The sequence below is a fragment of the Blennius ocellaris genome, assembly GCF_963422515.1.
Source record: "Blennius ocellaris genome assembly, chromosome: 12".
In the NCBI taxonomy this organism is placed as follows: domain Eukaryota; kingdom Metazoa; phylum Chordata; class Actinopteri; order Blenniiformes; family Blenniidae; genus Blennius; species Blennius ocellaris.
In genome coordinates this window covers 26,006,923-26,151,101 of record NC_137661.1, presented here as the reverse complement: position 1 = coordinate 26,151,101, position 144,179 = coordinate 26,006,923, and the positions used below count along the sequence as shown (strand labels likewise).

The following is a 144,179-nucleotide window of genomic DNA, read 5'->3' as shown; positions in this document are numbered from 1 at the left end:
GTTAAAAAAGGAAAAAGCCCGACAGTCTTGGTAAGCAGCAAAGTGAAAAGCTCTGCAAAATATTCCACAAAAGTGGAGTCGAACTCTTGGATAATAGGAAAAAAACAAAGCAAAACACTTGAGTTAGCTTGTCTTGAGCATACAGGCTTAATGTTTTACAACGTCAAAGCTAAGCTGAGGAGGGTTGACCGCCGGTGTTATTATTGTGTAAAATCGTAGGCTTTTTTTCCCCCTCAAAACACCTTTGTGCTGCTTGATTCATGAACAAGTTGCTGCAGCATTGGCTGGAAATCCCAGTTTATTTCCAGGTTTTATGAAACACCCATAAACAAGGCCTTGTTTGTGCTCGTGATGGCCTCTGATGCTCGCCGTGTCATAAACGTGTGTCATTGTGTGAGAGCGTGACCTCCTTGAGAGAAGCAGGCCCTTCTTCGTTCACCTCGGGGGGGGGTGTTTTTGGTCTTTATTTATTTTTTTATTGTGCCTCCTGGGCGTCGAGGCCCGCCGGACCGCGGCCCTTCTATCTTACCTTCAGGGCGAACAGCATACAATCCAAGTACAAAGTGTGGTAATAGAATACTACGAGTAACACAAAGAGTTGGAGGTGGAACACATAAATAAGCGTGTGGTCGGTGAGCACTGCTGCAGCCGTGGAGCGCGGGAAGGACGGCCGTTAAAAGCCGCCTTAATGCGTGAAATCTCTGCATTAGGTTCGCGATATCGTTGCCCATCACGGCGACCTGAGCAGAACTCGGTGCAATTACATTTGTGCGTCGCATTAAGAGGATGATCGGATGCTGTTAATGTCCAATTGGGCATTATGGCAGCAAGGCTCAGAGTCAGTTAGCGACTAAAGCGTAGAACTGCAGCGTGTATTTCCATGCTTTGATAAACAATCAGCACACAATGTTTGGAGTGTCTGCTATGTTTTTTTGTTTTTTTTTATTGTTGTTGCAAACTTTGTTTTTTTGTTTTTTTTTCAGAAACAAAATACAATCACACATATGAATGTAATTGAATTATTGGCTAAAAAAAAATGGAAGAAGTGAACAGTATAATTTAAAAATTAAAAAAACCTCACAAATGGAATTTTTTTTTTTTTTTAGGAATCCCTTAACCTAAAAGAAATGATAAAAAAAAAAGGAAAACTAGAATAAATCAAAATAATTGTATTAGTAATATATATATATATATATATATATATATATATATATGTTTTTCTAATATATTTATATATATATATTAGATATTAATTAATGATATTAATGATTGTTTTGTGTGTGTGTATATATATATATATATTTACACACACACACATACACACACACACACACACACACACACACACACACACATATATATATATATATGCATACACACACATATATACACACACATATACACACAGACGTATATATATATACAAAACGATCATTAATATCATCATAAGTGATTGAAGAGCGAGTGAAAAGGAAAAGAAAAACAAAATTGAATCTAATTATTTAGTGAAGCCACTAAATGTATAAATCAAGCCGCTCACAGCCAGACAGTATTAAATTATACACATCTGCTATGATTTGCTTCGTTTTTTTCCGAGAGGCTTGATTTGTTCAGTCGTTGGTTTTTCCCCTCCATTTCTTCCTCTGTATCGTTGCGCATGAAACGCTTTGGAGGAGGTTGATTGTGGCCGTCGTGTTGAAATTTATGTTAATGACCAGTTAGTTGATGCTTGGAAAGTCTTGGAAATTTTTTTTTTTTACCTTGACCACCCTTGAATCCTGCGTTTATTTGGAGGCGTTTCCTCCAGCAGACGTCCAGAGAAAGAAAAACGTTGGTCTCCCGTCTTGTGTGTTTCAGACACCGGCCTGCTGCACCCGGCTGCCGCGGCCCTGCAGGACCAGGCCGAGAGCCTGCAGCCCAGCCTTCCTCTGCTCAGCCGCCTCTTCCTCTCCTCGCCCATGAGCCACGCTTTCAACTGCGTGCTCCTCTTCCAGTTGTAAGTTACCATGGCGATGATATTTGTTGCGTAACTTGGCCATCCTGCACAAAGTAGCCCAGCGTGGGAGGTCGTCTGGTGGCGGCGTTATTTGTTTGCCATCACTTAGTTCTGTTGTCGACGAGCTGTGTCATTGTGTTGGCATTTCTGTTTCTGATGGAAAAGGACTAAGACACGATTACCATGGACTCGAATTTGTCGGTAACGACGGTCTACAGACGAACTAAATCTCACGACGAGTCTGAGTGTCAACAATAAATCCCATTTGAAAGGGTGAAACGGGAGCCGGGGCCCCGTTTACGCAACGTGTCACGTGACGACACGTCATCTGTAAAAAAAAAAAAAAAAAAGTGGATTCGCTGACAATGATGTAGTAAGTCTGCCGGGCCACGAGAGGGCGCTGTCACTTGGTTTTGTAATGAAGCCACAGAGACGTGTGTGCAGAGAACAATACGCTATAAAAGTTGTTATTGTTGCCATGTTTGTTTACAAGTGGATGAGCAGAAGAAAGGGGGGGGGTGAAGTAACGGCGCTCCGTCACCTCCATCAGTCTGCATTAGATGATTTGTTCTCCAGTAGGTTCACAGTCTTCATTTCATGTTTTTATTTCGGACGAGCTCAAAAATCAGATATCGATGTCAAGAGTGGCACGGCAATATATTCAGGTTGGAAGGAGTATTTAAACAATACAGTATTTCTAATAATAAACTAATTTAAACATGTTACAACTATCATATTAAGACTAATTATCTGATGAAAATATATCAGTAAATAGATTTTTATGATTATTTATATATAATATGCAATAATTATAATAAAATATAACGATTAAGGATGAATAGTATTCTAAATATCACAATCTTAAGTTGGTTTGTGAGCAAAAAACATGTTTTATTTCAACTTTTGCGCCCCGTTTACACACCAGTGAAACAAACTACATTGTTTTCAGAGTTTCCGCTGCCGTTTGGTCGCCAGGAACACGTTTCTATCAAACATATAAGAGAAAAGAAAGTTACCACGTACAAATATATGTAGATTCTCAACTTTCAAGGTTTGTCAGAGACATGTTGAATTCCAGCAGGAGAAAACTCCACACAGCTTTGAGCCATACCTGTGTAAAAATAAATAAATAAATAAAAATCCAAGGATTCACAATCGATGTGAGGTTAAAAGCCAAGCCGCTCCGTCTGTGAAGCTCATCTGTCAGAGTGAAAGTGCGGGACAATTTAAAGGGCGAGCACAGCGACCTCCGTCAATGTCAAATGGAGGGAATATTTCAGTTCAACCTCAGTCCGTGGAGAAACACACAGATGTTAGAAGTTTGTGAGAGAGAGAGAGAGAGAGAGAGAGAGAGAGAGAGAGAGAGAGAGAGAGAGAGAGAGAGAGAGAGAGAGAGAGAGAGAGAGAGAGAGAGAGAGAGAGAGAGAGAGAGAGAGAGAGAGAGAGAGAGAGAGAGAGAGAGAGAGAGAGAGAGAGGAGAGAGAGAGAGAGGAGAGAGAGAGAGAGAGAGAGAGAGAGAGAGAGAGAGAGAGAGAGAGAGGGGGGGTTCTGGAGGGCCACAGTCCTTTTTTGTCTTTTCTGAATTTTCTGACTGTCATAGCAGATTAAATTACATTACATTACATTACATTACATTACATTAAATTAAACATTGAAAATCTGCAGGACTGTGGGCCTTCAAGAACAGCAGTGGTCCCTTAAATTATCTCGAAATCAATTCTTAAAATTTACTCGGAGAAAAATATCTCGAAAAATTTTTTTCAATATAAAATCAAAAAAGTACAAGACGGAATAAAAAAATGTGTTTCTGTCATGTGAACCAAACGTCTTGGTAATTGGTAAAACGTCGTCGTAAATTCTAAAATTAAACCAAACGTCCCTTCCAGTTTAACAGAAAATTAAATCAATCAACACCTCCGTGAATTCCTTTGGTAAGCAGATGCCTGCAGTCCAATCCAAGAAAACAAAAACATCAAGGTTACCGGAATTAACGAGTTTAATCTGGGATTCATTTCTCAGTCATGTAGCATTTTCTCTGCTGTGGTCGGATTTAAACCAGAATGAATCTCTCACATCAAAATATGGCTGCAATATTAATAACAAAGAGAAAGAAAAAGAAAAGTTCCCAGAGGGAGAGTGACAGCATCAAAAACACTAACTTGTGTCTCTACTGGCAAAAACTTAGCCGAATGGGTGTTTTGTTTTTTTTAGTTGTTTTTTTTTAACTCCCAAGAGACTTTTTTTTTGGACTTTTTTTTCCTTTGAGGCCAATTCCTCAAATCTTCTTTCAGCGCATCTGTACGGCCGTCAGAGCGCGTACTTTCAACAAGAAGGCCGTTGCTCGGCTAATCCCCCGCCGGAGGGCTTTATATTTTCTCACAAAGCCAGCTCTAAGGCAGCACACTTGGTACACTAGAGGGTGTTCCATGGGTCCTAGTAGATAATTATGTAGAATCTGAAAGGTCTTCTTCATAAGCTATGTCAAAATACGTCTCCAGAGCCCAAAAGGTGTTTTTATGCACTTAGTGACCCTGTGACCTGATATGCAAATTAGGTCATGGTCACCATGGTGCCCCTTCTCCCCAGGTGGAGTGTCCATGTGTGAAGTTTGGTGACTGTGGGCCCAGGAACTGCTGAGAAATGAGGACAAATGTTTATATGAAAATACATGTATTGTGCAACCATGACGAGCAAACTTCAGACCCTACCAATCTTCAAGGTCAAGGTCACGTCACTTGGTGTACTGGAGGTTATCCCTGGAGTGTGTATCATGTGTGTATAAAATTTCAGAGCCCTAGCTCAAAAAACCTAGGCCTCCAGAGCCCAAAATGTGTTTTTAAGCACTTCGTGACCCTGTGACCTACTTAATATGCAAATTAGGTCAAGGTCACCATAGTATCCCTTCCCCCTCTGAGATGTATCCACATGTGAAGTTTGGTCACTGTGGGCCCAGGGGTTGCCGAGATATAGGTAGAAACGTTCGAACGGACGGACGTACGGACGTATGTAGACTGTACATAGACTGTTTCAAGATCCCCCTTCGGAGCCTATCAGCCACGGCGGGGGATAATAAGCCGGCGTTCCGTGTTGGGCCGAGAACATTTCATCCTCGCTGGAGCCGTCGGGACGAACACGCTTATAAAAACAGAGACACTGGGACCGATATCACCGTAATAACCTCTCGCGAAGAGTGCAGAGTCACTCAAGGCGGCACAGGACGGCGGTGCCGTGGAGGGACTAACTGTGCCTGCACGGCAAGCCGGAGGCGTCCGGTTTAACGCGGTGAAGACGGCGGCGCGTCGCGCAACATAAAATGGCCGGAGAAGATGCGTGTCGTAAATCTTGTTGACACGTAAAGTTATACTGAGGTACGATACAAGGTCCAGTGTTTCCGTGGCGGCAGATACCGACTGAGTGAGATTAAAAGAGTCGACCGCACTGAGAAAGTTGCAGTTATTGTCCTCCTCACAGGCCAGATTGAATTCGCACTTTGCTTTTTTGTTTTTTTGTTTTTTTCTCCACCGTGAAATACATAAATAAACAGAAGAGAAAGACGTAGGTGAAACCTGACCGTACTCGAGATCCTCCTTTTCAGTTTGCATGTTTGACATAGATAGATAGATAGATAGATAGATAGATAGATAGATAGATAGATAGATAGATAGATAGATAGATAGATAGATAGATAGATAGATAGATAGATAGATAGATAGATAATTACTTTATTCATCCCCGAAGGGAAATTGTCTTGTTGCAGCAATCTGGTACATACGAATATTATAAAATACAATAGAATAGAAATAAAAGTTAAAAATTTAAATATACAAATATGTGGGTATAAGACATAAAGTAAAACACAGAACGGAACATGGGCACTTAGAAATAAGCAGGAGATAAAAGCAAGATAAATAAATAGTAAGGTGCAGTGGCAGAGCCATTAGAAGTAGGTATTATATAATAATAATAACAATAATACAGATAATAACAATGTATAATAGTGTATAACACTTGTGTATAGTACTACTAATAATGGTAGCAATAATATAACAATAACAATATGGTAGCAATAAAATAACAATAACAACAATATATATATATATATCAGTAATAATAATAATAATAATACCAATAGTAATAGTGTACTTGCACATGTATAAATATATGTATATATGAACAGTTGAGCTTTCTAGAATCTGATGAATGATTATATATGCTGAGCTATTTACGTCAGACAATTCAATTCAATTCAACTTTATTCATATGGCACCAAATAGAACACAGTAATTTCCATGTGCCTTTAAACAGAGCTAAACCCAACAAATCCACATGAGCAAGCAGATTTATTGTGACTGTGGAATAAAAAAAAGAGATTCAACATTTTGACCTGCTTTGGCTCAGCTGGTGGAGAGGCAGGTTGCAGGTTCAACACCCAGATCAGAAGTGTCCTTGGCCAGGACAATGAATTGCTCTGGATAGCTTCGTGGAGTGTATCGCCATACGTGATTGGGTGAACACGACACTGTATCGCGAGACGCTTACAGTTTTTGGAAACTTTCTTGTGTGTCTGGTGGAGGAACATCTTTCTGAGGCACGGATCCGTTGATGAATGGGCTTTTTCACTGGCCTGAACGATTCCTTAATTGCTGTTCTTCCCAGACCAATAAAGACCGAATTCATCAATCACAGCCCCTGATTATGTCCCTAATACTGAAGCTAAAGTCTATTTCCACAATTTGTTATCTTGCTTCAAACCTGGTTTGCTGGAATTATTACATTTATGAGGCAGGATTTATGGAGAAACTCCTTTCATTCAGTAATACTCCTTGAAATCTTATAATAATTCATACAGTGTTATATTATATAGGATTAACAGTTCAGGTTCTTGCCCTTTCAATATTTGCATTATGACATTCTACCCCAGAGGAGACACCAGCAGCCTTTCATCATACCCATTATTATCACACATTATGTCCACATTGTCATATGCAGACATTATTTTGTTATATTTTGACAAAGCAACACTTCTTCTTCCTCCACGTAGGTTTTGCTTCAACCCTATAATCTCAAGCTGTTGCATAAATTACACATTTAATGAGGTGATGTGATTTAGCTCTCTCAGATAGTGAAACCTGATCGCACTGATTTGTTAATGAAATAAATAAATAAAAAAGAAACCTACGAGTGTCGGGGCATCTTCAAGGCCACAGTTTGCGTGTTGTGCTCTCCTCCGCAGTGTCTTCCAGGTTCTCCGGCAAAAAATGCTTTGAGAAATGAAAGCTTTTGACTTGTTGACGTTTGAAGCCAAAGAATTCAGACTTTCACAAAGTGCTTGTTGAAGCCTGGAGGTTCAGGGTTGGTGCACATGAGAACGCCATGTAGGAGCCTGAAAACATGCTTTTCTTTTAAACCACTTCCTGAGTGGAGAAATTAGAAAACGCCGCCTCGGCTTGGAGGCGTGGACGGACAAGATGATGTCATTGACCCGCCTCTTGACCTTTGACCCCGCGACCCTCTGTGACGCCACTTCGCCACAACATGGCGGACGACCTGCTGCAGGTGGAGCTGCTGAGGCTCGTCGCTTGAAAGTTCCTTTACCAGAACCTGTGGGGTCCAGTTGTAGTCGTTGACATTCGTCTCTAACGTGTCGTCAAAATCTTTCTGGAGAAAATTCCTCATCACACTTGCAGGAACTCCTGAAGATTCCCGAGGCACAAAGGTCAGGCGCACCATAGTTGTGGTATTCTGTTGTGTAACAAAACATACAGCACATGTTTTGTTATATGGAACTCCGCTTGTGATTACATTCTGTTGAGTAAATATGGCTTGAAGGAAAACAAAAACAATCCATGTTTTATTACTTCGGAATTTATTAATTAATTTTTCTTATATAATATTCAAGCACAATGCAAAAAATAGTGTGTCGTCTGGACAAAGAGGTTTGGTAAACATCGGGTCCCTTTGTTGGAAATAAACAAAGACTGCGCCCCTTTCTGACCTCTCAATACTTTGAGAGAAAGAAATACTGGAACTGACTTCAATTTGGAATGCTAGAACTTTAGATGATTTTAGTTGAGTGGAGTTAATGTCAAAATACAGAGGACAAAAAAAAAAAGCTTGAAGTTGCCATGGTAACCCTAATGGTTACCATGGCAACTTCAAGCTTTTTTTTTTTTTGTCAAACATCAAAGCTTTGATCCACATAGTTCATTACATGAAAGCAAATCAGAGTAGAGAGATCTCCACAGAGTAGATGGACAGAATGACTCAACTACAACCCCGAACAGCATTACTGGGAGTACACCTGTACAATTTAAAAGTGAAGCACCAAGGAGATGAGTTTAGCTGGGAACATTCAAGCACCAGTCAAACACAAGGCAAGACAAGACAAAACTGATTGTAGTTGATGTCCAAATACAGAGGACAAAAAAAAAAAAACAGCCTGAAGTTGCCATAGTAACCATTACTATGAAGTTGCATGATGACATCACAAGTCATCAAAGCTTTCATGTCAGTACATGAACCACATAGGTGATGACATGAAAGGAGAGTATATAAGTAGAGAAATCGCCACAGAGTACACACAGAATTATTGAGAACGAACATCCACACGCTGACATTAAGATGCTATCGACAGACACCCATTTTACAACGCTGAAGAGTGCCTGGCTGGATGAGATAGTCCAGGACAAAGAGCACCTTGCCAAATGTATGGGCACTGCTGCTAACCTGAACACGCACATAGCGAGCTTCACAAAACATTTGAAGCGTAAGGAGGCCTTGTGTGCTTCTCTGAAATGGCAGCTGCAGGAGCAGAGTGACCTGAGGAGTTACGCCATTGACATGAAGATGATGCTCGACATGAAGATGATGCTCGACATGAAGATGATGCTGAAGGAGACAGTTGAAAAGAATGTTGTTCTGCAGGCTGAGGTCATGGCCCTGAAACAGGCCACACAGTCCAGAGAGACCGAGGTCCCAGACCTCAAGACCCAGGGAGCTGAGGTGCAGCGCATGGAGAACCAGGCTAACAAGCTGTGCAACCAACAGCTGGAGGATGCAGCCATAAAAGAGACAATACAAGAAGAACATGAAGAGCTAACAAGGGTAGTTACTTCATCCAAGCAAGTTCTAGAATTGACCATTCAGGAATGGAATTATGCCAAAAAGAAGATGGTTACAGATACCAGAGAGCTGTATAAGGAGTTTCAAAGGCCTAAAGAAGAGCTCCTGAAACGATGTGAACCCAAAGAGAAGTCCAGGATCACTAAGAACGTGCGATGGATGGAAGACATAAACGGGAAAGATCAAGAGAGAGGCAAGACGGAGAGATGGAGTGGAACGGAAGACTGGAGAAAGATATGAAGCTGGTTACAGATTTCAAACAGAGGAGGGAGAGGATGGACAGGGAGGAGGAAATGAAATGGAGGGTTTGCAAGAACCTGGAGGAAGATATGAGGACGGAGGAGCAGGAGAGAGAGAGGGAGTGGCATGACAAAAAGGAGCCGTCTGCAGATTTCCAACAGAGGAGGCAGAAGATGGACAGGGAGGAGGAAATGATGTGGAGGTGGTGCAAAAGTCTGGAGGAAAATCTGAGAGAGGAGCTGAAGAGAGAGAGGGAGGAGAGGATGGATCAGCATAAAGAAGAGCTCCGAAGCGATTCAGACTAAAAGAAAAGTCCAGGGTCACTAAAAAGGTGCGATGGAATGGACGACATAAATGGGATGGATTGAGAGAGGCAAGAGAAAGAGATGAAAGAGTGGAAAGACTGGAGACAGATATGAAGGAGAAGCTGGAGAGAGAGTGGGAGGAGAGGATCGATCATGGGAAATAAGAGCTCCTGAAACAATGCAAACCCAAAGAGAAGTCCAGATCAGTAAGAAGGTGCAATGGATGGAAGACAAAAATGGACAGATCAAGAGAGGCGAGAGAGAGATGGAGTGGAACGGAAGACTGGAGAAAGATATTAAGCTTGTTGCAGATTTTAAACAGGCAGAGGATGGAGCGGCAGGCGCGAGGCAAGGCGAGCGCCACTCCGCCGTTCCACGGCGCGAGGCGAGCGCCGCTCCGCCGCTCCAGGGCGCGAGGCGAGCGCCGCTCCGCCGCTCCAGGGCGCGAGGCGAGCGCCGCTCCAGGGCTCGAGGCGAGCGCTGCTCCAGGGCACGAGGTGAGCGCCGCTCCACGGCGCAAGGCGAGCGCCGGTCCGCCGCTCCACGGCGTGAGGCGAGCGCTGCTCCAGGTGCGAGGCGAGCGCCTCTCCGCTGCTCCAGGGTGCGAGGCGAGCGCCTCTCCACGGCGCAAGGCGAGCACCGTGGAGCCGCTCCAGGGCTCATGGCGAGCGCCGCTCCAGGGCGCGAGGTGAGTGCCGCTCCACGGCGCGAGGCGAGCGCCGGTCCGCCGCTCCACGGCGCGAGGCAAGCGCTGCTCCTTGGCGCAAGGTGAGCGCCGCTCCAGGGCGCGAGGCAAGTGCCATGGAGCCGCTCCAGGGCGCGAGGCAAGCGCTGCTCCAGGACGCGAGGTGAGCGCCGCTCCAGGGCGCGAGGCGAGCGCCGTGGAGCCGCTCCAGGGTGCGAGGCGAGCGCCTCTCCGCCGCTCCACAGGGTGCGAGGCGAGCGCCTCTCCGCGGCGCAAGGCGAGCACCATGGAGCCGCTCCAGGGCTCGCAGCGAGCGCTGCTCCAGGGCGCGAGGGGGGCGCCGTGGAGCCGCTCCAGGGTGCGAGGCGAGCGCCTCTCCGCCGCTCCAGGGTGCGAGGTGAGCGCCTCTCTGCCACTCCACGGCGCAAGGCGAGCACCATGGAGCTGCTCCAGGGCACAAGGTGAGCGCCGCTCCAGGGCGCTCGCCTCGCGCCGTGGAGCCGCTCCAGGGCTCGCGGCGAGCGTCGCTCCACGGCGCGAGGCGAGCGCTGCTCCAGGGCGCGAGGTGAGCACAGCTCCACAGCGCAAGGCGAGCGCCGGTCCGCCGCTCCACGGCGCGAGGCGAGCGCTGCTCCTTGTGGAGCCGCTCCAGGGCGCGCGGCGGGCGCCGTGGAGGGTGCGAGGCGGAGGCGTGGAGGGTGCGAGGTCCAGGGTGCCGCTCCACGGTGCGAGGCGAGCGCCGTGGAGCCGCTCTAGGGTGCGAGGCGAGCGCTGCTCCAGGGCGCGAGGCGAGCGCCGCTCCGCTCCATGGGTCTGTGGTTTCTGTTCAAAAGCGAGGCAGAGGCGGTCAGCGTTCTGTTCAACCGCGGTCAGTGATGCTATTTCGTGGGGATGGACCGCGGAAGCGATGAAGAGAAGCTCGGAGCCTGCGTGTTCCGGCACTGAGCTGCCGGAGCACGATCCCTGACCAATCAGCAATCCCTGACCAATGTAGTAAATCCCTGACCAATCAGCAGACAGCTCCTCAAACTCAGACCGGTTCCATGGTCCTGGGTACCCCACGGAAGGGTCGCGGAAAAGCGGCCGCCTTTGGAACGGTTTGGAGCGGTTGCTTCTGTATTTCTGCGGTGCAAACGCGAACCGGAACGGTTTAAACCGGTCGAGCCCGGCACTTTTTGTGCGGTGGAATCGGGGCTTTAGCCTCCATGTTCCACCTCTGCCCCGCCTGGCGCACTAGTGTCCCTTTAACTTTACACATTTTATATTATTTTACCTTTACAGCACTTTGTGATTTTATCTGTGAAAAGCGCTTTATAAATAAATTTTACTTACTTACTTACTTACTGTTTTTTAATCTGTGACAATTTGTGCTCCTGTAATGAAGAATTTGTGAGTGTGGCATTGTATTTGTGGAGAGAAAAAAAATTCTATAGAGTAGGGCAGCAACTAACGACTATTTTAATAGTCGACTAGTCACCGACTAATGAAACGATTAGTCGACTAATCGGATAATTATTAATTTTTTCTTAAATTTAGCATGAGGTTGCTTTAATTATGTGGCAAATGATAATAAACACAAGAAAGGTGGGTACTTCAATGAAAAATGCATCTTTTATTCAAAATGCATCTTTTATTCAACTTTGCTGCTGATAGGCCATAAATCCAAAAATAAATAAACCTCTGTCCAAGGACAGGCAAATGTGTTTTATAAAAAAATAAATTAAAATCAAGTAAACATTTCTTTCCTGTAAACCAAGGGCACATTAGCAGCAGTAAAACATTAAATAAAAAAAATATAAAGTGTATTTTGTGAAGTGCATTCAGTTGTAAAAGAACTTTACAATTCTCAACAGTCTGAAATCTAACGGTTTTAACAACTGACATTTGTAGATACACAGCTGAAAAAGTTCAACTGCCCGACGTGCTTTCTCTTTAAATGTTCGCGCATCACCGAGGTGCTGCCATGATACGCAAGGTCTGCTTTGCAAACCTTGCAAGTGATCTTTCTGTTCGCCGTATCCAAGCTAAAATGCTCCCAAACTTTTGAAGTTCTCGTGCGCGCAGCTGCTGTGTTGGACGCCGCCATTATTTCTGTGTACGTTACCTCACTCTGTTGGAAAAACCCGTCTAACGACGATTGTCGACAATGGAATTCATTGTCGACAATTTCTATTAGCGATTTTTGTCGACAACGTCGACGAATCGTTGCAGCCCTACTATAGAGAGCAGCGCTTGCCTTCAGAAAGTAAAAAAAATAAAAACAATTTTTATAGAATATTCAAGCGCAAAGCAAAAAATAGTGTGTAGTCTGGACAAAGAGGTTTGGTAAACATCGGGTCCCTTTGTTGGAAATAAACAAAGACTGCGCTCTCTGACCTTTCTGACCTCTCAATACTTTGAGTGAAAGAAATACTGGAACTGACTTCAATTGGAATGCTATAACTTTAGAGGATTTTAGTTGAGTGGAGTTAATGTCAAAATACAGAGGACAAAATAAAAAGCTTGAAGTTGCCATGGTAACCAATAGGGTTACCATGGCAACCTCAGGTAACACTTCACCTTCAGGTAACCCTAACACCACCAGACCCGTCGCTAATGACATCATTCCCTTTGATCCCATCGATGTCATGACGACGTCGTACCAAACATCAAAGCTTTGAACCACATAGTTCAATACATGAAAGAAAAGCAGAGTAGATAGATCTCCACAGAGTAGATGGACAGAAGGACTCAACTACAACCCTGAACAGCATTACTGAGAGTACACCTGTACAATTTAAAAGTGAAGCACTTGTTGGAGTATTTTTCATCAGAAATTGAGAAAAGCTTGTTGCACATTTCAAACAGAGACACAGGATGAACAGAGAGGAGAGAGAGAGAGAGGAGAGACAGGAGAGAGAGAGGGAGGAGAGACAGGAGAGAGAGAGGGAGGAGGGAGAGAGTGAGGAGGGAGAGAGTGAGGAGGAAGAGAGTGAGGAGGAAGAGAGTGAGGAGAGGCAGGAGAGGGAGAGGGCATCGTATGAATTCAGACAGAGGAGGCAGAGGATGGACAGGGAGGAAGGAGTGATGTGGAGGAGACAGTTGGAAAATGAGGAAGCAGCAGGAGAGAGAGTGGAAGAAGAGGACAGAGAGAGAGAGGGAGGAGAGCAACATGGAAGAGAGACAGGAGGGGGGGATGAAGTGAGACAGCAAGGCATGGCAGGAGAGAGAGAGGCAGAAGAGGAAGGAGAGTGAGTCCAAACGTCTTGGAGGGGGGAGCATGCAAAGTGAGTTATTCAAGTGTGACGTCAGGAAGTGCAATCCAACATGGCCACACCCAGGCTCCAAAGCAAACTTTTCCCACTAACGAGAAGAAAACAAAAGAAAACAAAGCGTAAATAGAAAATCTTCAGACCTACTTGGACGAGTGCGACAACTGCCTGGTCATATCCAAGACTTCACAGACTTCATCTTCAAAGAATGTGAAACTCGCTGATGTCAATGGTGCCTGTCATTTGTTCTTTTTGTGTGTTTTTGATTTATTCTGTTTTCATAAATAACTCGATTGTAGTTGTTGGGATCTCACAGGACCACAGAAGGTTTGTTCATTTCTGGGGAAAGACAATTTTCATTTGTCATGATACACAGTCATGACACATGAATTCTGACCCAGGAATGTGATTGTCTTTCGCACCCAGTGGGGGGGGGGGGGGGGACTTCTGCAGGACCTTCCTACCCCCCTTTCTGCTCACAAGACTCCTCCCCCTGCATTCAGCCTGTCACTGATTGGTTGAAGCTCCCAGGATTTGACACTCTGAATCCACACGTGGAACAAAAGAACGGTTTAAACCGGTCTAGCCCGGCACTTTTTGTGCGGTGGAAACGGGGGCTTTAGCCTCCATGTTCCACAGCTGTCTCCATGTGATCGTCCTCCACACCCTCCCACCTCACCCAGCGACTTTGTTTGGCTTGGGACACGTGTCGCACCTCCTCAACCACCAGTCGCCGGCGTTTGGTCAGGTATCTCAGCTGAGAGCCGCCATGTTTGTCTTTTCAGTCTGTTGCCCCTAGACTGTGGGACGCTCTGCCCCTGTCTCTGCGCCTGGCAGACTCTGTTGCCTCTTTTAAAAAAAGATCTGAAAACATCTTTTTTTAGGAGAGCTTTTGGTTGATGGGTTTTCACTAGTGTCCCTTTAACTTTACACATTTTAGATTGTTATTCTACCTTTACAGCACTTTGTGATTTTATCTGTGAAAAGCGCTTTATAAATAAATTTTACTTACTTACTTACTATGTTTTTTTAGTCTGTGACAATTTGTGCTCCTGTAGTGAAGAAAGTGTGAGTGTGGCGTTGTATTTGTGGAGAGGAAAAAAATTCTATAGGTACACAACGATAAGTTCACAGTACACAACTATAAGTTCACGGTACACAACTATAAGTTCACGGTACACAACTATAAGTTCACGGTACACAACTAAAAGTTCACGGTACACAACTAAAAGTTCACGGTACACAACCACAAGTTCACAGTACACAACTATAAGTTCACGGTACACAACTATAAGTTCACGGTACACAACTATAAGTTCACGGTACACAACTAAAAGTTCACGGTACACAACTAAAAGTTCACGGTACACAACTATAAGTTCACGGTACACAACTAAAAGTTCACGGTACACAACTAAAAGTTCACGGTACACAGCTAAAAGTTCACGGTACACAGCTAAAAGTTCACGGTACACAGCTAAAAGTTCACGGTACACAACTAAAAGTTCACGGTACACAGCTAAAAGTTCACGGTACACAACTAAAAGTTCACGGTACACAACTATAAGTTCACGGTACACAACTAACAGTTCACGGTACACAACTAAAAGTTCACGGTACACAACGATAAGTTCACGGTACACAACTATAAGTTCACGGTACACAACTATAAGTTCACGGTACACAACTATAAGTTCACGGTACACAACTAAAAGTTCACGGTACACAACTAAAAGTTCACGGTACACAACTAAAAGTTCACGGTACACAACTAAAAGTTCACGGTACACAACTAAAAGTTCACGGTACACAACTATAAGTTCACGGTACACAACTATAAGTTCACGGTACACAACTATAAGTTCACGGTACACAACTAACAGTTCACGGTACACAACTAACAGTTCACGGTACACAACTAACAGTTCGCGGTACACAACTAACAGTTCGCGGTACACAACTATAAGTTCGCGGTACACAATTACAAATTCCACTTTTTCAAGTGCTCAAGCCTTTATCACCTGTAACGCCTCCTGAGAGTTTGCTTGTGCCGTCGTTTGATTCCCACGTCCCTGTCGTCTTCTGACATTGACGTTGCAACACGTAGTCACAGTTTTTCCCGCCGTCCTCCACAGATGGATTCATGTGTAAGTACCTCGGCCTATTAAGAATATATTACGGGAATTACGGAGCATCTAATCAGCAGACATTCTGCTAATTGTTCACTGACACTTCAAGCACTCCTCTGGGTGCAAATTCCCTCAAAAGACGCTCCGTCAACCTACACAGAAGGTATTCAAATAATTCCCACTGATGTCGACGGAGATTATAAACTTCTGTGTGCCTCAGATTTTCAAAAAATGTTTACCAGCTCCCTGCAACTTTGATGTCACTGCATCTGCGTTTTGAAGCCGCGCGGCTTCGCCAAGTGATTCATGTTGTGGGATGAAGAGGACGAGCCGCCGCATCAGACCCCTTGAAGCAGCTGGCGTTTCCACCGCAGACTGCAGCGCGAGGAAACTTCAGCGGCGAGGCGGTGGATCTCGACGCCGTGAAGTCGCAGCCTTGCCAGTTGCCAATGCTGCTAATGGAGTCACGGTCTCGACAATGGATGGAGTCACGGTCTCGACAATGGATGGAGTCACGGTCTCGACAATGGATGGATTCACGGTCTCGACAACAGTCCCTGTTGGGTGGAGGAACGGCTTAACGCAAACAGTTCTTTTGTTGGTTTTGGGTTTTTTTTTCAATATACCTTCTTTTTGTTTCGGCTGTATTTGTGGGGGACGTCGAGAAAATGGAAAGATTTTTGGAGTCAAGGCTTCAAATGGGAAACGTTAGCTGTTTGTAGCGCCATGGTGAGACAGTAACGGATGACAGATCGTTGTTTCTTCTTACCTCCTCCTCCTCTTGTTCTTTTTTGCAGCGTTTCAATTGGAATCAGTTATGTGTTGGCTGGCAGTGAGGCCTACGCTTCTCTCCTGAACATCGGGTGAGTCCTGAACTTTATCTTTTCGGGGGGGGGGGGGGGGGGGGGGGAGTGGGAGGGCTCAACCTCTGGGAGGGTGTTCAAAATTCATTATACAAGCATACTTGTCCCCCCCCCCCCCCCCAACTGAGCGAAAACAGGTGTCGAACTGTGGCTTCGGGGCGACAATCGGACACAAAACAAACCACAGTTAAAGCTTTTGCGTGAATTTCCAGGACATTGCATGGACGTCTTGTTCGGAAGTCATATGAATGTCAATGGAAAGAAAAAACTAAGAGCTTTGCGACTCCACCGGGAATCAAATCCACATGCCCAAGAAGAAAACCTCTGAAATAGATAGGGGGAGGAGCTCACGCACGGACCTGGAGGGACTGGAGGGACGATGTCTCTCGGCCAGCCTGGGAACGCCTTGGAACGCCTTGAGGTGCCACCGGAAGAGCTGGAGGAAGGGTCTGGGGCGAGGGAAGTCCGGGCAACTCTGCTCGGACTGCTGCCTCCGTGACCCGGCTGCAAAAAAAGGGATGGATGGATGGATGGATGGACAGAAGCACCACAGACCTGGAGTCCCACACATTATTTTTATTAGGAAATCCCACGTTTACCAGGTTTTTCCTTGTTTGAAATTGAGTGTCTGTCAGATATAAAGTGACATTTAAGACTAGCATGCAGATCGGCAACTTTATTAAAGTGAAAGAATGAAGATTCCCCAAAAAATTAAAAATAAAATGTGACAGAACTCTCTCCCCCTCCCACTTTTGCGTCTTTATGCGGTAATACGTGTTCATTTATTTAATAATAAAATCTCAAAATTTTTCAATTTAACATATTTATTCCTCGTGTCAATTTTAACAAATATGTGAAACCAACGTCCAACTGTTTGTAGTGTAACGTCGCAGTTGTTTCACAAAGTTCTCCAAAACCCCGAACAACGATGCAGTGAGTTTTTTTTTCTCCTTGCATGAGTCACATGACCTCAGGTGTGGGTTGAATGTAATCCCTCGCCAGTTTATCGCGCCTTTAGTTTTTCCTCTTCTCGATGTTGTTTTGACTTCATTGTGCAAATGGTGGGATTCCAGGGTGATGAATCCTCGTCCGTTTTGCATCTTGCAGTAGATTGGCTCAGTTTCCTCCCACATTAATCTATCAAGGGTCAGAGCAGCTCCCGCAGGTCTGAGTCATTCACAGAGGACACTTTTTTTCTTTTTCTTTTTTTTGGAGCACTGAAGGAATGAGTAATATGCTACGAAAATCAAATGTCATGCTGGGTTTTTTTTTTTTCCCTTCAAATTGTCAAATATCAAAAGGTGAATATGATTATTAAAAAAAAAAAAGCCTCCAATCTGTGTCTTACGTCAGTCCGATTCCTCCATCAGTTCCACTCTGAATTGAAAAGTTTGAAAGTGAAATGTCCGTTCTGGGTGGTTTTCGCTTGAGGCCGTGCGATCTTACAATAAATGTAATTTCTTTATATTGAAGTTTTCGTCTCTGAATAAGAGAAAGTGACGCAAGCCTGAGAGACGAATCGCCGGCCAGCCGGCGAGGGAAGACTGAGAGGATTGCATAAACTTACAGCATTAATTGAAGCAAACAACACAACACAGCGACACGCTGCAGATGTGAGAGGCAAGACTTCCATTATCATGGAGTTTTGTTTTGTTTTTTTTGACTTTCTGAAGGGGAGTGCTGCTCTCAAATGTCCACTCCTATGAAGACATAGAAGGTTTAGCTACGTGACACAGGATATTGGCACCATCACATCGTAAACAACCATATATGTTCATATAATCAAATAAAGACATCGATGCCATGTCCTGAAATTTTAACTGATTCTTCAAATATTCATGTCGAATGAATGTTGCTGTAATCGTGGTGCCCGGTGGTGATTTGGACACACTATTCCAGGTGTGTCCAAAATGCCCCTGTGCAAGTTTTTTTTATCTTTTTTTTTTTTTTTTTTTAGAATATATCAACTTCGAAATGATTCAAAATGCTCAAAAACAACAAAAAAAAACAACCTTGATACAAATGTTCATGCTTTTTTCTGGAACGGAACATGTTTTTGAACGACGCCCCAGAGGAGAAGAAAGTGTGTCCTCGCTCTCTCTCTTTTAAAAAGTGTGTCGCTCCAAGCAGCCAATCAGAAATCAAACCCTATATAGTGTCATCGGGGGGTTTAGCCAATCACAATCAAGGTTGGCTCCTACCCCTTTGACTCCTCCCACAATCAGGCAGCTCTGCTCTGGCACATGAGAGGAAGTTCTTCCTCCTCTCTTACCATAGATGGGCGTGTGTGTGTGGGCGGAGCCAGTCCAGCTCACACAAGACACAGCAGATTCTGAATGCAGCTCCTGGGATCCAAGATTCAAATGGAGGGAAAATCAATGAACTTTGAATACGAGGTCTCTGGACCGACGAGACCAAGAGGAAGGGTTGACAAACGAGCGAATGTGAAACCTTTAACTTCCATCAATCAGTTGTAAAATAAACAAGACGCCCCTGCAGGACAGGTGGAGTGGAAACGTCTGACTCCAGGCCTCGTCAGGCGACCCCCTCCCACCCTGCCACACACACACACACACACACACACACACTCACTCACATCTCCCAAGCCAATAATTGCCCTTATCAGTTAAGGGGGATAATTTATTTCGTCGTGCCCCGGTGAATACCTTCGCCCCAAATTATTCCCGGTCTGCCGAGTCGTCGGGCCGCCGCATCGCCACGCCTGCGCCCGCTTTATTATCGGCGCTGGGGGAGATTCTGCGATGCGTCGCGGGGGAGTGGGAAGGAGGCAGGATCACTGGAGTGAAAAATCCCCAGGAGGCCTCCTCTGGATAAACCACCTCGCTGCTCCTCCTCCTCCCTCCTCCTCCTCCCTCTTCCTCCCCTAAAGAGGTTCAATCAATAAGGCGCTGTGGGCCCGGGAGCAAAAAAAACTGTCCACTCAGTCCTGCTGCTGCAGGAGGGTCGATGGCCCCCCGACACAAACCTCACTGGATTTATGAGATTACCGAGGACCACGTCAACCGGCGAGGGTGCCGGCGGTTTACGCGTCGGATTTCACAATCCTAATTCCCCCCATTTAGAGGATTAAATCGATCTCTCCGATTCCTGCGGATCGCTGGAATCTCATGTGTTTAATTACCACGAGCGCTCCTCTGCCTCGTCTCCACAGATGGCGAACTTAAGATTCATAATGAGCTCGTTTTCATCTATTCTTTTTTTTCTTTTCTTTTTTTTTTTTTAATGTTTCAATTCGGGCCAAAAGATCCATTCGCCATGATTATTATTAACAGGACAGACAGTTTAAAACCAAATTAGTGTTCCCTGTGGAAACGAATAATGTGATGCGTGGGGGGAGGGGGGGGGGGGGTGGGGGTGGGGGTGGGGGTGGGGGGGCACGACACATTTCTTTTTTCTTTCTTTCTTTAATTAAGGTGGATTTTTCAGTGTTCAGCCTTCCATCTTCTTGCTCTGCCTACGTTGGGTTATGGCGGAATAAAGAAAGCAGCAACAGCAGCCCAGAGATCCTCGTTGGTATTTTTGGTCTCACGTGCGGTTGAGGCCGCCTCCCTGGGGTCAAAGGTCACTTTGGCTGTGTGACCAGATGTGTTGCCCTGTTCTTATTAGTCCAAGTCCAGAGTGTACGTGGGTATATCCTCATTCAACACTCAATTCTCCTTGTTCAATACTTGTGTCTGTACTTTTTTTTATCATTTTTTATCTACATGCCAACTGCCTGAGCACAACACTGTAAATACTGTTTGAGATTTGGTTTGAAAAGCTTCAGGTCGGGTTGAACTCTCTTCATTATTTTTAAATTCACACAAACAGAATTTTTGAAAATGTGTCCAGGTTTGTTGGTGATTTATAATCTTTTAGATATGCTCATATTTATTAGTGACTGAAAATCTAAGCGCTTAAAAAAAAACACACTTAGTTTATTTTGCAGGTTTTATTTGAGGCACAATCTTAAAATGCTTAGAAAGATGATTGATGTGTTGGTGAGACGCTACCTGAGGTTGATTTAGTTTGCCAAATGAAGTTTCGGCTTGTATTTGTTTACAAGTTTGTTAATAAAAGCGTCTTAATAAGTGCTCTCTATTCACTAGCTGTTTAAAAGAACTTTAATTTTCACCACTAGGGGGCCTATCTCAATGTAAAAATAAGGCAAGATTGTTGTAATGTGGCGTATAAACACACTAATTTAAAAGAAATTAACATCGGCTGAAAGTGAATAATAACGAGCCCCACCAAAGAAATTTACTGTTAAATTTTAAGGGAATTATGTGACGCTGAGAAAATGCTATCGACCAAGTTTCACTGGAGTTTCTGGGCTGCGTGAAATAAAGTCAAACATCAAGAGTGTTCCCACTTCTCCTGGGAGAACCACAGCAACGCCTCTGCTCCCTTTACACATTAAATTGGTACATGTGTTTCAGAAGTTGTCACATTATCCTCCCATCACGCTCCCAACGCTCAGGTGGGCTCGCTCCATAATTAGTTTTGTGCTAAGAGATCCAAAAGTTTCTGCCGTCTTCCAAGTTCTGTTGTCCAGCTTGTTTCCTGCTCTGGTTGTGCATGAGGTGCGCTGCTCAACGCTGCCCCCCACAGGTCATCGGTGGTATTGTTCTGGTGGCACATCCATAAGCTTGCTGGAGACGTTTAAATGTCACAGAGGGACGTCTGAAACCTACTGTACCAGTGTTTTTCAACCTTTTTTGAGCCAAGAAACACTTTTCTATTTGGGAAAATCTGGAGGCACACCACCACCACCACCCGAAAATGCTAAAATGTGAAACTATGTAGCCTCTATTAACAATATAAAGTCATTCTCATCAACATTTTATCAACAGGAATCAAATAAATACAGAAAAAAAGTATTTTCCAATGTCTTTTTTTTAATAGTGCCTCCCTCAGTGTGAAACCTGGACCTGATGGATGAAGAGCTGAGATCCTGGTTCACATTCTTCCTTTTCAAAAACTTCTCCATCACTGTCACTGACACAGTACTTTGATACAAGATGGTAGCAGGAGGTGGAGATGAACCACACTGACGTCTGTCACTGTACATTTCACCGGCAAAGCTCTGTGTTTTCCTCTAGTGGTGAAGAGTATTTATACACGATTACTCTGCAACACACTGTCGGCTGTGAGAGCAAATGTTTTTTTAGGAAAAAATGTGAAATTGGATAATTTCCCACGGCTCACCTGACGAGATCTCGCGGAAACACCAGTGTGCCACGGTAGTGGTTGAAAAACACTGTACTGTACTAATCATCAAGCATATTTTTTGCTTCGTGCTACGAGACGATTTCGCAAGTCGTGGCGAACCTTCGCGTTTCTCCAATCCGTTCGTTAAAGTGCATAAAAGAACCGGCTGTGAACTTTTCCTCAACACGAATCCTGTGTTTGTCCTCGCAGCCACGTCTACGTGATCCCGGCCTTCACCTGGACCCTCGCCCTGGCGATATTACTGGCCCAGGCCGTCATTCAGCCAATCACGTCGCTGCTCACCTTCCTGAAGGGAATCCTGCTCATCGTCACGGTAACGGGAAAGTTTGGCGTCACAAGTTTTCCAGGTTGAACACATGTGAGAAGACAGGTTGGTGTGCAGCGCAGCATTAGGCAATAATGGTGGAATATGTAATATCGTCACACAATTTCAACTTATTGTGTAATAATGTAATACAATTTTAACTCGTTATGTAATAATCTGCCACATGTTGCAATAAACGTTGACACATTTTGTAATAACTTGTTATATATTGCAACAGTTATTACAAAATGTAGGCGTTCCAGTTTATTTTCTTTTTTTTTTTAAAGAAACAGTAATAATGTATCTGCATACATCGTTCTACGTTTAATAATAATCACTTTTTTGTATTTCCACTTCTATTTTGTTGTAGAAATGAAAGCAGATTGTAATTCCCACTGAGTGCATTTAATCATTTAACCTGCATTTTGCCATATGTAACAAGTTATAACAAAATGTGGAAGATTATTACAAAATATGGCATTATTACATAATCAGTTGGAATTATATGACATATTATTACATATTACTCTTCAAGTCAAAGTGAGCACAACCAGATTTTAATGAGAAAAGGCACAATTAGACGTGTCCGCTAGGTGTTCATGATCACAATCACCTGTTCACAAGCTTAATGACATAGATCCTAATCTGAACACAGTTACTTGTGAAGAAATATTAATTCTGGCCTTAATCAGTGCGGCAAGTTGGAATGAGTTGGGAAATAAGACTTTAAAAAATCCATCGACCAGCAGAAGTAACTGGGAGTGGACGATGTAACGACGGCCCAAAATGTTATAAAATAAAACGTAATAAAACCCGAAATGTAATAGCTGGTCATTAATGTAAGAAGACATTGAGCCCAAAACTTAAAAAAAAAAACTTTAAATATTACATCGTGAAGAAAGCAAAAATCTTTTTTCTCTAATAGTGTAATAATTGTGTTAAATCATAAAGTGAGTTGATGATTTATGGTTTGGACTTGAACTTGAACTGCTTCAATTCGATCAGCACTAAAGGAATGAGTTCAGAAAGTTTGAACAATTTATTTATATGTATATCGATATACAGTTTATTTATGTAGGATTGCTGTGGCGCAAGTCATTTATAGTCTTCTGTTCTCTCTAATCTGTTTTCTATTTCTCCAATCATCAGCACAAAGTAATGTTCAACATATTAAGATTACATTGAAGTTCTTGTCAAATCCTTTCACATCATTGATGGATTTCATTACTTTATATGTTATAACAGTTCTTTTGTGGCACATCAGACTCTGTAAAAGGTGTTAGTTGGACAAAATCCACATGTGCTTTGTTTATCTGAGTAAATTGGAAAAACAAAAATACGATGTTGATTTAGAGAACTGCAATCTGATCTTTTTGAGACTTTCCCTTCACTGGATTCATTATTTGGTCTATAATATATAATTCTCGTTATTATTCTTCACTATCAGGTGTGGAGTGAGAATATTCTAGAATCTTTTTTATTTTTTTTTTCCAACCCCGAATCTTTCAAGCGTCTCCTCCGACCTTCACACTTCATGCTTCTTTCCCAACTTTGTGTTTTTGCGCTCGTCTGTGTGACCGCCTCTCCCTCGGTTATTTTCCCTGAGAGGCGCGCCGCCGCCGCCGCGACCCGCTGGCGCATGCGATGCGAGGTCACGCTGGCAAAACGGGCGGAAGTCGGCGCCGTACGCTTGTCACTTCGTGTAGAAATTGCAGCACTTGCCGCCCCCCCCGCTGAGCGTGCGGTGGGGGTTTTTTTTTTTTGGACTCTTCTGGGTCAGCGCTCGCCAACATGGCGGCGCGTCAGCAGCTCAGTAGGAGCTGTTGTGAGGATGACTTAAAGGCCTGGCACCGGAGTTCATTTAACCGTCACATCCCACAAGATTACACCGCTTCAGAGAATCCCACATTTCTGCTGCTCCGTCTGCTGCCGGCCGACACGCAACAGTGGCCTTTCAATACCTTCCTCTTGATCGTACGGCGTACACGGGGAACTGATACGTGTTGCTTTACTGCGCATTTTATTTTGAGGTTTGAATAAAACCGACGACATGTCAATTTCCTGTGTTCGGGGACGGATAGAAATCGCAACTGTGGATCGGAGGGAGGATAGAGTGAATAAAGCTTTTGAAATTATGATTAAATAAAGTAGGGATTTACTCAATAACTGATTCTGCAGCAGCAACATGGAAAATGATCAGTCAAAACTATTTATAAGAGCAAAAGTTGTACGGCGGTTATAAATGTATATATAGTTTCTGTATGCTGAGTCTACATTAAGTCTGTGCTTTGCCTTGAATGAATAAGAATCACAGGCTTCAGTATTAAGTCGGGGGGGGGGACAGAGTGATTTATCGTAATTAATTGCAGAAAATTGTGCAATTAATTACTTTTAATCGATCGACAGCGCTCGTATTGTGACTTGCTGCAGCCGAGCGAGTGAAGAAACAAAGAGGCTGGTTGACCAGCTGGCGGAATGCGGAAATAAACGAAATAAAACCCGAACCAATGAATGACGTAATCGGTTTGCTCGACACCCTCGAGTGTCAGAAGTTGGTCACGAATTGGCCTTGACGGATGGTTGTTCCAAGTTGTACAACAGATCTATATAGTAAGGAATATTTGGGATGTTATTGCAAAAAAAAAAAAAAAAAAAAAAAGGATTTAATTGCATTCCATTTGGAGTTTAGCTCCGTGTCCACGAGCATCGGCCTCCAGCACAGGAAGCAGCCGGGAGAGATTTTACGTCCCGCGGCAGAGGATCTTGTGTCCTTGAAGAGAAATTGAGAAACTGGTCGGATTGATTTTTTTTTTTTTTTTTTTGATTTTTGTTTTTTTTAGGCTGCACTGAAAGAGTGCCCACACGGCCTTAAGAACAACAAATAAGCTCTCATGCCCAAATACAAACTCACACACGCACCGACCTCGACTGAGGTGGCGGTTCGATTTCGCAGTCGTTACCGAGGAAGCAGATCAAATCTCTCCACTACTTCATCATTAAGCACTTTACAGCTTGAGGCAAGTACTCGTTTTTTGGGTTTTTTTTTTTTTTTTTTTTGCAAAGACAAGGAAAAAATATGTGTCCAACATTTGGTTGGAGGCCGTAAGATTTACAGGCTCAGTCCTGCTGTGGAGCGCCGACAGTCATTCCCTCGACCACCGCATCAATATGAGAGCGAGCCGGCCGGGCAAGGCCGACTTCACCGCGATGAAACACACTGTTGTGGCGCCTCGGCCATTTACGGCCAAGCAAATGTGATTTTTTATTTTTATTTTTTTCCCTCTTCGTGGCTTGCAATATTAATGTTTTTCTATCTTGGTGCACTTGGAGGGAAAACAGCAGTTTCCAGGAGTAGATAGAGAAAGAGAGGAGGAGGAGGAGGAGGAGGAGGAGGAGGAGGAATTCAGCAAGGCTGGGTAATGCACAGCCTTAAGTCTATGACTAATGTAAAGCTTCAAAGCTAATTTGAGAGAAAAACCATGCATCAAATGTGTTTTTAAGATTGTATAAGTGCCAGTTTTTTTTCCGCTATGCCTGCAACAAAAAAGAATTCATTAGTAGTTAAGACTTTATATTAATCAGAGGAAGGGTTAGAGAAAGAAAATCAAGAGAATAACAGTCTTTAAATTCAACTCAGTCCAGATTTCTGCTTATTGTCAACGGTTCCTATGGAATTCTTGCCGTTTTAGATCCTTTCTCTACTTCTGTTGTTGAAGCGTTCCCAACGAAACGACAACTCATCATCGTGATGCATCGGAAATGCCGCACAGGAATAAAACCAGTTTAATCTTAAGAGTCGGTCCAGAATGGATTGAAGAGGCACCACCGTCCCATTAATGTACAATAACAGAGACGATGTATTTTAATGAGAAAAACCATGATCTCGTTCATTCAGAAAAACAGAGCCAAGTTTTGGGGTTTTTTCAGAAAAACGTTCTAATTAATTCAGAAAAAAGTTAACTCAGACGACGTTCGCTCACGACGACACACTCGGCACCTGTTACAACACTGAAGATGTAACTGCAAAGGTTTAAGGCCGATTTATCCTCCGTGAGAACAAGAAGAAAGTTTGTCAGGATCCCGAAGTGCCGAACAAAATGACGTAGTTTTTTAGCTTCGCTCTGTCGGCGCCGCACTGCCGTGTACCGTGTTCCGGCTCGCTAATGACCGTCAGTCATGTTTTAATCATATTTATCATGTAACCTCGCTACTGTTTGAGCCCCGCTGGTCGTTAGCATGTCGGGCGGCGGCTTTACGTGATGCACCCGAACGCATCACTCAGTTCCTGCTTTTAAAAACCGGAACAACACGGCGACTCGGAAACAAACTTTCTCTTTTAGAACTGAAACAGTTCAGAGAAATGTGCTTCTGAATGCGAAATAAGCTTTGCTGTGATGGGGGGGCGTGGCCTGCCGTGAGGGGGCGTGGCCTACGAGTTCAACAGCTTCAATCACAGCCGTATCTTCCTCCCTTGTTCTGGCTTCCGGACGGGAGTCTGCGGGGGCCTTAGCGGCTCGAGTTCCACTGGAAATAAAGTGTCTGGAAGCAGGTTGATCACATCCACCTTTGTATCCACAGAATCAATCTCAATCAGCGATGCTTTCCACCCGGGGGACTGCCTGATATACCCCCCAACCCCCCCACCCCCCCTCCAAACACCTCCTGCTCAAACATCACTCAACTTCACAAGTTGTTTACAGCCAAGGTTTCACATCGACTTTTCATAAATTTGACTTAAAAAGACCGAGACGCAAAGGGAAAGTGATTTTTTTTTTCTTTCTTTCTTTTTTTTGCAGCGGGGGAAACGTTTCCCCGAGGCCGTTTGTTTCGAAATCAGAATAAATTATGGACAGCTTTATTTAGGATTATGCTCCGGTGAAGGAAGGCAGTCAAAGAAACCCTGATTATGTGTTGTGAATGTTCATAAATCCTTGTAAATGCAGCAAAAAAAAAAAGCCATTTTCAACAACTTTCTTGCTTTAAACACGGAGGAAAGTTCATTTAAGGCTTTTGGTTACGTCAAGTGTGCAAAATGTCACATTTCTTGAGATCACAAGGTGTCTGCCTGTAGGGCAGTTTGTGAAACGTCACCTGCAGGGCGGTCGCACATGAACTATGTGAGCTTTTCAAAAACGGTCCTGACACCAGGGGGCGCTGATGAGGCAGCAGGGGAAGAATTAAAAAGGGGTCATATTATTCGGCTTTTCAACAATTTCACATGATCTCATTGGTCCAAAATTCTTATTAGGGTCAAAGGGGAAGAGCCTACCTTGATTGTGATTGTGGCTAACACCCCCCCAATATTTTTTCAAAATAAAACCACACTAGATAGCTGTACAAACAACAAAGCTCACACTATGATGTTACTATATATCAGATTTTCGATATCAGATTTTCCTCTACTTTCCAGTTGAAATGAATCAAAAGTGTTTCAATCCGCTGTGTCTTATTCCCTCTGTGCCCCCCAGGTGGCCGCGACCTTTGCGGTGGGGTCGGAGGTCGGCCTGCAGAGCAGCAGTGACTTCAGTCAGATGGGGAAACCTTTTCTAATGGGCACAGTGGCTCTGGGTGAGAATCTGCTTTCTTCTGTCCTGCTCACCGTCTGCCTTTCGCTTTTCTTTACCTTTTTTTTCTTCTTCTTCCCGACTCTCTCTCGCTCGCCCACCTGCTGCTTTTCTTTTCCAACCCTCGTCTTGGCGGCATGAAATGAAAAGCCCGTGATGTGTTGCCGTGTGGCTCACCTGCGAGCTGTGCTTCATTGCACAAGCCAGATTGTGGAGAAAACTTTTACTTTGATAAGATATAGAAATATACGACAGATGGGGCCCGTCCACACGAGAACGATGATGTCATGGCCCCGCCTCTCCACCTATGACCCCCCCCGCCTCCCTCTCTGCAGGTGGAGCGGCTGATGCTGACACATGTTGGATTTCACGAAGGAGCATCTTCTTCGTGTTTCCGGCTTCTTCTCTTTGCGATGTATTTCTTTCCAGCGCCACCTAAAGGCCTGGCATATGAATTACATCGATTTGAGCCGTGTTCATAGTGACGCGTGGACGGAATTGGAGGAATGGCGGAGAGAAAACGATTACAGTAGTTGGTTCGGTTTGCGTTTTAACGACACGCAGTTACACCAGCGGCTGGTTTGGGGGCGCTGTCACCCAAAACAAACCTTAACCGGACGAAAACAAAGTTCATCGATTGGTCCAGACCGAAAGAGGAAGTCCTAAGCGAAGTGGGCCGGGGAGTAAATATCTCGTGGGCTTATTCACGAGCGACGGGAGGGGGGGGGGGGGGGGGCATGAGAGCGGCCACAGGTTTCCTCAGTTCAGCGTTTCCATCCACGCCAGCAGAGCAAACATCCCAGAGTGGCTGCGACGGCGCAGTTTCATTAGCATTTCTGTGAACGCTCCAACTGCCACCCCCGCCAGCCGCCAATTCCTCAGGACATGCAAACTGCCCCCCCTTCTTGACAGCCGCTTTGCAGTCTGTCATTGCTAGTTGTGTGGAACGCTGTATAGAACTTTAAATCATTTTCTTACCATTAAAAAAAAAAAAAAAGCCATTCCTTCTGAACTTTAGATTTAAACTCCTCTTCCCTCAGTGCTCGGGCTGCGATGACACTGTAAAACTACCCCCTGAAACTGAAAGCCAATACAGTGCGGCACCTTAAAAAGCGCAGTCGCACTTTTGTTTTACCGCAAGCCGCCGCCACTGCGGGCAGACGTAGAGCAACAAACCACCACACTGTTGACAAAGTAAAGCTCAGCAAAGGGAGGCGATTCTTACTTCGTTCCACGAAGAAACAGCCGCGAGTCCGGTGGTAAAACTGACTCGTCCTCCAATCACAGCAGCTTTGCTCTGGCAAACTCGCAGGAAAACATCTTTTAAAAGGCACTAAACTTCTCTTGATTGTCTATTAAAACTCAAATTGAAGATGAAAGTAGTTCAGTAGGAGCGGGTTTTTGTTGCCAGATTCACAAACGGACAGCGAGGGAAACATCTGCATCGGCTGTTTCTCATTATTGCGTCAAATTCTAACAAAATGTGCTGTTCGGTGAGGTTGTGTGAAGCGATTAAAACCAATACTTCTGTGGCAGCATGGTCTCCAAATTGCAGCGCCTCCAAGAGCCATGTATGTGAATTCACGTTTTCCCATTGAGCAGGAAACAAAAAACGAAGGCGCTCTATTGGGGAGATCCTGACCTTGTTTTTGAAAACCGTCGTCTCACATTTTGCCCCCAGACCTACGTGATAATCGTCGCCCTCTGCTGCGCCGGCGCCGGGTAAAAGGAAAGCTGTGAGAGTGCGAGTGAGGATGACCCGCTGAACCCGTTTCTGTCTCCGCAGGAGGAATCGTGAACGTGATGCCTCTGCTCTACTCGCAGATCTCACACAACAGAACGCAGGTAAAGCTCGTCTTGGGACGGCGTCCGGCTCCACAACGACCCAAAATACAACTTTTCACACCTGCTGGGTAGATGAACAGTCAGACTCGCCTGGGAATCGGCAGTTTTATTAGCTGACAGTCGGCGTAATGACGTCTGTTCGTAATGATTTCCTTGTACTCCCATTGTTCACATTCAGAGCGTATTGCGGTCTGATGCATGCGTGTGTGGTTTCAACACAAAATCCCAGTGCCCACTAGTGGCCACCAGTGGCCCAACCCGAAAGCAAGATCAACTTTTCTCAAACAATTTTTTTTTTTTTTAAATGATACCTTTACACTTAAAACATTGTCGGCTCCTACCATCCTGGAACAACCATTATTTATATAATTTTTTACACTATGAATTTATTCTTATTCTTATTATTTTTATTTTTATTTTATTGTTATTATTATTAATATCATTATTGTTGTTATTATTATTGTCATTATTATTATTATTATTATTATTATTATTATTATTATCATTACTGTTGTTATTATTATTATTATTACTATTATTTTGTATATAATATTAATGTTATTATTTTTTTATCATTATTGTTATTTTTTATTATTATTATTGTTATTATTATTACTATTATTTTATGTATAATAATATTAATGCTATTATTATTATTATCATTATTGTTGTTATTATTATTATTACTATTATTTTGTATATAATAATATTAATGTTATAATTTTTTTATTAATATCATTATTGTTATTATTATTATTTTATTACTATTATTTTATATATAATAATAGTACTATTATTATTATTACTATTATTTTATATGTAATAATATTTATGTTATTGTTATTATTATTATTGTTATAGAACAAATAATACACATAGCAAGAAGTTCTCAGCATATAAGCATAAGCATAATTTTTCCCCCCATTAGGTTTTCAGGAGCTCACTCTTGCCTTTAGCAGACACAAAGAGACTTATCATATTTCAAAATGCTCCAAAGACTCTGTGGTTCATGGAGCCCAGGGTTATTTTGACTGCGCAGCTGTCGCTGGCTGAATTCAGACTAGTTTTTTTGTTGTTTTTTTTTTAAGAGGGGGGAATAAAAAAAGAAAGCCTCGGGCTCACCAACAATGACGGAAACAAAAGAAAATTGGGTATTAAAGATTAGACTCATTCCAAGACGCTCCATTCCTGAAGGAGTACACACACACACACACACGCACACACACACACGCACACACAAAAAAAGATAACATAACCGGCAGGCGGTGAGTTGAGCACTGTGACAAGTCCACTCAACATCCAGTCATCCACATTCACAGAGAAATATCCACATTTATATGTTTTGCCATCTGTAGCTGATGTTAAAAAAAAAAAAAAAAAAAAGTGTTTCGGGGGGGAAATGATGGAAATCTGCCATCTGTGTTTGCTCCAGATTCCACACACATCTGACGTTAAGGTGACTCAACATGCTGGATTTCCGGTTCCTCATCGTAACTTGTTATGATTCACTTCATCTCGTAACGACTTTGGGAGGATTTTAGTAACGCCTTCTCCCGTTATCAGATCTCTGTCTTCCAGGAGGTGAAGCCAGTGTTCAAACGAGACTTAATCTGTCAACATGCAGCTTTGACCTGTGGTAATTTGGCTCCAGCCTTTTTAATCACGCTGCCAGGAGCAGATGACTATAACGAAATGTGACAAGCCGATTGTGTAACTTTGGTCGAGAACAAATGTCTATTTCAGCCCAAGTTTCATTGAAAGTAATAATAATAATTAAAGCTGTCGGCAGCTTTTAACGGAATCTTGCTGGTCAGTGTTTGGAAGTTCGTCCCCCAGGTGGCGCTGATGAGGGCCGGCTGAGAGCAAATACAGGCTCTCTAAAGTACGGCGTGAACACAGAACAAAAGAAAGGCATGAAACATTTTGGATTTCTTGAGACTTTCCCTTCATTTGGTTCGTCACGTAGTTCCACCAGCTGCTGGCTTGGGGGCGCTGTCGCCCGAAACCAACACTGACCGGACAGGAAGTAAAGAAGAAACACGGCTAATTGTTTAGGTCCGGACCGAAAGAGGAAGTACCGCAACTTTAACCTGTGGTGGCTAGGCTAGTTAGCTCGTGGCTAACGCGGTAGCCACAAACAACTGATATCAATGAGAGTCTTCCTCACCAGTTACTTTTTCTTTCTGCGTCTGCTTCTTCTGATTCTCGCGGTTAGTTTACCACCCACAATGCATTGCGTTCTACGTCAGATCCGTCTCACTAGAAAACAAACACTGTTTTCAAGGAGACCAGAGATCCCTTGTTAGATCCGGATCAGAGAGGAACGTTGATTGTTTTTTCCCAGAAAGTCCCCGGAGAGATTCTGGTCGGGATCCAACAAGGAACGTGAACTTCAGACTGTAGGTTTTCCAATAAAACCTTCCACTGTCCACCGGAGCTTATGGCTGACGCGTGTTTAAAAAAGTGTGTCCTCCACAGTGGTCTCTTTTTTTATGTTATTTATTCGTCAAAAAATACAAAGAGACAAGCACCTGTTCCACACGAAATTCCACGATCCTAACACTGTTCCTAACTCGGTCTTAACACGATCCTAACACGATCCTAACATGATCCTAACACAATACTAACACGATACTAACACGATCCTATCACAGTCAGAAAAACCGTGAGCTCCTCCATACAAGTCATCCACCTCGCTGCACTCCTAAAACTTCCGAGCCTCAAAAACGAAACTTAACTCCTTAAAGCTACAGGCTCTTATTTTTATCCACCACACAAATAATAATGAACTATCAACGTTCGTGTGCAACATCAATAATAATGCAAATATTAATATTTTACAACTTAAATCAACATTTTCAAATACAATTAAATAATGAAACTGATATAAATCCAAAATGTACTGTACCATGAACTGGAATTACCATGAAATATTTAACAACTCATATGGCACCGACATCAGACTGTCACTAACCTGGTGTTGTGTTCTGGTCCAGATCCTGTGGTTCCGGAGGGCGGTTCTCGGAGGCCTGGCCACCTGCACTCTGCTCAACATCCTCTGGTGAGAACGTTTCTCTGTCGCTCTCCTACGACTGGCTAACCTCCCAAACTCCCGGCCCGTTTCCCACACCCAGCTCACATCTACGGCTTGAAAAAAAAAAAAAGGTTTCCCTTGACAATTCGATGTCTCCGTGGAAACTGAACCCTCTGAACACGTCCAGGGTTCGTTCTCAACAATGGCGTTTCGGTTGCTACGGTGGAAACGAATATCGTTGCCGTGTAAACGTGAAACTTTTCTGCCATTAGCTCAAAACCACAAAAAAAAAGAATACTTTATTATCCCCCACCGTAGGTGATAGGCCCCGAAGGGGGATCTTGAAACAGTCTCCGTACGTACGTACGTCCGTCCGTTCGAACGTTTCTACCTATATCTCGGCAACCCCTGGGCCCACAGTGACCAAACTTCACATGTGGATACATCTCAGAGGGGGAAGGGATTCTAAGGTGACCTTGACCTAATTTGCATATTAAGTAGGTCACAGGGTCACGAAGTGCTTAAAAACACATTTTGGGCTTTGGAGGCCTAGGTTTTTGAGCTAGGGCTCTGAAATTTTATACACACCTACTAGTACTCTGGGGACACCCTCCAGCATACCAAGTGACCTGACCTTGACCTTGACCTTGACCTTGAAGATCGGTAGGATCTGAAGTTTGGTCGCCATGGTTATTATCTACTAGGACCCATGGAACACCCTCTAGTGTACCAAGTGTGCTGCCTTAGAGCTGGCTTTGTGAGAAAATATAAAGCCCTCCGGCGGGAGATTAGCCGAGCAACGGCCTTCTTGTTATATTTTAACATTTTGACAATTTTTATCCGCAAAAATTTGTGTGTGGCTTTTTTGGAAAGACAATGTTTGCCAGATAATAATAATTCATTATTGGCTCTTATGAATCAGCCCCTGAGCCCTTGCAAAGCCTTTTTTTCCCAACAGGGGACCATCTGTGGTGTTTCCTCCCCGGGGAGACGGCGACAGGACGCCACACTGTTTCTGTGAACCGCCGCTACGCTTTCTCCGCAGGCAGGAGGAAGGTGATTATGGAGGCAGGAGGAATTAAGAGTCTGCCTCCTTTCAGACGCGGCCGTTGTTAAATATAATCCTCAGAACCCAGCGGGGGGTCTCGATTGTTTCCTTTTCTTGGGAAAGTATCTCGCTTGTTTTATTGTGGATTGAGAGCTTCCTCTGGCCGCCGCGGTGGACCGGCGGTCGCGTGAACGGGAACATCTGGGGGGGGGGGAAATGGAAACAGCTAAAGAGGCGAGAACCTCCCGAGACCTTTGTTTGAAAAGAGCAAAGCCTGAGAGCAGCGGCGAGGAGCGAAGGGACGCCATATGGCAGCAGCGAGGAGCTGAAATGCTTCAGAGGGCAAAAGAGCCAGGCGTCGTGTTTTTCGGCTAAAGAGCCAGGTGCATTAGGGGGAGGATGTGGGCCCTGCTGCTCTCAGCCCTCCACCCTGAGAACAAACCTCTGCTCGATCAAAATAAATGAATAAATAAATAGATAGATAGATATTTGAGCCTCGTGCTCTGTGCAAGGCAAGGCCAGTTTATTTATAGAGCACCGTTCAAACTCAAGGCAATTCGCTGTGCTTTACAAAGAAATTAAAGAAATGCAGAATAAAAGAAATAAGTTAACGCTGTAGAAGAAATGAAAGAAATACGTTAACACTGTAGAAGAAATGAAAGAAATACGTTAACGCTGTAGAAGAAATGAAAGAAATACGTTAAAGCTGTACAAGAAATGAAAGAAATGCATTAAAACCAATAATGAAGAAAAGTATCGCTTGTGCACATAACAATGTTGTAAGTCCTGAAAGCTCTACAAGAACATTCCCTGTTGTTTTCCGGATTTGCATTGAGTTTTGTGAATCTTGTGTCAGTCACGTCTTCTCAGAATGCATTTATAATTTTTTTTTTTCCAGTTACTTAATGCAGAGAACTAGGAAATATTAAATGCTTTCTTGGTAAAGTTTTATAACATTGTAAAGTTTCCCTTCATGCCTCGATTCCCGACAGTTTGCTTGTTGTGGCCATTATTCTATTAACTCAGGCTCATTATAGCCTTTTTTCACCTCTAATACAAAGACAACTAGAGCTACACTCAGTAGAACACAGACTTTCGCCAACGACGCATTTGTTTGTTCAACCGAGTTAGCATCGCTAGCATGTTAGCTGTTAGCTCATATCAATGCTAACTAGCCTGTTATGTGGCAACGTCACTGTGTGAAACGAGGAGCAGGTAGCATCGCCATGGCATAAACGCTGATCTCCTTTGATCTCCTCCACGAGGAGCCTCTTTCATCTGCTTTGTATGGGACCTATTTTGACGTTTTTGGTAATTGATTCGGAAACGGTGAGCCGCTAACATCCCAAAATCTAATCCACTGGTCCCTGGATGATGACAAATCTCATGCAATTCAGGTGTTTAGTTTTTGTGAAAAGTTTGGGAAATATTTACATTTACAACACATACATACATACAAACCAATAAATAAATACATGCAGATGAAAACAACCTTGTTGGTCATTATCAACATTAGAATTCTGAATGAAGATGGAGATTTAATGGAGAAATAAAGAACATTTTACTTTCTCACTGAAATCGCTAAAGAACCTTCCTCGGCTCGGGGGAATCAGCCTTTCAAAATTCACATCTGGCATCGGGTTTGTGTACAATGTGATGAAGAAAGAAGCACTTCACACTTATGACAAATTGAACAAAGCTGCGCCAGACAATTGGTTGTTCGTGACCTTTAGTGTAGTTTAGTGGATTCTGGCAAAAAAAAAAAACTCATGCGCACATCTTTTCTTGGATACTGCTGAATAGAATTATGACGTTCGCGTGTGTTTATTCCTTCTTTTTTTTGTTTGTTTTTGTTTTACTTGTTTTGTATCCAACCTACATACCAAAATGTAAAAGCGGTGTTGCCTGGCAAAGCGCTGCTCTCTCAGGGCAGGGTTTGTTTGCTTGTTTGTTTCACAGTGGAGCTTCATTTATCGATTCGCTTTAGAACATTTCACACTCGTTTGAAAAGAATTTGCTTTCTCTCCCACTTCATACAGCGTAACTCACCGAGCCCTTTGGCTGACATCGATGCACCGCACAAACCCCGGGCTATGTTTGTGCTCTGTGTATTTCAAAATGTGCTTTTTAAGCGAAATGCGGCACACGAGCACTTAAGTCTTGTGTTCTCGCTCACTTGGGTTTCGCCCCTTTCCAACGTCGCTTTATGTCTCTTTAACTGACCTGATTCCTGTGTGGCCGCCGGGTGCGGCGTCCATTGTCACAAAGACAGATTGGCGCTTTCCTGCCACATGCTGAGGTTATTTCCTCTGCAGCGCGCCGGTCCATTATAATCGGCCGGCCAGAGGAGCAGGAGATGCGTGGCGCAGCCGGGGTTTTGCCGCCACGTGGTCGTCTATGGAGGTCGGATTGGCGCTGGGAATGCGGGAGGTGTGTTTTCGACCGAGCAGGATCAGACGGATTCCTTGTCAGTGAGTTCGGTTTAAAAAAGTTGTGTTTTTTGAAAATTAGAATCAGAATTGAAAATTACAGTCTCGGCTTCCCAGCTCTCCTTGTCACTCTCAAATGAACTCAAGTGAGTCACCACAGCTTTTTTAGGTCATTACGAAATAAGTCAGTGCAGTTCTGCAGATTCTGCTTTCCGGTGAAGAATTGTTAGCACAGACGTTTGCTGGGAAAGTGAAGTAACTCACTATTTAGGACTTTAAAGGGGTCATGTTAGGGTTTGGCTTTTCAACACTTTCACATGAGTCCCATTGGTCCAGAAACCTTCAGAGGTTATTGCCCTAAATCCAGCTTTTCCTTGATTTCCATCCATTTGAATATTTCTTCCTAAAGGTATTCCAACAGTAATAATCGTCCCCGTACCTGGAACGACGCCCCAGAGGTGAAGACAGTCTCTCCTCTCTCTCCCCGGCTTGTTCCAGGTTTTAAAAAGTGTGTTGCTCCAAGCAGCCAATCAGAAATCAAACCCTATATAGTGTCATCGGGGGGTTTAGCCAATCACAATCCAGGTAGGCTCCTCCCCCTTTGACTCCTCCCACAATCAGGCAGCTCTGCTCTGGCACATGGCGCCACGAGAGGAAGTAATTCCTCCATCTTCCCATAGATGGGCGTGTGTGTGGGGGCGGAGCCAGATTCTAAATGCAGCTCCAATGATCCAATAATCAAATGGCGGAGAATCAAGGAGGAGCTGGAAACTTTGAATGCGAGGCTTCAAGGTGAAAGTGTAAAACCTGGAGAATATGACTCCTTTAAGATTTCAATAAAAAAGAGCGAAGGTTATATTTTCCAGCTCATTTCCAGTGTTGCTTTCATCCTTCCGCTGCTGATGTTTGATAACACCCCCGTGACAAAGGCTCTGTTGCAACTCGCCATCCATCAAATGACCCCATCATTTTGGCGTGGAGACGTTTTATTGCCTCGGAGGGCAGGCGGGGTAATATAATGCACATCCTTCTGGAAGTGGGTGGAATGCGAGTGTTAAGCAGGCGTGCATACATAACACAGCGCCCGTACAAAATGGATTACCGGCAAGCTTTTCGGGCCCCGGTCCTCGCTATCCGTCACTCCTCCGCCGTCGGGTTCTGGAGGCTTCGGAGGGACTGGAGGCTCAGTTGCAGATGAACTCAAATGTTTATGTAATGCATTTGAACTGACATAAATTGCTCTACAAAGCTGGAGAGTCTGGCCCTGTTTGTTATCGCCAGTTGAGAAGAATTGCATTGCCTTCCGGTGCAGAGATGCAGATCCTCTCTCTCTGTCTCTCTCTCTCTCTCTCGCCCTCTCCCTCTTGTCGCACCACTTCTTTTTTTGGGGTCCTGTTCCCGCTTGATGTCCTGGTAAGCAATTTCCTCAGCCTCCATTTTTCAGACCATAATTTTGATTGATAATTATCGTTGGGGGGGCATAATTCTGTTGTGCCACCCAGCGGAGTGAAAGACTAGTAGAATAAAATAGAAATGGTCTGCTGTTGGGTGCAGTCGAGCGGAGCCACAACAAATGAATGGATAAATCTCCCAGAGCCTCACTCTGCACTGCCGATTCAAACAGACCGGGGTGGGAGTGGTGGTGGTGGTGGTGGGGGGGTCGGTCGGTCTTTCTCCATTTCTCTGCAGCCCGGCTTGATGGCCTTCGGTTTCTTTAGAGAACTGGAGGGTTTGTACTGTGTCGGCCTTTCTAATACCTGCTGCATCGTGAAGAATTACGATTCTGATTCACAACAAACTCCTAAGTCCTTGACAGTCTGAGGGTAAATCTCTACTGGGGGGGGTGGGGGGGAGCGCGGGGGAGCGGGGGGGGGGCTCTCAGATCAGAGCTTTCCCACCTCGGTTGCTTGAAGCCTGCTGGTGACCACGCCCACTCCGTTCACACGACAACATTTCCAAATGAACCCCAGCGTTTTTATGCAAGAAATGAATAGCATTTATTGTTTTTTGCTTAGAATGGACTAAATTATTCCACTTTTGCAAAAAAAAAAAGAAAAACCTGCTGAGTCGACGTATGTTGACGTCACATAGTCGGAGCAGAGATGACCCGTTTTCCACGACGCAGTTCTCGCACTACTGGGTTCGACTCGTCCTCCATTACAGTACAGTGCCACCTCGGCGTGGGCGGAGTCATCAGACCCCCCCCCCCCCCCCCCACCACCCCCCATAGAATCTGTCTCCGCTGCTGTGGAGAGCGGCGACAACCCTGTGTTCGACATCAGCTCACATGATTAATATTACAGGATGTGGATTGTTACAATCGTGCTTTATTGTGAAAGACGTGCGTCACTGTCCGGTGTTTCGGTTTAACCGGTGCCCCTGTTAACTGGTGACTTCTGCCACCAGCCGTTCGAAGCAGCTGATTTCAAAATAAGACAAAGAAACGGTACGATACTTTAAACTTTAATGAGAATGCGGTTACATTGCGTTCGCCAGGACAGCTCCATTTCCTCTGAAAAGGGAATATATATATATATATATATATATATATATATATTCACCATCCCTCAGTCACAAGACCTGTTAAAGAAGATCACACGTCCATATTTGGGCAACACGCGTTATCATGATTAACTTCCCCTGTGACGTCCAAAAGTTTCTCCTTGGCGCCATTAAACAGGAAGGCAGCAGGACGCGCTGATCAATCCACTGAGGTGGGCCACCAGAGGGCGATTCCCACATCTGCCCAGTGTGTTTACCTGGATTAAATCACACGCCAATGACACCCGGAGGCTAAAGAATCACCTCATCCGCACGGCGGCCCGAGCAGCTTGTTCTCGCCGTTTTGGTTTTGTTTTTTTTTGTTTTTTTTTTTAATGCAGGCGACATCCATTTACCGGGACGCGGGAATGTTAATGCCACTAATTCATGTTTTTTTTATTGTCAAAGCGCGTAACGACGCAGAAGCTGCTGTTTGCTATTTATAATGTGAGCTGCGGGAGACGATGAAGTCACGCGAGCCGCATTCATGTCGGGATGAATTGTTTCCAAAACATTCGACGAGCGATAAAGAAGAAAAAAAAAAATACTAAAGAGATCGAGAATGACAAGGTGAGACTAAACTAAACTATTCCTTAGCTTTGTGTTTGAAGTTGTTCCCCCCCCCCCCCCAAACTTGGCTGTCAGCGGGGGGTTCGGAGGGAGGTGGTTGGGGGGGGTGGGGGGGGGGGGGCGGAGGGGGGCTCAGGAGTGACGCACAGACTGGGAAATGGATGCGCTTGTCAAGGGGAGCGTCGGGGAAACTAGAACAACAAGAGCCGGTGGTGGCGGAGGGAGTGAATCATCCAGGCCGACGTGGAGCAGGTGTGAGGCGGCGGTTTGAGCCAGCTGTCGTGTTTAGAGTGGAATCATCGTCGGGAGAGACGCCGCGTCGGGGTTCTAAAGATCAGCTCGTCGTCTGATTGATCGTCTCGGCTGCTCCCGAGCGGCTCTTCCCCACAAACAGACTCGTCGTAATGAAGTCCCGCCAGCAGGAAGGGGGGTTTCTTTCCACGCCGTTACTTTAATCACGTTACCCAAGGGGGGGGGGGGGGGGGGGCAACTGCTTTAGTTGGTTTTAGATTCATTTCAACTATAACATTAATTATACAGATAAAGTTATTAACACTGTCGACAGCTGCAGATCTTCTCTCTCTCCTCCCTGAATCTGACAGAATCGACGATGTGACAGATTTCAAGGCACTTCCAGTTAAAAGCAGCTCTTTAAAAAAAAAAAAAAGAAAAAAGAAAGAAACGATTCTCCTGATTTGTCTCGTGGGTTTAAAGCTCCTGGAATCGTCGTGAGCCGCCGCAGCGTGGCGCCTGGAGAGCTGTCAGGCCTTTGAAAGCCTCTCAGATCTCACAATTCCATATTTTTATTTCCAATAAAACATAAAGCGTCAGATGATAAAAAAAAAAAAAAAAAAAAAAATTGAGATTTTATCCGTTTTGCTTATTGGCTCATTTCAGATGTAATGGAAGAAATACATCTCCGGGAGCTCTGTGAAACGAATTGGCACCAAATTTTAAACATCAAACTGGAGAAACAACTGATTATGTTGAGACGACATCAAAAGCATCACTGGTATCAACAAAATATTTAAAAATATTTGCACAACGTTTCATCGTTTCATGTCAACCCATTGAAAATGCAGTTACTATGTGTGGCCACTAGTGGGTGCTGTGTCCCTTGGGGTTGAAACTGAAACTGAGTTTTGTTCAGAACGAGCTCCATGTTTGATTGTTTTTCCTGATAAATATTAAGACAACATTTGAAGATAATTTAAAGGAGACGGGATATGTGAGAATTCTAGCCGCCGACTCCTTCAACAATACGCGTAAGTTCATCTGGACAGACGGCGAAATTTGCGCGGCTCCACTCCGGAGGAAAAGGTTGTTATTGTCCCGTCAACTGAGCGTGTGCAGGAGCGGCTTTCTCGCCGTCTGCACGTGGCGTTTTCAGAAAGTTTCGTTTTCTCCGGATTCCAATAACCTGAGAGGCTTTTTCCGTTTATATTTAAGTCGTAGTTTCTGCGGCTCCGAGCACCGTTGTCATGGAAACCGGGGGCTTGAGAAAACACGTTTTACATTCTCCCCAAAAAAAGTGACCTTCACTTTATGTCGGTGGTTTACCAAACGTTCGACAAACGCGACCTGCTCCGCCACCTTCGCTCTGCTGGCGTTCTGCTGACAGCAGCAGCTGCCTCCTGCTGTTGGAGGAAGAAGAGCTTGATGAGAAGCTCTGAGAGTAAACAACAACAACAACAACGAGGCTGCGGAGCGTTAGGGTTCATGTGAAATGTTGATAAGTGCAGGTTGGATCGTCCTGCTGCTTCCCAAGACCAGAGCCTGTATTTCCAGGTCACAGTAACCTGTAATCTCCAACTGTCACACAACTGCCCTGTGCTTTTATTTTGAAGGTTCCTACTTTTGCGTGTCGACGGGTCGCAGTAGCAGCCGGTTGTTTTAGCGAGACTGTTCTCCCTTCATCTGCACCAGGCCTCAGCGGACCTGCGGATGTGGAGCCACATGTGGCTCTTCAGCCCTTCCTGCAGCGGCTCCTTGACCTTGATTTGTTCTTATTTTTAGTTAAATTACACAGCAGGACTTTTCAAAAGGACTTTTAACTCATGGCTTAAAAGGGGCAAAAAAAAAAAAAAAAAAAGGGAAAACAGTAAAACAATTGAATTCACTAAAAGAAAATATGCTTAAGAATAAAACAAAAAAGAGACACGATTGTTTGAAAAAGGGTGGGAATGTTTAAAAAAAACTCAAATGTCAAAATTGTTACGAAAAAAAGCATAAAAGTGGTGAAATCAGACCCAAAACAGCTGAAAATGAAATATTTCCCTTCCTAAATTGCAAGTGAAACTTCACGAATTAACATATTTGTAGGTTTTATCGAAACTATAAATCAAACGTTCCACTTCACGCCGACTGTGAGCATGCGGCATAATGTGAGTCTTTGAGCGCCGCGCAGTTTAGATTTAATTTGAAATAGATTCAGATAGATGTTGAAATGTCTGCAGAGTTGCTAAATTGCAACTGAGGGCACTCGATGACTTTAATTAAACACTGTGTGTGTGTGTGTGTGTGTGTGTGTGTGTGTGTGTGTGTGTGTGTGTGTGTGTGTGTGTGTGTGTGTGTGTGTGTGTGTGTGTGTGTGTGTGTGTGTGTGTGTGTGTGTGTGTGTGTGTGTGTGTTCAGGTGCTGGGCAGTGCTTGAAATTGTCCCTCAGACCTCGATCCTGAAGAAAAGCCCCCCACCGGTGCCGGTCCCCGGCCTGGACCTGGACCCCGGCCCCGGCTCTGCTCCCCCCTCGGCCCCCCCGCTTTACTCCAACATCTCACTAGAACAGTAAGTCCTCCGCCGTCTCTTCGTCCACCATCATGTCCCTTTGAAGGACCGAAGTTTAGACGCAGTAACGTTTTGTGAATGATGTCCATTTACACAGATGTTATGTAGTTTTCATGTCGGGCCACTAGGTGGAGCCGTTGTTTGAGTTTGTATTGAAACCACAGGAACATGCAGCAGAGAACAAAACGCTCTAAACGTTAACACCGGCATTCCAGTGGGCACACCACCAAGTTAGCCTGTTGTTACAGAGACTGTCAAATTAAAAGCACCAAGTCCCAGGAGAAAGTGGACTGGGAGTCATTACACCACGGCGGCCGCCATGTTTGTTATTCCCTTCATCCTAATGGTGAAAAGGAGTCATCAGCTGGTGGCCCAGTCGCCATTAAATTGTCTTTAAATCAATTCGTTCTGACCCTTTTTCATCCCACGCCTTCCTCGCAGAGCGAATATAAGAGAGTCTGACTGCTACGGATGTTTGGCTGCTGATTGGCTGCAGGAGCTGTCAGTCATGGCGATAGCGTAGCGATAGCGTAGCGGTCCTTGGCTCACATGAAAACTAAAAACCGGATGGTGGGGCGTCTTTGACCATCCAGGCGCCAGAGCAGCGCCCCCCGGAGGTTTGACAGGAAACACAGGCTCATTTCTGTTAGCGGTTAGCCATTAGCCTGTTTTGGGGTGGCGCCCCCTACTGGGCAATTCTGGTTTGAACAAAAAAAAAATTGAAAATTCAGTTTCAAGTGAAGTCCAACGCGAACAGTCATGTTTGTTTGTTTTTCCTTCTTTAATCGACTTCGATTACTTTAATTACTGTTCCTCGACCGCGTTCACGTGCATTGTATTTTTAAGTTGACAAAACATCTTGTCTAATTTGGACCAGTGTGGAGAAACTGTGTTGAAGAAATCAGAATCTGACTGATTAAACTTGAGCCAATTAGATTTATTTAAAAACAAAACCGATTTGGATTTGTACTCAAACATTAAATACATGTTTTTATTTCCATCAGCACTGCAGAAATCACTAATATTCAGATTATCAACGGCTCTCTATTTCTCAGACAAGGACATGGTTGAGTGTTTTTTCAAGAGCTCAAACCAATCTGATCCGATTGTCTCATGTAAATGTTGCTTATTTAAAAGAAGTTTGAACCTTTTTTGTTTGACCTTTTCTGTAGAGTATTAATTATGTGGTGACTGAGCGTTTGATGTATTAATAGGACATTGAAAGCTGACAGAGAAATATAAATCCATTGGCTCAGTGTGCCCCCAACATCACAGACACAAATTTATTAATTCAACCAAAACGGTTTCATATCTGTACTAGATAATAATAATACTGCGCAAAAACTAAGATCAGGATACAAACCGAATCTGTGTCTAATGCTGAGGCTGCAGACTGGCCTCATCTTCATCCCTTTTTTATGAAACACTTATTTTATCCAGACACTTTCGGGAGTGTAGCATGCACAGAAAACACATAATCAATATGTTGCACATCTTCATACTATTAAAAGACAAATTGATATGTTTTGGGCTTTATTAATAGACTTTGATTTTCTGCCTTTTGACGTCAGTCACTTCCTTTCTATTCTTTACTTTCACTGTTTTTGAGCAGATTTTACTCGCGAAATGCCCGTGACAGACCGTTCCCGCGTCTCAGCAGTTCCTCGCCCGTGCCGCCGTGAATCTGTTAGATCAATATCCCGGAATAATACCGCCCCGTTCCAAGAGCGGCTTCTGATCTGAATTGAAAGTCGGGCATCGGTCATGCTTAGAGCACCAAGGTTAGACGGTGAAAACGAGCCCTGCGTCTCCCGTGAGAGACATTCATGAATCCTGGTTGTCTGGGGGGGTTGGGGTGTGTGTGTGTGTGTGTGGGGGGGGGGGGGGGGGGGGTGAAATAAAGCTCCTCCCAGAGGTCAAACATGGCGAGCCTCCGGACAGAAACCTGACATCAAGTCACCGCAGGGAGAAACAGGAGAAAGAAAAAAAAGAAAATGCTGCTGTCGTGTTTCCATGTAATTGATAGAGAATTCAGAATAAAGTCACCAAGGGGCTTTTGGGCTCCAACAACAAATTGTTGAATGAAGAAAATAAAAGTGACTGTGATTCCAAATTAACTGACGTAGCGATCGGGGGTCTCGGGGGGGCCTTTTGGTTCAGGAGGCATTTATATTCGCTTTAGAGATCAAACCTTCTGGAAAACGGCATGCAGTTACACCAGCTTCCCGGTAGGGGGCGCTGTCGTCTGAAACAAACACCGACCAGGGAGGAAGTAAAGTAAGAAACACGGCTCATTGATTGGTCCGAACCGAAAGAGGAAGTCCCGCCTCTTTAGCCCGTGGTGGCTAGGCTAGTTAGCTCGCGGCTAATGGGTAGCCACAAACAACCGCGATATAAAGTCTTCAGATCAGATATCAATGAGAGTCTTCCTCACTACTTCTTCTTCACTACTCCACGTCTTTTAGTCATTTATTTTTAATTTATTTCGTCTCTTCGTATCTTTCGTATCTTCGTCTAATTCTTCTGATTCACGCGACGTTAGCTCTGTTTGTGTACTACCCAGGATGCATTGCGCACTACGTCACGTCCGCTCACCTGGGCTGCATGTAGATCTGTTAAAAGTTCATTTGTTCCACTGCTGAGTTTTAGCTTGTCAAATATTCAGCATGCATTACAACATGAACATATTGTAATTTTATGTAGGACTAAATATGCTTAAATGAAATGAATAATACAATACAAACACATGAATATATACTCCAATAAACGATTGCTTGATGTGTCATTAATTTATTCAAATTGGATTTAAATAGATAAATGTGATCGTCAATTCATCAAAATACCAATTCAGGCATGTATATATATATATATATATATCTCATGTTTTTATATTATAAGAAATGTTATAGTTTTCATCCATACCAACAAACACATTCAGTCCAGTCAGTGTATCAGTGCATTTTAAAGAGAGAGTATCCTGCATTTATTCTGTTGATTTCAAAGTTCCTCCATAATGCTGATGAGAAGCTGCCGTCACAGCGGGGGACCGTAAAGTAACTGTAATCAGTATCACTGCACGGCGACGGATATAAAAAACGGCTCTGCGTTATCTCCACATGAAGACACAAACACATTATTAACAGAGCATAAATGTCGCGAAGATACAATCCATCAACTCATAAACAAGGTCGTCTTTGTCTAAATATTATCCTTATCTGCTCCATCTTGATATTTATTAAACTGACTGCTCTAATAACACCGACGTGAGCTCGCGCTTTTCATATTCTGTCAGGTGCGAAGCCGACGCCATTCTCACACGTTTCAATTTGCGACGACAGTGACTTGGCTTTTTTTTGGTTTGCGGCTGTTCCCTCGACGCGGCGGCGGCGGGGGAAGGGGGACGGGGGGGGTTGGGGGTGTTACACATCAGCACAGAACAGTCTGAATGTGCACAATTAACCACTCTTGTAGCCCACGTGTAATTATTTCAAAGCATCTTTGAATGGTAATCGCTGCGGGGCTCGGGCCTTCCCTTTCCATCAAATCCTCTTTCATTACGCTGATTCGCAGGACAAGCATTTTTCAGTCTGATTGCTCGGCGTTCATTTTTATTTTCTGCGTTGATTCTATCGTCCCTTACCTATCACCGTTGCATTGTTCGCCTCTGAGAAAATAAGGAGAAGATAGAAAGAAAGGGAGAAAATCAGAACTCCCGTGACCCACATGGCTGACAGCCTCTGCTGCACTTCGGAAGAGCTCTACTGCCCCCTGCTGGAGTGTCACACACACTCGCACAGGATTTGTTTTGGTTGTTTCTGAGGCCTGAAATCCTGGTCCTCTGGGACAAAATGCTTTTGAAGCCCTTGTAAGAACGACAGTAAAGCCGAGGACGGCTGCATGTGAAGATCAGAAACTCCAGAGGGTCAAAGAGCCAAAGGTTTAAAAACCCCTGCAGAAGAACAGACCAATAGAAAACACTTATTCAAGCGTGTTTACTCGAGTAAATGTGGATTACTCTAATGATACTGAAACGTCATGAAAATCGATTTTCAAGCAAAACCAGAGAAGGGGGAGAAAAAAAAACCCACCTTTTTTAATCATTGATTCATTCCGGATATTTCAAAACGTACAAAAACCGACACGTGCAAAGAGGAAGTCTTATTCAACGTGTTTGAGAACATGTATGAAGAAGAATCACTTATCTCATCCAAATATTAAATAACCACATTTTATACTTACCCTGCTTCCTGAATCATATCTATAACAAAACATATAGTTTATACATTAATAATATCAAGCTGTGCCTCGTATGAAACGGTGAATCCGTCCATGTCATTGCCACATTAGCACAATTATTTTCCTAAAATGCCTCATAAAATTCAGACATTTCCCCTCAAGCAAGCCGCTGGTTTATATAATTTTGTTCTTCTAATGATGCGTCCATTAATAGATGCCGCGTCAGCCGTTTAAACGTCTCTGTCTGCATGAAGGGGATCATCTCAAACCGCACATGAGAGGACATATATGAGGAAAACTGCTTTGATATATTTTTCAATCTTGAGATTGATTGATTGGTTTGTATTTATTTTTCCTAACGTTTTGCAAAAACAATTCACCATCATTTTCACAGAGGATTTTCCCCTATCCAAGGATGCTTCCATTGCATTTTGAAAGCGATTGGGTCAAAGGTCAAAGGTCAAAAACGCATTTTTTGTCGTAACGTGGTCAGTCCTCTGATATGTCCACATATCGCTGTGATGTCACTACCCTGGTTAGCGATTGGGGGGGGGGGGTCAAAGGTCAGAGGGGGTATTTTTGTCACGATATGGAAATGTACATTTAACGTAATCAATTGCATTCTTCTGCACATGCTCAGTAGAGACAATAGAACAACGTTCGACTGTTAAGAGTGTCGTCCGTATTCTCCTGGGACTTGGTACTTTTATTTTGACACTGACCACAATATAAGGCTGCACAATGAATCGCTTTTAAACCGTAATCGAATTATTTACAGAGGATAAAGTTACCAGATAAAACCACCAAAAACCCTAATATGACCACCTAAAACGAGATAAAACCAGCTAAAACCCTAATATGACCACCTAAAACGAGATAAAACCAGCTAAAAAAAAACTAAAAAAACAACTATAACCACCTAAAACCACAAGAAACAGCTAAAACCTGCTAAAATCACCTGAAAGCAGCCAAAACTAGCTAAAACCAACAACCAGCAGCCGCGGCTCGGTCTGGAAACACAGCTGATATAAAATAATCTCCATCAGCGTCTCTCAACATTCCCGTCACTCATGAGACGTGATGAGTTTCCTTCATCGATGGTCCGCTGGTGTTTTTCCTTTTTCCTTTTTCTTCCCTTTCCCCGCTACATTTGCTTTTTTTTATTATTATTATTTATTTATTTCAAGCTCGCACTGAAAGCCTCCAGGCTTATTAGCTTTGGCGACATGACACCATTAAGGATGCTCTCAGCATGCCGCCTTTTTCTGGTGCCTCCTCTTTAAATTAATTTCATCTTCCTCATCCTCCCCTGCTGTGACTCTGCATATCACAACCCGGGGTCTAAAAATAACCTGTGAAGCAGCTTCTGCGGAATGACAGGGAACAGGAAGGAACATCAGACGAGGGAAAGTGTCCTCAATCATCCACATGAGAAACACCGGAGTTATTATTATTATTATCAGTAGTCCTCGTAGTGTAGATAATATATAACTCATTGACGTACTCACAGCTGAAAAGTGTGTATTATAATAGTTGTTTAATTACAAGTATAGTTAAACATCAAACCCCCCCCCCAAAAAAAATCTAATTTCTCATCATTTACAGTTGAAAATCCTTCTAATATCCTGCCTGTGACACGACTGAGTCCTTATTCTTATTAGATGTATATTAGTACAAATACCAGAGGTCTGCAGCCCACAGCTCCCTGAAGCTGTCAGAATATTTTTTGCAAATAAATATTTTTGTTTTCATATTTGATGTATGTGCATTTCACACTCATTTTCAAAACTGGTCTCATCTCCGGGATTAAAACAGCTAAATAAGTTAAAACGGGTCAGGATAGCTCGATTTGCTAAAAACTGGGGAAAAAAGGTTCAAAAAATTTTATATTTTTAATATATTAATATATAATACTACAATGTAGTTGTACAGAACGACTAATGAGACCTGCAACCTCTCACAGCAGCAGACAAATGACCAGAATTACTTGAAAAAAGAAACTGTGCCGTATGTTTTACTTCCATTTGTGGCTCATTTAATATTTAGGGCAATATTTTCCCCGTGTGAAGGATTGGTGTTTTCTCCCCAGGAGAACGTTGAGCCAGGCTCCACTTCCACAACTCTTAATGAAGATTAATTCATTTAAAGGAGGGTTGTTTTTTTTGTTTTTTTTAATAAATGGTGAATACTGTTAGAAACATAAAGAGTAGCAAAGATAAATTTAGTCTGAGACCAAACCTGAGCGGAAGAATTAGTGCACGGCCGCGTCGTGATAAACGGAATGTTCCAGTAGAATGTGTGGTCAGTGTTTGTAGGCTCAGCAGTTTACAGCGCCAACGTTGGGCCAGTTTAACAGTTGTTAAAGACGACAAAACGAAAATGGATGGAAAACAGTTATTCATCCATCAATTCAGCAGGAATACGTATAATAAGTCTGGTCCTGCAGGTTTTTACCTGTTAAAAGGGAGTTTTTGGTCAAATAAAATGGAATTTCAGCCACTGTAACGTATTGAATACAGGACATTGTGTTATTTTCACATTAAAACTGACTGCTTTTGCTTTTCTTCACAAACATCTAAACATTTCAAGTTTGTCGACAGGGTGATGAACTCACTGTTTGTTTCTCCCACAGGGCTGAGAGGGCAGGAGAGATCGCAACCATTCCCCTGACCAAGGTGAGACTCTGGGTCCAAACAGTCCCTCCTATCTCCTATCAGTCCCTCCTGTCTCCTAACAGTCCCTCATATCTCCTAACAGTCCCTCCTACCTCCTAACAGTCCCTCCTGTCTCCAAACAATCCCTCCTGTCTCCTAACAGTCCCTCCTATCTGCTAACAGTCCCTCCTATCTCCTAATAGTCCCTCCTACCTCCTAACAGTCCCTCCTATCTCCTAACAGTCCCTCCTACCTCCTAACAGTGCCTCCTATCTCCTAACTGTCTCTCATATCTCCTAGCAGTCCCTCCTATCTCCTAGTAGTCCCTTCTATCTCCTAGCAGTCCCTCCTATCTCCTAACATTCCCTCCTACATCCTAATAGTCCCTCTTATCTCCTAGCAGTCCCTCCTATCTCCTAACAGTCCCTCCTACCTCCTTTCCTATCCAGTTCTCCTTAACCCCAGGAAGTGTTTAAGGGGCCGCCATGATAGTTAATTTATTAATTCTCATTAAGCTAAGGATAGGAGGCTCAATGCTTCCTTTAGAACCTCCTTCAGCCTAGGAAACACTGATGCTTCCTTTAGAACCTCCTAGCATCTTTCCTTAACTCCTTTCGGAAGCCTCCTAACACCTTTTTCTAACTCCCATAGGAGGCCTCTCAATACCTTTCCTTAACCTCATGACATCATCCACGGGGTTAAGGAAAGGTGGATAGGAAAGGAGATAGGAGGGACTATTTGGATGCACCCTTGTTCCTCCTGTTTTCCACCTTATGTATTTCTGTTAGCATTTTTTTTTTTTTTTTTTTTTTTTTTTAAACTGGTTGAAGTCAAGCTGCGGTATCGATTCTTGTCTTGAGGTCTCGTAAATATCAGATATTTTCCGGCAGTCAGGATTTTCCCCCGCAAGGAAAAAGCTTGTTTACCTCTAAATATTCTCAGGACGGCGAGATAAGTCTGAGGTTCAATATCAGGTTTGAGATATTAAGGTATGAGGAAGTTTTCTTCTTTATTGTAGTAATCTCTTTTAGCTTGTGTGTGTGTGTGTGTGCGTGTGTGTGTGCACAATATTTCTCTTCCCCCTGAGTTGTGGGTTCTTTCAGTAATTAAATAAAGTCACTTGAAGTTGTTCACGTTTATCAAACGATTCCTTCCGAGGCTTGATGTTGCTTCTGGTGCGACGGCGCCTCCTTCCATGACACATTTTCACGCCGTGTGACTCAAAGTGACGAAGCAGGATTTCATATCAAACACAAATTATCGCCGTAAACTTTTGTTGCTCTTGTCTCAAAGTTCTACTTTTCACGTTCTGCACCAGTAGCAAGACGTCTTTAAGGAGGACTTTTATTTTAACTTGTATCGACGGCGGCGCGTCCGGGCGGAGGAGCTTTGATTTGTCGTGATCAATGCAAACCAAGGCCCCATCCCAATTCAATTTTGTACCCCTACCCCTACCCCTTAGCCCTCCGCCTCCGCCTTCCCCTCCAAAACGAGGGCCAAGGCAGTTTCAGCCCTTAGATTTGGGACACCCCTCTCCCTTTGCTCAGCCCCGCCCCCCTCGCTCCGTTTCACAGTTATGACGTCATAATACGTTTGTTGATTTTCCAGCAGGAGCGTCGTCCTGCCGTCCCAAATTTATCGTGTTGCAGCAGCTTGGCTGCTTTGTTTCTACATCAAGGGGAAGAAATAGACGGAGACGTGGATTACTTCAGTTTTGGCGCCGTATTTGGACTTCAGAAATATTTCCTCATTCACCATGTGAAAGCGGAGGAGCTTCCTTGTTTGCTCGGGGGTCCCTGTTTTCAAAACACCCATATTAGAAGACTTTGGAACTCTACAGTGTAATAATAAAATGTTATAAACACGGTCTCTACCAAACAAATACACACGGAAGCTCCATTCGGCAGACGGCAGCGCTACTGCTGAAGGGGTAAGGGGTAGAATTGGGATTGGCCCTAAATATTAAGTGTACTTGAGCTCTTTATGGACGTTCTTTCCGGACGTTTAACAACTTTCGGTTTTCAAAAGTGACGTTGCAGAGGTGCAACAACAGACTTTTTTTTTTTTTTTTTCATGTCTTGTTTCTAAATATCCGCCGCCGTGTCAGATCATCCAGCAGCGGTACAAGTCGTACTCCTGGGTGGCGCAGCTCATCCAGGTGTTCATCGCCATCAGCGTCACCGTGTCCTTCCTGGTGATGGGGTCCGCCATGAAGCACACCGGTAAGAAGGGTGGGGGGTTGGGGGAGGGGAGGGGGGGGTGTCCATGCGGAAATGGTCAAATGTGTGTGAAAAAGTCATTAGAACACGAAGCAATTCAAACGGCCATGAAGGTGTGGTGTGGTGCACCAAATAACCTCGTGACCCACCGGTTGCCACGGTAACAAATGTGGCGTTGGCGAAGGTATTGCGCTTTGGGTTTTTTTAACCTTCCACTCATGTCTTCCCAAATTCCCAACTCTGGCTCATTCACACAATGAATGACACAATGTGCAGCCGCCGTCTCTCCAAACAAACGAATTGATGAAACTGTAAAGAAGCTTGATGGCGTTTCAGTGGACGGGCTGGTCGGCGCCGCCTGGAGCTGCCGGCTGGAGCGGCTGTCCAACGTCTGGGAGAGAAACCTGAACGACAAACTGCACATCTGCCCCGCCAGAAGGTGACAAAGTCCCACATCACACTCAGAAGAGAAGAAAAAAAAAAAAAAAAAAAAGTAATTTATCCCACTTACTGGGATAAATGCTTCACGTTTACACTCACACACTAATGCTGATCGCACCACTGGGAGCGACTCGCCGCTCTTGTCTTTCCCCTAAAAAACAATTAGACGCAAGGACGGGACGTGAAGGGCGTCAAGCCCGCGGAGGTAAAGACAACTTGCTTTAGAACAGAATAGAATGATGGAAGAGGATTACGTTCCTAATCCCAGAGGGAAATTCCGCCCCGAACTTCCCGCCGCAGCTGGAGATCCGGGCGCGACAATGAAGGAGCTGCTAAACGTTCAACCAGCTCTAATAACACTCGCTGTCTTCATAAAGACACGGCTTTGCATGTATTTTCACGTCATGGTACCGACTTGACGGGCCCACAGACTGAATCTGCTTTCTCTATTAGCAAGACATGAGACCTGAAACTAGAACATTTTGATTGGCTGCCCCCTGCTGGCCGCTGATGAGAACTGCCACCGCTGGCGAAGGTCAAATAACAAAACTATCATTCTGTGTGTGAGAGAGAGAGGATAACATGTACGTGTACTAATAACAGCGATAGTTCAGAAGTTTAATTAAATATTATTCCCCGTCGTTGTTAAAAAGTCAACTCAAAACGATGTAGTACACATGCCAGGCCTATAGGCGGTGCTGTAACGCTTCCGACTTATTAAAGCGACGAGCATCAGCGGCCTACCCTACAAAGTAAAGTACCTGGGCTTTAGAGTAAAACTATTTCAAATCATCAGTCGGTCTTCGTGCAGGTTTTTTTTTTTAAATTATTTTATTGAATCACTTTGCACATTTCTGCTTTTATCATCATGTAAACTCTAGAAGAGAATCTGTGATCGGACGTCTTCATTCATTTGGACCCTTTGTCTTTTCTTCCAGTTTGGCCAAAGGGTTTGGGTCACTGTTCGGATTCTGCGTCATCTTTGTTGTGTCAATGTGTGACCCAAGGGTAAACACACACACACACACACGCACACACACACACACACACACACACACACGAAACAGGTTTAGTGAGTCCACTTTCAGAAGTTTGTCGTCTTTTTCACCACGACAGGCGTTGCTAACTTTTTGCCGTCGTCTGATTATCATCACGCCACCTAGTGGAAGTGTTTTCTGACTGTAACAACAACAATCACCTTTCCTTAACTCCTTTAAGGAAGCCTCCTAGCACATTTCCTATGACATCATCCGGCAGGCTAAGGAAAAGGAGATAGGAGGGACGAATTCAGACGTTTACCCATGAGCAGATCAGACCTTAGCCTTAAAATGTCATGTGACCTCAGCTTTCTGAGCACACGAGGATGAACTGTACAGACCAGTCACACCGCGATGTCCCTCTTCTTCAGGGTTTCATCGTCATGCTGGACAAGGTGGTGTCGTTCTCCCTGAACACCGAGGTGGGCCTGTTCATCTTCATCATGCTGCGGGAATGCAGAGAGGACCGATTCCAGTGAGACGCCGCCACCGTCCAGGGGGCTCAGAGACGTTTTAATGTCTGACGCCGTGATTTATCAACACTGCTGTCCGGTCCGTCTCCTTTTTTTCCCAGACACCTCGCCATCCCTCTGCCGGTCGGCGACTTCGTGTTCAGCCTCAGCTGGCTGCTGCCGACCTACTTCCTGTTCGCCGTGACCTACGACGTCCTGCAGACCTGCGCGGACGTGGCCCGCTACCTGCACCTGTCCGCCCAGCGCCAGGAGCTGGACCTCCACAACCTGACCGGGAGTGCCGCTGCAGCCAACCTGTCCTCCAGCCCACTCTGATCCGGCAGATCCCACCTTCACCCTCACGCCGCGAGAACCAAGGAGCGTCGCGGGCGCGTTTACCTCAGAGCGATAAACATTTCCAAACGTCATTTCTTCGTGAACGCATTTATATTTGCCTTTTGTTATTTTTGCACCGCACTTTTATGAGGCCTTTTAGCAGTGCAAACTGCAGGGGGCGCTTTACTTATTTTTTTATTTTATTTATTTTTCCTTTTTTTTTATACATGGATGCTTTGTTGTTGTTGTTTTTTTTTATGTAAACACCATCAAGCACAATTGTAATCTTTTTAAGAGTAAAATAAAATGCTTGTAAAGAATATTTAGCGTGTGCAGCTCTCTCTTCATATTAAAATCACTCAGCTTTCACAAACACACACACACACACACACACACACACACACACACAGGTTTTGAGAATAGTCACTCACTCGGGAAGCAATGTTAAAAGTCTGTGTCAACAGCAGTGAAACGTAATTACCTCTGTTGCAGCAATAAACACACGGGTAAAATACAATGTTGTAAAGGAAGGATAAAATATTAACTATTAAGAACCAAGATGAGAGCAAAAGTGTTTACAGCGCATTGGACGACAGGGAGAAAAAAGATAATTCAGGCTGGTGTGGATATTGACAAAGGCTCATGATGTGTCATCCTGGTGCCAATTGATTCAATTATTTCAAATGAATGCTGATACTCTGGGGATTAAAGTTCAATTGCCTCATACATACCAGTAGTTAGGGTAGTATTGGAGGACATCAGCATGTGATTAAAGTCATCAACATGCCCCCTCCTAAGCTCCATTGTCCCTGTTTGACCCCCACAGCATCATTGTGCCTTTTCTCTCACTCCTCCATAGGGTGCCTGCTAAGAAATGTTAATCGTGTGCCTGTGTGTCATTGAACACCGCAGGACTGAATCCTGAACTGTGATGTGAAGAGTTCCATCTCCTGAACCGACGATCGCCTGGAAACATGCTTTACTTTCTATTCTTTGATCATGGTGCGTCTTTTTCAAAGAGTACACTCGTGTGCAAGAACAACTAACATTTACAGTTTTAATATGAGCAGACACATTACAACAGGCACAGAACAAGCAAAGTAAAATTTTCATTTCTTTTTATCTGTACATATGACAATTCAATTATTTTGAATCGTATGTATGACTGTATGTATTTATTGTTTTTCTGTACGTTTCCGTATTTATGTATTATTTTTTATTGGATTTCATTGTTTGTTGTTTTTTTCATGTTTTTGTTTACTTTGAAATAGTTTTTAAATAGTTTTCGATCCTCCTCCCACCTCCTTTGGGCCCTCTGACGTAGGAATCACGTGATCAGACTCTCGTCCAATCAGCGCCCAGAAGACCGTGGCTCGTAAGTTTGAACGCAGCGGTGTTGACCGTCGCTCTCAGACGGGCTCTGTTGGAACTGCTCTCCGGCGGTCGTAGTGGATGTTACTCCGGTCTTCAGGGCTCTCCCTCTCTCTCCCTCTCTCTCGCTCTCGGTTTATAAATGTTCTCTCCTCCGCCCTCATCGCGTGAAGTGAAGACTCTGCTGCGGATATGAGTTCCCATGTCATCACGCCGGGTCCGTACCGAGCCACGAAGCTGGTAAGTTCACGAGCTCGCTGGAAGCTAAAAGCTAACTGCTAACAGCTAGAGAGAAGAAATAACTTCTTCTACGCGACGTTGCTTCAAAGTTGAAGTTTTCCCAGACGAGAGGCACGGCAATACTAAAGTTTTACAGAACCGCGCGTGTTATTGTTTTATATCCGCCTGTGATGTGAACTTACTTCTTTATGGCTCCCATTTAAAAACAAGCCCAAAACACTACAGACGCATCTTGGTCGAAAAGCTCCTTAAACTCGTAAATGTGAATTAAAAACACAGACGAATACAACCTCCAATACATACATTTACTAAATGAAATGAAACGGGAATAAATCAGTCACAGTTAATGCTATGATTGTAAACACTCTTTGTAATGCTAATAAACTGCGACTGTTTTGTTAATCCTCCATTTTAATCCCCTATAATCACGTCCGTCTATACATTTTAAACTAATTAGAAGAACCATAACATTTGATTTTCGTAATTACTGTTTGTCTAATTGATAACATAGTCAAATCGCCAGAGGAAAACCTTATTACTTAACATTTTATAGGGAAGAATATAGGGAATTTTCCAGACAAGTAACTGCATTTCAACCAAAAGTTGACTGGAACGTTTGGTTTGAGGCACAAGGAACTTAAAAAAGGTTCCTGTGTCCAGCGTTGAGTCGCATTAAATGGCAGCGTTTTGGAAACAATGCCTATTTGCATGTAAATGGAAGCCATGCTGACAACGACGTAATTAACATGTAGGGCCACTAGTTGGTGCTGTCTATTGTTTTTGTAATGAAAACACACACACACACACGCAGCCGAGAACAATGGGCTCTAAACATTAACAATAGGAGAACACTGTTTTGCAACCATTGAGAAAGTTGCCAGTTGTTTTTTTTAGTTTGCACCTCCTCCCGCCTGTCAGCCTCACCTGATTCTCTCTCCCTGCAGTGGAACGAGGTGACTCGTCTGTTTCGGGCCGGCATGCCGCTGAAGAAGCACCGCCAGAACTTCAGGCACCACTCCTCCTGCTTCACCGCGTCGGCGGCGGTGGACTGGCTGCACCAGCTGCTCTGCAGCAACAGCAACTTCGGCCCCGACGTGACGCGGCAGCAGACGGTGCAGCTGCTCAAGAAGTTCCTGAAGAACCACGTGATCGAAGACGTGAAGGGCCGCTGGGGGAGCGAGGACCTGGAGGACAACAATACGCTCTACAGGTACTCCAGCTCACATTTTATTTCCATAGCACCAAGTTATCATTGAAATTCAGTCATAATAATAATTAATTTGATTTTGAAGACGCCTTTCCCGTCACTCAAGGACACTGTGCAATCGTACATGTATAATAGTGCATTAAAAACTGTTAAAACAACACAAGATGCAAGTTATCTCAGCGTTTCCACTCTGTAATAATATATGAATGAATAAGAAATGAAAGGATACTAGATATTCATTTAAAAGAAAATATGTTGAATTGGGTGTAGGCATTGAACGGGTTAATAAATAAGAATATAAGTTATGTTTACATGTGGTGGGGGGGAAAAAACCCATAATATGAAGACCACATTACTGCATGTTTCCCCTCCCCGGTGGAGTCTTTACTTATTTGCCTATTTCAATGAGCACAACACCTGATGGAAGTCGTGGTTTTTTGTCTCTCCAGGTTTCCGTCCACTTCTCCCCTGAAGCCCATCCCCTGTCCCGCGCCGTCTTCGTCCTCCAACTCCATAAAGAAGAGACATTCCCTGAGGGACAGAGACGGTCTCTTCAAGTTCAGAGGCATCAAGAAGCAGGAGAAGGAGGATGTGGTGAGTGGAGACGACGTCGGTCCCGTGGTGATTCGGCTTCAGGTGCTTGGTGCTCTGACGTTTACTGGAACGTGTCGGAATCATCGGTGGCTCCGTGTGTCATTGAAGGCCTGGTTTCCATGACGACGTTCCAAAGTGAAAACGCATCGTCTTCGTTTCAGAAGAAATGCTGTGTGGACACAGCAATGTTTGGGAACAGTTTCCATGGAAATGGCACAAACGCTGAAAACGGTGTATTTTGCCTGTTGGGCCATGAGGTGCCGCTGTTATGACGGTGACTGTCAAAATAAAACCACCAAGTTGGATTGTTATGACGGTGACTGTCAAAATAAAACCACCAAGTTGGATTGTTATGACGGTGACTGTCAAAATAAAACCACCAAGTTGGATTGTTATGACGGTGACTGTCAAAATAAAACCACCAGATGGATTGCTATGGCGGTGACTGTCAAAATAAAACCACCAAGTTGGATTGTTATGGCGGTGACTGTCAAAATAAAACCACCAAGTTGGATTGTTTTGATGGTGACTGTCAAAATAAAACCACCAAGTTGGATTGTTATGATGGTGACTGTCAAAATAAAACCACCAGATGGATTGCTATGGCAGTGACTGTCAAAATAAAACCACCAAGATGGATTGCTGTGGCGGCGACTGTCAAAATAAAAGTTATGCAGACACTGTTTTGGGACATTTCCACAACATTTCAAGGGACAACATCTTGTCCGTTGCTTTTACAAGAGTTTGTTCAGTACCTCTGAGTGCCGTCGTCTTAAAGTGTCCCTGAAATAATTCTATTAAAATACACCAGTATTTAGCATTATTTTCCCCCTTTCGAATGATATATGACACACCAATGACAATCACACCACTATCTTGCTCTTGAGCGCCGAACGTCTAAATATGCCTTTAAATCTCCCGCCCTGTGAATCTGACCTAGTTTTCCCAACTTGCCGTAGTTTTGCGCTGTGACGTATGAGGGGTTATTTACTTCCGCCCACAACAGCTGATCGTAGTGTCTTGTTTACATGTGCTCTGCATTATCGCGTTATTTAGCAGTTTTTTAGAGCCATGCCTAAGCGTTGTGTTGCGGCTGGGTGTTCCCAAATGCCCAGTCCGTCTGTAAGTGTCCATAAATTCCCAAAAGATGAAACTTTGAGGAGATTATGGACAAAACAAGTGCAGCGCACTCGCTCCAACTGGACACCAACAGAGGCCTCCTATCTCTGCAGTCAACATTTCACAGATGACTGTTACGAAACAGCACCCGCAATCCGAGAGTCACTTGGTTTTGCTGTGAAGAGGAAACGTATCCTGAAACCTGGTTCTGTCGCCACCATTTTTAAACGGCTTTTTAACGGATTTTTAAACCCAACCTTCAGTAAGTCTTTTTAAAACCTGCTAAAACTTAAGACAAATAGACCAATAAACTTTGCAAAACACCCACTCTGACACAAGGGTAAATACCCGGTCACACACAATATGTGCACACGGGTAAATATCCGGTCACGCACAATATGTGCACACGGGTAAATACCCGGTCACGCACAATATGTGCACACGGGTAAATACCCGGTCACGCACAATATGTGCACACGGGTAAATACCCGGTCACACACAATATGTACTCACGGGTAAATACCCGGTCACACACAATATGTACTCACGGGTAAATACCCGGTCACACACAATATGTACTCACGGCTCAAACATGTATGGTTGAACGCCTTGATTTTCTTCTAATTCTTCCTCCGATGATTCCTCTCCTTCATCTTCGTCCAAAACCAACGATACGTCACTTAAATCTTCGCTAACATCGCTCCTAGGTGCTTCTGTATCGCCAAACCCCTCCATTCTTCAATCAGCTGATGTTGTTTTGGCTGGGACATATAACCCCTCGTACGTCATATCCGGTCTAGCTCAGGCGGCTCACATTTATGGCCCGCAAATATACCGTCGTCTGCTGCATCATGTAAAGTCAATTAAAAGGGTCGGAATTCGGACTTGTATCTGGGAATGTTATATACCTTTCGAAAGCATATTTATTCTTCTTTCTAAAGATGAAATCTGAAAAACATTTCAGGGACACTTTAAAACTTTGTGTAAATGAGGCCTAAAGGCATCGTCAATTCCCCGTCACCTTATTGGAGCCTCACCCGTCTAAATAATAATTCTGCTTTATCAATTCCTCCTGCATAAAACCTCTAAAGCTCAAAAAGTCTGCCTGGCTTCCCCTGATGTGAGTCTGGGATCAGTGTAGCCACGTTGTGCCGTGTTTCCCTCTCCTCCAGGAGAACGAGGACCCGGCGGCGTCCGGCGAGCAGCAGCGGCCCGACGACGACGGCGACGGGAAGCAGGCGGTGCAGCGGCGGCGGCTGACAGAGGAGGACGAGCGGGACCTCTGGAGAGACGTCACTCTCACCCAGTACAGACGCACAAACTCAACCAGAAAAAACCTGCTCTTGTGCTTCATGCACATCTGATTTAATTTTTTTTTTTTCTTTCTTTAACGAAGTCACTCCAGGAGAGAGGAAACTGTTCTCCACATTAACCCACAGATGTCTTTTTCTTTTTTTTTATCCTCCAGCCTCCAGAGGATTCTCGGCGTTCCTTCTCTTAGCGAGGTTTTAGACCCGCATTACGTCAACCCGCAGAACATCATCCACAACATGACCAAGGTCAACAAACACGGAGTCGTCACCCTGGACAACAAGACCAGTAGGTCTCCCGGCAAATCGCCCGTCTCGCATCCAAACGGGGCTCAAATCTTAACGACGAGTCGAGACGTTGGGCGTTTTGTTCTCGTTTTTATTGGATAATAAGAGTCTGAACTTCTGAACCGTCTCTCCAGATGATCTTCCTCACTGGGTTCTGTCTGCGATGAAGAGTCTGGCCAACTGTGAGTTCAGCTTCTCCACCGGCTCTCATGTGAAGAACCACCGTGTAGAAATAGAAATAATTAGTGGCGGTGGTGCTGATTTATATTGGTGTGATAGAGAACAATTCATTAAATACTAAAATCATACATTGCTCCATGTCCGGGTTTCAAAATTCAAAGTTTAATCTTGACAGTTTTTGTTTAAAATAGATATTTCTATTGGCCCTGAAGCTGTTAACCACTGACCTCTACATGCTTGCAGATAATTCACATTAGTAATAACTTTAGAATCTATTTTAAGAAAAAAATATTAATTGAATTTTTTTTTTTTTGCATCAAAAAGTTAGTTTTCGTTAACACGAAACATTAACACAGGACATTTTCCATGTACATGTTTCAGGATCGGCGTGTCGAGACGAGCTGCAGTGACCTCTGCTTTTGTTTCCAGGGCCCAAATACGACAGCGCTCAGCCGTCCTACCCGGGCTTTGAGCGCGACGTCTTCAAAAGCGTGTCGGATTATTTCTACAGCCTCCCGCAGCCGCTGCTCACCTACGAGCTGTACGAGCTGTTCATCAACGTCCTGGGTGGGTGTCGACACGGTCCTTATAGCGGTGCTCTGTGTATTGAAACAAACAGTGCCCACTAGTGGACCAGCGTGTTAACTACATCGTTTTTCGGTGTTTCTCACGTTTGCCTGGTTTTTCCTCAACGCTCTCGTCGTAAACGCAAACATTCCCTGAGACGAACCTGCAAAAGCGACGCGTTTTCACCTTGACGACATTTAAATGGGGCCGACTCAATATTGTCATGTTTTTTTTAATTAACGGGAATGAAGGCCTGGGTTGTCGTTTCTGATTTAAAATACGGAAACTGAGAAGAACCAATTCCTGCTCCGGTCGGTTTATGCTGAACATTCAGCTGGAAGCTCTTTGTTTTCCCGATGTTGGCATGTAAATAATGAACAAAGTGAGTGTGAGTCACCCGTCTGTGTTCATGTTGACCCGCTGTTTCTACTACAAACTCTTAACGGTGCATTTCGGCCCCTAACAGGTTTGGTCTGTTGCTAACAGTGACGTTAGCGACTCTCCCGCTTCGTGTTCTGGAGTTCGTCGTCTCTGTGTTTGCCGCCAAGTCTCTGAGCTAACTGGACCTTCTCCCCTCCCCTTCGCTGTCTGCTTGCACTCACGCTCTGCCTGCACCACCCCCCCACCCCTCCCCCCTCCACCCGCCTGCGCTTTCAGTGTTTTCTGGGTACGTTGCTGCGCCCGCCACCCACCGACTCGGGAAACGCAAGAAGCCGGACCTCCCCTCGGTGCCCCCTCCGGCCAAGGCGTCCTTCCGCTCCACGGAGTGCCTCCTCCTCTCGCTGCTCCGGCAGAGGACGTGCGACGAGGCGGAGTCGCCGATGGGAGACGTGATCGGGGCTCGGATCCTGTCGAGGGGGGGAGGGGTGGGGGCCAGCCGCACGAGCCTCGGCGCCCCGGTCTACGCCGGGCCTTGGGCCCGGAGCTGCTCCCTGGAGACCGTCCTCGACGACGACGACGCCGCCCCGCTCGCCCGCCAGCGGCTCTTCCTGTCCAGCGACAGCCTGCGGTCTCGCGGTAGCCAGGTCGACGGCGCCGTGCCCCCGGTCAACGCCAGAGGAGCGAGGAGTCGGATCTCGGCGGCGCCCGGCGAGGGTCTGGCGGCCGCCCAGAGGCGGCGGGCCCTGCGGCCGCGCAGCGCCGCCAGCTGCCTGGACATCGTGGTCGAGGCCAGGGAGGAAGACGCCGCCGAGATCAAGTGGCAGAGCCGGGCAACGAGCTGCGTCGACGTGAACGCCGCCCTCCCCCCGCTGTCCTCCTCCTCCTCCTGCCGCCGCCCCCCCTCCGCCCCCCACCGGCCTCTCTCCTCCGGCGCGGGCCCCGGGGGGCCGCGGCCCGCCGCCAGCACCTCTGACCTCTGGACGCTCCCCGCCCCCGCCGTCGTCCGCCGCTGCCTCAGCTCTCTGGACGTGTCCCGGCCGTCTCGACCTCTTTCCCTGTTCAAAGCGCCCGTCTCGCAGCCCCCCCACCCCCCGTCTGACCACAGTAAGACCCCCCCCCTTCTACCTGTGTGTGTGTGTGTGTGCATGCTTCCCGTTTGACGCCTGATCAGATTAACACCGTCTAACATCTAACCTCCACTAACGCTACAGTGAAATCTACACAGTGGCCACAAGGTGGCGACAAAGTACAAGAAAACTTCAGCTTGTGAGCCTCAGTTTGATTCTTTCCAGAGTTTTAAATCAACTTTTACAAACTTAGTTCAAACTAAATACAAGTTAGTAAACTGATCACAATGCTGAAGAGCTTTTGTGGAGATGGTTGCAAAAGTAGTGGAGAAAATTGGGGTTCCAATGCATGGAATTGTTATTATGACACTTAATTCTTCTGTTCCGTGCAGAACTACACCCACAACGTTTTGCAGACACATGAAAATGTCCGCCATCTTGCATTATGCCTGAAAGTTTTCCAGAGACCACAGATTAATCATTAAGCCAATGGGCTCCAATGAAAATCTGAGGGTTCGCCATGAAACAGGAAGTGATGCGAGACTCTGCTCAACATGCTGCGATCTGCCTGAAACCTCACACGTGTCATCACAGCGCTGCCCTGGGCACTTCCATACGCTAATGTCCATTCACGGGCGTAGCGTCTCCTTGGTGATGTCATAGAATTGCAGCAGCATCGCTAAAAACTGAGCGAACCACGATGGTTTTCCCTGTTCAGGGTTCAAAAAGTTAAATTGTCTGTAACTTCTTAGCACCAAAATCAAGGGAAAACGATCATGTGTCCCACAAAACCTTCAAAGATGACAATTGTGGTTTATCCTATAAGGAATGTCATAGAAAAGATGGAGAAACTAAACAGATATGAGGTGTGGAGGTAGTTTACACACACTGTCCTGGGCGTAAATTAGCATTTAGCACTGAAATACAAACATATCAAAATATCACCTAAACTCATCCTGCTTATGTGTCTGTGACCTGGAAAACCTGAAGCGTCTTCCATCATAGCTCATTAACTTAGTCATTCATCCATTGGTCTGTCTCAACCGGCCGCCGGGAACATCATCCATCCCTCTGGGTGTGTGTGTGTGTGTGTGTGTGTGTGTGCGTGCGTGTGCGTGTGTGTGCGTGCAGGCGTCCTCCAGCCTCAGTGTGAGCGCGTGGCCGTCGAGGCGCTGCAGCTCTGCACCCTGCTGCTGCCGCCCGCCTCCCGCAGGAAGCTGCAGCTCCTCATGAGGATGATGTCCCGCATCAGCCAGAACGTGGACATGCCCCGCCTCCACCCGGTCATCGGCACCCGCACCCTGGTGAGCAGGGCGCTTTCATCATCTTGCTAGTTTCCCACTCGTCGTTTTCGTCGGTTCGCGGGATTCCGGTTGTCGCTCATCATGGGGTTTAGTTCAGCGGTCGCTTTAGTTAAAGGTTATTCTCTATTACAGTGTTTTTCAACCTTTTTTGAGCCAAGGAACACCACCACCACCCGAAAATGTTAAAATGTGAAACTCTGGAGCCTCTATTAACAATATAAAGTCTTTCTCATCAAAGTTTTATCAACAAGAATCAAGTAAATCCAGAAACAAAGTATTTTTTTAATAGTGACTCCGTCAGTGTGAAACCTGGACCTGATGGATGAAGAGCTGAGATCCTGGTTCACATTCTTCCTTTTCAAAAACTTCTCCATCACTGTCACTGACACAGTACTTTGATACAAGATGGTAGCAGGAGGTGGAGATGAACCACACTGACGTCTGTCACTTTACATTTCACCGGCAAAGTTCTGTGCTGCCCTCTAGTGGCGAAGAGTATTTATACATGATTACTCTGCAACACGCCGTCGCTGTGAGAGCAAATGTTTTTTTTTTTGAAAAAAATGTGAAATTGGATAAGACTAGATCTGGAGGAAACACCAGTGTGCCGCGGTAGTGGTTGAAAAACACTGTTCTATTAGGACGACTGTTGATATTCAACTTGTTCTGTAAACGGGTTCATTAAGATAAAGAGACGACGGATCCAACAGGCCGCCTTCAAAAAAAAAAAAAAAAACACAAAGCAATACAATAAGAGTTTTTAAGGCCCGTTTACACGACAACATTTTCAAGTGAAAATGGAAAATTTCTTTTTTGAAAAGTGCTCCCAACTTTACAAATAAACATCAATAAATCCCCTCCACGTCTCCAGATGGTCCACACGTTTTCGGGCTGCGTCCTGAGCAGCGCCGACGACTGCGACCTGGACGAGCTGCTGGCCACCAGGCTGGTGTCGTTCCTGGTCGACCACCAGCACAACATCCTGTCGGTGCCCGAGTACCTGCGCAGCGCCATCACCAACCACATCCAGTACCTGCACACCGCGCAGGTACGACGCCTTACCTCCTAAAAGGGAAATACTAGGAAAATATCTGCGCTATTACCATTGGTATTATTATTATTATTATTACTGATATATATATATTGTTCTTATTTTATTGCTACCATATTGTTATTGTTATATTATTGCTACATGTAGTACTATACACGAGTATTATACACTATTTCACACTGTTATCTGTATTATTGTTATTATTGTTATATAATACCTACTTCTAATGGCTCTGCCACTGCACCTTACTATTTATTTATCTTGCTTTTATCTCCTGCTTATTTCTAAGTGCCCATGTTCCGTTCTGTGTTTTACTTTATGTCTTATACCCACATATTTTTATATTTTTATTTCTTACTTTTATTACTATTCTATTGTATTTTATAATATTCGTATGTACCAGATTGCTGCAACAAGACAATTTCACTTCGGGGATGAATGAAGTATCTATCCATCTATCTATCTATCTATCTATCTATCTATCTGGAGATGAAAGTCTCTTCTTTCATCTCACATGAGTGAACTTTGATCTCACAACACCTCCACATTCCAATAAAGACTATTAAGATTAATATTTATTTTCAAATAATCCAGCATAAAACTTTTAAAGAGTAATATTTCATGAAAGTGTAGCATGAAGTTAAAAAGTAAGGTCTGTCCTCTCCCGGTCTCAGGTCCCGGTGGACTCGGGGTGTCGGTCCGAGGAGGACGAGGTTTGCCCCCCGGTGCCGATCTACGCCTTCTGCCGCCAGATCAGCGGCGCCGAGTTCGAGCAGCAGAAGCTGGAGTCTTCTCAGAAAGCCATGGAGGAGCTGCTGGAGATCCTGCTGACCGAGCAGAACATGAGCGACAAGGAGCGAAACAAGAAGCTGAAAAAGGTACGAAGGAAGAAAAAAACAAATCTTGACAAATCAAAACAATTATTCAACTGAGTGAAAGTTGCTTTTTTTCCCCTGGTTGCCCAGTGGATAATTTCAAAAAGTTGCATTTTCAGAGCTCCTGAGCAACTTTGTCTCCGTGTAAATAGTCCGACAGTTTTCTGTTTTCACTTGAAAACATTTCCACGTGAAAGAAAACTTCCATTGAGTATCAAGTACGGATCAAACATGGAAAATACAAACAGTACTTCCTGTTCTCTTGAACTCTGCGGGGGGGGGGGGGGGGGGGGGGGGGGGTCACGGGGTGCGGCGGAGGGTTACGGGGTTGTGACTCGGTGTGGCTTCAGTTTCAGAAGCAGTACCCCGACATCTACCAGCGCCGCTTCCCCTCCGACAAAGAGATCAAAGCCGCCAACAGACCAAAGATCAAACCGCCGCTGCTCGCGTTCAAGAGGACCTCGTCCCGCTGGCTGCACTGAATTCTGGGAAAGACGGGCGCCTTGTGACATTGTTACCCGAGTGAGTGAGTGAGTGAGTGAGTGAGTGAGTGAGTGAGTGAGTGAGTGAGTGAACCTGCACATTTTGAGCCGACTGGTCGAAATGGGAGCTATTAAATGTTATTTTATCTCTAATTTATTCTGCTGACCCGTCAAGCAGACTTGGTTTGTGTTTTATTAGAGTTTCTTATCGTATTTAAACTTCCTACTTTCGGCTTTACTTCAAATACTCTGTCGCGCTCCAGGAGTCTACATTTCTATGTTTTCTTTATTATTTCTAAAAATCTTCACTCTTGCGTTTCCCTTTGCTCGTGTGGAGAGTTGATAAAGGTTTTGAAAAGAAAAACACTCCACACATTGTTTTATTTTCTGTTTCTTTGCACTGGGTGAAGACGGGGACAGGAACAGTCATTTCTACGTATGTTGTTGTTTTAAATAATCTTTTTAATACCGAGGCTGGGCGTTCGTTCTCACAGGCTTTAAAACCAGACCAGCGTCCTTTCAGATGTTTCAAAACGCAGAATTAGAATCGATTGGATTCCGGGTGTTTGAGAAAATGTAAAAATAAAATCTTTTTCTCAGGCTGCTTGATGTTTTAGTTCAGTTCTTTGTTTGTCTCAGAACAAACGTCTGTGTCGACCTCACTGAGGACGATCTGATTGTTCTCGTGTCTTTACCTTTTCATTCTATGCAATTCCTGTGAAATAAAAGTGTATTGATGTGAATAAAATCCCGTCTGAAGTTTTTTAAGATTATTAACATTTATTAGGGGAGAAAGAAAAAACATGACTGACAATATATTTTTTTTTTAAACTGGTTTTGCGGTGCCGCCCTCTTGTGGATGGTTCTGGTTTAAAACAAGGAAACGTGATTTTAGAAAATAAAGTCGTTCATGAAGCGTCTTAATATTCTGCCTCCACCAGATGGCGCTGTTGGTTTTAATATAGAGGCTGAAGAACTATTGGACAAATGAAGCTTCATGAACAAACGACTGTCAAGTTCTTTCAGATTTTCTATGTTAGTTTTCAGACTATCTGGTATCACAGTGATACTTTTCAACTGGTGTTTTAAAAATGTTAAATATCTACTCAACTGTTATATACGTCGCTTCCCCTTTAAATAGGAATCACACGATTGACCTTTTTTCTCCTGAAGAAAGACTTAAACTTCACACTATTATTTTGAACTTCTTCTCTAATACTACTCTAATACTACTTTCAAAATGACTTTTTCCATTATAGTTGTGGCTTCAGCAAACATTTGCCGGCTTTTTGCATTTGTGTTGCAGCGTTTCTTGATTTTCCCTCCATGTGAATATCAGATCCCAGGAGCTGCATTCAAAATCTGCTGTGTCTGTGTGAGCTGGACTGGCTCCGCCCACACACACGCCCATCTATGGGAAGAGAGGAGGAAGTACTTCCTCTCGTGGTGCCATGTGCCAGAGCAGAGCTGCCTGATTGTGGGAGGAGTCAAAGGAAGAGGAGCCTACCTTGATTATGATTGGCTGAACCCCCCGATGACACTATATAGGGTTTGATTTCTGATTGGCTGCTTGGAGCAACACACTTTTTAAACCCTGGAACACGCCGGGGGGAGAGAGGACACACTTTCTTCACTTCTGGGACGTCGTTCCAGGTACGGAGACGATCAAACTTCTCTTCAACACATCAGACTGGTTTTATCACACGAACCCTACATTTTGCTGTGGTCAGCATTTCCCGCTGGCAGAGCTGCGAGCGCCACCTGAAGGGCCTTCTGTTTCAGCTTATCCGTCCGCCGGCGGGCGTCCGGCCCCCCCGCGGTGACACATCAGTCACCAGATGATGGATCGGAGCTCCCGCCAGCCCTTTGTGATGCGTCTATTCAGCCATTCAGGCTCCGTCCGTCAAGACGACGGGGCTCAGAGAAGCAGTTTTCACCCCGTTGAGATCCGACTCCTCCTCGGGGCTGCTTGAGAAAAACTATCTGGAACCAATTAGAGAGCGTCCTTCCTGCCCGCTGCCTCCTAAAAGGCCGAACTCCACCAGTCTGACCCACAAACGTCGGGAGTTTTGAGAGTTTTCTGCTCTCAGACTGACGGAATCCTGCATGTGGCCGAGAGTCTGGGGGCGGAACAGACAATCACTGTTTGTTTGGAGAAGGTGGAGGAGGTTTAGTGAAGGGATGGCAAAGAGGAGGAGGAGGAGGAAGAGGAAGGGGGCTGCAGAAAGGGGGAAAGAGAGGATGGAAAACAGGAGGGGAAAATAAGAAAGAGGGAGGGGGGAGAATAGTTTTCCATCGCTCATCTGTGCTTGGTTTAAATGCAAGCCGGAGTCTCTGCAAGCAACTGGTGTGTGTGAGAGTGTGTGTGTGTGTGTGTGATAGTGTGTGTGTGTGAGTCCAGAGAGAGAACAACACACAACATGGTCAGCCGGTGAGTAGAAACACTTCTTACTTTCAATTCTTTAAAAACAAAAAAGAAGCTTGTTCGAGAACCGAAGACAAACGACTTTTAAAGACTTCTTTGGTGTGTGTGTGTGTGTGTGTGTGTGTGTGTGTGTGTGTGTGTGTGTGTGTGTGTGTGTGTGTGTGTGTGTGTGTGTGTGTGTGTGTGTGTGTGTGTGTGTGTGTGTGTGTGTGTGTGTGTGTCATGAACAGGAGGAAAAGTGTTGAAACGAACAGTTTGAAATCCCAGAACAACTGATTACAACATGTTGTTTAACCCTTTCCTGTCTGACGCAAGAGGAAACTGCCGTGTTGATTAAAACCTTCTGAGACAATCTGGAAACAAAACAAAGGCTTTAGAGTCTTTCGGAAATGTGTTTTTTTATGGACGTTTGCATTTTATTTGGATTCTTCTGATTCCTCCGTCTTGGACTTTGATGATAAAATCCTTCAGCTGCATTTGGTTTCATCTCTGAAAACCAGAAAAATTCTCATCATCAGCTGAGGCCATTTTAAAAACACGTGACTTTAAAATATTACTTTATATTTCACGACTGAGCGCTGCTCTGAACAGTAACTTAACCGAACGGTAACTTTCTGACTTTTCGCTGCACGACGACTGAACATCAGCATTAGTGTGTTAAAAGACATGGAAGAAGAAGAAGAAGAAGCACAGCGGTTGTTGTTCTGTTGTTGTTCCTCGTTGATCCTCAACCAACAGTCACATCAGCATTCAACCTAAGTGTCTCTCCTCCCTGCAGCCTGGTGGAGCATCCTGCCGCCGGCTACAAGAAGATCTTTGACACTGTGGAGGAGCTCAATGAACCCATTCCTGCAAAAGTCCTCGGTGACAAATATATTTATATTTCTTGGCTAGATTGTGGTAGTTTTAGCTTAGTTTGGGGTAGTTTTTTGCTAGATTGTGGTAGTTTGGCTCAGTTTTGGGTAGTTTTGGCTCGATTGTGGTAGTTTTAGCTCAGTTTGGGGTAGTTTTAGCTCAGTTTTGTCTAGATTGTGGTAGTTTTAGCTCAGTTTGGGGTAGTTTTTGCCTAGATTGTGATCATTTTAGCTCAGTTTGCGGTAGTTTTAGCTCAGCTTTGGGTAGTTTTAGCCAGTTTGAGTTAGTTTTATCTCAGTTTGGGGTAGTTTTGGCTAGATTGTGGTAGTTTTAGCTTAGTTTGGGGTAGCTTATTTGGCAAGATTGTGGTAGTTTTAGCTCAGTTTGGGGTAGTTTTTTGCTAGATTGTGGTAGTTTTAGCTCAGTTTGGGGTAGTTTTTTGCTAGATTGTGGTAGTTTTAGCTCAGTTTGGGGTAGTTTTGGCTAGATTGTGATAATTTTAGCTCAGTTTGCAGTAGTTTTAGCTCAGTTTGGGGTAGTTTTATCTCAGTTTTGTCTAGATTGTGATAGTTTTAACTCAGTTTGGGATAGTTTTTGGCTAGATTGTGGTAGTTTGGCTCAGTTTTGGGTAGTTTTATCTCAGTTTTGTCTAGATTGTGGTCGTTTTAACTCAGTTTGGGGTAGTTTTTGGCTAGATTGTGGTAGTTTTAGCTCAGTTTGGTTTAGTCTTGGCTAGATTGTGATAATTTTAGCTCAGTTTGCAGTAGTTTTAGCTCAGTTTGGGGTAGTTTTATTTCAGTTTTGTCTAGATTGTGGTAGTTTTAACTCAGTTTGGGATAGTTTTTGGCTAGATTGTGGTAGCTTGGCTCAGTTTTGGGTAGTTTTGGCTCGATTGTGGTAGTTTTAGCTCAGTTTGGGGTAGTTTTATCTCAGTTTTGTCTAGATTGTGGTAGTTTTAACTCAGTTTGGGGTAGTTTTTGGCTAGATTGTGGTAGTTTTAGCTCAGTTTGGTGTAGTTTTGGCTAGATTGTGGTAGTTTTAGCTCAGTTTGGGGTCGTTTTTGGCTAGATTGTGATCATTTTAGCTCAGTTTGCGGTAGTTTTAGCTCAGCTTTGGGTAGTTTTAGCCAGTTTGAGTTAGTTTTATCTCAGTTTGGGGTAGTTTTGGCTAGATTGTGGTAGTTTTAGCTCAGTTTGGTGTAGTTTTGGCTAGATTGTGGTAGTTTTAGCTCAGTTTGGGGTAGTTTTTGCCTAGATTGTGATCATTTTAGCTCAGTTTGTGGTAGTTTTAGCTCAGCTTTGGGTAGTTTTAGCCAGTTTGAGTTAGTTTTATCTCAGTTTGGGGTAGTTTTGGCTAGATTGTGGTAGTTTTGGCTCAGTTTGGGGTAGTTTTTGGCTAGATTGTGGTAGTTTTAGCTCAGTTTGGGGTAGTCTTTCTTTTCTTTTTGCTTCATTTGGCCATCACAACTGGAAGGTGTTAAAGTACGACCATGCTGGTTATGACCACCGCTGAGTCGCAGACTTCCTGGACGTTACCGTGTGGGTCAGAAACTGTCCTGACAGGAAGTGTCGCCCACTGTGTGCAGGCACCGTACCGCCCTGGCTCGGAGGCAGTCTCCTCAGGATGGGTCCGGGTCTGTTCGAGGTCGGGGGCGAGCCTCTCAACCACCTGTTCGACGGACAGGCGCTCATACACAAGTTTGACCTGCAGGGCGGCGCCGTCACCTACCACCGGCGGTGAGGGGCATTTCTCCCGAGGCGTACACTTTTGAGATTTGAGCTTTTTCCACGTTTTCCCTCGACGAAACTGCGACCCGTGTTTCCTCAGCTTCCTCAGGAGCGACGCTTACGTTCGAGCCATGACGGAGAACAGGCTGGTCATCACGGAGTTCGGCACGGCGGCCTATCCCGACCCCTGCAAGAACATCTTCTCCAGGTCACCATCCACGTTCCCGCCGAGGTCTCCACGTGGAGATCGCAGAATAATGTGAAATAATCAGAGGAGGAGGTGAAATCTTCTTTGTGAAGTGATTTAAAGGAGCCAGAATCCCTCGTTTCGTCGTTAAAAAATAAAATAAAAATCTTGGCGTTGGATCTCAGTTGAAACTGAAAATCTGGAGTTTGAAAACAACTGAGTTTTCTTTTTTTTTTGGGGGGGGGGGGGGGGGGGGGGGGCTCTTTGTTTAAACCACCCACAAGGGGGCGCACATCCAAAATGGGAGGTTTATATTGTGGACAAGGCAGGAGGCTGTTATCATAAACCACCACTGGTGAATTTATCAATTATCCCCTAACTGCATCATAATAATAATAATGATGATGATAATAATAATAATAATAAGGTTAGGGTTAGTATTATTTATTTATTTATCCCTTTATACAGGTGTATGACACCGCTGAGGTTGAGGGACAAAAGTTTGTTGCTCTGTCATATAAAAGTGTGATTGTGTGTGATTATAAATGTGTTATTATTAATAATAATATTTAATTACAGTGTTTACAGTCTGTTTACTGATCCAGTGGTACAATAATTCATTCAGGCTTCAATAATGAGAATGTTTATCATCACTGGTCAGGTTTTCTAAATGACAGTGTTTTTATTTTAGGTAAGTGTCCAGATTCCTTTATTTAATTTTCCATCTTCGTCTCTCCAGGTTCTTCACGTACTTCAGAGGCGTCGAGGTGACCGACAACTGCTCGGTGAACGTCTACCCGGTGGGGGAAGACTTCTACGCCGTCACGGAGACCAACTTCATCACCAGGGTGGATCCAGACTCGCTGGAGACGCTGAAGAAGGTGAGGAGGAGGAGGAGGAGGAGGAGGAGGAGGAGGAGGAGGAGGAGGAGGAGGAGGAGGAGGGGGAGTTCACTAGAATCAGATTGTGGACTTGTGGACAGGTGGACTTGTGTCAGTACGTGTCGGTGAACGGGCTGACGGCTCATCCTCACACCGACCGCGACGGGACGATGTACAACCTCGGGAACTGCTTCGGGAAGAACATGAGTCTGGCCTACAACATCGTGAAGATCCCGCCGGCGCAGGGAGGTCAGGAGTTCCTGGAAATACCTGGAAATACCTTGAAATACTCACAACTCTCTGTCAGAGTATCTGTTACCTGAGGTTGGAGAGGATCAGTGGTATTCAAAGGAAAGAAAGTCAATACTGTCATAATATTCAGCTTAAGAAAACTGTTCCAATATTCTAATATTATACTGGTAGAAAAATCTAATCGGTTGATAATATTCTGTATGTAAATATATAATCAACCGCACCTGTGCAGATGTGAAGTACATAGAATTAATGTGAAGTACACAGTGTAGATGTAAAGTACACAGTGTAGATGTGAAGTACATAGAATTAATGTGAAGTCCACAGAGTTCATGTGAAGTACACAGTGTAGATGTAAAGTACACAGTGTAGATGTGAAGTACATAGAATCAATGTGAAGTCCACAGTGTAAAAAGTGAAATACTAATGAAGATGTATTTTCAGATCACAGTGACCCGATAGAGAAATCCCAGGTTGTTGTTCAGCTGCCGAGCAGCGAGAGGCTGAAGCCCTCCTACGTACACAGGTACACAAGTACACATGTACACATGTACTCTGTCTGGCGAGAGGAAACGAGCGACGCAGTCACTAACTACTTCCAGGTTTCTGTTTGCAGTTTCGGAGTGACGGAGAACTACTTTGTGTTTGTGGAGCAGCCGGTGAAGATCAACCTGCTGAAGTTCCTGTCGGCCTGGAGCGTCAGAGGAGCCACGTACATGGACTGCTTCCAGCCCAGTGAGACCATGGGGGCGAGTACCAGTACCTTTTTCATTTCAGCGCCGTTCTCCGTGTTCTGAGTCGTCCTCTATGTGGTAACTTCCAGGTTTTTAGTCGCCACGGCGCCACCTTGCTCCACCAGGTGGCGCTCTTGGTTTGAATTTGAAGATAGAGGCTGAAGGACTGGCAATGAAGTGTGTTTTCAAACGTTTGTTGAGCAGACAGCGCCATCTAGTGGCTCCACGAAATAAAGACACTGGTTCATGTAGCTTGAAACGTCTGAGCGACGCTGCCCCCTGGTGTTCAGACAAGGTACAGGAGAGGAGGCGCTCTGGACGCTGCTGTTTACAGTGTGTGTGTGTGTGTGTGTGTGTGTGTGTGTGTGTGTGTGTGTGTGTGTGTGTGTGTGTGTGTGTGTGTGTGCGTTGCAGACCTGGTTCCACCTGGCCTCCAAGGACCCGGCGGTCTACATGAGCAGCCACAAGTTCAGAACGTCGGCTTTCAACATCTTCCATCACATCAACGCCTACGAAGACGACGGCTTCGTCGTGGTCGACCTCTGCACGTGGAAGGGGTGAGTGTGACGCCCCTGTCGCCACGGCAACGCCGCTTCTCGTTACCGAGGCGTTTATTTTTTTTTTCTTAAAAACGGGTTTCCAGAGTGGAAAAATGTGAAAAGTGCCGCCTCGGCCTTCGCGTGTTAGTGGAGAAAAAGCACATGAGCTGAAAACGATGATGTCATGGCTCCGCCTCTTGACCTATAACCCCGCCTCCTCTCTGTGATGTCACAGAACAACAACAACAACACCAACATGCTGGATTTGTTGATGTCTCAGTTTCTTCGTGCTCTGTGTCTTCTTCTCTGTTTATGGTGTATTGTGTGTGTGTGTGTGTGTGTGTGTGTGTGTGTGTGTGTGTGTGTGTGTGTGTGTGTGTGTGTGTGTGTGTGTGTGTGTGTGTGTGTGTCTACAGTCATGACTTTGTGTACGAGTACCTGTACCTGGCCAACCTGAGGCAGGACTGGGAGGAGGTGAAGAAAGCCGCTCTGAAGGCTCCTCAGCCTGAAGTCAGACGATACGTACTGCCACTGGACCTTCACAAGGTCGGTACACACACACACACACACACACACACACACACACACACACACACACACACACACACACACACACACACACACACACACACACACACACACACACACGTTTATCGCACTAAAGTTGTCACGACCCTAAACCCTCCCGTTATTGTTTACACGAGCCGCTTTGCGCCTGCCGGTTTGTTTTGTTGACTTGGTTTATTGAAACGTCTGCGCTGCACTGCCCCCTGCTGTTCAGACGAGGAGGAGCTTCAGCAGTGTTGCCTGATTGGGCTATTTTTTTGGTTGAAGTCAGGCGGGGGAAAAAAAATACATTGGGCCGGTTCATGGTACATGGAACTTTGTGGTTGTGGGCTGGTTTTTATTGGAATGGGAAGGTTCTAAGATGTGATTGGGCTGGAAACTGTCAATCTGATCTGGCAACACCGGAACTGGGCTGCTGTTTACGGTGTGTGTGTGTGTGTGTGTGTGTGTGTGTGTGTTCAGGAGGAGGCCGGTAAGAACCTGGTGTCTCTGTCCTACACAACAGCGACGGCTGTTCTCCGCAGCGACGGCACCGTGTGGCTGGAACCAGAAGTCCTGTTCTCTGGACCAAGACTGGGTAACACACACACACTCACACACACACACACACACACACACACACGGACGTATGTGTGGTAACCCTTTGCCATGTCGACCCTCCCAGCGTTTGAGTTCCCACAGATCAACTACCCCCGGTGCAGCGGGAGGAAGTACTGCTTCACGTACGGCCTGGCGCTCAACCACTTCATCCCCGACCGGGTAGGAGCTGCTCCTCCTCCTCCTCCTCCTCCTCCTCCTCATCGCCGCCCGTCTCCTCCCGACGCCGCGGCGTGCTAACGTCCGCCGTTTTCCCGCCCGCAGATCGTCAAGCTGAACGTGCAGACCAAAGAGACGCTGGTGTGGCAGGAAGACGAGTGCTACCCGTCGGAGCCGCTGTTCGTGGCCACGCCCGGGGCGACGGAGGAGGACGACGGTACGGCGACTTTTAGCCTCGCCTCGTGGCTGATGTCCAAACCGCTCGGCGGAAGAGTTAAATCCACCTCCGAGTGAAAAGATTCTTATCTCAGTTTAGTTCAGTTTAACTTCCTTTAGCTTGTCTTTGTTCAGTTTCTTAGTTTGTTTCTTCACGTTACCGTCGCCAGCAAAAGTTTTGAGCGAAGTTGCCTGAAGTTTATTTACATATTTATTTATCTGAGCCAACAAACGTTGGCCGACTAACATTTGGCCGAGAACATGTTTTCGTCTGCGCCGTATATTGGTTTGTATTTATGTAGATTTTCACGAAAAACTACTCGCCTGAATTGCGTGAAAGCTTCAGGGATGATTTGTCATCATCCATTGGAGTTTGGGACGTGAACAACTCACCCTTTCAGAATAAATCCCCCCCACCACCACTAAACGTACAAAACGGATGAGAGCGGCACCTCATGGATCAAAGGAGATCAGCGTCTGTTGCCATGGAGACGATCCCCGCTTACTGTTTCACACACTGACCCACCAAGATAGCGCTAACGGCTAATATACTGAGTTCTACAAACAAATGAGAGTTGGCGATGGTCTGTGCTCTACCGAGTGTAGCTCTAGGTAACTCTGTGTGTGTGTGTGTGTGTGTGTGTGTGTGTGTGTGTTCCAGGTGTGTTGTTGAGCATCGTGGTGAAACCCGGCGCGGAGCGGCCCGGCTTCCTGCTCATTCTGGACGCCGTGACGCTGACGGAGCTGGCCAGAGCGGAGGTGGACGCCGTCATACCGGTCACCCTACACGGGCTGTACAGACCCCCTCCGACCCTCCCCCGACCCGACCAGGGGGGGGGTCCCTGACTGAAAAACTTAAAGAAAAGTCCCTTTATGCCCCGTTTACACAACAACGCTCTCCAGTGAACAGGAAGCCTTTTGAAAAAATGTAATCACACATGTGACGTGAATATTTTTCACATATCTGTACTGAGGTAAACAATAGAGATCATATTAGTTCTTGTTTTGATAATGTACCGCTTAGTGTTTTTGTGTTTTGTTTGTTTTTGATCTTGTGGAATAAACCTTGGGGAAAATGGCAGCAATGTGCTTTTTGTAGTCGACTTTTGGAATCTTGTAGGTCACATAGAGCAGCAATCAATTGTGCAACAAAGACTACAGATTACTTCTGATCTAACTGTATCTATGGTATGTACATCCATACATCTACACTAATAAATGATTCCCCCTGGAACACACACTGCTAAAGAAGGTTCCGGACTGTGTGGGGTTTAAAAGTTAAGTGTTTGGTTTAAAGGTTTATTTGTCCATATGACAATTCTACGGTGGCCCTGAAGTGCAAACCACAACAACAAATCACTAAACACAACAACAAATTGAAAAACACAACTGCAAATTGAAAAACATGACAGCAAATTCAAAAACAAAAAATTACTTCTGGTTCAAAGGCTGAACGGCTCCGTCGTCCAATCAGAGAGCTCGTCTGCTGCTCTTCCTTTAAAATTAATATTGTGTTTTTGAATTTGCTGTTGTGTTTAGTGATTTGTTGTTGTGGTTTGCACTTCCGGGCCACCGTACAATTCTCTGCATTAACTTGTCGCCACGGCGACAACACAAACAGCTCAACCCTTTTATTCTTCTTTTTTTTTTTTTTAAACAATCAAGAAATGTTTCCCATTTCACCAAAACAAGCACACACGTTTTGTGATTGAAGGAGTTTAATCTCAAAAACATACAAAAACCATTAACAACATTAAAAACTAATTACATAGTGCAACTTTTTTTATTTTCCTTATTTCAATGTGTAAAATTAATATTACACAGAGTAGAAATCCTGACGTGGCTCCATGTGTCCAACTGCTTTAAGGCTTAACCGGCGTTAGAACAAAACTGAACTTCAGAATCAGAAACATAAAAGCAGACGATTTCTGTCTTTCAGTTGCTTTGATAAAACCCCGACTGACAGATTCCATGTGGAGATTCTGGTAATGCCTCAATCTCACAAACTGTTAAAAAAAAACGTGTTTAAAAAGACTGTAAATACTCTGCGATTGTATCCCAGTAAGAGTAAATCCTGGAGAGATTAAATGTTAATAAAGCACGAGTGAGATGGAGGAAACTACGCGTCCGCAAAGACGAAATGTTTTCTTCTGCGAGTATTTATTTATTTATTTATTGGTTTGTATGTATGTATGTTACCAACTGTTCGCAAAAAAACCCCAAAAAATACTTGTGAATTGCGTGATCTCTCCGGGGGTGACTCGTCGTTTTAGTTAAAGCTACGTTACCATGGCAACGCAACTTTAAAGTCTCTGCGACTGGCCCCCCCGTCCGGGTGGAACTCCGAGCACACGAGACCACGAAGGCGAATACAGACGAGACCCGGCGGGTTTGGAGAGAAAAGACATTCTGTCTGTCGGAAGAGGCGATTTGAGACGTCGAGGAGTTGACGACTCATTTCCTGGCGATTTGGTTCACGTTTGATCCGGGATCGTCTCCACAAACAAACAAACGCCTGATTTTTAAGTAGAATTTTTTTGTTTTAAATGTTTTCACCGACTCTTTGACAGGAAACCAGTTTTTTCTTTTCCCCTCTCCGTCATGAACGTTTGTGAGAGCAGCTGGCGGCGGGTCGTGGCGTCCGGAGGAAGCGAGTGGCGGCAGGATGAAGACGTTCACATGCGCAGCGGCGCCGCCGGAGACTTGCTGGTGGACAGCTGGTACTGCTGCTGCTTGATGATGTCCAGGGAGTCTCTGAGGACCTTCGAGACATGAACACACAACAATTTCATGTCTCCGTCCATTTAACGTCAATGCTACACGCTACGCTACGCTACGCTACGTCCGCATACCTTCCTCGTGTCCTGAGGCAGAATCACTCCGTCGTCCCACAACCTGCCGGAGGAGAAGAAAGCAGAACTCTCCTCCTCCAGCCGCCGGTTCAACTTCTCCTCCTGCTCCTGCTGCTGCTCGCCAGCAGGGGGCAGCAGAGAGCCGGCCGCGCCCGGAGCCGTCAGGGACACTCTGGCGTTGGGCCACAGGTACAGGAAGTTGGGGTCAAACGCCCGTCCACACTGGGGAGAGGAACGTCAGGGCTGTGACAAGAGTTTGTTTTCTAGCGATTCTATAAACGTCCTTTCTCGTCTCCCGAACCGGTTCGACGAGAGACTTTATTTATTTATTTAGTTATTTGAAATGTGCCAAGACAAAGACGGTCTGATCTGAAAATATGTCTGGACGTCCATCCAACCAATAGACTAACCAACTAACTAACAGATCAACCAACTAACAGACCAACAGACCGATCAACTAACAGACCAACCAACCATTTAACCAACTGACCAACTAACAGACCAACCGACCGAACAACAAACCAACCGACCAACCATTTAACCAACAGACAGACCATTTAACCAACTGACCAACTAACTAACAGATCAACCGACCGACCAACAAACAACCCGACCCACCAACCGACCAACCAACTAACTAACTAACAGACCAACTAACTAACAGACCAACCGACCGCCCAACCAATCAACCAACTAACCGACCGACCAACCAACTAACAGACTAACCAACGGAACCAAAAGACCAACCGACCAACTGACCAACGAACTGACTGACCAACTATCCGAACAGCCAAGAGACCAACCAACCGAACAATCAACCAACCAACAGACTTACAAACCGACTGATCAACCAAGCAACAGACCAACAAAAACGACTAACAAACTGACCGACCAACTGATCAACCAATGGAACAGCCAATGGATCAACCAACTGACGGCAGGCGGGTCAACCCTCCATCCAGTACAAACACTGATATGACGGTGTGACTGACTGTCAAGAGTCAAGAGGACATTTTCACGATGAAAACAGTATTTGATGATTCTCAGTCGATTCAACAAACAGTTTTGTAAGAATCCAGAAAAAAAAGATCAATGTAGTGACTTTTAAACCGAACTACTTTCTGCGAGGAGGGTTTCCATAAACACAACCTTCAGGACGACGTTCACTTCCTCAACAACCGTTGACGCGGACCTCGACCTCGGGCTCCAGACAGAAGAGACTCACCATGCTGTAGCTGTCCACGCCGTGGCAGCCGCCGATCACCACCGTGACTTTGGGGACGGAGGCGCATGCTATCGCAGACATCATGGAACCCAGAGCCTTCAGACGGTTCCCGTTGACCTCCGACTGGACGACACACAGTCGGGACATTGTAGTCCAAGTGAGTACATTTGTCTTGAAGTACCAGTGTGGGGGACAGTGTCAGTAGTACCTGAGTGGTGGACAGTGTCAGTAGTACCGGAGTTGAGGATAGTGTCAGTAGTACCTGAGTAGTGGACAGTGTCAGTAGTAGACAGTGTCAGTAGTACCTGAGTAGTGGACAGTGTCAGTAGTACCTGAGTAGTGGACAGTGTCAGTAGTACCAGTACCTGAGCGGTGGACAGTAGTGGACAGTAGTACCTGAGCGGTGGGCAGTGTCAGTAGTACCAGTACCTGAGCGGTGGACAGTGTCAGTAGTACCTGAGCGGTGGGCAGTGTCAGTAGTACCAGTACCTGAGCGGTGGACAGTGTCAGTAGTACCTGAGCGGTGGACAGTAGTGGACAGTAGTACCTGAGCGGTGGACAGTGTCAGTAGTACCTGAGCGGTGGACAGTAGTGGACAGTAGTACCTGAGCGGTGGACAGTAGTGGACAGTAGTACCTGAGCGGTGGACAGTAGTACCTGAGTTGAGGACAGTGTCAGTAGTACCTGAGCGGTGGACAGTGTCTCCGGTGGCGTTGGCGCCGTGTTCTGGAGGAAGACCAGCGGGACGTCTCTCTGGTCACACAGCTGGACAAAATGGCTTCCTTTCAGCGCCGCCTCGGAGGACAGCTCTCCGTTACTGGCTGCGATTCCCACCAGGTGGCTGAGAGACGGGACAGGTCAAACATGGGACAGTCTTCACTTCATGGCTCAGATCTGTCTTTTTAAAACTCCCGAGAAAACAAGCGACTTCACAAGTTAAGAAATATCTAAATATGGAATTTGAACGCTGCAGAAAATGTTTCCATGTTTCAATAATCCTGATTACTTCCAATTCAACAGTAAATCCGTAAAACGGGCCAGTAAATACGACGTTTTTTTTTACCCATGAACCTTTGCGAACCCGGTGACCAGGGTGGCACCGTAGCCAGATTTGAACTCCTGGAAGCGGCTGCCGTCGACCAGCCGAGACACGATCTGCACACAAACACAGACGTTAAAAAACCTCCAGACGACCGCAGCTTCCAGACGACGGAGGAGTTTGTCGTTTACCAGTCGGACGTCCAGACTGTGGCTGAAGCTCTTGGGGGCGAGACCCAGCAGCTCCTCCGGGCTCTGCAGGGGCTCGTCCTCCCTCCTCCCCCCCTCCTCTTCCTCCCTCCTCCCCTCCTCCTCTTCCTCGGGCAGCCGGAAGTTGAGGGTGGAGATGATGTTCCTGGTGTGGAGGAACGCCTCCTTCTCCTCCCAGGCGAAGTGATCCACACAACCACTCACCCTGCAGGGAGGAGGAGAGGAGTGAGAGATCACTGGTCTGCTGCTACTGACGGGGGGGGGGGGGGAGAGAGAGAGAGAGAGAGAGAGAGAGAGAGAGAGAGAGGAGGGAATGAGAGAAAGAGAGAGGGAGAGGGAGAAAGAGGAGGGAATGAGAGCCAGAGAGAGAGGGAGAGAGAGGGGAGGGAAGGTAGAGCGAGAGAGAGAGAGAGAGGGCGAGGGAGAGACAGAGAGAGAGATGGCACAGACTACAGGTAGAGAAAGAGAGAGAGAGAGAGAGGCGGGAGGGACAGAGGGAGCGAGAGAGCACAGACTACGAGAGAGAGAGAGCGAGAGAGGAGGGAATGAGAGAGATAGAGAGAGAGGGAGAAAGAGAGGAGGAGGAGGAGGGGATGAGAGAGAGAGAGAGTGGAGGGAATGAGAGAGGGAGAGAGAGAGGAGGAGGGAATAAGAGAGAGACAGAAAGAGAGATGGCAGACTACAGGTAGAGAAAGAGAGAGAGAGAGAGAAAGAGAGAGAGAGAGAGAAAGAGAGAGAGAGAGGCGGGAGGGACAGAGGGAGCGAGAGGGCACAGACTACGAGAGAGAGAGAGCGAGAGAGGAGGGAATGAGAGAGATAGAGAGAGAGAGAGGGAGAGAGAGAGAGGAGGAGGGGATGAGAGGGAGAGAGAGAGAGGAGGAGGGAATGAGAGAGATAGAGAGAGAGGGAGAAAGAGAGGAGGAGGAGGAGGGGATGAGAGAGAGAGAGAGTGGAGGGAATGAGAGAGGGAGAGAGAGAGGAGGGAATAAGAGAGAGACAGAAAGAGAGATGGCAGACTACAGGTAGAGAAAGAGAGAGAGAGGTACGTAGAAAGAGAGAGAGAGCGAGAGAGAGAGCGATGGCACAGACTACAGGTAAAGAGAGCGAGAGCGAGAGAGAGAGAGAGAGGAAAGAAGTTTCTCCTCCATCAGTTTCAACCCGAGAACCAAGCGTTGTGCAGAACCCCCAGGAGCCACCAGGGGGCAGCAGTGACAACCAGGAGTAGTCCCGGGTGACGGGACGGCGACCAGGGGCTGAAGAGAAGACGGAGTGACGGAGGTGACGGAGGTGACGGAGGGGTGAACCTACTCGGAGTGCAGCTTGGCTCCTCCCAGGTCCTCTGGTGTTACCTCCTCCCCCGTAGCGGCCTTGACCAGCGGCGGCCCCCCCAGGAAGATGGTTCCTATGCGGTGCACCATCACGGCCTCCTCCGCCATCGTGGGCACGTAAGCACCGCCCGCCGTGCACGAGCCGCACACCAGCGCCACCTGCAGGGTCAGTGAGTGTTTTTTTATATATACATCAACACAGGCAGGTTCAATTAACGTGAATCTACATTTTATTCCACTTTTTGCACATTAAAAAAAAAATCATATTGAAGCAACATTGTTTTTTTTTAAATACTGTACATAGTAATAGATTACCTGGGGGATCTTCATGGCAGACATGATGGCTTCGTTGTAAAACGTCCTCCCGCCGTGCATCCTGTCAGGGAAAATCTCTGACTGGACGTTTTCACACAAACAGGAAATCAAATCCGTCAGAATAATGTTCAGATGAAAAGCTTTAAAAATTAATAAGATTTGATTAAAAAGCGGGTCAAAATCACACATATTTTGGATGAGACTGACTTTATATTGTTAATAGAGGCTACAGAGTTTCACATTTTAACATTTTCGGGTGGTGGTGGTGTGCCTCCAGATGTTTCCAAACAAAAAAGTGTGCTATCTTGTATTTTACCATAAAGGCGCTAATAAAAGCGCAGTTTAAAAAAAAAAAAATCCAGTGCGGGGCTTCGCTTGACGGCAGTGAGGAAACTGGTGTTTCTGTGCTTCTGGGCGTTGACGTGTTACCTGCAGGGGGAGGAAGGCCCCCCCGGAGTCCACCAGGTAGACGCAGGGCAGCCGGTTCTGGACGGCGATCTGCTGCGCTCGCAGCTGCTTCTTCACCGTGATGGGGTATGCCGTCCCGCCCTTCACCGTCGCGTCGTTGGCGATGAAGACGCACCAGAGGCCGTTGATCCTGCCGACGCCTGCCGGAGAATCATCATCATGTTGATACTTTGGCCGTCCGCTGACAAAGCTAAGCTCAGTACTTGAAGCTAATTAATGCTAGTGGCAGCCGTTAGCATGACTCGGCTTTAAAATGACGCGGAACCTAAACTACTGGTGTAACACGCCGTTATCATCATCAATATATGTTAGGTTTACGGCAGGTATAACGACGGAGAAGAAACCATACATTCATAACTTTTTTCGGGAAATTTAAAAAGTAGCACCTTACCGCTAAGTCGCTAGCGCCTGCGCGTTAGGGTTAAATGTGTCGTCATTTCCTGTCTGACCGGCTGCACTGGAAATGCAGCCAAATGCGCGTTTCGCAACGAAAACGCCACATAATCGATTTTTTCTCCGGATTATATGAATGTTGAGGTCGTCTGGAGCCAAAATCATAATCACGATTAAAATTTGATTAATCGAGCGGTCGGAGGTCGGAGGTCAGAGGTGGGAGGTCGGGGGCGAGAGGCTGACCGGTGAGGCAGCCAGCTGAAGGGATGTCTCCGTACGGCAGGCCCAGACCAGCGAACGGAGACAGCTCCAGGTAGTCCTCATCATCCAGGAGGAGGCGGAGCCTGTCCCTCACCAGCAGCTTCTTGTTCCTCTGGGTGTGTCTGGTCACTGCGCTGTCGCCTCCCCCTTTCCTCACCCGCTCACTGAGCTCCCAGAACCTGAGACAGACCAGAGAGGGACAGAGAGACGGACCAGAGAGACAGACAGACCAGAGAGGGACAGAGAGAGGGACAGACCAGAGAGACAGACAGACCAGAGAGACAGACAGACAGACCAGAGAGGGACAGACCAGCGGGGGACAGACCAGAGAGACAGACAGACCAGAGAGGGACCAGAGAGACAGACAGACCAGAGAGGGACAGACCAGAGAGAGAGACAGACCGGAGAGACAGACAGACCAGAGAGGGACAGACCAGCGGGGGACAGACCAGAGAGACAGACAGACCAGAGAGGGACAGACCAGAGAGAGAGACAGACCAGAGAGACAGACAGACCAGTGAGAGACAGACCAGAGAGAGAGACAGACCAGAGAGACAGACCAGTGAGAGAGAGAGACAGACCAGAGAGACAGACAGACCAGAGAGAGACCACAGAGAGGGACAGACCAGAGAGAGACCAGAGAGACAGACCAGTGAGAGAGAGAGAGACAGAACAGAGAGACAGACGGACCAGAGAGAGACAGAACAGAGAGACAGACAGACCAGAGAGAGACCACAGAGAGGGACAGACCAGTGAGAGACAGACAGGTCACAAGACGTCAGTGAGACGGTACTTTCACCACCATGAGACGTCCAGATTGAAGTTTCTGGAAGTATTATGTAGTACTGGTGGGAAATGTTTGAGCTCTTGTAAAAGTGGAATTTGTAGTCGTGTACCATGAACGTAGTATAAATATTACATGGTATAAAAACATCCCCGAGACGTGAGCAAAGTTGTTGGTTTTCATTTGAAGTCATGTAAACGTGAGATTGTCCCGACAGAAGGTTCTGCTCACGTACTTGCGGCTGCAGGCGCTGCTGTTCTGGACGTTGTCCTGGTAGACGTGTCTCTGGGCCGGCGGGACGGGGAGGTCCAGCACCGGGAAGGAGCTGCGCAGAGCTTTCCTCCTCCCGGGGGCGGAGCTTGTCCAGCGCACCGAGCGGCGCCAGTGCTGCTCCACAAACCTGCAACAACAACAACAACAACAACAACACAATCACAGTTTAGGAGGTAGTTTTAGTCTAGTTTAGGTTCATATGGAGGTGATTTAGTCCAGTTGGGAGGTAGTTTTAGTCTTGGGGAAGTTTTAGTCTATTTATAGAGGTTGTTCTAGTTTGTGTGTGTCGCTTTGATACTTTGTTTGATACTTTGTTCAGCCACGTTACTTTGTTGCTTCCTGTTCACACACACACACACACACACACACACACACACAGACACAGACACACACACACACACACACACACACACACACACACACACACACACACACACACACACACACACACACTGCAGGAAGAGTGTGACATGAAACATCAAAGAACCAGCAGTAGTAGTAGAAGTAGAAGTACTAGCAGTAGCAGTAGAAGTAGTAGCAGCAGTAGCAGGAGCAGTAGCAGTAGTAATAGTACTAGCAGTAGCAGCAGTAGCAGTAGTAACAGTAGTAGCAGCAGCAGTAGCAGTAGCAGTAGAAGTAGTAGTAGCAGCAGTAGTAGCAGTAGTAGTAGCAGCAGCAGTAGCAGTAGAAGTAGTAGCAGCAGTACTACCAGTAGTACTAGCAGTAGCAGCAGTAGCAGTAGTAACAGTAGTAGCAGCAGGAGTAGCAGTAGAAGTAGTAGTAGCAGTAGTAGTAGCAGTAGAAGTAGTAGCAGCAGTACTACCAGTAGTACTAGCAGTAGTAGTAGCAGTAGCAGTAGCAGTAATAGTAGTAGCAGTAGCAGTAGTAATAGTAGTAGCAGTAGCAGTAGCAATAGCAGTTGCAGTAGTAATAGCAGTAGCAGTAGCAGTAGTAATAGTACTAGCAGCAGCAGTAGCAGTAGCAGTAGAAGTAGAAGTAGCAGCAGCAGTACCAGTAGCAGTAGCAGTAGCAGTAGCAGTAGCAGTCATGAAGCTCAGGGTTCCTGCACAGAGTCGCCAAACACGCAGAAGAAGCTTGTGGAGGTTCTGGTTCTGGTTCTGACCCACATTTAATGTCTGCGGCTTGTTAACTCTGGAACGTGAATCTGAATCCAGTGTGTCAAAGGTCGCGACGGTCTGCAGAGGAACGAAGGTCGATAAAAGTGCGTTTTGATTAAAAAAAAAAAAAAAAAGTCTCACCTGGCGGCGCAGCGGTGCATGTCTGTCTGCCGAACAGCCGAATGAAGAGTTTACTGGACGAAAAGTCCACAAAACACCCCGATAACAACACCGCCAAACAGATTCTAGCTCTTCTTCGTCTTCTTTATCTTGGTCTTCTTCTTCTTCTTCTGTGGTGGAGTCTCATGTTACTGTGCTGCCCCCTACTGGACCGAAATACAAACGCGTCCTTCTTCCGAAACTTTCTAAATACGAGCCTTTTCTTTTCTTTTCCCCAAAAACTTCATCACACTTGAGGTTTGTTTTTTATTTTCTCACATCGCTGCGTATTTTATTAGAATGATAGTTTGAAAGAGAAGAAGAAACAAGTAGAAGAAGAAACAAAAAAAACGCTTTTTGTTCACAAAGTGTCTGACAACATTCAGAGTAAAAAAAAAAAAAATCTGTGCACAACAATATGGAGAAAGAAGAAGTACTGCCATTGGATACCACATGGTAAAAACAAACAAACAAACAGACTGACATCCTGTTTAAACACATTGTACCTGCTGTTTTAGTATTTTTATTCTAGATTTACCTGATTCATTAGGAGGGCATTAAGTAACACACAAACACACACACACACACATGGAGTTTATTACAGGAATGTAGTGAAGAGTGTGTTTTGTGTTTTTCGCTGAGCAGCTCACGTTACAGTTCAGTTTCCTGTTGGTTGTTTTTCTTGCATGACGTTAAAGCGAAGCGGCCATCAGGCACACACACAGTTTTAGATGTATATTATTGATTAGAACAGTTTAGAAAAAGTTTGGTGTTTGCATACAGGCAATAAAAACAACAACAAAAAGAAAACAACCTTTAAACTCGGAGTGTTCAGTCCGATTTATGTTAAAAACACCGTCAAAGTCCCTGCAATGTGAATGAATGTGGCAACGTGAAGCAGGAAGTTCACTTTAGTGCAGAAACAATCATAATATCAAGACAATTTATTATTTTTATTTAAAAAAAAAAAAAAAAAAAAAATTTGCTTTTTACAGCATCTTGAATGAGATTAACCACAAAAAGTCGAAGTATCTTTGGGTTTCGGACATTTAGTCCCACAAAACCAGCAACTGGAAGACGTCCACTATCGAAGTCACTTTAACGAGTCGGGAGCCAGAAATCGCTTAAATTAAAAAAACAAAAACATGTTAGATTAAAAAAAACGTAAAAAAAACAAAAAAAACATGAGTTTTGTGACCAAATGGAAAGCGATAAAAACAATAAAAGATAGGTAGCTTTCAAATGTTACGAAGAAACGTGTCGAACAGTCCCGACACGCTGGAAGACGACGACCTCGGAGAAACAGACGTGATTTTATATTAAAAAAAATTTTTTTTAGCGCGGAAGAAAATTCCAAAGAATCAACAGAATCTAGAAAAATGCTAAATTTCGAGGACGTCGTCGGAGCCGCGCTTCTTCTTCTTCTTCTTCTTCACACAGTGGTCATGATAACAAGAGTTCACGCCTCTCAGCAGACGGCACAGGACTTCACTCATTCACTCACTCGCTCACTTCCGTCCTGTGGAAGTTCGGGACAAAGTGCGTGGGTTCAACTCAAACCTCAAGAGCGTCGACCAATCAGACAACGGCAACAACAATCACCATGGAGACATTCAACACGTGTTCATATGTACAAATCATGTTCGGTGAAGCGTACGCGCGCGGGCGACTTCGCTCGGAGACTGAAAAGGTGTGAAAACGCGGAAGATGACGACGGAAGAAGTGAAGAGGACAAACAAACAAACAAACAAACAAACAATAAAAACAGTTTTAAGGCAGAGTCTTTCACTGCTACGAAACCAGAGATCCGTCGACGTGGTTTGGTGTTTTGAAGAAGAAGAATTAAGGAGGGGGTGGAAGTGTCCCATTCTGGATCTAGTTGAAGTTCCAGTGAAGCGATGAGGCCCTCTGCTGGTGGAGCGGTGGAAGTGCAGGCAGAACAGGAGCAAAAACCAGAGGAGGAGGAAGAGATCCTGACCTGCTGTCTGTCTCGTGAGTCTCAGAGAAACACACAATGAACACTCATGCCCCACACACACATATATACACATACACATACACACACACACACACATACACATGCGGCTGATGGCGTACGATGGCGGCAGGCATGAGGAGCAGAGTGGCTCAGGCAGGCAGACGACGCATGACGAGTGGTTAGTCATCGCTGTTAAACAAGAGTACCTGACAAGTACTGCAGTCAGGGTGGTCAGTAGCACCGTAGTACCGTAGTACCCGTCACACAGAGACCAGAGTACCTGGTGAACGCCGTTCGCTGGAACAGGTTCACCTGGACCTGCTGCGGGTTTTTTTTTTTTTTTTTTTTAGTCCCGTTAAGAAGTTAGTCGCCCTTCTGTGAGGGTCGGGGTTACCGGAGTTACTCGAGTACTCCTGAGTACTCGTGTGGTTCAATCCAGAGAACTGCAGTTTATTAGGAAGCAGCAGCTGAAGTTTTCTAGCAAAAAAAACACGGATTAAATAATAGATTCTGTACTTTGTCGTTCACGTCGTGAATGAATGTTGATTAAACAAAACAAAAAAAAACAAACCTTCAGCCTGCTGTGCATAATAAACTGGGGTCACCAGAGGGCGCTGTGGTTAAAAATTTTAAAAATAAAATAAAACAACCACTATTATCTATTATTGTGAAAGGTCACACGCCACTTCCTGTCCACTGACTTTTCTGCGGTGGTTATGAGAGCATGCAGACATGCAGACATGAAAAGAAATGATGATGATAAAGACTTTCCTGGCAGCTGCTTTATCTCTCTTTTATCTTTACTTTCATCTCTCTCCCTCCCTCTCTCTCTCTCTCTCTCTCTCTCTCTCTCTCTCACCACCACCACCACCACCACCAATCAGAGATCAGTGCGAGCCCTTCACCAGCCAATCACATCGCCCGGCCACTCTGCAGACCCTCAGGAGCAACCTGCAGCCACACGGAGAGAGACACGGTTAAACACACAAAGCTGATCCAGGTTCTCATAAAAGGGTTAATTAAAAAAAAAAAAAAAAATTTAAAACAGGAAAACGCCTCCAAGCTCTTTAAAATCGTCTCGCGTCAAAAATTGATTTTAATCAGTCAAATAGCAAACGCTCTAATTAACGAAGAATTATAAACAATAAACCTGTAATTTCTATATTTTCACTATATTCTGATTTATTCCTGCAGGATTATAAAAGTTTTACCGTTTAAAAAAAAAAACCAACTAATTTTCTTATTGTAAATTTTTGCATTTTTGTGAATTACCTGCACCGACACACAGGGAAACCCGTTATTAAGTCATTCAATTGATCAAAAATGTGAGAAAAAATCTTCTTATTTTTGTTTCGTACTTTCATTTGCAAACTCCTCCCTTTTTTAAAGAATTCAATTAAAAGCGTCAATCGGGCTGAAAAAAAAGAGATGCATTAATAAGAAAACAGGATAAAACGGTTTATAATCTTGTTCTTGTTGATTTCATGTTTTAAACTTGGTCAATAAAACGAGAAGCTACTCAATATGATATAATTTCTTTTTTCTTTTGCACAATTCAGAGCCAATTCACGTTTATCTTTTTAGACCCCGAATAGATTATTTACAGGGAAAAATGCAGGATCAGATTTGAGTGATTTTTTTTCTTTGTAAATAGTAAAACCTTTAAAAATTCATTTTCTGTTTAAATTTGTAGAGAAGACAAAAAAAAAAAAAAAAAAAAAATGCATTTTTTTTTTCTCGATAAAAAAAAAGATTTTCAAATGACTCAAACAGTGAAACTCCTTCAACAAAGTCAGGTTTAAGTTTTCAAACTGGATCATCTCGTCAGGAAAACCTCACAAACAAACAAACAAACGAACTGCAGTCTGATTAAAATCAAAGTTTTAAAATCAGACAGTTTGAACATCTGCAATATAAAAAGTGAACAGAGAGCAAAAACAAATAAAATCTTGTTTCTAATATATATTAAAAAAATTCTAAATAAAAATCAATTTGATCGATTGAAAGCAGCTCTTACACACACACGCACACACACACACACACACAGCAGTGTTAAGGAGAGGTGATGCCAGATGAAGGGGGCGGGGCCAGATGAGGGGGGGGGAGGGGGGCGGAGCCAGGCGGTCCATGCAGGAGGTTGCGTGTCTCCCCGGCGTGAGACGTGGAGAAATGAGAGGACAGGCGGAGGACGGAGGCCTCAGATGTAGGTGACGGCACCTTTGCTGTTCTTCTCCATGGTGATTTCCACGTAGGAAGTAGGGACGTAGCCTTCCTCGCCGCCTTGCTTCCTCGCCCGAGTCCAGCCGTCGCCTTTGTCCTCCTCGATGATGTACAGCACCTGGAGACACGGCGGGACGGAGACGGTCAGACTGCTTCAACTGCACCCGCGCTTTGACGTACCGAGTTACACATAACTAAAATACAGCTAAAATCATGATAATAGGATTAAACCAAACTTAAAATGATTATATTAGGATTAAAATAGACCAAAAAATACCATAATCGGACTAAAATAAACTTAGAATTACCATAGTAGTATTAGACTAAACTTAAAATTACCATATTAGGATTAAAATACAGCTAAAATGACTAATAGGACTAAAATAAACTTAAAATTAATAAATTAATAAATTTAGAATTACCATAGTAGGATTAGAATACATTTTAAATGACCATAGTAGGATTAGACTACACTTAAAATTACAATAACAGGATTAAGTTACAGATAAAATCACCATAATTGGATCAAAAATATACTTAAAATCACCATAGTAGGATTAAAATAGAGCTAAAATGACCATAATAGGACTAAAATAAACTTAAAATTACTATAGGAGATTAGAATAAATTTCAAATTCCCATAGTAGGGTTAGAATAAATTTAGAATTACCATAGTAGGATTAGAATACAATTCAAATTACCATAGTAGGATTAGAATACATTTAAAATTACTATAGTAGGATTACAATACATTTAGAATTACCATAGTAGGATTAGAGTAACTTTAAAATTACCATAGTAGGATTAGAATAACTTTAAAATTACCATAGTAGGGTTAGAATAAATTTAGAATTACCATAGTAGGATTAGAATACATTTCAAATTACCATAGTAGGATTAGAATACATTTAAAATTACTATAGTAGGATTACAATACATTTAGAATTACCATAGTAGGATTAGAGTAACTTTAAAATTACCATAGTAGGACTAGAATAAATTTAGAATTACCATAGTAGGATTAGAATACATTTAAAATTCCATAGTAGGATGAGAATAAACGTAAAATTACCATAGTAGGATTTGAAATACAGCTAAAATTACCACAGTAGAATTAGAATTTAAAATGAGAAACTGGCAAGTGGCACAAACACTGAAACAAAGCGAATCGCCATTATTTACTCTGCATGTTCTCATATTGCTCCTCCCGATGGGGGTTCTATTATTTTACTATTTTTCCTTCATAAAAATTTTTTTAACGACCGAGTCAGAAGTCACAGTGAGCCTCACCTCGTCTTCCGCCATCGCCAGCGTCCCTTCATTCTGACCTGAGGGGGCGACAGAGAAAATCCCGTTCAGGCTAAATCAGGGAGTTGAACCAGCAGCACAGTGAACCCCGCGGCTGCCGTACCGTCGAAGGAGTACAGCGCCTTGCAGTGGCCGATGACGGGCAGCGGGTCGTCGTCGTCGAACTCGTCGTCGAACTCGTGGGGGTCGGCGTTGGGCTGCGCCGGCGCGGAGCGGTGCCGCGGCGTGTGGTGCTCCTGGCTGGTGTCGTCCGTGTAGCTGCCCTCGGGACTGAGACAGGAAGTGGCCGTCAATCCTTTCACAATCACGCTTCTCGGATGGTTTCATTCAAATTCTGGCCTTTTTTTTGTGTTTATTTTGTTTGTTGTTTGTTGTTGTTGTTGTTTACCTCTCTCTGCCTTGCGGAGCGTGATGGTGGTTGTCGGCGCTGTGCCGCCTGTCGCCTCTGGAGCTCTGCTTCCCCTCCACCTCCGACAGCCACGTCTGCCGACGGACATCACAGCGGCTCAGTGTCAACCGCGTCGCCATGGCAACGGGAAGGTCGAGAGAGAGCCAGATTGTGACTGGTCTATCACGGCTTCTTGCTACACTGCCCCCTACAGGTTTGGCTGCTCATAGCAGCTCTGAATCAAGTGTGTATGTGAATCGGTGTTAATAAATATATATATATATATATATTTGTTTTTTAAACGTAGAGAGGGGAAAAAAACCAAAAAACGTGGGTACGTGTAAACGTGGCCTTCGTCGTTTGGCTCAATATGAAAGAAAACCGGCGTCGCCGGAAATCCTTCTTTAAAACACGATTCTTGGCGTCGGACCTCAGTTGAAACTGAAAATCTGGAGTTTGAAAGCCGCGGAGTTTTGGTCAAGTTTTGAACGAGGTTCAGAATGAGCTCTAAGTTTTATTCTTTTGAAAAAAAATTGATTGAAAGACAATTTATCGGTGAGGGTATAAAAACATCCCGACGCGTACCATCTGTGGCCAGGAGGTGTCACTGTGGGACAACAGGAACCTCCATTTCTACCGGATTTCACCGACGGAGCGAGAATCGTGTCTCGTTTTAAAAAGAGTGAGGAAAACGTGCAGCAGAAAATCAGAAAGGCTTTGTGGGAAAGTCTCTCCACGAGGCTTCGCGACCAGACAATCTGGAATTTCTTGCGTGTCGCCAACTTTCCCCGCCCGCTTACCTCGTTTTTATGGATTTCCGAGCGCAGCTTCTCCATGTTGCAGATGGTCTCCGATATTTTGGGCTGCAGGCTGTTGGGGTCTCCCATCTGAGGGTTCTTCTCGTACACGTCCTTCATCTTGTTCAGGGCGTCTCTGGCGGCGGACGGACAAAAAAAAAACAACACACAAACCAGTCGGCGGTAGGAAAGACAACAGACACCCCTCCCCCCCCCGCTCGCCGCCGCCGCCGTCGTTTCCCCGGGTTTACCTCTGATCCATCTCCTTCTGCAGCTCCTTGTTGAGCTCGTCGACCCGGTGCAGCAGCCGCTTCCTCCTCTGCTCCGGGGGCAAGTGGCTGAAGTCCTCCAGGGACGGCGCCTGGCGGAGACGAGGGACAGAGACATTAACGCTTCACATGGAGAGAGAGAGAGAGAGAGAGCGAGAGAGAGAGAGAGAGAGCGAGAGAGAGAGAGCCACCCGAGGTGTTAGAAGCTCGGCTCCACCACTTGAACTCCGTCAACTTGCTCCCCCTGCTGGTCGTAAGAGGCAGACGACCAGGAGGTGTAAAGTTTCCTTCCTCTGGTCAGAGCGCCAGAAAGAAAAGTTGCAGTTTGTAAGATTTCCACCCTGAGATGTTCTTTATTACGGACGCAGCAGCTTCAACACCGACCGTTTGAGTTTGAGTTTCCGTAACCCAACTGGTATTTTGCTCATAATAAATCCTGTGCTCTGCTCTGATTGGCCAGTCGGAGTCTGGAGGCGGGGCGAAGACTCGGGAGGAGCAGAGGTGAGATGAGGAGGGTCATTTTTTTACAGTCATGAAAAAAAATAAAATAAAAAATGCAACGTTGACAGTCATGTAAAAAAATTAAATAAAAAATGTAACGTAGACACTCACATAAAAAAAAAAAATGTAATGTCGATAGTCACGTAATTTTTTTTAAAAAAATGTAACGCTGACAGTCACGTAAAAAAATAAAATAAAAAATGTAACGTCGACAGTCACGTAAAAAAATAAAATAAAAAATGTAACATTGACAGTCATGTAAAAAAATAAAATAAAAAATGTAACGTCGACAGTCACGTAAAAAAATAAAATAAAAAATGTAACATTGACAGTCATGTAAAAAAATAAAATAAAAAATGTAACGTTGACAGTCGCGTAAAAAAAATAAAAAATAAAAAATGTAACGTTGACAGTCATGTAAAAAAATAAAATAAAAAATGTAACGTTGACAGTCGCGTAAAAAAAATAAAATAAAAAATGTAACGTCGACAGTCACGTAAAAAAATAAAATAAAAAATGTAACATTTACAGTCATGTAAAAAAATAAAATAAAAAATGTAACGTTGACAGTCGCGTAAAAAAAATTAAAAATGTAACGTTGACAGTCACGTAAAAAAACAAAAAAAAATGTAATGTCGATTGTCATGTAAAAAAATAAAGTAAAAAAGTAACTTTGACAGTCACGTAAAAAATTTTTTAATAAAAAATGTAATGTCGAGTCACGTAAAAAAAACTAAAAAGTAACCTTGACAATCACGCCAAAAAAATAATGTATCATCGATAGTCACGTAAATAAAAATTTTTTTTTTTAACGCTGACAGTCATGTAAAAAAATAAAATAAAAAGTAATGCTGTCAGTCACGCAAAAAACACAGGGGGGGGGGACGGAGGGGGGGTGACAGCGGGTAGGTGTGGAAATATATATATATTTTTAAAAATCCCTACAGATTATCTTATCTTGGTTAGTTTTTTTGTTTTTGTAAATTTTTCTTAAATGCATGTTGTTCCATTATTTTTATTACCAATTCCACTTAAAGCCTTTAACCATTCCTGGCAATCTTGTTTGTAGTTTTACTTTTTCTTACCCGATTTCTGGCCGTTATGAAATTAATAAAATCGTGTTTCCATGTATTTCATGTTTCCACGTTATGGACTTTAAATGAGGGGAAACGATAAAAATTAAGGAAAGAAGAAGCAGCTCCAGCTGCTTCCTGCCGTCATGAACTCACCTGTTGGTTTATTGGGAATGTGAGAGCAGAATTTAACGCGGTCGGGCAAAACTTTATGGTTTGAGGAAAGGAAGCTACTGAGAAAAGGTGGAAGGAGGCGACTCTTCTGGCTCTACTGGGGGTTTGGTGGGTCGGGAGGAAGAACTAGGTGGTGAAGCTCGGGACCACTAGTCTACACACACACACACACACACACACACATTCACTTACCATCTTCACGGACCACTGAGCCGTAATGTTATTGTTTTAAAAAAAAACAAACAAAAGAGAACAAGGGATGCTGGTTAGTCGTCAGTCTCCAAACTGCTCACACTTCCTGTCCGGGTTCCCGATATTTACAATCACTTCTGTCTGGAGACTTAAGTTTCTGTTGTAAATAACGACGACGGACAATTAAAATGTAAATTCTTCCCCGTTTCCAGGAAACGAGTTCTGGTTGAGGAATTAATACGAAATGTGATCTTATAGGAAACATCATGACAAAAATAAAAGTATTTGCAGTGTGTATTATAAATTCCACACAACTTTACCTTATAGAGTTTATATACCATTTACTTTATTTTTTTAAACTGTGTTTTTAATGAATACCTTGAGTGAATGTGACTCACAGTGTAAAGTACTTCAGGGACTGGAAAAACGCTATTTGCATTCAGTCGAAATTGTTCTTTTATGCTGATTTTCTACTTATGCACACATGATGGTAATATTAAAAAAAAAATGCTTATTGAAGTTTGAAAGTGAAGTTATAAGTTCTGAAGTACAATCAGTACTGCAATTATATAAATTAGTCCCAGTTATCAGATTGTTAAGGGTGAGTGAACAAGCTTGTTAAAGACACACACACACACACACACACGCACACACACCCGAAAAGCACTGCAAACTTCAAAATAAAAGTCCACACCCCTCCACAACACACCGTCCATCACCGCGGCCGATCGTCCGTCCTGTGATTGGAGCAAAACTCTGTTTCGTAACACGAGAGGATGGAGAGAAAACCACGGAGAGAAGAATAGAAGAAAAAAAGAGGGTGAGAGCAAAAGAAGTGAGGGAGAAGAGGAAGATTAAAACATCAGAGGACGGGATGTCTGCAAACTCCTCAATGGGAAATCTGATGAAACCATTGGCGTGTGTGTGTGTGTGTGTGTGTGTGTGTGTGTGTGTGTGTGTGTGTGTGTGTGTGTGTGTGTGTGTGTGTGTGTGTGTGTGTGTGTGTGTGTGTGTGTGTGTGTGTGTGTGTGTGTGTGTGTGTGTTCTTTTTAAATTGTACCCAAAACACCACAAGCTGGACTCCGTCACTCTAAAATCTCAGGCAAAACTGTTCAGAACCTGCAGACATCCTGTCGAAAATAAATCAAAAGTAATTAATGTTTTTGTAAAACCACGTCAAAGCCACTGGAACACGCTGGAGTCTCACCCCTCGCCTCAGGCCCCTCAAATTGTGTGGGATTCTGGGAACTGACGTCTTTATCTCAGACAAATAGTGGCTCACGAGGTCGGAGCCGAACCGTGAGGAGGAGGAGGAGGAAGAGGAGGAAGAGGAGGGGGGAGGGGCTGGAGGGGAGCAGGCAGGGGACTGGTGGACAGAGGACATAAGTCATAAGTCAGGACGACCCCGTCGTGGACCGGCGGTGCAATGCAAGGTGGAGTCATTAACATTTTCAGATTCTGTATAACTGTCGACTTGATTAAAAAAAACATTTAAAAAAAAAGAAAAGAAAAGGAACAGTGACCAAAACTCATTTCGAAATGTCAAATATGAAAATGAAAATGCATTTAGGAGGACATCAAAAACATTTTGTAGCAACTGTTGCAATATGTAACAAGTTACCACAAAATGCAACAATGTTTCTCCTCCCCACCCAATAAAATGTATCAATCATTACATATAGAGTTGAAACAGTATTACACTGTTATTACATACTGCGGAGTGACATCAGACGTGTGGCTGCGGTTTGCAAGGCGTGTGGCGGATGGCGTCGCCCCGCCGAGGAGGACCGTACCTTTGGTTTCTTCCCAAACAGCCACAGCTTGTTCTTGGTCCTGCTGGTCAGGTGTTTGGGGTCGGACCGCGGCGTCGGGCCGCCGTCTCGCTCCCGCTCCCCTTTGGGCGTGTTGCTGACGGTTCCGTCCGAGCTGGTCCGGTTCAGGTTCTGGCTGTAGTCCTCGAATGGGAAGTCTGTCGGCGGGTCGAAGCCAGACTTGAAGGACTCCACGACGATGGCCGAGTCCTGGGAGGAAGAGGGGGAGGGGGGAGGGGGAGGAGTCAGTTCTCCTCGCCGTGGAGCTCGTCCTCCTTCGCTCTCCTGCCGCCGACCCACCTTCCGGTCGTCCACAGACTTGGCTGCCGACACCATCCCTTCCAGACACTTGGAGATGATGGGGATGACCCTCCGCTCCGCCTCGGCGAAGCTCCGATACGTCTCGCCGAGCTTCACGGTCCGACGCTGGTCCATGTCCTGCAGATTCTGTGGACGAGGGAGAAGACGTGAAGGTCCTCCGATTGGTACCGGGCGTCCCGGGCCGTTCCTCCTCTTCCTCCTCCTCCTCCTCATCTGACTCGCAAAACCTCAAAACACGTCTGTTTTTGTACTTTTTACCACTCAGTTTGGGTTTGACTCTTCAGCAGGAAGGTCATAAAACTGCATTACCGTATTGTCGAGACCACAAGTCCCACTTTCTTTTTGCTTGGTTGCTCGTGCAGCTTGTGTGGACAAACCCTTTACCCTTTGCAACCTTTATGACCAAAAAGAGCCACTTTCGCAATTTTCCATCACATAAAATTTGTCCGGAGCCACAAAACATGTAAATGTTCTGAAATTAAGTAAAAAAATTATAATAAATTCATAAAGTGTTTTAAGTAAAGTTTATATATAGTATTATATTTTTAGCTCATGTAGCTATTTTTTTAGAGATTATTCCTTTTTTTCCTCTCGTGGATTTGCCCTTATCTCAACTGTTTTAGACACTTTCGCTATGTAACTATTTATAGCTGCTGTGAATTTTGTGAAGTTTAAATTTTTCTCCTCTTTTTTTCCACTTTCCTTCCATGTCCTGTTTTCCATTTTTTTTCCTGATTGAAAAAACCCCCAAACTACTATTAATTTTAATAATTTAGTTTTTACCTTTTCTACACATTTTTTTTATCTATGCAAATTTCAATATTTTATCTACAAAAATGTAAAAAATATATAAATTTCCATCTGTTTCGACTAAAGAGCAGCGGGGGAGAAAATCAGTCTGGTGTTCAAATTAAATAAAAATGTAAGAAGTGTTTATAAATCTCGTTTTCTCAAAATGTCCTGGAGCCGCTGCAGAGGAGCTAAAGAGCCACGTGTGGCTCCAGAGCCGCACAAGTAGGTCAAAATATAACCAGGTCTATACCGCCTGTCGCCACTAGATGTCAGCGCAGGACAATAGTCTCCAAGAGCACAATAAACGATGGTACAATCTGGATACTGACGAATAAATGTGATTCGTGTATCGTGATTGTTTTCATCCACCAACTTTGACAGTTGTAAAGATATATCAGAAGAATATTTTTACACCTTTTTTTTTTTTTTGCATATATCTGATGATCAACCTCAGTTCTGATCAAAACTATTTTTTAATTAACTCTTGAAATGCCAATTTACAAGATGACTTAACTGATTGTGGGAGGTAAAAAACACAAAATTACAGATTTTCAACATAATAAATGATTAAAAGAAATTACACGTTATCACAGTCTTGGATGTGTCAAAGATCAGTTATGTAATTGACTTTGAAGCATATTTAGTTTTTGCACAGCGTCAAGATAAAAAAAACAAAACAAAGAAACAAAAATAACTCTTTAGTGGCTGCTTTAATCCACTAACTTTACAGCTGTAAAAATATATCGGATACTTTTTTTTTCAAATATTTTGGCATAAATCTGTTAATGAACCTCAGTCCTGATCAAAGCTACCAAAAAATATATATATTTTTTTAAATTAACCATGTAAATACCAGTTTAGAAGCTAAAAGCAGTCAAAGGTAGAGGATAAAAACAACCAAAGTGACCTATTGAAAATTTTGAAATACATTTTTTTGAAATTGTATGTAAATGTACGCTTACCCAGCAAAAAGTCATGTCATTTGAGGCCAATACAGTGAAAGTTACGGTAAAATTCAGAGGGGAAAGTGACCCCTAGTGGACGTTTTGGGCCCCGAATGCCACACAAGGGTGAAGAAAACGGGATTAAAACTAGAATTTCTTAACGACAGTATCCTTTGTGTTTGCTGGTTAAAAAAGGTTCCGGAGCTTCACCTTGAAGATGTGCGGGATGGCGTTGTTGAAATGTTTCCACTGCTCCGCGTTGAAGTTCTGCAGCTGGGCGGCGTACTCGTTCTTGCTCTCGTCCGCCATGTGAGTGCGCAGGTAGAACTGACCTTTGGCCTGAAACACGGCGTCCACACGTCAGAACAGACCTCTACAAGCCGCTCACCGTACCGTTCAGACCTTCGACGCACAAAACTACCTACGTGATCCTGCTTAAAGGAGGGGATACTGACAAATATGGCGGCGGACCGACAACCTGAGAGGAAGTGTGTTGGTGGTTATTGATCGGTAAGAAGGTGAAGAGAACCTGAACATTTTTTTTAAATGATCAAAATGACTTTGTAGCTAAAATGACATGAAGCTTAAAATGATGAACATTTTTACAAGTCAGGTTGTTGCAGCAAGAAATGACGGAGTGACGGAACCAGCAGGAGGCGCTAATGAAACCTTCACTGATGCAAATTGTCAGAAGAAGAAGAAGAACAGCTGGAACTCTCGCACACCTTCTAGAACTCTCTCGCACACTTTCTAGATCTCTAACGCACACCTTGTAGAACTCTCTCACGCCTTCTAGATCTCTAACGCACATCCCCTAGATCTCTCTCGGACAGCTTTGAACTCTCTCGGACACTTTCTAGAACTCTCTTGCACACCTTCGAGAACTCTCTCGCACACATTCTAGAACTCTCTCGGACACCTTCAAGATCTCTCTCGCACACCTTCAAGATCTCTCTCGCACACCTTCAAGATCTCTCTCGCACACCTTCAAGATCTCTCTCGGACACCTTCAAGAACTTTCTCGGACACCTTCTAGAACTCTCTCGGACGCCTTCTAGAACTCTCTCGGACGCCTTCTAGAACTCTCTCGGACACCTTCCCGAACTCTCTCACACCTTCTAGAACTCTCTCACATCTTCTAAAACACTCTCTCACACCTTCTAGAACTCTCTCACATCTTCTAAAACACTCTCTCACTGAGAACTCTCTCACACCTTCTAGAACTCTCTCACATCTTCTAAAACACTCTCTCACTGAGAACTCTCTCACACCTTCTAAAACACTCTCTCACTGAGAACTCTCTCACACCTTCTAGAACTCTCTCACATCTTCTAAAACACTCTCTCACTGAGAACTCTCTCACGCCTTCTAGAACTCTCTCACATCTTCTAAAACACTCTCTCACTGAGAACTCTCTCACACCTTCTAAAACACTCTCTCACTGAGAACTCTCTCACACCTTCTAGAACTCTCTCTCTTCAGACGGGCTCAGGTGTGTTGGTGAAGCCACTCAGACAGGTGGAGTAATGAGGGTTTGGGGTCAGGAGTTCTCTGGAGGATCTTTATCGAGAGCAGTTAAAGGACCTGGGTTCTCAGCGTGAAACCTGCTTAATGTGAACTGAATCTGGATTAAAAGAAAAGAGACGTTTGTCTCTGCGTCGTTCGCCCGTCGTCGTCGTCTCACTACAGACAAGAGCAGCAGGAGGGACTTTTACATGCAATAAACCACCCAGAAAGCAGAAGCTAATAAACTCCACCCACCTTCTCCACCTCCGATTTGGTGGCGTTGATGTCGTTATCTAACCGATCATAGTTGGACTGGGACTTCTCTGCTTCTCTGCACTCTCTCTCAAACTTCTTTTTACTCTGGGGGGAGAAAAAAACAAAAAACAAAACAAAACAGCACATCAAAAGCTTTTAAAACACTCATTGTAAAATAAAGCTTCGTGTTCGCTTCCGGTCCCCATTGAATAAAACTAAAACATGTGAATGACAGAGAGATGAATCACAGACTAGGAGGGAGAGAGAGAGAGAGAGAGAGCGAGAGAGCGAGAGAGAGCGAGCGAGCGAGCGAGCGAGCGAGAGAGAGAGAGATGGTTCACTTCCTGTCGGCCCATCTGGGTCGCATTAGTGGAGGAAACACAGCGAATAGCTGAGACGTTACAGTCCAGTCACAAGGTAGTGACTGTTAAAGTCCTACAGACCACACACACACACACACACACACACACACACACACACACACACACACACACACACACACACACACACACACACACACACACACACACACACACACACACACACACACACACACACACACACACACACACACACACACACACGGGTTTGCCATCAGGATAAAATTAGCCTCTCGAATGCTAAAAGCAACGATGTAATACACACGCCAGGCTTATAGGTGGCGCTCTAACGCCGCCACACCAATACACCAGAATCCACCGAGGAGGAGGAATCCGCCGTGAGACGAGCGTCAGCGGCTCCTGCACCTGCAGCGGGTCGTCGGCCATGTTGTCGTCGTCGTCGTTGTTCGGCGATAGCCGTTATACGGAACGACGACAACGATGGAGAATCGAGTGAAGACGGACAGCGCAGCAAAGGTTTCAAGAGAAAGTAGAAAACTTTGAAAGCACTGTGACGGATTTAATTTACACGTCGGCCTCGATCGGAGTTCGAGGGGAGCTTTTAAAAAAACAGCACCCTCTAGTGACAGGAGTGCAAACTGCAGCGTTCTCCAATACAAGCACACTCTTCAAAACCATAAACTAAGTGCGTTTTTTTGGTTGTTTTTTTTTACATTTTCATGAAATTGGACATAATCTCACAGACAGCTGCTGCTGCTTCTGGGAAAAAAGAAAAAGAAAAAAAAAAAAAACACATTTTAGCACCACCTGGTAACTTTCACACTGAACACTTACATTGTCCATCTGTTTCCAGCACTGGTCCAAATACTGCTGGGCCTTCCTGCCCTCCTGTAGATGCTGCACAAACACACACACACACATACACACACACAATATATGTAAATATGAACACAAACATGAATTGACTGGACTTTGTACCACACACACACACACACAATGATCTGATGTAACATATTTGCTAGAGTGCAAATCAGCAAAAACTGAAGCAGTAAAAATCTGTAAATTATTACGGGAGTCGGTTGTTATTGTTATTACAGTAAACCGTCCCGACTGGACTCGCATGTTAAGGGTTTTTAATTTAAGTTGAATTAATTGTGATTTAATGTGCGTTTATTGTAAGAGATTGACTCCGTTCTCCTAGAATATAGAGAATAAAAGACTAAATGACAGGAGTCCAGATTAAATGCTCAACCGTGAGGGAAACACAGCGGTTATAAACAGAGAAATAACTAAAGAGGCTGAAACAACCAAGATGCATAAGAAAATCCATGAAAAAAAAAAAGAATCTTTAAAAATGGACACAAAGCTAAAAGTAAAATAACATATTTCTAAATTGCAGCTTCAAAACTGGGACTTTTTGTTTCTCGACTTTTTAAATAATTGATGTCGGTTAATTTTCTGTTTTGTGTATGAATTTTTTTTTTTTTTTTACTTCAGCTTAAGCTAAGATGAAAAAAATATATATTGTAAAAAAATTATAGCCGACTGTACATACTAGTTAAAATGACCATAGTGGGACTCAAATAGTTAAAATGACCATAGTAGAAATAAAAGTTAAATTACCATTGTAGGATTAAATACTTAAATTACCATAGTAGGATTACGGTAGTTAAAATGACCACAGCAGGATTAAAATATTTTAAATGACTATAGTAAAATTAAATGTGAAATTACCATCGTAGGATTAAAACAGTTAAATCAGCATCGTAAGATTAAATACTTAAATTAATACAGTAGGGTTGCGGTAGTTAAAATACCACAATAAGATTAAAATATTTTAAATGACCATAGTAAAATTTAAAAGTTAAATTACCATTGTAGGATTAAAAGTTAAATTAATATAGTAGGACTAAAATAGTTAAAATTACCATGATAGAATTAAAAGTTAAATTACCATAGTAGAATTAAATACTTAAATGAATATAGTAGGGTTACGGTAGTTAAATTACCACAGTAGGATTAAAATATTTTAAATGACCATAGTCAAATTTAAAAGATAAATTACCATAATGGGACCAAAACAGTTAAATCAGCATCGTAGGATTAAATACTTAAATTACCATAGTAGGATAACGGTAGTTAAAATGACCACAGTAGGATTAAAGTATTTTAAATGACTATCGTAAAATTAAATGTTAAATTACCATTGTAGAATTAAATGTTAAATTACCATTGTAGAATTAAAAGTTAAATTAATATAGTAGGACTAAAATAGTTAAAATTACTATAGTAGAATTAAAAGTTACAATACCATCGTAGGATTAAAAGTTAAATTACTATAGTAGAATTACGGTAGTTAAAATGACCATAGGAGGATCAAATACATTAAAAAAAACAGCTAATGTCCCTGCACAGACACAGACTAACGATATATTCACATGATCAACAGACGGTGGATAATTCAACGTCACATCCTGCATATTCATCCTCCCCCGGAAACACCGGGGAATCATGAGCGACGACAAACGGCGCGTCGGCGTTTCACTCACGTGTTTGCGCTCGCCTTTCAGGTCCTGGCCGTACCTCATCAGCTCCCCGTAGACCTTGTGGGCCATCTCCTCGGCCACCACCTCCCTCTGCCCGGCGTAGTCGTTCAGCTCGTTCAGGATGGAGTAGAAGGACAGACATGACGTGAACCTGCACCACAGACGCCGCGTCAAACAAGGGCGGCGGCGGGACGGAAGCCGGGACACGGAGACCGCCGACTCAATCCGTGACGTGGTTTTTTTTTTTTCCAGGACTCTGATTGGCTATCATGCGTCTCGTTACACTGCCCCCTACAGGCCTGGCATGCTCATAGTCGCTCTGAACCAGGTGTATAAACATGAAATATTTGAGTTTCGATTCTGACATTTTTTTGTCTCAATGCACTTAAAAATGCCTGCAGACATGAGATATATTGTCAAAAGTGCAACTTTATTGATTTGATTGTCCTTAAGTGTTAAAATGCAATAAAAAAAAATGTATAATTGTTTTTTTTTAGCTACAAATTCGACTAAATATTTTTTCCCCCAGCGTTAGGGCCAAAAATAAATAACTAAAAAATTCGGACGTTAAAAAAAAAAAAAAAAAAAAAAAAATCTCATGCACTTCAGAAGAAAAAAAATCGAAAATCAAAGTTTTTTTAAGGGAAAAAAAAAGTGTGGACGTAAAATCCCATTAAATCACTTCATTCTGAATATAAAGCGTCCCAGGACCGCTCCCTGGTGCACTCCAGTCATACGAGCAGCGACAGTGTGGACATGTGGCGCTACGTCTAATCTGCAGCATTACTTCAGAGTACCCAGGGTATCCTCTAGTACAGGCTGCGGATCAACAACATGACCAAGAAGCATTTTTTAAGAAGTGTTTCTCACCTCGGCTCCTCGTCTTTGGATCGTTTTGGACAATATTTTTTAACCAGGTTCCTGAAAGACGACAAGACAGAAGCAGAGGCTCAGTGATTTATTCAGACTGTAGGATTCCACTGGACTTGGTAAAAACGACAAAAGAGATCATCATCATAATCATCATTATTATTATTATTGACTTTTTTCCACTCTTTACATGTGTTAATGTCAACATTGTTAATCATTTTCTAAATTTTTTTCTCTCGATAATATACAAAAAAAAATACATTTGAAACTTCCCCAAAATAGTTCAAATACTTTGATCAAATAATCTGAAAACTTTTTCAAAATAATTTTGATATTTTTGTAAAATAGATCAAACACTACTATAAAAATAACCTTAATACATTTTCAAAATAATTGAGATATTTTTCCAAAATAGTTTGAATACTTCTCTAAAATACTTTTAATGTCTTTTCAAAATAATTTGGATCCTTTTTTTTTTTTTTTTTTTTTTTTTTTTTTTAAGAAATTCAATTTCACAGATATAAATTACAGACTGTGTTACAAAAACAAACAATAAAACAACACTGCATTAAGCGCCTGGTGATAAAAAGCTGCTTATATCTTTTCTGTGTGTGTGTGTGTGTGTGTGTGTGTGTGTGTGTGTGTGTGTGTGTGTGTGTGTGTGTGTGTGTGTGTGTGTGTGTGTGTGTGTGTGTGTACCGTAGCTGCTTGGCGTAGTTTTGCTCGATGTCCAGCCTTTCCTTCACAAACTTTGCGTAGCGATCAAGAAAGTCGATCCCCCACTGGGTGTGTTTGTCCAGATTATCAAACTGGTCCTGAAAAACAAAATATACAAAACAAGTGTTAAAGACAAATTGTGAACAAAGCAGCAAAACGCTTAAATCAATATCAATTTAGTGGTTACCATGGAGACTAAAGTTGGTTAATATATTAATAGAGAAAGCGTAAAAGAACTGGCAGGTACAACTGTAGGAAATGTAAAAAAAAAAAAATGCTCATACGGTAAATGTTTATTATATTTTTGTGGTTGAATGTAAAGTTTTTGTTGCGGTTTGCGTTCCGGATCAAAACATCACGCAGTTCCACCAGCTGCTGCTTGGGGGCGCCGTCGCCCCAAAAGAAACACTGACCAGAGAGGAAGTGAAGAAGAGAAACGGCTCATTGATTGGTCCGGACCGAAAGAGGAAGTCCCGCCTCTTTATCACCACGGTGGCTAGGCTAGTTAGCTCCTGGCTAACGATTAGCTACAAACCACCGCAATACAACATCGTGAGACCAGATATAAATGAGTCTTCTTCCTACCTACTCCATTTTTTCTTTTTATTCTGAAATTTGTCTTTCTGCGTTTGTGTTTTCTGTTGAGCACCGTTAGCTTTGCTTTCTTTGCTACCCAGAATGCATTGCGCTCAACTCAAAACGGAATAAAATCTGGTTCCACTGGACTCCGAAAAATACATGTTTAGTGACTTGAAGACAGACACGTCTGTCTGCAGAGGTTCTGAATGACGGATAAACTTTTAATTTGTGGGCAATTAATTTTTCTTTTTGCACGTTTTTAATGTTTTGACATTTTTCTCATGTGTTTCATGTGCCCGTTTTATCTGGAACTTTTAATGTACCGCTGCTTGTTCTGGCCAGTACGCTCTTGAAAAAGGGATTTAGAATCTCAAGGAGGTTTTTGTCTGGTAAAATAAAGGTCAAGTAAAAAAAAAAAAAAAAAAGTGTGTGCTTTCACTATAAAAACAAACATTCGCCCAACATTTCTCGCCCAAGAATCGTCTCTGAAACGAAAACACAAAAACGATGCGTTTTCACTTGAGACGTCGTGTGAAAACGGATAAAAGACACCGTGGCTCAACACCTCCGCTGCTCGGAACACGAACCACAGGTTCCAAACCCAGAGGGCGGGAACGAGCACGCGACCGTGGGTAGCCGTCGAAAGCGTTGCCGTGGCGACCGGTCCAGGCCTGGACTGGCAGTGGAAAGGGCAAAACGTGAGGCGGCGAGAGACAGCTGACCTCGTTTTTCCATCTAAATATATATTTACAAAAAAAAAAAAAAAAAAGAGGAGTCGGGAAGGGGAAAAGAGAATCACTGAGGTATAATCCTTCAACGTGAAGAAAAAATGGCTTCTTAACTCCACATTCAGCTCATTTTCTAGGTAATTTGCCAGATCATTCAACAAAAAGACAAATAAATGACAATTTTCTAAATGAAAGAACTATACTTGAACATCTTTAGCGACAGAAAATTGTTGAGTTTTGTTTTTGAGACTTTAAACAAATTTAAGAATTCTGACATTACAGATTATCGTCTCATCTTCTGGCGTCTCAGTTTCAGAGCCTGACAACTCGATTGAAAAGACTTGAAATCAGACCGAGAAGAAAACGTGTTCAGATTTTCCGTGTTGCCCACAAGCTGTTTTCGGTTTGAAAGTTCAAGAATAACTGATGAATTAATTAATTACAACACCCGGGAGGAACGTGGGAGCCCTGCGTGGCGCAGGATTAAACTATAAAATCTACTGCCAGATCGATTCCGTCCCACGCTGGCAGTTTTCAAGCAGATTTTGTTGCCAAAACACAAAGACTTCATCCAAAAGATGCTGCCAAGTGAGAAAAAGCACCAGGCCGATCAGGAGGATGCCACAAAGAAAACATTTCCCTTTAGTTTGTGGAACTGAAGCGGGTTATTACCCTTTGTGTGTGTGTGTGTGTGTGTGTGTCGCCCCCCCCCCCCCCCCCCCCTGTCTTGTAAACATTTCCAAAGGCCTCCTGGCTCTTCTCCTGCCAGAGCCTCTCCAGATCCTTTCTTTCTGCCTGCCCGTGGCTGCGTCAGCCTTGGTGACGGCGTCTATGAATAAGTAATAGGAGAATGAGCTCATCCTGTAGTTTGTGGCAAGCCGAGCGCAGACCGGCTCACTGGGGAAATGACGGCATCTTCAGGCTCTTTTCCCTCCGTGAGGAGGACAAAGAGGAGGAGCAGCTGCCGGCGTCTGGTAGCAGGGGCTAACGGGAGCTAATGGGAGCTATCAGGAGCTAATGGGAGCTATCAGGAGCTAACGGGAGCTATCAGGAGCTAACGGGAGCTAACGGGAAATATCAGGAGCCAACGGGAAATATCAGGAGCTAACGGGAAATATCAGGAGCTAACGGGATATATCAGGAGCTAACGGGAAATATCAGGAGCTAAGTTGAGCTAACAGGAAATAAAGGGAGCTAACAGGAAATATCAGGAGCTAATAGGAAATAACAGGAGCGAATATCAGGAGCTAACGGGAAATATCAGGAGCTAACAGGAAATATCAGGAGCTAACGGGATATATCAGGAGCTAACGGGAAATATCAGGAGCTAAGAGGAGCTAACAGGAAATAAAGGGAGCTAACAGGAAATATCAGGAGCTAATAGGAAATAACAGGAGCGAATATCAGGAGCTAACGGGAAATATCAGGAGCTAACAGGAAATATCAGGAGCTAACGGGAGCTCACCGGAAATAACAGGAGCCAACAGGAAATATCAGGAGCTAACAGGAAATATCAGGAGCTAACAGGAAATATCAGGAGCTAACGGGAGCTCACCGGAAATAACAGGAGCCAACAGGAAATATCAGGAGCAAACGGGAGCTAACAGGAAATATCAGGAGCTATCGGGAGCTATCGGGAGCTAATAGGAGCAGCTGCACCTGAACACACAGCACAACACTTCTCGGTATCCAGGGGCCTCCGTCCTTCACCAGAAAATCCCTTAAATTAAATTAATTTGAATACCTGGGATGTTTACATTTATATCCCGGCTGGTTGTTTCAGAAACGCAGGCGAATTCTACAAACCGAATATGTACGGTAAAGTTCCCGATAGAAGAGCATGTGACTACCGTACTTTACAGAATGTTTGAACCTGCACTCACATGTTCTCAAAAGAACCCGAGGTTTACACTCGCCTGCTGCGCGTCTACCGGGAACTATACGGCTTTCTAGAACTGCCACACGTTCAAGACCCAATCACACCATTTAGAATCTTCCGGCAGTCTGCCACCCGGACACATCCCGACTCCGTCACAAGATTCAGAACCCACACACACGTTCTAGAACCCTGATGAGTTCTAAAGCTCTGGCGTCGTTTTGATCTTTCACAATAGAGAACTTCCACACACACGCATTACATTTTGGAACCCTCACACAGCTGCTGCATACATAAACTCTGACCCGTCACAAATTTCTAGATATTTTGAAGTATTTCCAGGTACATAGAGTGGCCGACCTGCTGTTGAGGGGACATTTTACGGGACGACGATTCACTGGAAATAACATTTTTTGCTTCGTTTTTCCTCGTTTAGCCAAACATGGAGAGCCGAGCGGGTTTAAAACCCTCAGAGCAACAGTTCGGATTCCCAACAACCCTGTCATTTAAACAAACATCAAGGAAAGCTCCAGTTCTCTCCCTCTTTTCAACCTCTGATTCACCAATATTCCATCGTCCCATCAGCAGCCGCCGTCGGTTGAAACGTTTTCAGGAATCCAAAACATTTGGAAAATCTTTCCCCACTTGTAGATTTGCACTTCTGGTCAAAGTTAAGTCTGTTTTGAGGAGCCGGTCGCGCTTGGAAGTTGTGACCACAGCTCGAGGAGGTACAGTAGGTACAGGACACCCTGGTTCCCAACACTCGATTGGTTGTTGTAAGGTAGCTGCATTGAGAGCTTTGGAGAATTGCCTTCTAAGGGCAAAACAGACAAACGCAGTGAAATATTGTTGACCTCAGTCACAGGCTGAGCTGCAGGCTGCAGACACTGCCGGCTTCGTTCCGTCTACGAGAGGTTTATTTTCCAACAATGACTCCCCGGAGAGTACCCTCCCCCCCCCCCACAGAGAGCCCTACTATCCCGTCGGCCCAATGCTGCGTTCGAGGGTTTGATGAATCCTTCAGCTGTGTACATACTCAGCAGGCCTCCACCTGCACTCCCACTTTGTTTTCGCGTTTTTAAACCAACAACTCGCACACAAAAAAAGGTCAGACAGACAGTTAACCTAATTTTTTCCCCCCTCTTTACTCTTTTAGCAGCTAAACAGCTGAGATCAAATCCCACACACTGCCAATCCAAATCATTAAAATTAGCCTCAGTTGTAAGTATAGTAGCAAACACGAACTAGTTTTTAATGCTTTAAAAGTTCTTTACCTGCAAATTGTACTTCACAAAGTTCATGGAAAAAGAGAAAGTGTTGTAGTACCGACAGGAGTCAACGGGAGGCAGTGCTGAGAATCAATTAACTAAGGCGTCGTTTACACGACAGCGTTTCAAGTGAAAACATCGTTTTCTACATGCTCATTTCAGAAAAGTTTCTTATTTACACTGCGGTGTTTTCAAAAATGGGTGTTTACACGGGAACCGCGGAAACGCTGAAAATGATGTAGTTGGTACGCCAGGCCACATGGTGGCACTGCTGGTTGCTTATGTTACAAAACCACACACACACACACACACACACACACACACACTCTCAATACACCATAAACCAACAATAAGAGAACACTGACTTTCTACTGGAAGGACGACCAAGTTGGATTGTTATTACGGTGACTGTCAAAATAAAAGTACCAGGAGAATAGGGAGTCGTGAATTTCATTTCGTTCACCACAAGGGTTTATAATTGATGCTCTTAAGAATATGAAATGTGCATGTTGACGTTACAAAAACAATACATTTGCACTGATTGTAAAAAAGTCACGCCGTGGTGAAAATGACCTGCATCAAAGCAGCTGATGATGCCAATCGGCACGCAGCCCGACACGTTCAAGGCTGCGCGGGTAATCAGATTACTTGCAGTTTACGTTTACACAGTTCTACCTACACCCTGAAAACACACAGACGTCACCGTCACCGTTTGATTAGCGGAGCAGTGGCGTTTACGGTTCGTCTTTCTTTGCCCTGCAGACACAGGAACTCCAGCGCTGCGTGAAGTACACAACAATTACTATGAATCACATCATTTCTTAAATTACAGATGATTTCACAAGAGGAACGTGCTGGATTAGGCGCAGAACTGACTGGGTCGTCTAGGAGTCCATGTTTCAGGCTCAGATCACACTTGTTTTGGTTTCGTCTGCAGCAGAACCATTAGGTTTTTCTGCGAGGCGACCGGGAAATGATTTGTTTAAACCGCATCAACTCAATACAGTCGGGCTCGTTTTGACACTGTTTATCTGGACCCCACTCGCTGGGAGGATTTAATCTCGCTCCTCGCAAATCAGCACATTTGCATATCATATTTTCTCCGGTCTGACAAACAAACGTCTCGTGAAGAAGAAGTGTATACAAGTCTCCCCGGTGTGTCCAGATGTAGTCATTTCTACTGCTTCGGTGTGGATTTTTGTTTTTAAACGGAGGCCCACACCAGCCAATATGATCTTTAAGCTCGTGTCAATGGGGGAAAAAAAAAAATTCCATTCACACGTCATTATGAATGAGTCAATATGATGTAGTACACATGGCAGGCCTTTAGGGGGCGCTATGACTTACCAAATACACCAAAAAAAATGCAGAAGAAGACAGAGAATACTCCTGTTTCATCTCGTACTCAAGAAATCCAACTCGTCGCCTTATTAATCAAATCAAACTTTATTTCTAAAGCACTTTTCCTGCAGGATTAGCACAAAAAAAACAACCTTCTGAATCCAGGTCATCTGAAGACACGTGGAGGAAAAACCTCCACGACGTCGGACCGGAGCCCCGCAGGCCTCTCATGTGGTGCGTTTGACTCGCGGGCTAAAGCCCAGAAACCATGGAGGACATGTGAAGACCTGCTCCTCCCAGCTGCTGCTGCGCTGGCGGAGACGCCGGACCAGAAACACTGCAGAGGAATTAAAGGCTGTGCCTTTTTGTCAGACGACTCCGACCGACTGCCACAGAGTGGATTTTTTTTAAAACAAGGGACAGACATCGTTCAAGCAAGTTGTGGAAAAAACTTGGCGATGGTTTTTTTTTTTTTTTCCTCCAGCCGGTTGAATCCGCAGATGTTGGTGGAAACGTGCAACTTGCTTTTGTGAGATACGGCAGTTTTCAGCACATTAAAAACTCTGGAGGGGGAAAACAACATAGGACATTTTTTCACAGACTTGAAACTCAGAATTCAGATTTTTCTTCTCATGCTACATCAGTTTCATGTTGGATTCTGACTTTTTTTCTCAGAGTTTCAACTCAAAAAACACTGAATTCTGTGTTTATAGTCAGAATTGTGAGAAAAAAGTCAGAATTCATGGGGGGGGGGGGGTTGTCCTCATCCTCTTCCATACATTCCCATATAAATTGACCTTATTTTCTAAATCTTGCAGCGCTAACGCAAAACTTTTCTAAGACGAAAATGCAAAAAAAACAAAAAACAATGCGTTTTCATTCGAAACATTGCCATGTGAAGGTGGCCTGAGATTTTAAAGATAAAAACAGGGAGAAAAGGTATTTTTCCTTCTCAAAGCAAAGCGTTTGAGCGGTTTCCTGAAGCTGGGCGGTGATCGGTGTCCCGACTCGGAGATGGGTCAGTCAAACATTAATCTGAGCAGCGGGACTCCACTGAACAACCACAAGCCTCCGCACATTATCTCTGCAAGAGCCTCACTGGTTCTCGTTTAATTACGCCACACTTATTGGATTCAGATCTGAAAAAGACAAAGCGGTTGCATAAGAGAAGCTTCTTCTTTACTCCCCCGGATTACCTGCGTCGTTAAAAAAATCCTTTTTTTAAAAACACTGCAAACGCATCCCAGGCTTCGTGGGGAGCGAGGGCATTGATAATACACACAAACGATCTGGTCACAATCACCTGACCTCCTTTTGCCACAATGAACCCTCTGTTTCTATAGGAAGTCATGCAAACATGCCGTCTCTTTTATTTTTGGTCATATTGACAGAAGTAAAAGTTTCTTGTGGACACACATCTTCATATTCCTCATCGTGTTCGTACGTCAGGCTACATCTTAAAACTGCTCTTAAAATTACTCATATAGCTCATGAAAAGCCATTTCCTATGGTTATCCTTGGACATACCAACTTTAACATTATGGTGGGAAACCACAGTGGAAATCTATAGGATGGAAGAGTTGACTGCTTCGGTTAATGATAAACATGGTTGGTTTGACGCATGTCGGGGTAAGTGGGTGATACACACCAATGCAAAAAGGCCCAATTACATACTCAAAATGTAGACGAGAGTTAGTCTTTCCTTTTCTCTCTCTCTCTCATCTTTATGGTTGATATCTTTTCTTTAATTGAGAATTAATTGTTATCTACTGGTCACTCCCTGTTCTACAATGTTCTGTATGTTTTATTGTGTCAAAATATAAAACACTTATAAATAAAGAATAAAAAAAAAAAAAGAAAGGGCATTTCCGAATAAACCTCAGAATTTTAATAAATCTGATTTTTTTTTTTTTTAAACAAACACAAAAGATGCATTTTGATTCCGATGCACTAAAACCTAACAGGCGAGGTTAATCTATAAAAGCCACAGCACCTTTGAGGCCACGTCGTGTCTAGAGGGCAGGGTATACATAGAAAGAGCTGACGAACTGTTTTAACCAGCGTGTCCAAGGACACGACAGAGAAAGCGAGCGTGGAAATCCTGTGTTGAAGATCTCTTCTGGAATGAAAGTAAAAAAAAACCCTTAAACAAAACAAACAAACTACCTGCCGTCACGTCTTCCCTCCTCTATATTAAAACAGGGAAGTGCGTAGCAGTGCAGGTCTTGTTGTTTTCGTACTCGAAGCCAATAAATTAATTCAGCCGTGTAAACAAACGTGTGCGGGCGTGCGTGGAGGGGAGTCTGACTAACCGACGACAACAACGCGCTCCTCCAACATACCACACACTTTACTGGCATCCGGCCAATTTCTCGCAAGAATATTGCATGGACTTTTAACGGATTTGCAAAGCAAGGGGTGATCCAGGTCCACTGGCCTTCGTGCAAAAACCCGTCTCGGGGGTTCGACTCTGGGGTTTTGGTTTTTTTTTTTCAGTTTAATATCCGAAATGGGACAAACGGAGCAGCACCTTGGCGCGCCTGTCTGGAAGGAGGCCCGCCAGGTTTCGTAGCAACCTGAGCTGCCATTGTCTCGCTCCCCTGCAGATCCACAGGCAGGCCGGCGGACTGGTTAGACCAGCGAGGAGGGAGAAGGAAGAGCGCAAGACTGATTGGATATGGAGATATAGGCCAAATAGCTTCATGCCCAAGCGAATAGAAGGGCTAGAATCTGTTTCCAGTACCAACACAGTCTCTTATCGCAAGTCTCAGACTGTTTTTGTCCTCATTTAACACCATTGCAGAACGGAAACAAGCATTTTTTATTTGTTTTGTTGCTAGCGAGCTTCACTCGGGGGGTGAACTGACATTGTTTTACACCGAGACACTGGAATTCCGTCCATTCTGAGAAGATAACGCGACGACGGAAAGCGGTTAAATCACATTGCTTCAGAACACAGTATGTTAAAGGTATACAGGAGGATTTTCAGGAATTTTAGGAAAGAACCGCCCTCTCCACCGTTTGAAAAAAATGCGCATGCGCAACGCTGTACCTGCTCCCGAGACGGAACGCCTACTAAAACGCGTGCGAGAGACGTGCACGAGCCCAGTTCTCCTCGTGCACGCTCTGTTTACAAGTCATAAGTCGGCATCGCTCACATAAGCTCACTTTACAAGAAGATTTGCACCAGAGGGGGTGAAACTGTGTAAAAATGTCAGAGAATAATGCGTCGGGTCGGCCACCGGCATGATGAGAACCGTGTGGAGTGAGCTGCGCGCAGGTACGGGCACGTACGACGGGCTTACGTCATATATCACCAGAACGATTGACAATTGGGAGGACCAGTTATTTTGATGATCCACCCGGAAGAAGAAAATCCTCTACTATACCTTTAAAATCCAATGTTTGAAATAATTTCACAATAAATTGTGCAAAACTCTCAGACGGTTTTCTCAAGGTGTGTGTGGGCGGATACTTTTGCAAAAACAACCAACAGCACCCACTAGTGGCCTGGCACGCTAATGACATGCTTATAAACGCCGTTCTGTAGATGCTCGATGCTGTATTTCTATTCAAACTGTCACGTGAACTGAGACGCTGCAGAAACCGGCACCGCTGTAGTTTGTTTCACAGAATAAAGCATATGCACATAATGCGACTTATCCCTCAGCGTTTCTTCTTCTATGGCCACACCGTCTCCTGGAGGACAAAGACTCCGACCGCCCCACAGTCCACCTCCCATTAGCTATCGGACAGGAGCCACAAGCTATACAGTTACAATATATAGTTCCACATTAACCCAACTCCCACCGTTGCGCAACCATGAGAGGCGACGGCAGTAAATAACCCCGAGGCTTTGTGTTTATTAAACAGCGGGTGTGATCGGCAGTGACGGACGCTTTACAGCACATTGAAGCGGCCCGAGAAGCTTTCAGGAGCTGCGTAGCAAGGCTTTGTGGAAACACATGCACAAAAAGAAAACCCGAGAACGAGACGCCTTGAAGTCGCTTCCTGGCACATTAACATACCGGGCTGGAGATTAAAAGCAGGAATGCAGTCAAAAAAAATCCTGTCTGGCAAATAATCAAGGCTGTTTTAAATGAGCTCAGTCGTTGAGAAGGCTTGAATCAGCACATTTCCTTTTTAAAAAGATGTATTTTAGGTATGACTTGGCTATAGATTGGTAAGAGAGACACCACTGCTGCTAGAAATAAAATAAAATGGTCCACCATACTGGTAAACAAACATGGAGGCTAGAAAGTGTGTGTGTGTGTGTGAGTAAATAGCAGCTGCTTCATCAGATCATGTAGATGTTTTAAACGCCGGTAACCTTTTCCTGAGACAAGGGGAAGGACTTTAACCTCTCTGTGGGCGGAGCCAGAGCCGTCCTCGCCGTCTTCACTTCACAGACGCCGGGAAGCAAAACTCGGCTTTTATACCCCGAGGACTAACATTTACTGCGACTTCTGCCTAAGCTAAGCTGCTCTCTTAAAGGGCCCACGCACTTTGTTATCGTTTACCTTGGGTAGACTGTGGTCAAACACCGGACGCTGCTGGACGGCAGCGTTTGTCTTCCAACATGGCGACACGAACATAAACTGCCTGACGGCATTCTGGTCCGACTGGCAGGTTGGAAATGAGAGTTTAGTCTCATTGATGTAAAGTGTGTTGTATTTCAACGTGTCTTTACGTTTCGTCGAGTCGTTTCAGCTCCAGCACAGTTCAAGTTAACGAGGATTTTTCTGGCGCTGCCTACTGATGTTATGTTCAGGGAATATCAAATGTCTTTGCTGACTGTGGGAGAAAAAAAAAAACAAAAAAAAAAACGGGGCAGGGTAAAACCTAAACGTGTCGACAGTCACAGACCATTTATGTACAGTCAAATCAAAAAGACCAAAACAGAGACATGATCTTGTCAAATCTATCAGAAGCTGCAGCTCGAGAAAAAAAAAGACAAAAAACACACAGTCTACCTAAAAATGGAGACTTGAATTAGAATAATAGCATCTTGTGCTATTCCTACAAAAAAAAAAATTTAATACCCTCGACCAGACCACAGCTGGAACCTTTGAATTCTCAGTTTTAAATCTTCACTGTAAAAAGAAAACCGAGGAGATTAATTAATCAATGCGTGGACAGAAAGCCAGCGCCAATTATAGACACACACACACACAACCTGGATTTATCTAACCACTACCTTAAGTGCTATAATCACAGTGGTTTTTGCATGTGTGTGTGTGTGTGTGTGTGTGTGACCTTCACCTCAGAGCGCTCACACTGGTGAGTGCGGTCGACCGTGGCGCTCGGCCTGCAGAGCTGCTGACAGTCGACGTATTCATAGACGGTGACTGCATCACGTCCGTCGTCTCCAAAGTGCAGAAACCAACAACAACAGACACCTCGTGTCCCAACAGCAAGTCTCTGCCTTGCCTCGTAAGGCTCCCGCAGACTGGACCCTTTTAACAACCTCTCAAGTTCACCAATAGACCTTTGGACATGACGTGAAGTTTCCCTGCGATGAAGACGCAAGCCTACGGCGGCGGGATTGCGCAACAACGATACGACCTAAATATGTGAGGTCAGTTCAGGTGATGCTGAAGTTCCTCCAAGATGTGAACGTGAGTGTTTGTCCGTGTGACCATCAATGGGATAGGTGGGGTAGAAGATGGATGGATGGATGGATGGATGGATGGATGGATGGATGGATCTCTCGCCATTGTGGCATTCACGTGTTTGAACAGAAATCCCCCAGGAAGGAAGAGAATATGAACCCGACTCAGCCAATTTTGCAAAAGGAGCTTGAAGTCATTGTTGTCAGCATCGACTAGCATTTTACGTACGGGAAAAATAACACCTCAGATTTTCCAACAAAAGATTTATGATCCCCCTCCCCCTCTACTTTTAAAATAAAAATAAAAAGTACAAATGAGACAGATGTCTCATTTCATCAAACGTCACAAAACAAACTCCATATTAAACCTCCTCGAATCAAAGTGCCAGCTGTTCTTTTGACGCTGTGTGGGCAATAAGTGTGCCATAGCAGGTGAAGAAAAACTCTTATTTCTTTAAACATCCACAACAAAAATTTTTAATTAATCTAATCTTTAAAAAAAAAAAGAAAGAAAGACTGCCATCTTTCATGTAGGACGGTCGAAAATCGCACAAACCCTGCGATTTCCATGGTAAACAAGATGAGGGGGAACGGTTACAGTGAGGAATTCAACTTCTGTTGAGAGATGCAAGAAAACCTACAGCTGTAAATGATTAATTGAGCTTATATATATATATATATATATATATATGCACCATTACGGACGCTGGCCGCAGCTCTTGGACGACGACTTTCTCAGCGCGTGTTTTCATTAAAATATTCCCCACAATGCTCCCACAGTGTTCCGTTTATAGCCATAGGAAAAAATGCCTTTAAATAGATTCCAAGTCTCGCATGTCTTCTCAGACATGCCGTTGATGCGGGGTAAATACGCGTGTAGATTCAGAGACGTGCCCTTTGACTTCCTGTTTTGACCTTCCTGCGAGCGAAACCCCCTGATCCGTCTGGCGCAGTTTAAAAGATGGAGGACGACAGACGGCGGACGGCCGTGTGGATGTGTGTCATTTGAATCAACCATTAACTCCACCGCCGTCCATGACTAACATACGATACGAGCCGAGACTGCGGTTTACTTTGGTGTGAAACGTCCACGCCTCTCGCGGCGCTCCGGCTGCTAAACGTTACATCACAAAGACAGTTTCGCCAACTGAAGAAATCAGTTTTCAACGTCTGAATACTTTGAAAACAGAGCAGAGTTTTCAGGATACTGCCGCGGTTTTCTAGCGGTCAGTTTACGCGACGACGTTTCAAGTGAAAACGCATCGTTTCTGAAAAGTTTCACGTTTACACGGAGACATTTTGAAACCGATGGGCACGTCCGGAAAGTCCCTCCTAATTCCTTGTCTGTTGACTTTCACTTAACCCCACAAGTGTTTCGTGTAGCAGCCATGAGAAGGACTGTCCAAATTCTCCATTCCTGCCCTTTTACTTGGAAATGGCAGGAATGGAGAAAATGATGGGAGTTATCATGTTTGGCCACTAGTGGGCGCCATTTGTCTTTGGAACGAACGCACACACACACACACACACACCTGCACACCGAGAACAATAGGCTGTAAACATTAGCAATGGTAGAACACAGACAGACCATCAAGCTGGACTGTTAATACAGTGACTGTCAAAATAAAAGTGCCGAGTTCCCGGGAGACCCGGGAGTGATGACATCACAGAGTCTGATCTTGCCGAACGGTTTAAACGGAGGTTTCCAGCAGCGGACGTCAATCAAAGTTGTTTTTTTTAAACGCTCACATCATTCAGAATGTTTACAAGTCTCACAACAGCCACACGTTGTAGAACGCTCACAAAACAATACAGAAGTACGACACGTAAAGAGGAACTCCCATCGCTGTGTTTAGGCTAATTATTTCCTCCAGCATTCTGCGAATGTCATCAAGCCCTCGGGCCGAGTGTGGCGGAAACAGGAAGGATATTCAAGTCATCATTTCTGGTCAGTTAAACTAATAAAAAGGCTAAAGCATGACATCAGCATAAGATTAGACATAAGATAAGGTAATTTGCCATGTTTGGCAAAGAAAAAGCGGCAAATGTTTTATCGTAAAGAAACGTTAAACAACTAATGGAAGACAGACAAAACTGGAGGGTGACAGTGTCTCGTCTGCTGCAGTGGAAATGTCAGACTTTTCTATCTATTTATATTTTTTGAAAGGACAAGTTGTTGTCACTCGAAGCGTCGTCATATAAACGGGGCCTAAACCCCATCCATGCGCCAGAATGTTCCACCCTGAACCCCCAAACTGCTCCAGATGTTGTGTTTGTACCGTCACTGTAACGAGATCGTGTAAAGTTCACCTGGAGTGGTAAAATGTGCTATAGAAGGGAAAAAAATAAAATAAAAATGTAGTGGCCATTCAAGCAGAACTGGATTTCAGGAAGCCCGTGCAAAGAAAACCCTTGAAATGGTCGAGAGTTGTCCGTCTTTGGACCAGTGCATCTTTACAATTAATGTGCTTTTGTTCAGTGTGGGATCAAATACATTGACCTCATTGTACTTCTTGTGTGTGTGTGTGTGACAATGTGTGTGGGCTGGATGGGTCAAGTGAACAATGGCAGGTCTAGACTTCGTCAACAGAGTAGTAGTGTTTGTTGAGGACCGCCTGAGGAGACTATAGCGAGTCACATTGTTTTAATTGATTCATAAACGAGTGTGGAAATCCGAGTCCTGTTAGGAGAGCATTGTTGTCACCTGACTGAGGATACCCCCCCCCCCCCCCCCCCCCCCCCCCCCCCCTCACACCCCCCGCTGGGCTGATTCAAGTCTGGGATGAAAACAAGTCTGACGTTATCTGTGAAAATTGTCTTTATAATATACAAAAACAAAAAAACCTTTTCCTTGTTTGGGCGCTATACCGCCGCTTGGTATGCCCACACCCTTCAGTCTTGACGGCCTGACAGATTATGGTCGGGGGTGCCGGGGTAACCACAAACAAACCCTCCATGCTGAGCAGATTTGTCACTGCATGTGCAAATGAGCAAGTCGGAGCTTGGAGGCGGGGCAGTTTTACTGGGGGGCCCCCCGAAAACATCACCGGGCAAATAAACAACCCTGGAAAAGTCTCATGGCTGGAAGCAACATTTGTTCCCTCATGTGCGGGGGGGGGGGGGGGGGGGGGGTGGGGGGGGGCTGGCAGTATGTTGGACGGGGAGGTGGGGTGTGGGGTGCCTTCCTTGTTACGCTTGATCGATGTACGTACGCTCTCTTCACGGGAAGAGTCACGCTACGTGAAATGTGGCGTTATTCACGCATGCCTTAAATAGGTCCTCGGTGTTCTTGCACGCCGCGACGCGGTCACAAAGCCGGCAGCGAGAGTGTCAACAGAACAATGAACACGATGGGCAAAGTCCAAACGTGAAGATTGTGAAGTGGACAGGCAAGCGAGAGCTTCTTAATATTTACTGGATAACGTGGATTTCGCCAGAGAGAGCCGGCCCCGTTATTCCCAACTTCCTGCACATTAACAAAACAATGCTATTAAATGACTAAAGAGGCCTAAAGAGGAAACCGGTTCACCTAAACGAGCTGTTTATGGCCCGTTGTCCACACAAAGTGGTTTTAGAAGCGTGGGAAACAGGTTGTTGTTTTTTTTTAACACGGAGTGACTGATGTCTTGCTCCATCTTGTATTTTGATTTAATAGGATTAGGCGGAATAAGTGTTTAACTTCCGCCTAAACCCTTTCGGTTTGTAAAATTGTCAATCTTTGGAAGAAAAAAAAATCGATCTTGCTCATTATATTTTGTTGAACGCTGACCGAAGAAATAATAAAAATGTAAAAATTTTTTTTCAAAAAACCAAAAGCGAGAGAGAGAGAGGAAACTTCCTCCAACCATATCTGCACCAGTACTCGAGGCTTTGCGCCAGAGGAAGGGTGTTTGCTGAAGGAAGAGGTTCAGTCATCAGCAACACCATAAGACGAGCCGCTGGATTATCATCATGTGGCAAACGCACACAAGACGGAGACGCGCTGGACTCGCCGTCCGCGTGACGTCAGCGGTAGCCGAGTCGGCGTAGTGACGCAACGGCAGACTGATTTAAAAAGGTGATTAAAAGTCGATGCCGACGGTCGCCTTTTAATTTCACCCTCGGGCCTGCGAGTGTCTCCCGTGGTGTGGAGGCGATAGCATCGGTGCAGCAGGAAAGCAGGTTTAGCGATGTGTTTAGTACAAAACAACGAAAGGGGCATCAAGCCGGAGGACATCCGCTCTGTAAGAACCACACCTGAGCGCCAGAACCCTCCACCAATACGTCCGTCTACGCTTTTAAAAAAGGGGTGCAAGAGCCACGACAGTCCTTTAACCACGAGCTGATTTTAAAACGTCCCGGACAAAAGACGGACAATCTCAAAGGTCTTACAATGCAAGGGCTTCACGGACGGTTGTTGCAACCGCAGACAGCCCGAGATAATCCCTCCCACAACGTTAGAAATGTCCACATCGATGTCTGACGACACCGATGTGGAAGCGGCTACATCAACCAATAGAAATCCAGCAAACAACAGTTTCTAGATTAACACGTTTTCACCCATGATGACAATGCGCGTCTGCTTCTATTACATAAGTATTTTCTCGCACACGACATAGACGACGTCCAACATAAATATTCTTTCCAACTGAGACACATCATGCGAGTCCCTTCGGTGAAAAAGCAGCATATGTTAGTCAACGTTTACCCGTCGTACCCGGGTTCTGTTAAACCCACATCCCAGTGACGGCTCATGAACTTGTATCACGACTAAAACCACTGCCTGAGATCCGTTAATATCTCATTTCTATGTTACCAAAGTACTAGTGGACACGTTCACCCTCACAAACGTAAAAAAAAGAACATTTTAAAGGACATTGGCCTTGTGTGTTTTCCACCCAATCTGGATCTCCTGTGTTTACATGTATTCGTATAATCTCTTGTGTTTCAAGTGATCAGTATGTTATGTGTGACTTCCACAAGCAGCAGAGATCAACAGCAGCCGGCGCTCCAGTAAGGCTCAGTGGAATGACTGGCTTGGCGCTCGGGGGAAAAAAAAAAATAAAAAAATCCACCAGAAAAATTTGAGACTTCTTCCAATTTTCCATTCGTCTCGAAGAGAGGTTTTATCCGCCGGCTAACAAAAGTCACTGACTAATAACCAGTTGACAGACTGAGCGGCTCCCTGAAAGGGAGGAGAAACACCGAACGTGGCGATGACCCAGAAGCCGACGCGTCGAGGCGAGTCACGACTCCCGAGACCATTTCTGTCCCTGGTGATTCAGGTTTTATGTTTTTTTTTACTTCCTGGGAAGAAATTACACACGGACGGAACACAAATTGTAAATTATAGTTATCTTTGAGAGCAATTTGAGGATATGAAATAAACGGGAATAAAATAAAAAAATAAGAGTCACGTCAGACAAAAGGTAAATAAGCCCGAAACCACATTCACTGACCCACAGAGACGAACGGAAAGCGGTTCATCTGGGGTTATTGCCCCCGGCAAGACAAACACTCGGGCGTGAGGGCGGCCAGATAACGCTGCTGAACAGCTGGATGGGTGGATGCAGCTGTGGTCAGGTCCAAAGGGAGGATGGAAGAGAGGGAGGGAGGGAGGGAGGGGAGGAGGAGAGGGGCACCACCGGAGACAAGCTATGAGAAAAACGCCAAAAGCAAAGATGATCCATGTTCATGAGCCAGTGTGAGTAATAACAAGCCCCCCCCCCCCCCCCCCCCCCCTTTTGTAAAATCAAATTACTTCTGGAAGATTCTCTACCGGTCACTCAGCCACTAAATCCTTCCTTTCCAGATGCCGGTGCTTTGTTCGTCACCGGCTGACCGTCAGGGTTTGATTAAAACATCCGACTGCACGATTTTTTGCTGCTGCGTTTTGGAAGACAAATCTACTTTCATCCACAAATTACACGAACGAAACTCCCAAGTCTGTCGTCGAGCTGCTCGGACACGACGTTTCAGACTCTCTTCCCTTTGAAATCTTCGGCTTTCTACGACAGATTCCAGAGTTTTCTCCGGTGGCTCCGGTGGACGTGGCGTCAAATGGCTGCTTGTCCCTTAATGTTTTGACCACATGTGAACTAATGAGGGTTTCTCCTAAACCAGGAGCAAAGCTGCTGCTGGACGCAGACGTCGGATTAAAAGGAGTCGTCACCTTGCTATTCTCACGTCTCCGGTCGCGGTTTTAAACCGTCGATAAATGCATTTCTCAAAATCTATTCGAAAGTTTTAACGCCCCCCAAGAAATATGACTTAGATTTCTAAAGTGGTTTATTTCGATATTTTAAGAGTGAACATTATAATTTGTTGTCTGGTTAATTAATTAAATTCACCAATAAGTCATGTTTTTTTTTATTTTTTTTAATTAAAAAGCAGTGTGGGTCTGATTCAGCCAATCGCTGCACCGCCATGCATTAAACATTGAACTTACCACTTCCCATTATTGAGAGCGCATCCCCCCCCCCCCCCCCCCCCGAGACTGCGTAACTTACTTATAGCAATAAAACATGAAGTGCTTTTTGCAAAACAAATGATACCGATATTGTTAAATGAGCAAATGACATATTGTCTCATATCGATAACTGGCCAAAAAAAACCTAATTGCACTGCGGTAGACTTTACTATATCGGCAGAGAATCTATATATATTGTGAAGAAACTGGTGATTTACAGCTCTACTGGATATCAGTCTCAAAAGGACAAAGACACAGTTGCTTAATCTAAAAAAAGAGAAAACAGTCGGGCTAATGGTACGCAGACAAAAAAAAGTCCAGATGTTTTTAGTATTTTCTACATACTGTTAACATTCGGGTCTGTTTATATAAACCCATGTTGCTCTGATAAGACGGACGTCCCATTAATTCTTAAGGCATCGTGTTACTTGCCAATCTCCCCACTGGGATCATTAAAATTGCATCTAATCCATTATGTCTGTAAATCCACCTCATACCGCCGCCGCGTTCTGAAAATATCCCGCCTCGCTGCCGTCAGTAAACCTCCTGCAGCTACTGCTCTGGATGGACCTTCTTCCTTCACACCTCCTTCCCTCTCCTGCAGAGGTACATTCGCACAATTTTGTTAATTAAAAGGGACACGCACCCTTCACATGCACGGAACTGGCAGGCTTAACAAAAAAAATTAAACGACACGTTCCCTCTCTCTCTCACACCTCCTAAAACACACTGGACGTGTTGACAAACTGGGCTCGACCAGGAGCAACGGCTCGTCGCGTCCAGGCCGTCGCTCTCGGCTTCTGCGTGATTCACCCTCGCCGTGACCTCCAGAGAGCCGACACATGTCCAGGAACGGCAGTCCTCCAATCAGGTCCGATAAATGTTCTTAAAATCGCCGGAGTCACACGAAGCTGTTGATATGTGCTATGCGGCGCTGCCATTTCCACATGGCGGCTGTTGAGAAGAATTCTAGTTAAATTCAAATATCTAAAAAGGCTCATATTCTGCAAAATCCACTTTCTGAAGGTTTTCCAGCAGTAATAATTGTTCCCGCACCTGGAACGACGCCCCAGAAGTGAAGAAAGTGTGTCCTTTCTCTGTCCCTGGGTTGTTTCAGGTTTTAAAAATCAGCCAATCAGAAATCAAACCCTATATAGTGTCATCGGGGGTTTAGCCAATCACAATCAAGGTAGGCTCCTCCACCTTTGACTCCTCCCACAATCAGGCAGCTCTGCTTCTGGCACATGGCGCCACGAGAGGAAGTGTGTGGGCGGAGCCAGCAAGAAACGCCAAAATCAAGGTTTCTTGAATCAACGAGGAGAAGTGGAAGAGTTGAAAAGTCGGATAGTTTGACTCTTTTAAAAACAAATAAATCGAATATAACAATTACTACACAAGTGTTTTTATTATAAAGCCCTTTAAAAACACTGCAGTGGATCAAAGTGCTGTACTAATAATAAATAAAAGCTGGGAATGGTGCAGTTTCCACGTTTACGTAAAGAAAAAGACGCCGATACAAATAAAACAAGCGTAGCTAAAACACATTTTAAAAAAAGGATAAAAACACGATCTGTAATAAACGGCATTAAGAAGGCGAGTAGAATTAAAAAGCAACAGATCACATGGTGTCAAAAGGCCAATGAGAACAAGGGAGCTTTACGGTGTTTAGAAAACAGACGGGGAAGGAGCAAATCAACTGCAGCTTTTTAGTTTCTGTGTCATTTTCTACCAACTCTGAGCTCCGACTTCCAGTTAAGAAACACTCGGCGAAAGCAAACGCACATTGTGTCTCTGCGTAAGAGGCAGGCCGAGGATTGATTAGATAAAGAAATCCATGCAAGCGAGAAAGAATGTGCCCAAATCTTGGCGTGCAGGACGGCCGTTCTGCAAAGGTAAAGTCATATATCTTGTGTGTTTACTGTCCGTGTTTAAAAGAAAACAAAAAGGAATTTTAATGTTAATTTGGTATAAATACTGAACGGCCATCAGTATTTTAAATCAGCAGCAAATGTTAAATGAAAACTCGCCATTCAACTTAATTATTCAGTAAGCAACACATTCTAAAATGCAAGGACTACTTTATAACTGAATCTAATAATTTGCGGTAACATAACTTTAACTGCACCAACAGTTGAGGTCTAGTTGACGATGTTGCTTGATGTGTGTCGTGTCCTGTGGTTTCCGACTCCTCACTTCACACCAAACGAGTTCAGATCGTCTTCGAGCCTCAGCTGGCACGACATTTGTTCTGCTCCCCCCCCACCCTGTCGTTTCCACGCAATCTGTGTCAGAGTCTCCAATCCGGTGATCTGCACGGATGTAAAAACGTGACGGTTTGCATCCATGCCTTGATCCGCAATCGAGACAAAGGATCCCGGAAGCAGCAGAGACGCTCGCTTACCGTCGCTACAGTGGCGGCTCTTGTAGACGTCGATTTACCGCAAGCTACGATCTATAAATATCCCCAAACACAACCAGGGATAACAAACGCCGGCGAAAGGGCCTGAGAGCCACCTGATGCCAAGAGTACAAACAACGCACTCGGTGAGATATTCAATAATTTACACGTAACCCCCCTGAAGCCTCAGTCCTCCACCACGTCCCGGGGGGGGTTGAAAGAACACACTAACAAGCCTTTTTTTCTAAGGGTTCATCCGCACGACGAGAAAAACAATCTTTTTTTCTCCCCCCGGCCTTCTACAAAAAAAGCCTCTGTCCACTCGTCACTATGAGGCTTCAGGGCGTGTAGTACCCATGCCAGGCCTGTAGGGGCACTGTGACTCACCAAACATGGAAGACAAAGCACACAGAACTTTAGAAGTCGAGTCCTAATCATAAACCTCTATAGAATTCTAGTCCTATAGGTCTACGGTCGCGCTCCGTCTGCTGCTAGCGTCATGTAGCTTCTGCAGCCCAACAGGAGCTTCTCGTCCCCGATTGTTGTGGTTATTTGATGACATCACAGACGGCGGCGGGGGGGGAAAATGGGGGGTGATTATGTTGTCTTTTTCCCCCCACAGATGATGGTTTTTGCCGACGAGCCGGGGTTTTAAAATTCCCCCACTCTGGGACCCGGGTTAAAAACAAAAACAAAACAACAACAACAACCTGTTTTCACACTTCTAAAGCCGCCTCATGTGGACGACAGGCCAGAAACAACACGTTTAGGTGAACCGGTTCCCTGGTGTGGACGGACCCTACATGTCTGGAAAGGAAAGAAAAGCAAAAACTCATGTGAGCTGGCTGCTCCGGATCCGCCGTTCCACAGTTGGCTCTTCTTTCCATTGAACAGCTGACAGCTTTTCCGTTGTTTCCCCCCTTCATGCTTCCACTCCCCTGCCCCTCTCTCGTCGCTCGTCTTTCAGTTCGGCCGGCTGGTGGAGACGACCACCAGCCGGCCTCTTGTCCTTGTCCTTGCGGTCCAGGCTTGGCCGTTCCACTCTGGCCGACCTTCGCCTCACCTCACCTCACCTCACCTCACCTCACCTCACCTCACCTCACCCAGACAGACCTGATCACAGCATGGTAGCACTCTGGCTGAATTAAAGCTCTGTTTGGATTTGGTGAGTGTGTTAATGCCAAACACTTCCTACTTCACGTGTGTGTCGGCGGGCGGGAAGCCAGCGGTAATAGGATGTAAGCTCACTGGCTGTGTGATGTCCGACAGAGCTGGATGGAAGCCTTAAAAAGCATTAAAATGTCCTGCGTCTTCAATATGTTTGAGACGAATTAACAACTAATGAGGAAATGTATACAAGGAGACAGTAAAACTACTTTTATTTGGCCTTTCACGGGTGTCAAGATGTTCATTAATGACATATGTAGGACACTTCTTTCTGATTTTTCTCCAATCTTTCTCAAAATTAGCTTTTACGTTGTTCACTTTTAGACATTTTCCTGATGTTTAAAGGGACAAAAGCCACAACGTACGATGACGAGACAACGGCTGATTTGGAGGAGCCACAGTTTCATTTAGGGTGGAAAAAACACCCCAAAAAAAGCACGTGGTTTAACGACGCCTTCCGTTGCGCCGGCGTTTCCCCCGTCATCTCTAATCTCTGCCGCCGTGTCAATTAAAGGAGGATTTTCTCATGAAATCACGGAACCGAGCAAACGGTGCAGACAGAAGACGAGCAGTCATGTTTAAAGCTCAGCAGCCAATCAACAGTTTTACATGGTGTCTTTTGGATGATAATCCTTAATCCGACATCAGATGGCCAACACATTAATCTCATCAGGGGATGCGGGGGGGGGGGGGGGGGGGGGGGATTATGACGGTCTGTCAGCCAGCGTCTACGCTCAGCGGATCTCATGCGCTTCACTTTACTTTGACAGTCCGATGAGAGACGGGCTGACGCAGATTTATTCACGCTGATTTTGAAATATTCACTAAAATGTGCTTCTGTCTGTCTAATTTGGACTCGTGTGAAAGGATTAATTCACAGGCTTTAAAAAATGCTGGCGATGACTTTTAATCCCAAAGAAAATACTGCAAAAAACAAACAAACTCTTGGTTAACATCAAATTAAAACAACATAGTGACGCCTACGGCCTCGGCGTTAGCTTTAGCATTAGCTGTGAGGAGAGTTTTTATTTCATTTAAGAAGGATTTTTATTTTTTTTGGTGGGCTTCTGCTGCAGCACGTGATATCCGTCGTCTTTGTCTTTCCTTTTTAACATTTTTAAATCAGATTTCAAGTGCCTGAATAGTTGTGATGAGTCTTAAATTGGAAAACTTCCTAAAACGATCTCTGGATTAATCTGACAACTCAAGAAATTAGACAAAGATCAGATTTCTTTTTGTGTAATTTTCATTTTCAAGCCTTTTTTTTTTTTTTTAGAAAGAGCCTCTAGTCGTTTCCACGCCAATAGTCAAATATAGCCCACACCCATCATGGTACACCTGAAACACATTAAAATGGACACACTTCCATCCCGACCACAAATTCAAACGAGCAAAATCTGAGCCGTTCCCTTCCAGCAAACATGAAGCCCGTTTGGTTTCAAGCCGTATCACCAGGAAAGGTAAACTGAATCTCCACATCCTTTAAGACCTTCTACTTTCAGCTTTTTTTGCTTTTCAATGACGTTTTTTTTGGAAATTTAGCTGCTCTTTCAACGCTGGACGGTGAAAATATGGGATCATTTATTTTTTCTACCCATTCACGTGCCAGCCTCTCCATCTGTCGCCAACAATGCCAACGGACCCCACTGAGAGGAAGCTGTTCACACTCCTCACGCTGCTGAAAACACACTGAACCTGAATGGAAAACAGAAATACGGGTTTTGAATTTCCCTTGAAAGAAAGAAAAAAACCCCCGAATGGTTATGGAATTCTGACAGGCACCAGGAGAGATCATACCACTCCAATATTAGCTTCTCTTCATTGGTTTCCTGTTGAATCTACAATTTGAAATCCTTCTCGTCAACCAGGTTCCAGCCGTTAGTCCCACATCACCTCAGGAGAACACTTGGTTCTCAGAGTGCTGCCCACTAGAGGTTCCTTAAGTTTTCTAAGGTCCTGTCCACACGAGTCAAAACAATCCTTTTTTTTCTCTATTTCGTCATCCCCCCATCCCCTCAATTCAAAGGGTGTCATAAATATTACTCAAAATGGTGTAGTACATATGCCAGGCCTATAGGCGGCGCTGAAACTCTGCCACGTAAATACATCAAAACCAGAGAAGGAGACAAAGAGCATGAAAGAAATGTTGTTCAGTGATGTCACAGAGAAGGGAGGCGGGGCCATGACACCATCGTTAGTTGATCATAAGAATTTCATTTTTCAGGCTCCGAAAATGCGGCGTCATGTGGACGATCGGACACACCAAAAAAAAAGATGGTTATATGAAACAGCGTCGTCATGGTGACGGAGGCCAATACTGATCTGATTTGACACATTATCCCGATATTTGTATCGCTAACTTTGACTTCGGGATACTTGGATGCGGCTTCCGATTGAGCTTTTCGTCAAAAGTAATTCCAAAAAAAATTATTTACATGCAACTTGTTCAATCTGTTTATCTTCCAGAGAAATGGTAAACAAAGAGACGCAAAGCCACGTGATGCTATAATAAATATACATGGATATAAAGTACATATATGACAAATATCAATTGGAAATAATAATATGTAAAAGTACATTGTACAAGATTTAATTACACACAAATCCACACTATAGTTGAATAGTTGTGTCCATATGTGCAACATCTCCTAAATCCTTTACGATGTTTATCAACACTTTCCTCTTTGTCTGCTCGTGTTTCACGTTTCAGCAGAACCGAAGCTTTTATTTAAAAACTGCGGATAATAACCAGCCAGTGTCGGTTGTTTGAGGAGAAACAGAGGCTGGATGATGCTGATCACAACAAAACAGTCGGGTTGAATTCAGCCTCTCCGCAATAAATCGAGCTGACGGTGGAAGAAAACAGACCCGGTGCCAAACGAGCGGCTCAGTCATTGTTGCTGCGGAGGGATTAAGGTACTAAAGTCCGGTTCGCTCGGCTCCGGGCTGCGGGGGGAACAGTCAGGCAGCACAATGGGACAATAAAGGCCCGGTGTCGATAAAACAAAAAAAAAGCGAGGACGGTGTAGCTGCGCCGGGACGTCACGGTCGTCAAGGAAGCGCAGCGGGCGGCGGTGGTGGTGGGAGCCGGGAGCCGGTGGGGGGGCTGTGCGGCGCCGTGTCCCTCCGCCCTCCCGCCGCGAGTCCCTGTCAGAAACTGGGTGTGACACGCGCTGCCTCACCGGCACAACTTCCCAACTTGTACCGGCCCCGGCACACAACAAAAGCCCGCCGCTCCCGCCCGGCGGCTCGGCTCGGCTCGGGCGGGATTAAAACCGGGGAGTGACCCGGGGGGGGAAAGGTGGGGTCCGAGCCGCCCCCCCGCCTTCCCCCGGTGTGCCCCGACCTGCCCTGCCTATTGTTCCGCTGTCACGCCGCGGAGGTGCGCGGAGGGTTAGCGTTAGCTTTCGCGTTAGCCATTAGCCCCCCCCTACACACACACACACACATACACACACAAAGCTCCGGCGGCACCTTTTCCTCCCGAAAGTCACCGCGGTGTCACCGGGCAGGAGCCGCGGCCACAAGCGTTGCTCGACTCACCCACAGCTCCGTGCCCCAACTCATCGCGGATCCCCCGGTCAGAGTTCTCCCGCACTGGACGCAGTTTTTGTTTTTTCCCCCACCGCTCAGTCGCTCCCAAAAGTACCGCTGGCTTGGAACTCCGGTGTCCGGTCCTCCCGACTGTCTGCCAGACTGTGAGCCGATAAACACGCACGATCCTCCGGCTCCTCCTCCGCCTCCTTCTCCCCCCCTCCCCTTCTCCCCCCCTCCCCTCCCCGTCCGCCGGAGGCGCCGCAACCACCAGGGCCGCACAAACCGCAGCCGCGCACCACAGAGGGGCCCCGCACCCAATAGCCCCCCCCCCCCCCCCCCCCCCCGCACCACAGCTTTCATGGTCTTGGAGGTTTAAAAGTAAAAAAAAAAAAAAATACTATTAAACTGGCAATAGTAGTGGCTTAATGATGTACGGTTCCACTACTACTACTACTACTAATAATAATAATAATAATAATAATAATAACAGATTCTACCATTTCTATGTGAACATCAAAGTTCAGTTCACAAATTTAAATTGAACCAGTTCAATAATAATAATAATAATAATAATAATTACAGATTCTACCATTTCTATGTGAACAACAATGTTCAATTCACAAATTTAAATTGAACCAGTTCAATAATAATAATAATAATAATAACAGATTCTACCATTTCTATGTGAACATCAAAGTTCAGTTTACAAATTTAAATTGAACCAGTTCAATAATAATAATAATAATAATAATAATAATAACAGATTCTACCATTTCTATGTGAACATCAAAGTTCAGTTTACAAATTTAAATTGAACCAGTTCAATAATAATAATAATAATAATAATAATAACAGATTCTACCATTTCTATGTGAACATCAAAGTTCAGTTCACAAATTTAAATTGAACCAATTCAATAATAATAATAATAATAATGAATTTTATTTGCATTGCACATTACATGTGTAAAATTCTAAAAGTGCTAAAACGATCTAAAATCATGGTCTTAAGTTAACAGTTCCAAACATGAGCAAGTTCATAGTTTTTTGTTTTTTTTCCAACATGAGTCAAGAAGAAGAATCGTATTTCATTAACCTCCTTGGGGAAATGTCATCACCGAATTGATCGGGAAGCAGCCGCATAGCACGAGGGAAACAGGAGGAAACACAAGAACTCAACAGGGAGAACATGCAAACTCCACACACGAAGGCCCCGGGCTGGATTTGAACCAACAACCCGCCTGTTATGTGATATATGTGAGCTGTTACCCTCAGAACTCTGTCATTTCCCCCCTCCCGGCCGCCCAGTCAGTGTTTATGCACACATCTATAAACCCACAAGTATCGATCTGTGCATATTTATGAATGAGTCCGTCAAAAATGTGCACTGTACCGTCTTTACACTTCACCACACACTGGAACTCTAATTGGAGATATTTTGTCTAAAACATCCATTTGGGATCATCTTAATGTATGAATGCAAAAGAAAGACACAATGTGAATGTACAAAAAAACATTTCTTTGGTTAAATATCTTTGAACCTGGGACAATAGTTATGATCTATACTTTGAATTCCCTTCTTATATTGAGGATATTTCTCCATGTTTTTGTGACTGCCTCATGACTCGATTGCTGGAAATAAACGAGAACGATTCAATAGTACTGGTTCTTTAATTTCTGAAATAAACGTGATCCAGCAGCGGCCTCTAGTGGTCAAAATATGGTATTACGGGTCAAGTCAGAGACGTGAAAAGGGCCCTTCAGGAAGCTCCTGCAAAAAACATTTGTATTTTAAATCCAATGAAAAGAAACTATTTTTTTTTAATTCTCTCTATTATACCAGGTAAATTTTACATTAAAAAATTGTAAATTGAAACGCTCCACTTCATTATTCAAGTTAAATACAAATAAGAAATGTTCAATGGTCAATCTAACAGCAGAAAGGCGACTTGAAGCGGCTAGAAAAAAAAAAAGTTTTATATGATTGCACCTCACGTTGATTTCAATTTTAGTATTTAAATTGATGTAGGCCATTAAATGAAAAAAGTAGCTACTTCAAGTAATAATTTAAATCCTGATATATATATATTGTTTGTTTGTTTGTTACCATGGAGACAGCCAGCAGTTTAAGTTCACCGAGTCTGTAACCACGGTGACAGCCTGCAGGTTATGTCCAGAGTTTGTTACCATGGTGACAGCCTCCAGGTTATGTCCAGAGTCTGTTACCATGGTGACAGCCTCCAGGTTATGTGCAGAGTCTGTTACCATGGCGACTGACTCAGAGCTCCATTCGGTTCTCGACTCGTTCTCTCACCGGCATCAGTGGAAACAGTCTGGAACACCCGAGGTCAATGACCCGGAGAGCTGAGCAAATACTTTTTTCAATGTCGTGTTTGTTGAAAAACTGAACCCACAAGAGTTCAGTCTGAAGAACAAACCAGGGCTCTGACCCGGGACTCGACCCGACGCGCCAGCAGGGGGCGTCACCGAAAACCCGTGCAAAAACATTCACTGCATCACAATAACCAGCTGACGTCATTTATTAAATTTAAACACAGAAGTTCATCATAATATAAACATTAAAATTCATCCACAACTCTGTTTTTAATAGTCAGGCCTCTACAGGAAGTATTTACAGTTTATTATTAACAGGCTTCAAATATGTACAGATTTACTCTCTTATTGGTTTTAAACACCTGCAGGTTTTCACTAAATCTAATATTCTGCTCTTGTCAATATGAAGAACGTTGTTCACCGTGAACTCGAGACAAAAATACACATTTAATACAACATTGTTTTTATCCATACCAATGATGTGACCTTTTTTTTTTTTTTTTCTTTCCTTTTCATTTGTTAAACCAGCAACAAAGCGATCAGAAGGTTCGGTGTCACACCGTCACTCTTGTACAAACGATTCTCGCATCAAACCTTTTTTTCCAGAACGTTTCTGGAAAATTCCACAACTCTATGACCGTCAGAGAGAATTTTTGAGTGCAAGTTCTGAGAATTCTCAAAAGTGTAACCGTTCTATTTTTAGTCCGAACTCCAGAATTGGGGCGTTCCAAACTTTTCTTCTTGAGTTCTAGAATTTGAGGATTGTAGAAAGTGTGAAGGTTCTAGGGAAGCGCGAGAGTCCGACAGGTTGTGGGGATTCTAGAATATGTCCGATTTAAAATAGGCAGCATTCCAAAACTTTATAAGACTTCTAGGAGTTCAAGAATCCTTCTAAACTTTCAAAGAGTTCTAGGATTTAACTGTCCTGAAGTTTTTAAAAGTTTTAAATTTTGTATGAGTTCTAGAATTTGTCCGTTCTAAACTTGATAAAAGTTCTAGAATTTGACTGTTCTAAACTTTAAAAAAGTTGTAGAATTTTTGTTACTTTTGAAAAAAAAAAAAACAAATAAGAAGAAAGAAATATTCTGGCCACCTGAAATCCAAGATGGCTGCTATTTTTTTTCAAGATGGCCGCCATAATCAACAGCAAAAGTCTTACTTCTTGCAGTAAAAACGCACAGACTTTACCAATATGGACGATTCTGGTACCAAATCATACGTTTTGGATGAAGAATCCGATTTTTTTTTTTTAACTTCTATATATCAACAATAGTCCTTTTATCTTATTTGGTACTTTGGATTAAAATGACAAAATTGTGGTCAATTGTAGTAGTGCAGTAGGTCTTCGATGTATGTAGTTTGGGGTGGGGTAGTAGAAGTAGTACCTCAGTTTCAGGAGTCAGCCACACCCTTTACTCATGAATGGACTCCTGTGTTAGTTCTCTAAAATATGCAGAATAAATGGAAATACTAGTTGTAGATGTATCACTCTTAATAAAATCTTTTTTTTTTCATATCATTGCAAATGCCATGTTCCCTGTTAAATTTGATTCCCTCGACATGAAAACCAAACCAAGATGAAGTCAATCGGTTACTGTGGTAAGACGATGCAAGTTACATGCCGGAACGGTGGCCATCTTGGAAAATGGTAGCCATCTTGGATTTCAGGTGGCCATTGAATTTTTTTTTTTTTAATTGGATTTCTTGTCCGTTCCCACGGTTACAGTGAGTTCAGCTTGACGTCGACGTTCATCCTCCCGTTTTGACCAACTCTGTCCATGGCGTCACGATCTCCGCGGCGTCAGATCAGGATTTGTGTTTTGGGCGGCGGCTCCAGTTTCCGTGACAACGCCGTGAGGATGAGGTTGAATTTGTCGTAGCGGTCCGATTGGTTGACCGAGGCGCCGCGGCTTCCCCACAGCAGCCGCAGCTGAAAGTCTGTCTTAAACACTTCCAGCAGGTCGTCGTCGCACTCGAACCCTGAAAAAGAACAAACAAAAAAAACAACGCAGACGAGTTTAGAACGACTCTCAGCTTTCCTATCACCGACAGACCGATTGGCGTGTTGGTCGTCACCCCGCAAGGCCTCCTGGGCGTGAAGCGCGTAGCTCCGGGCGTTGTGAGCCATGCCTCGCGCCGCCTCCAGGTGACGCAGCATGATGTCGCAGCCGTGGTCGCTGGTTTCCCAGAGCTCCGCCCCCTCGGGGGCGAGCGACGGACGCTCCATCAGAGTGAGGAGAGGCAGCAGGAGCGGCACGCCGACCGCCGGAGGAGGGGAGGCTGCGGCCGGACAAGAAAGCTCGTCAGACCAACATCTCGTCATTCACGTTTTTAAAAAAAGGCAGAAGCTCCGCCTCCCTCAGAGATGGCGTGGGAGGGTTAGATTCCGGCGCTGTCGCGCTCTTACCGGTTCCTTCGTACAGGTTCTTGTAGAACGGTTTGAGGACTTTCTCGTAGCTGATGGCCGTCTGAGTGAAGTTCCTGCGAAGTGCCGTCCAGGTTTCCTCTAATCGGCTGATCTGAACCAAGAAAATAACACAAAAATTTTGTTTTAAAAATAAAGCTGCAATCTTGCTGGTCGGCGATTTGAAGCATGTCCCCCAGGTGGCGCTGCGACTGACTTGTGTATTTTGTCCAACGGGTGTGATGAGGGCCGTACGTGTGAAGTTTGAGGCGGATTGCTTGAGGTCATTTACACATCACTTCCTGTTTCATTGCAAAACGTCACCAATTGTGGGCGTGGCCACACCCTCAGACTTTAAATTTGTCAAAATGGCCGACTTCCTGCTGAGTTTTCGGGATGTGAACCCCTAAAATGTTATTTCCGTGTGACATATGTGTACCCCATTTCGTAGCTCTGGATGAAATGTGGTGCGGGAGCGTCATTTCCAACATTTTGTGGGAGGTGGCGCTGTTGAGCTTTCTTGCTACTCGCATAAGAGGTTATTTACACACCACTTCCTGTTTCATTGCAAAACGTCACAATTTTTGTGGGCGTGGCCACACCCTCAGACTTTTGCAACAGATTTTGATTAAAAAAAATCAAAACTCCCCAGAATGAGTTCGCTCTAGAAAATCAAGCCCAAATCTGCCATATTTGTCAAAATGGCCGACTTCCTGCTGAGTTTCGGTATGTGAACACCCTACACTTTTATTCCTGCGCGTCTCGGGGTGTGACATATGTGTACTGCATTTTGTAGCTCTAGGTCAGTGGTGTCAAACTCATTTTAGTTGACGGGCCACATCCACACTAATCTGACCTCTGGAGGGGTCAAGTCAAGTCAATCATAACATATTAAGCTGCAGATACGGACAAATGCAACGTCTTTCCTTCTTTTGATTCTTTTGTAACTGCAAGGATTTGCCAGTCTATTCTGAAATATACATATTAAAGGAAATTAGATATTATTATATTTGCAAAAAAAAACAACCCTCAGTCACCTGAATCTGGTATTCGGGATTAAAACAATTTGTCATCATCTGGAAATTGTTTTGAGTTTACGTGTCTAAAGTATCATCTCACATAAGTTGGACTCATTGTTTTATTGTGAAAGGCGTTGCGTCATGCGACCTCCACAGATGCATTAATGTCGGGAGTCAAATTCTGACCAAGGGTGGTTTTGAATGTCATTTTTGCCGATCTAGTGTTTTTACATCAGCCTCTGTCAGTTTTCATTTTTATACTTCACACTTCAAAAATCACATGGCGGTCGGAGTAGATCGTCTGGTGGGCCGGTTCTGGCCCCCGGGGCCGCATGTTTGACACCCCTGCTCCAGATGAAACGCGGTGCGGGAACATCATTTTCAAACATTTTATGGGAGGTGGCGCTGTTGAGCTTTCTTGCCACTCGCGTGTGTATTTCCTCCAGTATATCAAGATTTCTACCCGGTCTGACGCGTGTGCAAAGTTTGGCAACTTTCCCCAAGAGGCGTCGGTCTTGTCGGGAGAGTCCTTTGACATTTTTAAATTTCGCGGGTGTGTACCTGCTGCAGGTCCAGAGCCTTCATCAGCGCCGTGAAGGCGAACAGGTCCCCCACCACGTCCTTCAGCTCCACGGCCACCAGGATGATTCGGTTCAGGGTGGACGCCCGCTCCTCCACGCTGCCCGTGCAGCCCAGGATGTCCACGGCGACGCCCACCGCCATGGTGTGGTGCCTGCGAGGCGGAGGAAGAGGCGCTTTACCCCCTCCACCCCATGGTCCAGCAGAGGGGGGTGGGGGGGGGGGGGCTGTGGTACCGCCTCGTTGGCTTACCTCTCCATCAGGTCCAGACGCAGCTGGCGGCCGTGAGGCAGCGTCACCAGCTCCAGGCCGGAGGACACGCCCATCTGACCTCTGACCTCCGCCGTCACCCCGAGGATCCGCGCGACCTGGAGGGCAACAGGTGAGCGTGGGTGTGTGTATATATATATGTGTGTGTGTATCTATGTTTATGTATGTGTGTATATCTGTGTATCTATGTGTATCTCTATATGAGTATCCGTGTGTATATCCATGTGTGTATATCTATGTGTGTCTATCTGTGTGTGTCTATCCATGTGTGTACATCTATGTGTGTATGTCTATGTGTGTCTATCTGTGTGTCCATCTGTGTGTGTATATCAGTTTGTGTATCGATGTGTATCTCTATATCTCTATGTGAGTATATATCTGTGAGTATATCGATATGTGTATATGTGGGATTCTTGTGTGTGTATCTATGTCTTTGCATCTATGTGTGTATATATCCAGGTGTGTATATCAGTTTGTGTATCTATGTGAGTATATAGCAATGTGTTTATCTATGTATGTATATCTACGCGTGTCTATCTTTGTGTGTACATCTATGTGAATCTCTGTATGAGTATATATATGTGTGTAACTCTATATCTCTATGCGAGTATATATCTGTGAGTATATCTATATGTGTGACTATCTATGTGTGACTATGTGAGTATATCGATGTGTATATGTGTGATCTACGTGTGTCTATCTATGTGTGTCTATCTATGTGTGTCTATCTATGTGTGTCTATCTATGTGTGTATATCTATGTGTGTGTACCTGGCAGTCGGCCCTCAGCAGGTGTCGGGCGATACTCTGGTGGTCGTGGCTCAGCAGCAGCTCCTTCGCTCTCTTCAGCACCGACATCTCCAGCGGTTTGTTTTCCGGGGGGAGGAGCCGGGAGGAGAAGTGGGCGGGTCTGAAGCTTGACTCCGCCTCCTCGATTGGCCGCTGAAAACTGGCCCGCCTCTTACCACCCTCCCCCTCCTCCTCTTCCTCCTCCTCTCTCCCTGTGTCCTCATCTTCCTCCTCCTCCTCCTCCTCGCTGGTATTCTCCAAGGCGGCGATGGCGTGATGGTAGGAGCTCCTGTCCAGGCCCCTCCCCCCGCCCGCCTCCTCCGGCCCCCCCTCCCCCTCCCTCCTCAGCCTGTCCACGTAGCTGCAGAGCTGGAGTTCAGGGTGGAGGTCCTTCCTGGCTGGTCCGGGCGGCTCGGAGGAGGAGGAGGAGGAGGAGGAGGAGCCCAGGGCGTTGCTCATGTGAAACTTCAGGGGCTTGACGGGAGGAGGAGGAGGAGGAACGGGGAGGAGGGGAGGACCTGCGGAGGGAAGACAATAATCACTTTTATCAATGCGACCGGGTCGTTCTCACCCAGACGGCGGAGCACGGGGCGTTACCTGCAGTCCTCCAGGAGGAGGCGCCAGAGCTCCCGCGCGACGGGTCCGGAGGAGGCGCGGCCAGGCGGGAGGAGGCGCAGCAGGAGGCGGGCGGGTCTGCGGAGGTGGGCGGAGGCACCACCGGGAACTGGGGGCAGGGGGGGCGGGGCAGGCGGACCACCTTGCTGGGCTTGGGCGGCGGCTTGGGGCACAGCTGGCTGTCGGAGCCTCGGATCGCCTGACCTGGAAAAACCCACGAGACACGGCGGGTCACCACAGCAGCCCGTCACCACGGCAACGCCGGGTCGTCTCTCCGCACGGCGACACGTCTTAGGAGCCTCAAAATCTTTTTTTTTTTTTTTTTTTTTTTAAGCAAGTTTCAGAGGAATTGGAAGACGAGCGGACGGACAAACAACACACATGAGCCGAAAACGACGATGTCACAGCCCCGCCTCTCGAGCTTTAACCCCGCCTCCCTCTACGTGATGTCACTGAACAACAACAACAATATGGCGGACGACGCGCCGTCGGCGGAGCTGCTGACGCTCCTCAACGAGGACACACGTCGGATGTCGGATTTGTTGAAAGCGAGGATGAGCAGGAGGATTTCGGTGTGTTTCTTGAGTCGCGACGCCGCCTAAAGGCCTGGCAGGAGAACTGCAGCCTCTGCTGGACGGCGTTTGTGTCTGATGGCCTGTATTGCTGGAGGATGTGGAGGTGGCGTTCAGAAAATGGCCGCCGCCCGTACCTGCTTGGGGCTCGGCTGACCTCCGGGACGCCGACGGGCTCAACGCCGGCTCGCTGCCCGTCCGGAACACCAGAGGCTTGTGGGCGGAGCCACACAGCAGCTGGTCAGCAGAGTGCTGGGGCGGCGGCCTAGAACCTGGAGACACACGGGGAGTGGATCACTATCTGACATTCAGAACACAAATGAAGAGAATAGCAGAAAATATTACAATATTAATAAGTGACGAAGGGAATGAAGATGCATATCGGCTGGTGGAGGAACTCAACGCTGCCCCCCGGTGGCCAAAACAAGGAATGACCAAAGATCTGCCTGCCGGGAGTGGAGTTTTGTTCCGACGTTTGCTCACCGAGGGGCAGGAAACTCTCCGACTGGTGGGCTTTGAGGGGCCGGCGCCGCTCCTGGACGTGATTGAGACTCGCCGGCTGGCTGCCGCAGCGACTCTTCAGCCTGCGTGATGGAGGGAGAGAGAGAGAGAGAGAGAGAGAGAGAGAGAGAGAGAGAGAGAGAGAGAGAGAGAAGACAAACGTCTCGTCAACGAGGAGGGAAATATGACATCCCTTCATCTTCTGACTCTCAAACCTGCAGTGGAATTCACTGCCACTAGAGGGCGCCAAGTTGCCACCCCATCTAACACATTTACCACCAGAAGAAATAAAAATGTTAAGTTTTTTGTCCATAAGAATAATCTATTTTACTGTTTTAAACTCAAAGAATCGTAAGAAAAGTCACAATTTAAAATATTTGATTTCAAGAAAAGTGAAGTTCAATGTTTTATACTTTAAATACAGTAAATTATGATATTTTTGATTTTATTGAGAGTACATTTTTGACATTTTAAATGGTCGCAAGAGTGGATTTTAATGGTTTTTTTAAATTTATGCACAGATGAATTTCATGTTTTGGATTTTTATGTTATGTATGTAATTTTAATAATAGTAGCATTTAATATTTTTGTTTTTTGCTGAATCATTAGTAAATCTTTATATATTTTTTTATTTTAAGAACAGCTGAATTTCATGTTTTGACATAAATTATAGTAAAATCTGACATTTCTGATTTTAAGAATGGCAATATTTTAATATTTTTAATTACAGTAAATTTTTACCTTTGTAATTTTAATAATAATATTGGTATAGTAATTGGTTTTTTGCTTAAACATGAGTACATTTGAATGTTTCTGACTTTAACAATAATGGATTTTCATGTTTTTGATTTTAAGAACATATAAATTTCACTTTTTTGTCATAAATTATAGTAAACTCTGACAATTTTGATTTTAAGAATGTTTTATTTACTTTAAGCATAGTACATTTTTAAAAAAGAAACTTTTCATTCTCCATAATCATTAATGATTATTTTTGTCATAACATCATAGGTATTAAAACAGCATGTCGACTCATTCTAAAAGTCACAGATGTTGAAGAAAGAAGGAGCTCCAGGGTAGATGACGCCCCCTGGGGGGAGGTTTAGAGTCCCCCCACCCCCCCCCCCGGTGTGTTTCCCACCTGAGCTGGCTGTCGGTTCCCAGGCCGAGGTCCTGGCGGCGGCCGGCCTGGCGCCCGGCCTGCATGCCGTCCGGATCCTCATGTCCGTTGGCGATGTTGAGACTCAGACGCTTCTGATTCCGCCTCTCGTGCCTCATGAGGGCGGCCTGGCAGCGGCCGCCCACCGGGTTGTACTTCTCCTCCAGGAGGCGCAGCGGCAGTGTCCGGTTGACGGGCTGGAAGATGATGGCGCCGACCACCTGCAGGGGAAAGAACCAGGAAATGACCTCCACAAATACCGACGTCGTCCTGAAGGATTCTGAATGTTTGCTGATGACACAACTCTCTGTGTCTCATGTACATCTCATGTACATCTAAACTCTCTGATGAAAGGAAAGTTTTTCTTTGTGTCTCAGATCAAACAAACAACTACAGACTATAGGAATATGTTTTATTTTCAGTTGTTGATAATACATTTAATTTCTGAGAAGAAACTGCCTGTAAAAAAAATATGTATATAAAAACAAATAACAAAAAAGACATTTTGCAAACTGCACAATACAGTTTAATCATTAACTAAAAATAGAGAATGTATAGAAATGGAACTGATTCTTGCTGAAATGAAGTTCTTTTTGTGTTAATTAATTAAATAATTCATTTATTATGATTTTCTACTTATTTATCTCAGATTTCTTTAAATAGAAAATTTATAGAAATGGAACTGATTCTTGCTGCAATGTTTTTTTAATTAATACATGTTTTATTTATTGTAATTTTCTATTTATTTATCTCAAATGTCTTCATTTTTTTTTTCTTGTTGCCATCAGTACCCAACTTAAAAGTGAGATTCCTGCTATGTGCAGATTTTCCTCTCTACTGGGGAAGAAGAAAAGACAGAATCAAACATAGAAAATGACCAAATCCAAAAAATGGGACAAACTTCATCCAGACCAAACTACATCCAGACCAAACTACGTCCAGACCAAACTACATCCAGACCAAACTACTGGACGGAGGCTCACCTGTGAAACGGCTTTTCTGTTTCCCACGTAATATCTGATGAGCGCCGGCACGCTGTCGAAGCCTTCGCGCTCCAGCCGGTACTCCACTCTGGAATACGCCTCGTTCAGCGTCACCACCTGAAACACCGACAGGACCACTGAGACATGTCCAAGGTCCAGGACCACCGAGACATGTCTGTCCGTCCAGCCGTAATCTGGATCGTATTTGACGGCAGAACGAGTCGACCAATGACATTAAAATGATGGTCGCAGTGAAAGCAGTGAGCTTTTTAAGATATGTCCCCTCTGAGGACGTCTTCAGGATGGACAGAGTCTTTTAGACGTGGTTTTGGACAGTGTTTGCTGAGTCGGCAGGAAGAACGGCTGTTGACAAAGTGTCTCCACGCAGAGACGTTTCTTCACCGTGTCTGAACTGACGTACCCATCAAACCCATGATAGAAGAAATTAGTTTAAAGGACAGGAAGGGAATGTCCCAGCATTCCAGCGTCGGCGGAGGTTGTACGTCTCTGGAATGGACCATGGATTCAGGTTCGATATTTACATTTAACCGCCAGACAAAGGGGAGGACAGTGGAGACAGAGGGAGAGGAGACGGCCAGTCCATCACCACGTACTTCTTGAAGGTTCCAAGCCACTTTCAGGACTGAGGCCCCGCCCACACGACCCAAAACTGTCTGTTTCCTTACACACTTTCCCGTCCACATAAAGACGACTCAAACCCACACATACACCGGGCCTACAGGGGGCGCTGTGGCGCCGCTTCATATAGGCCTGGTTGATGCCAGGTTTCCGTCAGACACGTTAGGTCCATTATAGAATCGTGTTTGAGACGGTGTTCCAACACTTCCAGTCCGCTTCACGTCTTCCCTCCCGCCGACTCGGTGGGACCGCCGGGTTTCCACTACGGCGGGAAAACGTGTGACAAAAATAGCCCCTGATGTTTCCGGAAGAGACGTGCGATTTCGGTTGCGTATCTCCGTAGTTAACTTTACTGGCCAGAGACGGACACGTGACTCGACGCTGCCACCCCGGTGTCGAAATGATGGAATGACTTCAACGTCAACCACGCCGAAAATAAACCCAAAGACGTCACAGCTCCTGAGGGTATTTTTCTCGTTTTTGTTATTGTTATTGTTTCTTTGCGTCACCTTCTTGTTGATCTTGAAGTGCTGCGCTGCGTTTCTCCACTGGCAGGTCAGGACGTAGTTTCCCCGGCTGGACAGCGAATCACGGACCAGGAAGTCTCCGTCGCGCTGCACCAGGTTTTCCGCCACCTGCAGAACAAGACGCCGCGTCACGTGTCGAGCTCGGCCACACACACACACACACACACACACACACACACACACACACACACACACACACACACACACACACACACACACACACACACACACACACACACACACACACACACACACACACACACACACACAGGTGGTTCTCTCCTGACCCTCCGTCGCCGCCGCCGCTCCTCAAGTTGTGATCTCCCTGCGAGCGCCGGTACGTTTAATAATACGGGTTCAACAAGTTTTCACCCGGCCTTCGACAGGGAGGGACTCATGACTCAGATTTGTGAGAGTGTGTGAAAGTGTGAGTGTGTGTGAAAGTGTGTGGGAGAGAGAGAGAGAGAGAGAGTGTGTGTGTGTGTGTGTGTTACCTGTCTGGGAATTTCCCCGTGGTACCACGCGTGGCTCCTGGGCTCCTCGCAGTTCGTCTTCAGCTCCTCCTCCAGCTCCCGGCGGAGTTTGTCCGACGGACCGTCCAGGATGAACTGGTCCCTGGAGAACTGCATCGGGAACAGAGGAACGTTTCACCGGTCAGCGGTCTCGGGTCGCCACGGGTTGCAGGTTCAAGTCCCATCTCTGCCCGTGCTTTCACCAGCTAAAGGTTTTTCCCAGCAGTACTAATCGTCCCCGTACCTGGAACGACCTGGAAAGTGTGTCCTCTCTCTCGCTGGGTTGTTCCAGGTTTTAAAAAGTGTGTTGCTCCAACCAGCCAAACAGAAATCAAACCCTATATAGTGTCATCGGGGGTTTAGCCAATCACAATCAAGCCCTTTGACTCCTCCCACAATCAGGCAGCTCTGCTCTGGCACATGGCACCACGAGAGGTTCGGTGTAAAAAGCCTCAACATGACACGATCGGCACAACCTCATCACAATGACGACCGTCGGCCATAGCGCCACCTGCTGGAGACAGGAAGTGCAGTCTGGTGGAATTCAGTCCACAGGCTGAACCGTCACCGGGCAGAACCCACCGGAGAACCAGCCCGACTGGAACCACTCACAGCTAGCTAGCTAGCTAGCTAGCTAGCTCTCTCTCTCTCTCTCTCTCTCTCTCTCTCTCTCTCTCTCTCTCTCTCTCTCTCTCTCTCTCTCTCTCTCTCTCTCTCTCTCTCTCTCTCTCTCTCTCTCTCTCTCTCTCTCTCTCTCTCTCTCTCTCTCTCTCTCTCTCTCTCTCTCTCTCTCTCTCTCTCTCTCTCTCTCTCTCTCTCTCTCTCTCTCTCTCTCTCTCTCTCTCTCTCTCTCTCTCTCTCTCTCTCTCTCTCTCTCTCTCGTACAGGCGTCATGTAACGTCATCATCCTGTTACTGCTGCCAAAACCTGCCTCCATACACACCTTCATATGACGTACGTAAACACACACACACACACACACACACACACACACACACACACACACACACACACACACACACACACACACACACACACACACACACACACACACACACACACACACACACACACACACACACACACACACACACACACACACACACAGTGTGTCACCCACAGTGACCTTTTATTTTGTAAGTTAATTAATTAAATTAGTTTTTACACAGATTTCTTACATGTACAGAGAGAGAGAGAGAGAGAGACCTCTGGAAATCACACCACAGGAAGTCTCCAGACAGAAAGACCTTTCTTTTGTAACGATGCAATACATAAATTGTTGATACGTCGATAAATAAATAAATAATTAATAAACAAACTGGAGTTATGCTGAACGGTCCCAGTCGACATTAGATCAACACAAAGTGAAAAAATGGTTCAGAGGATTTCAGCAGTGAAGAGATTCTCTGTGGATTTTAAAAGACCATCATGCTTTTTTTTGTTTTTTTTGTTTAACCCTTTGAAGCCCAGAGTGTGTTTGATGGAGATGAGAGTTCACCTCCAGGTCTATCTCTCGCTATTACAATCCTCTGTGTGTGTGTGTGTGTGTGTGTGTGTGTGTGTGTGTGTGTGTGTGTGTGTGTGTGTGTGTGTGTGTGTGTGTGTGTGTGTGTGTGTGTGTAAGCTGCTTGTCCAGCGAGTTCAGCGAGGTGACCACAAAATAACCTCTTATCATAATAGCTCTGATTCACGGTCGTCTCTCGTCCTAATCCCGCCGCCGCCTCGATCCCCGCCGCGGTCGCCAGGCTTCCGGGTGCCGCGCCGCCGAGGCTCCGTTCACACTGCAGGTCCTTGATGCTCAATCCCGATTCGAGTTTTAAAATCCACGTCTACCGGCCTGCAGTGTGAACGTCACCCGACCCCAGAGCGGCCCGCACGGCCAGCAGAGGGCGTGACGTCACGCCCAGCAGCTGTTTACAAAGCAAATATGGACGTCCTGTTGTATCATATATAATAATTACATAACATAATGCAGATTGCATGTGTTCATGTCAAACAGAATTTCTGTGCACCTATAATTATATTGTCAGTAATAATTAATTAGTGAAGCTTTAGTTTCTGGATTGTGAAAAACATTCTGCATTATAATGATTACAGTTACTTTTGATTTAGACCAGAGCAGTAAAACGTCCTTTTTACCTCTTTTGTGACAGAATCATCTACAACATGAACATTTGTCTACAACAAAACAAAAAACCCTCAACAAGTAGACTTGTGCGAGCAAAGGTGATGGTGAAAATTAAAAACTCCTCTTATAAAAGAAGGAAGGTGTGTGTGTGAGTGTTGAACCCCGAGGACAAAGAAATTACCTTTAATTTGGAAATGGTACGTATTTATAGTACTTGGTAATTAAATCTTTCTGATTCTGGAGTGACAGAGTCGAGGAATTCAAAGCCTTATTTGGGA

The 144,179-nt window shown here is 44.6% G+C and overlaps 5 protein-coding genes across 9 annotated transcripts in view; 2 read left to right on the top strand and 3 right to left on the bottom strand.

Moving 5' to 3' along the window:
- Positions 1-54,880: 54,880 nt before the first annotated feature.
- depdc1a (DEP domain containing 1a) lies at positions 54,881-65,353 on the top strand (the record flags this gene model as incomplete). The annotated part of the gene is made up of 12 exons (XM_080506332.1): positions 54,881-54,928; positions 55,873-56,138; positions 56,585-56,729; positions 59,021-59,154; positions 59,317-59,447; positions 59,581-59,628; positions 60,056-60,193; positions 60,851-61,678; positions 62,773-62,945; positions 63,817-63,993; positions 64,671-64,874; positions 65,222-65,353. The coding sequence occupies 12 exons, from the start codon at positions 54,881-54,883 to the stop codon at positions 65,351-65,353; spliced, it is 2,424 nt and encodes an 807-aa protein (XP_080362458.1).
- A 2,313-nt stretch (positions 65,354-67,666) lies between these two features.
- On the top strand, positions 67,667-75,573 carry LOC308137842 (retinal Mueller cells isomerohydrolase-like). Its single transcript, XM_080506710.1, has 14 exons — positions 67,667-67,784; positions 68,557-68,642; positions 70,219-70,369; positions 70,461-70,568; positions 71,287-71,428; positions 71,530-71,677; positions 72,125-72,206; positions 72,297-72,429; positions 72,829-72,971; positions 73,370-73,499; positions 73,983-74,097; positions 74,185-74,279; positions 74,382-74,493; positions 75,154-75,573. The coding sequence occupies exons 1-14, from the start codon at positions 67,774-67,776 to the stop codon at positions 75,336-75,338; spliced, it is 1,641 nt and encodes a 546-aa protein (XP_080362836.1). The 5' UTR covers positions 67,667-67,773; the 3' UTR covers positions 75,339-75,573.
- Positions 75,574-76,203: 630 nt separating this feature from the next.
- Positions 76,204-85,028, bottom strand: LOC308137389 (biotin-dependent 3-methylcrotonyl-coenzyme A carboxylase beta1 subunit). The gene is made up of 12 exons (XM_080506055.1): positions 84,899-85,028; positions 83,602-83,766; positions 82,565-82,761; positions 81,890-82,068; positions 81,461-81,541; positions 81,126-81,304; positions 79,800-80,022; positions 79,633-79,724; positions 79,254-79,410; positions 78,570-78,692; positions 77,345-77,566; positions 76,204-77,254 (listed from the first exon to the last, which is right to left on the bottom strand). The coding sequence occupies exons 1-12, from the start codon at positions 84,916-84,918 to the stop codon at positions 77,168-77,170; spliced, it is 1,725 nt and encodes a 574-aa protein (XP_080362181.1). The 5' UTR covers positions 84,919-85,028; the 3' UTR covers positions 76,204-77,167.
- Positions 85,029-85,169: 141 nt separating this feature from the next.
- fnbp1l (formin binding protein 1-like) lies at positions 85,170-129,007 on the bottom strand (the record flags this gene model as incomplete). Of its 4 annotated transcripts, none has more annotated exons than XM_080506645.1 (16): positions 128,879-129,007; positions 103,902-104,017; positions 103,203-103,253; positions 102,336-102,483; positions 100,621-100,683; positions 99,446-99,550; positions 97,895-98,023; positions 95,928-96,074; positions 95,610-95,837; positions 91,859-91,968; positions 91,611-91,743; positions 90,811-90,905; positions 90,526-90,692; positions 90,405-90,442; positions 89,112-89,232; positions 85,170-87,845 (listed from the first exon to the last, which is right to left on the bottom strand). In XM_080506645.1, the coding sequence occupies exons 1-16, from the start codon at positions 128,900-128,902 to the stop codon at positions 87,835-87,837; spliced, it is 1,686 nt and encodes a 561-aa protein (XP_080362771.1). In that variant the 5' UTR covers positions 128,903-129,007. The 4 variants fall into 4 exon arrangements, with proteins under 4 accessions (XP_080362771.1, XP_080362772.1, XP_080362773.1 ...); XM_080506646.1 differs by lacking the exon at positions 85,170-87,845 and adding an exon at positions 95,003-95,182 and having other exon boundaries at positions 89,092-89,232; XM_080506647.1 differs by lacking the exon at positions 85,170-87,845 and adding an exon at positions 95,024-95,182 and having other exon boundaries at positions 89,092-89,232; positions 128,879-128,936.
- A 3,232-nt stretch (positions 129,008-132,239) lies between these two features.
- bcar3 (BCAR3 adaptor protein, NSP family member) overlaps positions 132,240-144,179 on the bottom strand; it is a 37,429-nt gene continuing 25,489 nt past the window's right edge. For both annotated transcript variants that reach the window (XM_080506711.1, XM_080506712.1), the window contains exons 5-17: positions 141,756-141,884; positions 141,244-141,369; positions 140,096-140,212; positions 139,095-139,333; positions 137,936-138,036; positions 137,590-137,724; positions 136,863-137,084; positions 136,248-136,783; positions 135,460-135,575; positions 135,190-135,361; positions 133,613-133,724; positions 133,282-133,485; positions 132,240-133,185 (exon numbers count right to left, since the gene is read on the bottom strand). In XM_080506711.1, the coding sequence (XP_080362837.1) occupies positions 133,007-133,185; positions 133,282-133,485; positions 133,613-133,724; positions 135,190-135,361; positions 135,460-135,575; positions 136,248-136,783; positions 136,863-137,084; positions 137,590-137,724; positions 137,936-138,036; positions 139,095-139,333; positions 140,096-140,212; positions 141,244-141,369; positions 141,756-141,884 (2,388 nt within the window). In that variant the 3' untranslated portion in view covers positions 132,240-133,006. The remainder of the gene's footprint in view (positions 133,186-133,281; positions 133,486-133,612; positions 133,725-135,189; positions 135,362-135,459; positions 135,576-136,247; positions 136,784-136,862; positions 137,085-137,589; positions 137,725-137,935; positions 138,037-139,094; positions 139,334-140,095; positions 140,213-141,243; positions 141,370-141,755; positions 141,885-144,179) is intronic.

Excerpts from the sequence above, each read along its gene's own strand:
- LOC308137389 (XM_080506055.1), bottom strand. The coding sequence starts at position 84,918 with ATGCACCGCTGCGCCGCCAG. Across the intron at positions 79,725-79,799 it reads ACAGTCTGGACGTCCGACTG|ATCGTGTCTCGGCTGGTCGA; the intron begins GTAAACGACAAA and ends GTTTGTGTGCAG. Across the intron at positions 77,567-78,569 it reads GCGTGGACAGCTACAGCATG|TGTGGACGGGCGTTTGACCC; the intron begins GTGAGTCTCTTC and ends TCCTCTCCCCAG.
- LOC308137842 (XM_080506710.1), top strand. Across the intron at positions 71,429-71,529 it reads CGCTGGAGACGCTGAAGAAG|GTGGACTTGTGTCAGTACGT; the intron begins GTGAGGAGGAGG and ends ACTTGTGGACAG. Across the intron at positions 74,280-74,381 it reads ACCACTTCATCCCCGACCGG|ATCGTCAAGCTGAACGTGCA; the intron begins GTAGGAGCTGCT and ends TCCCGCCCGCAG.